At 37.4% G+C, this 144,179-nt stretch overlaps 1 protein-coding gene across 1 annotated transcript; it reads right to left on the reverse strand.

Moving 5' to 3' along the window:
- Positions 1-6,728: 6,728 nt before the first annotated feature.
- On the reverse strand, positions 6,729-94,579 carry LOC149788619 (contactin-like). Its single transcript, XM_089974701.1, has 25 exons — positions 94,534-94,579; positions 93,042-93,112; positions 87,631-87,725; positions 86,227-86,312; positions 82,155-82,315; positions 79,499-79,612; positions 75,328-75,654; positions 73,485-73,586; positions 70,095-70,331; positions 67,747-67,852; positions 64,006-64,190; positions 61,853-62,131; positions 59,302-59,592; positions 57,019-57,185; positions 52,362-52,491; positions 44,908-45,087; positions 38,388-38,537; positions 32,578-32,672; positions 32,171-32,272; positions 26,977-27,124; positions 22,402-22,523; positions 21,620-21,806; positions 18,458-18,573; positions 14,386-14,563; positions 6,729-10,347 (listed from the first exon to the last, which is right to left on the reverse strand). The coding sequence occupies exons 2-25, from the start codon at positions 93,100-93,102 to the stop codon at positions 10,205-10,207; spliced, it is 3,762 nt and encodes a 1,253-aa protein (XP_089830827.1). The 5' UTR covers positions 93,103-93,112; positions 94,534-94,579; the 3' UTR covers positions 6,729-10,204.
- Between the last annotated feature and the right edge of the window lie 49,600 nt (positions 94,580-144,179).

The following is a 144,179-nucleotide window of genomic DNA, read 5'->3' on the forward strand; positions in this document are numbered from 1 at the left end:
AGTAGCAGAAAAGTGTGAAAGGAAGCAAGCTTTGTAAAATTCAAATGTTTTTTTTTTATTTCTCTAGAATACAATGTGAGACTGAAAAACAAACTTCGGTATTGCGAATTAAATCCCAAAATAATCGTCAAAATAAAAACTCATATTGAATTAGAGTTGAGAAAGCTGCAGTTTCAAAAATGAAATGATCGAAATCCAAAATCAGAAACATGAGAGAGAGAGAGAGAGAATTTATGTTAAAAAAGACTTTGAACTGGTATGCAGAAAGCACTCTTCTCATTTACACACAAGTTCATATTTTGATGTTACCAGACATATTATGGTAGCACCTCAGTTTAAGGAAAAGAAGTAGATCGACATTTTCCGCATATTAAGACAATAGAGTACTGGGCCTTGCTGTTACAAAGTTTAGTTACTGGCAAAGCTCGCCAAGATAACACTCCATTGTCTGCACAAAAAAAGTGCTGATTATTACGTGGTTAATAAAAATTTTGAGGCATATCGACAGAGTTTTAGGAGCTGTGAAAGATAAACCGGATGAACTCATGTCGAATTTGCAACTGATTGATAGGCGGTGCTCAGCCCAAAAGGTTGGTCGAAATTTCGAAGAACTTCAGACAATTCATATTGATGAGTTCAAGAATTGCATCCACAGTGATGTCAAGACCTACCTCGATAGGCAGACTTTGGAACATGCTGCTTGTACAGCTGATGATTATTCCTTGACTCACAAAGTTTTATTGATCAATAAGTCTTCATCTCAGCAGTTATTGTTTCTTTTTTAATAACCATCCCAGCCTAATGCAAGTACACGTAAATCTCAATCTAGTACAATCAAACTTATTATAAGACTGATCGTAAATCTTTATCTTTCCTATGTGCACTTATTGTAAGGCAAAAAGGGCACGTTCTTTCTGATTACTACAGGTGGAAAAATAAGCAATACAATAAAGATATAGATATTCCAAATGCTCTTATTTCTAAAAGGCCAAGTCACGGTCATGTACTGAATGCAATGCATCACCCCATTATGATATTATCATGGGGAATTATGAACCATTCATTTACAAAGATTTTACAAAAGGTTTGGCTGATTCTGCTAAGTTTATCTCTGTCATTTACATCAGACATAGTCCCAATACCAGGACTGTTGGAGCGGCGAATTCATTACCAATTGAGGTATTCATTTATTACTAGGCAATGGCCTAGGTGGAGATGGTGTTGTGGTTTATCCAAAGGTAGCTGACATGGCTTGTTTGGATAAGAAAGTTTATCCTGTTGAGATTTAAATCCCAGATTTATACCCTGCTTGTGCATTTATTAGAGCTCTGGCAAAAAGAGCTCTTCACAGAATGATGCTGATTGTGAATGTATTCCTTTAGTAGACACATTTATTATTAGTCAGGCTTTTGACGAGGTCGCTTATGATCCTGGTATTGATCAAGCGAGTGGTATTGATTGCAGTATTCCTCTTTTTACTACTCATTCTCTTTATTCCAACCAGAGTGACAAAAGATAATTACTCAATGTCGAACAGGGATAAGATCCTGATATATCCGGTGTGTTTCAGAGAGCTATTAGCGAAACTGGTGTCAGACAAGTTCCAGCTTGTTACGTTGTGAAAAATGGGTCTTTTTGAGAAGTGGAGGCCACATGAGAAACCCGTTGGTGACTATTGGTCAGTGAGCTTCAAATTGTTGTTCCAGTGTCATATCGACAGGACATTATTTCTCTATCCCATGAAACTCCCTTTGCTGGTCATTTAGGGATCATAAAACGTATTAAAGATCTGTTGGCTGAAAAGTAAAAGTGATGTTTCTAAATACTATACATCGTTAATGCTTATTAAATGGTAGGAAAATCAAATCAGAAGATACACAAGTCATATCTGCACCCAATTCCTGTACCTGTTGAACAGTTTAGAATAATGGTAGACTGAGCCGGTCCCTTACCTAATACCAACTCAGGCAACCAATATTTATTGACGATAATGTGTGCATCCATAAAATTTTCAGAGGCTATTCCTCTGAGAAATATTAAAATTAAAACCATAGTAAAAGCTTTGACGTGTTTTTTTTTCTTCTGAAAAGTACTTTCTGGTCTTCCCAAACCTATCCAGTCTGATCAAGCCACAAATTCATGTCTGGAATTTCCAACAAGTTATGCACGAGTTAGGCTTCCAACAGTTTAAATCGTAGGGAATCAGTTCAAGGATCGTTAGGTTTTAGTCTTTTTGAACTAGGTTTTGGACATGTCTGTGGACTGTGGAAGTTATTAAAAGAGGAACTTCTTGCATTCAAAAGATTCAGAAATAAAGAACTTTTCCGCCTGTTGATAGTATTCTGGCTGACTTGCCCATACCTCGAAAAAATTTAGAAGGTACATTATTGGCTGTGAAGAAGTCATTTAGTAAACCAACCAGACATCACAAGTAATTTAGTCAAAATACCGCATGTCGATATAACCTTCCAGGCAGGAGGAGTGGCAATATTTTCAAGATGACCCCCATGGTGGCCAAGTTGGATGTTACACAAGCACCTCTACTAGACATATAGGTCTTCTAGTGAAAACACTATATTATCAACAGCTACTGAGGTTTGCATCCTCACAGACTATGGTCTCTGGCTGTGTACTTGCGGAGGTATTGCTCTAAGTCGGCAGATCTTACCGCATATTTGTGCAAATCGGAAGAGACTGGTCTAGTGGGTAAACCTTTGGCCTCCATTGGGATGAAATAAATATCATTTTTAATGGGCGCATATAAAAGCGGTCTATGATGATGAGGTCAGCTGCAGTGTTGACCAAACTTAGAAGGCGAAGGAATTCCCGTGCGGAGAGATTCCCTTGAGAATAGCGAAGCCACCATAGTCCTAATTTTCAATGCCCGTTCACGAGCGAAACGTACTATGTTTACTAGTGTGTTGAATTGCATACCTAGATGGACAAATTGTTAAAATGGTACTAGGTCGAATTTGTCCTTGTTGACGGGGAAACCCAGATTTGTAAGCAATGTGACAAGGGTTATCATATCGCGTTTTAGTAAATAACGAGCCTGATGTTTTTTTGCAGGATGTCGTCCAGGTAACTCGATGTCGCTGCCTTGGAGATGGTCTGGACATGGGTCATAACGCGGCTCATCAGACAAGTGAAGACCCAGGGTCTGATGTTGAGTTCAAATGGGTGAACTTGGAATTTATAAACGATGTCGTTGTAGGCGAAACACTGAAACTTACTGGAAGGCTTGTGAATAGGTACGTGGAGATATGCATCTTTTAAGTTCACTCTGATTGCGAAGTCTCCCTCTTGAAATGCATTTAAAATGTGCCGAGGTGTTTCCATAAAAAACAAAGGAGCCTGAATAAATTGATTGAGGTTGCTTAAGTCGATGACAGGGCGCAGAGTGCCCTTTGCCTATGGAACTAAAAAAGTCTGGTATAAAATCTCCTGGGGAATTATATTTTGAACGTTTTCTGCCGCCATTTTCTCAGAAAGGTAGTTTATTTCTTGCTTTGGTGGTAGTTTTGAATGGGTTTGTTAGAATGTTTGTAGCTGATGGGACTCTGGACAGAGTAGTAGGTCTTTTACACGTGAAGTAGAGTCCCTTGGAAACCACGTACTGGGTCCAGTGATCATCTTGGCAAATCTTGTCCTATTCGGCAGCAAAGAATTGAAACCTTCCTTCTACTGGGATATGTGGGAAAGGCAGTATGGATACAATGTAATTTTTTGAGAGATGGAGGCCGTCGTGTAAAGAAACTTTTGCGTGAACGATGGCCTCTTTGCTGTCGTTTTGTCCGCTTTGGTTCATGAGAACTGTGGTTTTCGATGTGAGGAACTTCGACAGGACAACTTGTCAGAGGTTTGTGTTAGAGTTTTCGGAGGAAACTCGGATTAGAAAACGGACTGCTATTTGTTTTAAGCCAAATTTGTTGTCCAAAATGTTGAATCTCAAAGCTGAAATGAGAAATTGTCGTTCGTTGTATTACAATGCTGTCAGGCATTTCTGCGCACCTAAGGTTTCCATCTCCAATATTGAAGCAAAACGCATACCGAATAAGACTGATTGACGAAAATAAAATAAAGCCATGCTTACCAATTTAAAAGAGGCAATTGTCACCAGAATATTCTGTACAATGTAATATTAGTTTTTGACGAAAAGGATATCACCCCAACGTTTTTCTGACTCGCGATATGTCGGCCTATTCTGCGCACAGCTTTGAAAAGATGTAACGTCTTATCCATCGGTCTATAGAAATGAAATATATTACTTTGGACTGCTTCTGTCTGCAGTTCAGTCGAGTAATTAATTAAGTCAGGTTTATTTTAGTTTTACAAAATTCCACGTAAAAATGCCAATAATTGGCAAGAGATATTAAGCAAACTAAACCGATCTTGTAAAAAACTTAGTAAAGTTAAACATTTTATTTAAAAAAGTAAGCTATTACGTGGAAGAAAAACAACAATGAATAGGATGGAATGTGTTTACTACGTCTTGTTAATGGGGAAAAATTACTACAGAATTAACAGACTATACACCGGGGAATTTCTTGAGAATTTACGTTCTAGCAGCAACTTGACGCGTTGCATAGCAGACGAATTTGTACGTGTTGGACAACTTCTTGCAAAATTGGAAACTTGGATTAAAATGCAGTATTGTTTTAAGGTACACATTACCATTTTTTATATAATGTATGATTCTAAAAGATGTATAGTAAATCGGATTTTCTGGGTTACAGGTTCAAGAAGGTCATGGAGTGGGTCTACATATTGACATTTAGAAATCATATTTTCATGTGCATCTCGAGTCTAAATGGGGGATATTTTTGTACACTTTATGAATATCACTTTTCTCAATTAAAGTACGATCGTTCTTTCTTGATACAAAATGGATTTTTGAAAAAAACTAACACATGATCCAGTGGTTACAGAAATGACAAATCATTGCACAGAATTGGCCGCCTTGGTGGGGTACCCATTGCACAGAATTGGCAGACATGGTGGTACATATTGAAAAACGATAAGAGCCCCTGTATCAATACAGGTTTGGGGACTGGTTTAACGAAGTTGATTTTACAGAAAATTTAGTCCTTGTTTATACAACAGTATATAATTTTGTCAAAATATAAATCAACACTTTTGAAAATGTTTTTTAAATGATGGATATTTGACCAGATCGTCTTTAGGAGATTAGGTTCTTTAAAAAATCTTGCTTGGAATTTTATTGGCACAGATAAATTCAGCGTTAAACTCTTTTCGTTAGAAGACAAGATTCTAATTATTTGCATTTATTGTTATTATATATACTATAATAGAAAATGTTACTTTCTATGAGATGCATATATATATATATATATATATATATATATATATATATATATATATATATATATATATATATATATATATATATATATATTGCTATAGGATTCTTTGGAATTTAAGGTTTATTCTGTACACTGAAATGACTTTACATGCTAATTTATAGGCATATAATCAAACTTGTTTCATGTGATACATTTTGTGGTTTTGTACAAGATCATCTTTTTTGACTTCAATGCTTTTGGAGAGCCTTGAAAGAGAAACATTGTTACATTTAGAAAATGCATGTTTTGCAATCTAAAATGTTATGTAATTTCATTCAGTAATGGTCATATGTGAACCTTAAAAAAAAAACTAATTTCATTCTGGAAAACCCCAGGAAATGACCTGGAAATTTATATTTAGAAAAGCATGGGAACCATGATAGGACTATACAAGGTTTGGTACCTGGACCTAAGGACAACATTAAATGTCTGAGGGGCACCAGTTTCAGTTAGGAACAAGTAAACAGCATAAGAAGTCTTTCAGTGATGTTGATATACACATTTGTTTCAGAGTAATTAGCATATGGAGTAATTAGCAAATGGAGTAATTAACATATGGAGTAATTAGCAAATGGAGTAATTAACATATGGAGTAATTAGCATATGGGCCCAGAGAAGATTATTAGATGTCAGATTGGCAACATTTTCAATTAAAACAAACTTGACATTGTGATGAATGTACTTGAATTGCTTCATGGCATTCTTCCCTGTAGTTTGTGCAAGGAGAAGCTACAAACTCTTCCCAGTATTTTGTGCTAGGAGTAGAACTAACAAACTCTTCCTAGTAGTTTGTGCTAGGAGATGCTACAAACTCTTCCCAGTAGTTTGTGCTGGGACTAGTGCTAACAAACTCTTCCTAGTAGTTTGTGCTAGGAGTAGTACTAACAAACTCTTCCCAGTATAAATGCACAAAAGACCATCAAATAAGCTCCACTTGTCTATTAACTAGAGAACTAAAAACAGCTGAACACAAATCACTGACCAATGAAATATTGGTTACAGTGACAAAGTTGTCACTGATATCTGTAGTACTACTCATAATTCAATAACATGCCAAGTTATGCGACTCCAAAGGCAATGGTGACTGACAAATAAGTTAAATGCAAGGCCAATAAAATGAAAGTCACAATGACAGACTTTTTCCTGAAACATGTAGTAATTCATAACACATTTAAACATCAACTTGTGTAACTCTGAGTAACAGTGTTTGAGAACATGATCTGAACCCAAAACAAAATGGACAAAGATATTAGCAATCCATAAGTTAGAATTGCTTTGCAATCAAGCCAGAAACTTAATCTGTGTGAACCTGCACTGACCAACATTTGCAAGGAAAGAGAAAAAAGTTGTTATAAAAAAGAGACATAAATGGAATGTTTTTTATTTTTTTATATACAGTAATTAGTACAAAGTGCTGATAAAAATGTGAACAGAGTAAATGATGTATGAAGAATAGTAGCACATAATGCATAGGAAGGAGGAATCAATACTGCTGGGTGAGTGGGAGGGATGTTGGTGCAAAACATAATATATACAATTTACACTCTCTTAAATGTAGCTACACTGCCATGGCATAGCAACCCCCGCATATTCAAGTGGGGGCCCGAAATCCCTATCCAACAACTTTTTTTGTTGTTGATATTAAGTTTTTCGCCGGTTGGAAGGAGGGGGTAACAGAATTTCTTGCTATGCCACTGCTACCATGATGAAATGATAATTGTACCTTTAATCTGGAACAAAAAACGTTACCATATACTTTTTGAGTGTGTAAAAAGTCAAACCCACCCCAAAACTGCACCCACTTCCCCCCAGTACATCTTGACCACTCGCCCAACAGGTATGATTTTTCCTATGAAACAATACAAACAAGCGTCAATGCTATAGAGCCTGTATCAATATTCTCATGTACTGTCTTAAGTGAACAAAAAAGAAATAATAGTCTATATTCTGAAATAAATTAAAAAAAGAGAACCAATAATAATTATTCTGGACAAACTGAGTGTAAAATTATTACCTGTGAAACAAATTATTACCTGCCAGACAATATAACATTATTACCTGTCAAACTGAGTGCAAATATTATTCCTGCCATGTCAAAGCAAGCTTCATTCAAAAATTGTTATTTTGTCCAGGTAAAATCGACTTACATAATGTTTGTGCAAAATATTAAGCTCCATTCAGCAAAGTTGCAATTAAAGATAATTATGCACCTCTGAAACCATATTACTAAGTTTACATTTCCACACATTCGAAAAACTAGGAAACTTCAAACTATTACATAGCACCGTAAAACTGATAACACAATTACTACATCTGAATAACAGGCTAGAGGTATAACTGATGATTAAAAAAAATCAGTACTTTGGAGTAACAATAGACTATTAAATCTTATTTTGATCACTGTAAGACTGACCTGGAGACCAGAAAACTTTTGAGTTTGAGCTTGAACTTGAGATTCTGTGCCCCACCCCCAATAAAAGATAAGTACTACTGAAAAAGTCACTTTGGTTAGCAGAGGCAAGAAAACTCAATTTCAGTGTTTTATGATCTCTAGATCACTGTCAAAGAGACTCAATTAATGTCTTCAAATTTGAAACATATTTAAGTAGGAGTAGTGATGAGATTTTCAACATGGCCACTGTTGGCCATTTCAGTTATGCGAACAGTATCATTTTCATCTAGAACCAAACAGACCATGGGATGAATGTGTGTTTAAAGTCTCTTGGCAATCCTGCAAGTAGCAATAACAAATGTGTGCTTACTGATGGACAACAATGGACAACAGACCCTCTTGTAAGTTCTTGTAGACTATGGCCAGTAGAGATACAGATCTAGGAATTTCATGGTGCTTATTAAGTCTAATATATTACAATTAACGTCCCCTTAGTAACTGGTGTATTAGAAAAAGGTTTCCTGAGAAAGACATGTGAGGGACTAGGCTCCCTGAAAATGTAAAAACTATCCAACAGGTTTGCAGCACACCTGTGAAAATGGGATTCCAGAGTTTACAAGAACAAAAATGATTATAGATGATACACCTTAAACTTACATGTATAAAATGTATATAATTCTATACCTGGAATGTTATATGTTACTTGGAATGAAGAAATGATACAGAATGATAAAGACAGGTAAGATAAATTCAGTTAATTTTGTTATAAGACAAAAATATACATTTAATATGCATTGTATGTTCATAAAAATATCCACAATAAAAATACACATAAAAACACTACAAAATATGTATATATACAAATGTTGAAAATCATAAACTTCAACAATTAAATGGCAAATTTTGTTACAACCTGAAAATTCACGATTCAATATGTTCATTTTTGTGGTCTACTGACATGCTTGTAAATTGGGTTCTTTGAGTTATCAAAAGTTGTATAGTCAGGAAAACAAGAAACTATCACTCGTTTATCAAATGTAACATTTTGTTTTTCAAAACCTGATAAACATACCCTGGTATAAATGAGTATATCATGTACAGACTGCTGAAGTTTGTTAATGCCAAAACAATGCAAGTTTATTCACGGAAAGCTGTCATATTATGTTTAGAATTACTGAAATGAAATATTACTGAGGAATTTCTTTTAAAGTACACATAATACATTAGCTTGTAAATAAAAGCATAATCCAATAAAGTTATGGAAAACAATGAAAAAAATTTTTTTTTACACAAATATCCCATAATTTACATATTTTACACAAGACAACACGAATTGTGCCATCTGGAATGAAACTGTGAGCAAGCGTTTTGTACTATTATTCAAATGAATGTAAGACATGGGTAATACACAAGGAGTAAGCATTCTCACCACTCAGCAACGATGAGCAATATTCAATGGACCAAGAGATAGTCAAACATAGAAATCTCATGATTCGCTGACTGAACATGTTTTCCAATAAAATAAACGGTTCTATTTCCAAATGTTAATATTTGATCAGTTGCTAATCATTCAAGACATATGGGAAACAACTTTTGTATCTCATTTAAAAGAAACTTTAAAGCTGCATTGCCAACATTAATGTGTTGATATATGTTCATTTTAAAATATATGAAATAATGTAAATGAGAGAAAAAATACAGATTCGATACCATTCTTATTTTGATGTGTTTCTGGATATCATTTTATTCATCTTTTGTTACTTTACTTTTAAGTTTTACCCACATAATTCAAAAGATCAACTGTTTACCAAAATATTAAATGCCATCAACTTTCGGAACTGTTTTTCAATGAAAATTAGCAGTATCAGATAGTCATGATTAATAAGACACTGACTTTAAACAATAGCAATGCTATAAGTTTATGCAAAGACAATCCCATAGAAACATGAGAAGGAATATGAATGTCATATATATCTACATGTTTCCACTTTAAGTTTGGTCCTATTTCTTGCCCAGTACATATGCATTTACCATTATATGGAATACCTATTTTTTTTTAAATTTATAACCATAATTAATGGATAGAAATATAAATATTATGATGAAAAGAAATGTAAATATTATGATGAATTACTTGTAAGCAAGCAAAATTATGATAAAAAAATCAAGGTATATATCCTTCTGGACATGTACTCAATATTAAAAAAAAAACAATATTCTGAAAAAAAATTGTTATGATTTATTGAAATGAATAAAAAAATTTAAGCCATCTTCACTTTGGGAAATAAAGCAACTACCCAGCTGAACAAATATCACTCATACATGCACACACATATACATACACCAAAGGCCCAGACAAAAATGGTTCCAATTTGATCAAGTAAGTATAAAAAATTGAAATGTTTAAACTATAGTCGCACTAGTTTCATGAGGGAGGTATTTTGTTTTTTTATAGGAGGATGAGGCAAAGGAGGAGTAGACTGAGAGTGCTGAATATGGCTGAAGTACTGGTCCGTAAGCTGGGTCCACCTGAGTTGTCACTGGTAAGATACTTAACATCAGACACTGTTGGGTCATATCTCACCTGACCACCTGTAATTAAAAAAAAACAAAAAACTAGAAATGTGTTCATAGTGCCCATGGCACTAATCTAAATATGCAAGTTAACCATGGTGTCACAGATGGATGAACAACGAATCTAAAGATGCAAGTTAACCATGGTGTCACAGATGGAAGAACAATGAATCTAAAGATGCAAGTTAACCATGGTGTCACAGATGGATGAACAACACATCTAAATATGCAAGTTAACCATGGTGTCACAGATGGATGAACAATGAATATAAAGATGCAAGTTAACCATGGTGTCACAGATGGATGAACAATGATTCTAAAGATGCAAGTTAACCATGGTATAACAGATGGATGAACTAATCGAAAGATGCAAGTTAACCAGGTTGTAACAGATGGATGAACAACTAATCTAAATAGGCAAGTTAACCAGATTGTGACAGATGGATAACTAATCAAACTATGCTATTTAACCATGTTGTGACAGATGGATAACTAATAAAAAATTGCTATTTAACCATGGTGTGACAGGTGGATAACTAATCAAAATATGCTATTTAACCATGGTGTGACAGATGGACAGACAAAGATAACACTATGCTCCTGCCAAATCCACAGTGCAGCATTTATACATATTGTCAAATATATTTAATTTGCTTTGATTGTTTGTTAGTTTTAATTTATCTTATTTCACTAAATACTACTGTGATGTAACATTGTATGATGGACTTGACCTTGTCCAAAACTGAGTTCATTTCTGCTTGACCCAAATTGATTTTTTTTATTGTATTCATTGTAAACAACCAATACATTGATAAATTATTCTCTATATGTATGGGTTTAAAATCAGTATTATTATTAATAGAAGAAGTAAAAATGATTATTTGGGTCAAAGTTTTATAATTTCCTAAGTGAATTATACATAACCCAGCTTAATGTTTTGTAAATGTCAGGATCATTCTAGAAGGTTATTTTCCATTAGGTGATGTTTTCTTTTTAGAAAATGCTAATTGTGACCCGAGGTTAAATAGAGAAACTTTTACATGATATATAAACATTTTAAAACAGTGTTCATTACAATAAAATTGTATATTTTACACTGTAATTCTGTTCATTACACTGTACAATTCCAGTGATTACACTGACAAATTTGTGCAACAAGTTCTATAATATAAATTTTTCTTGCAATATGTCATATTGTGATATTCTACCAGTTTCACAACATTTAGTTTTAATGTCTTATATACACTACTCCCATGTCAACCTGCTTATAACAAAGGCTGATGTGAATCCCATTTTTTCTTACAGAAAAGGTCACAAATGCTTCCTTTACATTCTAAAATCTTGATTAAAATGAAGACTCAACATACTGGTTTATTGCTGAAAACCATGGCAAGTTATATTTTATTTTAAATATTTTCTCAATGAATAACTGAAAAACATATGTCTAATGAAAGATTTATCAATGAAAATATTGGGAAATACTGTATATACTTGCTTCAAGTCCAGCTGATACACTTTGTGATAAGCAAGTGACAAAGTTGACAAACTGTTTGGTAGGTGAGTGACAAAACTGATGACAAACTGTTTGATGTGTGAGTGACAAAGATGACAAACTGTTTGATGGCAAGTGACAAAGCTGACAAACTATCTGATAGGCAAGTGAGTGACAAAGCTGACAAACTATTTGAAAGGTGAGTGACAAAGCTGACAAACTGTTTGACAGGTGAGTAACAAACTTGACCAACTTTTTTATAGGTGACAAAGATGACATACTGTTTGATAGGCGAGTGACATAGCTGACAAACAGATTTATAGGTGAGTGACAAAGCTGACAAACTGTTTGATAGGTGAGTGACAAAAGCTGACAGTTTTATAGCTTGGTGACAAAGCTGATAAACTATAAACTGATTGACAGGCGAGTGACAAAGTTGACAAACTGATTGATAGGCGAGTGACAAAGTTGACAAACTGTTTGATAGGTGAGTGACAAATCTGACAAACTGTTTGATATGCGAGTGATACACTTTCTCCATATGTTACCTTTTTATCAATTTATAAATAGGGTACAAATGTGGAAGAAAAAAACCCATACAAATAAACGCTACAGCAAAGGAATGCCACTCCATCTGGTAGCTACCAGTGCCATATATCATTTGATGTGTCCTCCAATTTGCTTCTATTTTATCAACTTTTTTGGAAACAAGGTCAATAACAGAGCTTCAGAATAAAAATATATTTTCTTCAGTTCTAAAGTTTTGTATTTGCTCAAATAACTTTAAAGAGTTTTGTGGCGCAAACTTTCAGCAATTTTAATAACTCCTCAAGGATAACAACCAACTTTTTCAAAACTAAGGGACTTTTCAGCTTCAAAGATATTTTTAGGTTGTATAGTGTGTTTCAGTAGATTCCATCAGGCCTTAAATTTTGCATTCTGAGCAATATAGAATGTTTAAGCTACTGAGATTTCTTAAAACTGTAATGGCCATTTTTTAAATTTATGTTACATCGTATGTGATTTTATAACACCGTAGCATTTTGATACTTATAATTTTGAACCTTGTGTAATAATTTTAACACAGTTTATCTTTCTTTTAAGCCATTCTGTTTAAAATTTCAGAACAAAAAGGTGAGGACAAGAAAACACTTTATTAAAAACAAAAGTCCTCCAAAAGAACTGATGCCCTCCTTGCTGAGAAAATTTCCAGGATTCCAAGACAAGACTGCTTCATTGAAACTCCTCATTGTTGATATCAACTCTGATGTTCTTGAGCAATAATGCAACTTTCAAATTGACCTCTGTGTCAACCATACTGGATTCAATTGACACCATTTTCAATCATGAACAACTAAGTATTAGTGTAAGACGTTTGGTTAAAACACCATGCCAACACGACCTTAAAATGAGGAGAATTAGTGTGTGTGTTTTGGATTTTTAGCGTAACTTGAACAATTTTCCAGTCATATCGCAATGATGTCTGCAGTGTGGCAGTTAATAGTGATGTCTAGCACTAGTGCATTATGCCACAGACATGTAAAATCATGTCCCACACAGTGACATTATCCTGACACCAGGCTGACCAGTCCTAACACTAACCCCTTAATGCTGAGTGTACGGAAAATTAGCAATGACATTTTAAGATGGCTGCCATGTTGGAAATAAAAGGTCAGCTTGGCACCATTGGCAATGTGTGTGTTTGTGTGTGATTTGGATTTTTAACATAGTTTTAACAATTTTTCAGTCATATCACTATGATGTCTGCAGTATGGCAGTTTATAGTGATATCTAGCACTGGGGTATCATGACACAGAACATGTATAATCATGTCCCACCCAGTCACATTATCCTGACACCAGGCCAACAAGTCCTAACACTAACCTCTTAATGCTGAGCACACAGCAAGGCAGCTGTTAGTACCAATTTTATAAGTCTTTGGTATAATTTGGTCAAGGATCGAACATGCTACCTCCTGCATCTTAAGTGGATGCTCTAAACGCCAGGCCACCGGAGCAGTCCCATTAGCAGTAAATGAATTAGGACCAACTAAACATCATATGAAGTATTCTGAAGAAAACGCCATGTCAATATGACTCTGCTCAGGAGACGTTAATGATAACAAGATTTTCAAGATGGCTGCCATGGTGGCCATATTGGACATCAGATCAGCACCATTTTATTCAGGACAAACTAACAGCCAGATACTGATATGACCATCCATTCAGGCTGAGTAGTGATTTAAAAAATTGCTCTTGTGGCAGCCATATTGGGTTTCTGAGTGGCATCATTTTCATTCAGGAACAACCTTGGGATCAATGTACATGTAAAGTTTCCTGGCAATCCTCTAAGTTGTACCAATGAAGTATCAATAACAAATTTGTGCTAATGGATGGACAACATACAACACGCAATCCGTTAAGCTCTTCTCTATGACCAGTAAGGCTAAAAGACAGCACAGAAAACAGACAAACCTTCTTGTCAGATAATTGTAAAAGAACTTGGACAATGAGATGAAAAATGACATAAACAATGGGTTGGGGATTTTACACAGGCACACTCACCTAGAGTGAAGAGTACTGTGGGTGAGCTCTTTGCACCATCGCCACCCAGACTGTATGCCAAGACACGGAGATGATACAATGTATCTGCCTGGATTCCATATATGATTCCATCATTTCGCCTCTCCACATCAACATCCTCAGCATTCCTTATGTCATCTGAATCTTTCCAGAAGCGAAGCTGTGGGTGAAAAAATGAATTCATACAGGGCCAAGTTTTAGAAAATTATTTTATTTGTAAGCAATAATTTGTTAAATTTTAGTATATATTTAAATATTTAACTATGACAAATGAAGCCAGAATGTAATTACCTATTTTATATCTATCAAACTTTTGGTAGACTCCAGCAGCCAATGTCATAAACATTAATTATCATGCAGAGAGTAAATTCAGACTGAAATTTTGGACCATGTGAAAGGGCATATACAAAAAATATGTAAAGAAATCCTTTCCTTTGATATCAAAGCAGAGGTATGATAATGAGTTGATAAAATCCAGAGTTATTTTCTTTCAAATCACTGATCAACAAGTCTGCTTCAGAAGCTATTATTAATTGTCCACCAATAAAAGACCAATTTTACTGTGTGGAAATTACAAGCTTGGAGTGACTGCTAGTATTGCCACTATCACAAACATAGTTCGTATTTTAGTAATAATCCTAATTAATTATTACCGCCAATGCCTCACTTAAAATGCATGCAGTCCACTCTTATATTACTTACTCATTCAGCTCAAAATCAACAGAAGTGCAGAAGTAATTTTTCTTCCTTCCTAACAGTAACCACTACCTTTTACCTTTTGACCTCAAAATCAATTGGTTTCTTTCTTACCCCATTTTCAAGCCATCCTCAAAATTTGATCTTGGTATTTTTATGTACAATGATCAACAGTGTGCAGAAACCATTTTTATTTTTCAATGACAGCAATTTTAGCCTTTGAGCTTTTGACCGAGGCTTCTTCCTTACTGCAAACATAGATATCCATAAAGTCTGATAATTGTAGATGGTGGAGAACTCTAGCTACGGTGCAGAAACCACGTTTCTTTCAGTCAAGATGACATTGACCTTTGACCTTCTTACCCCACAACTGAAAAGATTCTTCCTTTTCTCAAGTGCAAATCATCCACAAAGTCTGAAGAATATCTGGTGGCAAATCAAGTTATTGTGTGGAAACAGTCAAATGACATTGACCTTTTACCCAAAGTTCCCCACTCCCCACCCCATCTGCAAGTAACCACCAGAATTTGGTAACTTTTCATGGAAACCATAGTCACTGTGAGGAAACTATTCTTTCACTTACCATGACCTTGGCGTTTGATCTCCAAATCAATAGGGTTCTTCCTTACCCCAAGTGCAAGCCATACACAAAGTCTGGTTACTGTAGACTGTAAATAACTCAAGTTATTGTGCAGAAAGGAAACTGCCAGTAGCTTCTCGTGGGTCAGTGGTTCTTTCCGGGGTTTTCCCGGGTTCTTCCTCCACCATTAATACTGGCCACCATGTATAGCCTATTGTGTGCTAAAAAATGGCATTAAACCCTACAACAACAACAACAACAACAGAAAGGAAACTGGTAACAGACTGGTTGTCAATATTAGAATGTAATATGAGCTGCATGTAAAAATCCAGAGCTAAACACAAAACTGAACCAATAATGTATGTCTATGCAAACCTGACACCCTTTATTTAAATATTTAAAATATTTCTGTTTCAGCTGCTCAGATAACTTGTGAAAAAGCTTATAATGAGAGGGAAGGTGTAGATATAATTTTTTTTCTTCTTCTAGAAAATGCCAAATGAATTTGAAGTAAACGAAACTCTGATATATTGCCAGTTTTATGGTCGAAAATGGAAGTTAGTGTCAGGAAATTTGATTCAACATCATGTAATTCTCAACTTTTAATAAGTCCTAAATTTTATTACATTTTCTTTTTTTAAAAATGCTCATTACACTGTATATAACAATGATATGACTTTGACCAGTAAAAATGATACTAACGCCCATATGTGGCAACACTGGAAGAAATAAATAGCAATGAAATAAGTGGTATAAAGTGAAATGTATGTTTTAGTTGTATATTATAATTTAGTTTCAGTGTAATCATCATAAATGTGATATGCCCTCTTGTATTTCAAACAAAGAAAATCTTAATCTACCATCACAGCTATGTCGGTGGGAATTTATTTGAGAAACTAATTAAGAGCCAACACTGTTTGCTCCCCCAACTGCAATGTATTTGTAATTTTTGTTACACTCAATTAAAAGCAGACCTACATCAAAATCAAAAAAGGAATGGAAAAAATAAATAAGTTAAATGCCAAGCAAATCCTACCTGCATAAGAGCTAGCAGTCATGGTTGTGCATCAGTCAAACCCAATACAAACGACCACACAAACACTTATAAATATTACTGTGTAAGTAAAAATTAAACTACCTTAAATTATCCTAGTCCTTCACAAGTGTGGTCAAAAATAGCAAAGCCACCATGAAAGGAGTACCTGGTGAAATAAAAGCTTTGTTTGATAGAATTGGTTCATTATGGAGAAACATGTTCAAAGTTTGAGTGAACTTAAAATTCCTTAATTGGCACTCAGAGACCCGCTCATAAATAAGCAGAAGATTCACTATTACTTGCAATTAAATCATGGCATTAACATTTCACTATTAAAACAATTTTTTAAAAATCCAATATTGATGGTTTTTGCAGGAAACAAATGTATTTAATTTTTTTAACCAAAGGAATCTGGTTTTGTTGTGCAAAAAGCAGCAATGTAAAATACAATGGTAACATACCAGGGCCCAGCAATGTGGAATGAATTGCCCACTGAACTTAGACACAAAGACACAGTGATCACATTCAAGAGGGCTCTCAAAACTCACTTATTTCAACTGCAAGAACAAACTTAAAGGCCTAATAATGTTTCCTACCTGAAATATTCTCAGTATGTTTTTTATTTTTTTATATGTTTTTCTAATTTCATGGTGTTTGTTTTTGTAATAATATTATTATGTTTTTTATCTTATATGTGTTTTCTAATGTTGTAAAGCGCTTAGAGCTTCTAAAGATTAGGCGCTATACAATGTCCTCATTATTATTATTAGCATAATACACACTGTTTTGCAGGTACACAATTGAAAAAAAAGCCAATTTATACCAAAAAGTGAACAATTTAATTTGAAAAGAAGTTTAGTGACAACTACTCTATACTCACTTATAAGTCAGTTTTTTTATACTGAAAATTCCATTTATGGAGTGTAAGGGTTGCCTTACAAGCGAGACCAAAAAAATATTGATAAATCTAGGTGTAATGACGGAAACTCTAGATGTTTGCAGAATACAAAAATACTATAAATTCAAACATTTTTATGTTTTCATGCCACTATTCCAATTCAGAATTGTATATATAGTATGCGTTTTTATCCTTTCCATGACGATATTTATTACACAATACTTGAATCTAAAGTTATTTTAATCTTAATAGTCTGAATGTAGTAAATAACTTAAATACTACCATCACAAAATGAAGTGTCTGGCAATGTTGTTTAATGTGGATGTTTACAAGCAAGTATACTGCTTCTATTTCCATGCAAGTCGGAACAACCTGCATTTGTAATTACCATTTGTTTTGCTGTATAAACACTGTGTTCAATGTTCAATGCAATGAAAGTTTTAATTTAATTTGTATTTTGCTTTTCCATAAGTTGGATTTTATTCCCCAAGTCATATTTCTAAGTTTTCTGCCAGTGAATATGGCCCGATAAGCCTTTAGCTTGTAAAGAGAGCACTCACTTTGTTTTCAAGTTAACAATCATTTTGATCAAGCCATGAATTTAATATATGTACTTGTTCAGTGCCAAGTATCATTCTACATCATTAACATTTATCCCCTTAGCTTGTACTGGTAGCACCCACTTTGTTTTACCATGTGACAACCCTTTGATCGATCCATGTGCAACAGAGCCAAGTAACTGAGCGTAGTTATTTGAACTCCCTGTGATCTTGCTACACAAATGACATGTGCTCAGTTGCAATAGATTTCACAGAATGAATGATGAAAGTCTTCACTTATTTACCTTGTATCCAAGTAACTGCTCTTCATGCACACGGGTAATGACACCACGAAATACCACTTTAACAGAATTTGGGCCATAGGGTGAAACGTACACCTCAGTCGGGTAGAGTCTTGGGGCTGTAAAGAGAAAACACAGGTCACATTATATTTCCCATTAAGTTCATCATTTGTGTAAAGATTCTTATTGTATGGTACTTACAATGTTTGTACTACTGGTACTGATGATGTCTGTCTGTGATTTGGATTTTTAACGTAGCTTTAACAATGTTTCAGTCAAATCGCTATGATGTCTGCAGTGTGACAATTTATATTGATGTCTAGCACTGGGGCATCATACCGCAGACATTTAGCATGATGTCCCACCCAGTCACATTATCCTGACACCAGGCCAACAAGTCCTAACACTAACCTCTTAATGCTGAGCGCCAAGCGAGGCAGCTGTTAGTACCATTTTTGTAAGTCTTTGGTATAACTCAGCTGGGGACTGAACCCACAACCTCCTGCATCCGAGGTGGACACTCTAACCACTAGGCAAATGAAGCGGTGGCACTGATAAAGCCCTCAGTACCCTAGAACTAAGCACTACAGCTAACAAATACCACATTATACTATTAAAAATGTTTTTCTTAAATGTATTAAGATATGATTCAAATATTCATCAGTGTATCAAATCTATCCTTGATTCTTTAGTCTACTTTTGACCCCCAATCCATGAAACTGCTGTGACTTCATTCAAATCAAATTAAGTATGATGGGACTTACTTTTTGTTGTTGTTGTTGGGTTTAATACCATTTTTCAGCACATGATAGGCTATTCATGGCGGCCAGTATTAATGGTGGAGGAAGAACCTGGGAAAACCCCGGGAAGAACCACCAACCCACGAGAAGCTACTGGCAAGCTTTCTCACATACCCACATTGGCCGAATCCTAGACTCGAACCCACGCAGAGTTGAGATGGCAGTGATCCATAACGGAGACAGCTTTAGACCACTCTGCCACTTGGTGCCATGAACTTACTTTTTGACCAACTATATAAAACACCCAAATAATTATCTTTTTTGACTCGCTAAGCCATAAGAAATTCACGCTGAAACTTAATAAATAATTGTTTTAATTGAAATCCAAACACGGGTATTGTTCTCATCCTGTAGTAAGATGTAAACTGCAGTATGTGTGAAATGGCCTTTTGGTGTCTGTATGCAGCATCATGTTACCTCTACCAGGCTAAGTACAAATTTGTTATTTCAACCAAGTTCCCGAATAAACCATTTGCTTTCACGGGTTAAGAGGGCTTCCAAACAAACAGTTAAGACATTTTCATAAAGGAACAGGAAAGAAAAAAGTGAAATAATCCCAGCACAGCAAACACTTTAACCCCTACAACTTCACCCATTTTATACTGAAGTTCAGTCAGGCATAGAACAGGAATTTTTTCCTATACAATGACATATAACATTTCAAAGAGAATGAAATTCTCTACATACAGTAAAACTTCGATTTTCCAGCACCCAATTAACCATCAGTCTCTTTCAACCCTCAAGGCATTGTTTATATATCGTGCATGCACCATCCCTCCACCGTGCTATTAAGCTTATTGAAATGGAAGAGAAACGTAAGCGAGTAGTGGGATTATCCCAAAAAATTGAAATAATTAATTGTATAAGAAAAGGTGAAAGTACAGCATCAGTTAATGGAATAGGAAGAACAAGGGTAAATGACAAAGCACGATGCAGACAAAACTGAAAACCATTTGTTGAAAATGGAAATCACTGATGGTAATGGTAAAGGTCATAAAACAATGAAGCTTGCTAAAAATGAACAATTGGATACTGTAATGTTTTAATGGATTGTTCAAAAACACTGCCAAGGAATTATATTCTCTGGATCTATAATAATTGAGAAAGCCGTTGAGATGAATAAGAAAGTTGGTGGAGATCCTTCATTCAAGGCTAGCATCGGATGGTTGGACAAATTTAAGTTTGCCATGGTATTCGACAGTTATCGACTGAGGGAGAGAAGCTGAGTGCCGATAGTGCAGCGATTTCTGTTTATCTTGAAAAACTACAGAAGGAAATAGCCAACCAAAGTCAGGTTCGAGACCAAGTGTACAACTGCAGTGAGACTGGCGTTAATTGGAAGGCACTTCCCCAAAATACATTGGCCTCAGTGACTGTACATGTAGCACCAGGATATAAGATGCAAAAAAGATAACATCACTATAATGGTATGTGCTAATTACAGCGGTAGTCTTAATTTCCCATTGCTTCTTATAGGAAAATCAAAAAAGATTATTATCATTTATAAATATTAATTTCAATACTTTGCCAGTTAAATATTTCTTGTTGTTGTTGTTGTTGTTGTAGGGTTTAACGCCATTTTTCAGCACAAGATAGGCTATACATGGCGGCCAGTATTAATGGTGGAGGAAGAACCCGGGAAAAACACGGAAAGAATCACCGACCCACGAGAAGCTACTGGCAAGCTTTCTCACATACCCACACTGGTCGAATCCAAGACTTGAACCCACACAGACAGAGGTGAGATGGCAGTGATCCGTAATGGAGAGCGTTTTAGACCACTATTTTTTAGACCATTTTTTAGACAAAAAAATAAAGCTAAACAAAATCATAACCATTAATGTACAACTAAGTATGTGTATGTATTAATTTAGACCCCATAGCCCCCTTCCCTTGGGATAGGCTTTTGGCACAAATATAGCCCCCATAGTCCCCTTCCCTTGGGATAGGTACTATGAAATCTACTCAAAACTGTGGCCTAGGTCTATGGAAGAAAGAATGACTGATTTTCAATTAAGTTGTGTGTGCATGTATATATATATATATATATATATATATATATATATATATATATATATATATATATATATTTTTAAATGCTGTTATCTGTGTGGATGCAGACATCAATGGCAGGGGTAGTACAACTGCTTGCCTCTGCTATGTAAATCTATATAAATGTTACATCGGAAATTATCGTATATCTAAATAAATGTCACAATCACATAATATTGATAAATATGGTATGATTTTCAATTCCTGAGGTTTGAGTCTGAGTTTGATTTTTGTCTCCACCTGCTTTCACGAATATAGAGCATGAGAAAAAAGAAAGAAAAAGAGACTGTAAAATTGAAATAGTTCAGTTTACCTGACTTGTCTGTCTTCTGTTTGTAGCTAAGGCTCTTGAGTCCATTACCAGCATGGTTAAAAACTAATACTGCTGCATAGTACCAAGTGTTTGGCATCAGACCAATAATCATGGCTTGTTCCATGTTCCCATAGAAAATTGCTTGCCTGCCACGTGACTCAGTCTCATTTTCTTGCCAGTAGATAACCTAAAGACACATAAATGCACAATGATATAAAAATAACAGATGTTACTTATGAATATAAAAACACTCTCAGATGTGCCTACAAAGCTTTCTATAGTGCAAGCAATGCTGATAGCAAAGCTTTCAATAGTGCAATGGATGCTAACTGCAAAGTATTTAATAGTGCAATGGATGCTAACTGCAATGTTTTTAAAAGTGCAAGGTATGCTGAAAGCAAAGTTTTAATAGAACAGGTGATGCTGACTGCAAAGCATTCAGTAGTGCAAGGTATGCTGACTGCAGAGAGAATTCAAACCATCAAAAGATTCTGTCTGGAATCAGAGATATTTAAAAGCATCATGTCTTGTCAAGGCCAGTGCTCACCTGTCAAGTCATTGCTCCCATGAAAATTTGTAATTAAAACCATAGCAATGATGTTTCATTGGCAAAGTAACCACTGGTCTCACTTTTGATTTAAACGGGCTTGATGAAAACTGACCCAGGTATACATGAATACACTTTCCTACTTTTATCATTATACTTCAAAGCTATGGGAAATAGAGGAATACTGCAATATAAACACAAATTCATATGCAAAGGTTTAAACATGCCATAATACCTTAAATCCAGCAAGCTTTCCTCTCATTATTTCCCGAGTATCTTGAATTGGATCCCATGTTACAATCAGTGCAGATTCATTGAAGTTATCTACATAAACACTGATGGGAATTGCTATCGGCACTAAATAAAAAAGAAGAGAAAATATCTGTCAAATTCTTTTTTAAATAAATGTCATATGCTTAGTAATCCCAACCTCTTGAAAAGTTCACTGAACGTAACCATATAGTAATTGTTGTAACAAGTTATGAGATGCACTTGCCTTGTTATGCCAACCCTTCTGGGGAAAAACCCACTCATCCATATAAAACATCTTCAACAACTCATACAATATGAATACTTCAGTGTTATTCAAGAATTTATTGTAAGCAATTAACCACAATGATTTAAAGGGCCTTTTGGTTTTTCTTTTTCTCAGACTGTCTTTTTATTACTGATAATAAGCATGTATAACAACAATTTACCACCATTTGGTAGCATTCTTTTGAAGTAACTATTGAGCTCATCACTGTGTGTGAGAGAGAGAGATAGAGAGAAATATATGCTGGACGAAATCATTTAAAACAACATGCAAATCTATAAACAGAGATTATGATGGAAGGTTTCAAAGTCTACTATTAAACATGTATATATATTTCTATTTCTTAAAATATTTAGTTGTTACAATATTTCTTTTGTATTCAATTAACCATATCCCGTTTCCATACAAATTTGACTCTATACAATATTTATAGTTACAGGAGTTTTAAAAAAAACAACCAACAATTGATTAATAATTCTAGAATTTACATTGGTTGCCAGGGATGGTCCTGGCTTTTAAAAAGCTGTCGCCAAAAAAATCGCCAACCTCAATATTTTGTCGCCAATTTTCAAAAAGTGTCGCCAAAACAAGTAGTGTACATTTTTCCAAGTGTTAATTTAGTCTATTAATGTAACAGGCAATGAAAATTACAAAAGATGGGTTAGTTAATACTTTAATTACAACAAGCATTAACAAAATGTTACAAACTGTTACATGAAGATCTGTCGCGATTTTAGAGTTGCCCACTTGTTGAATGCAGTTTCAAAGTCTAATTTTTCACATCTGTACATGCTGATTCTCATTAAATTCTCGAGAGATGAGATGCAGAGCTTATTTCTGATGTCAGTTTTTATGAGGTTCATCTTACTGAATCCACGTTCAGTCTACAGTGCTGACAGGTGACACCAGTAGTCTCTCAGCAGCCCCCCCCCCCCCCCCGCTAGCATCCCAAAGCTTGTAGTGAATTGCTTCCTAAATCCCAAGAATGATCACTGAATGCGGTATAAATTTTCTTGACAAGCAAAATAGGATCTCCATTCCCACGAATGAAACTTACACAAGTCAACACCTGGCAATATTGGACCGTATATATAAGCATAAATTCACACCCAATTTAGGGATTCTTTCACTCATGTATTTTGAGAAATAAATAATTATTATTAATTATGCAAAACTGTTTGTGTTTTTTTTTTTTCTTTGCTATTTCTTGTTGCGGAGTTTAAGTCTCTGCAGCCGTAACACGGAATTGATGGCAAAAGGAAAAGATCAATGAGTAAAATGCTGCACTGGCGACAGATATAATTGTGATTGAGATTTTTTCCATTTGCTTTGTATTTATACACAGTCGGTACTTCAAAGGTTATAAGTTTTCTATGAAGGTTTAGCAAAACAATCGTATTGGTATATGTATAAAAAGAAAAACACAGAAGGATTAGCCATACAATTTAATTGTATCTGTTCTATTCGCGTCTTCAGAAGTCGGTCAGTTGTAGGTATAGTGTGGTAGCATGATTGACTGTAACACAGCATACAGTACTCAGCCCGGATGTCAGCATAAGCAGATTATGATGTAACAATGCACTGTAAAGATGGGGTTGACAATACGAACAAAGGATCGTTTGTGTAACAGATTGATTCCAATGCATTGCTTAGTCAGGTTTGTGGCTTCCTTTCGTTCTCGCTTTTAATTTATCCAGTCCAAATCCATGATTGTATGTACAAATTAAATAACCAAAAAATATGTCGCCAAAAAAATCGCCAGATGGGATATTTTTGTCGCCAATAAGGAAAAAATATCGCAATTTGCGACATTGGCGAAGCCCAGGACGATCCCTGGTTGCCATGCTGATCCAACACAGAATTATAAAGGATGAACTCATTAAAAAGACACAGAATGTATTACAAAGAGACACCGAATGTATTACAAAAAGACACCGAATGTATTACAAAAAGATATATTGACAGACTCTTTAATTCAAAATAAAATTAAGATTCAATCCTCAAATAATAAAAAGTACCGAATCTATTTACTTTAACATGATGGTAAAAAACTTATTATTTGTATATAATCAACATTTATACTAATTATGCTAGCGTATCAAGAGAATACCATTTCTGCAATGAAGTCAAACTAAGGTGGCATAATGGAAAAGTAATTTAACTTAATTTTCACATTTAAAATTTTCTTCAATTCAGATGTCAATCTATTCAGAATAAGTAGCAGTAAGATTTTCAAGATGGCCACTGTGTCAGCCATATTTGACATCAAATCAGCACCATTTTCAGTTAGGACCAACTAGATATCATTAAGAAAACTCCATGTTAAGATCACTTTCTTTCCAGAGCAGCAATGACAAAGTTTCTAAGATGGACTAGTCTTCTAGCAAAACCCCCAAATCACTATGGAGGAGTGGCAATAACAAGACTTTCATGATGACCACTGTTGCAGCAATACTGTGGCTGTCCAAGCGGTGCCATTTTCATTTTGGTCAATATACACCATGGAATGAAAGTGTATAGTGTGAGTGTAGTTTGTTTTGGCCCATATAGGCCTTGGAATGAAAATGTGTAATATGTGTGTGTAGTTCATTTAGGCCCATATAGACCATGGAATGAAAATGTGTAATATGTGTGTGTAGTTCATTTAGGTCCATATAGGCCATGGAATGAAAGTGTGTGTACATTTTAATGGCAGTCCTCCAATTATTTTAGAAGGAACAGCAATAACAAACTTGAACTAACGGACATATGGATGACAGGTGACAGACCATCTCATAGTCTCTACTATTATATCGCCAACAGAGCTAGAAACAAGACTGGAATCAATAATTCAATGCATTAATACTTCGTGAACATGAAATATTGTGAAATATATGTTGATGGTTGGACAATGTTATAAATCCCACTTCCTTTAGATATTTTTTATTATTACAGCATTTCTTTCTCAAGACACCATATTAAATGTGGATGTTAATTCTCTCCTCAAAACTTACTGATCTCATTCAAAAGCATTTCACTTTCTGTCAATACCAAGTTGACACCATGGTATATGAAACATGGAAACAATTTTTAACCTAATGTCTTCAGCCAACTCCTTCTCTCTCATACTTAAACTGTCTTAAGTAGACTCTCACTCTCATGATTAAATTGTCCTGAGCAGACTCTCACTCATGCTTAAACCTTCTTGAGCAGACTCTTAGACTCTCACTCTCATGCTCAAACTGTCACATGCAGACTCACTCTCATGCTCAATCTGTCCTGTGCAGACTCTCTCTCATGCTTAAATTGTCCTGAGCAAACTCTCACTCTCATACTTAGAATGTCCTGAGCAGACTCACTCTCATGCTTAAATTGTCCTGAGCAGACTCTCACTCTCATGCTTAAGTTGTCTTATGCAGACTCTCAATCACATGCTTCAAGTGTCTTGAGCAGACTCACACTCATGCTTAACCGTTTTGAGCAGACTCTCACTCTCATACTTGAACTGTCCTGTGCAGACTCTCACTCATGCTGAAATTGTCCTGAGCAAACTATCACTCTCATACTTAGAATGTCCTGAGCAGACTCACTCTCATGCTTAAATTGTCCTGAGCAGACTCTCACTCATGCTTAAGTTGTCTTTTGCAGACTCTCAATTTCATGCTTCAAGTGTCTTGAGCAGACTCACTCTCATGCTTAACTGTTTTGAGTAAACTCTCACGCTTAAACTGTCCTAAGCAGACTCTCATTTTCATGCTTAACTGTCTTGAGTAGACTCTCAATCTCATGCTTAAATGTCTTAAGCAGACTCTCACTCTCATGTTTAAAGTGTCCTAAGCAGACTCTCATGCTTAACTGTTTTGAGCAGACTCTCACTCTCATGCTTAACTGTCCTGAGTAGACTCTCACTCTCATGCTTAAGTTGTTTTGTGCAGCCCCTCACTCTCATGCTTAAATTGTCCTGAGTGGACTCTCACTCTCATGCTTAACTATCTTGAGTAGACTCACTCTCTCTCTCTATGGTCTCCCTCACATTTATTGTCTTCAGCAAACTCTCCTCCTGACTTCAGTAGACTATTATTCCCATGCCTACTGCCTTCAGCACTATTTCCTAATCTCAAAGTTTTGTGCAGACTTCATCTCATACTATTCTGAACAGAATTTCTCATACTGTATTGAGCAGACTCTTTCTCTTACATGTTGTCTTAAGAAGATGCTCTTATAATTGCAGTCCTGAGCAGACTCTCTCTCTCTCCCTTCTATCACCAGCAGAATCACTGTCTCTCTCATACTTACTGTCTTCAGCTGAATAAACAGAATCATTTCGTCCTGCAGGTCCTTCACCATACATATTTCTAGGAATGACCTCAACTTGATAAGGCAGGTAGAAATTATCCCTCCCTACAGTTTGGGAATACTCTCCGTAATCACCATCTATTATGAACTACAGGAAAAGACAAAGAAAAACATTATTATTAGAATGCTACTTTAAAAAAACACAATGAAACAACAAGGGGAATTGGCTATGCATAATGTATTATCATTTGTATACTAGAAAGTCGAATGGATGAAAAGGTAGAGCATGTGTGTGTGTATGTGATTTGTATTTTTAACGCAGCTTTAAAAAAAAATTAGTCATACTGCTATTATGTCTGCGGTGTGGCAGTTTATAGTGATGTCTAGCACTGGGGCATCATGAGGCAGACATGTAGCATGATGTCCCACCCAGTCATATTATCCTGACATCAGTCTGACCAGTCCTAACACTAGCCTCTTAATGCTGAGCATCTAGGGAGGCAGTGTTAGTACCATTTTTATTTCTTTGGTATGACTCAGCTGGGGTTTGAACCAGCAACCTCCTACATCCAAAGCAGACTCTCTAACCACTAGGCCACCAGAGCTGTCCAGAAAAGCAGAGTGACAGAAGGATAGAGAACTTGAGAGATAAGGATCCTATAAGAAAAATAATAATAAAAAACATCGTTTTGATATATCTTTTAAGTCCCTAGTTGTTTGACTACTTTTGATAGGTAGGGCTGTATGGTTGTGGTACGTTCTGTGGAAACAAGAAGAAATGCCATTAGCTTTAAAGTATCCCAGTTCTTTGAAAGATACCTAATTTTGGTTTCTCATTGACACAAACAATATATCATGCCCTGATTGTATGAAAGAGTCACCAAACCATAAGATGAAAACAAGTCCAGACAAAAATGAAAACAGACTGAATCTGGATGACAAACAGACGGTTGCAAGCTTTCCAGGGGACTTAAGAAGAAAATTACTATATAAACACTGAGATAATTAGGCACTAGTCAGGATGGTTCCAGAAACATGATACATTCGGATGTATTTAATGGAAGGAAGAAGATATGAAAAGGTTCATACAGAAATCTGAATGATAAATTCAATGACTTTTCCCAAACTTTCAAAGACCACAAACAGATTTCCAAGACCTATTTTTGTGAACATTTTGTATAAAAGTTATGTCTTATGAGAAAACAATGAATGCAAAATACTACAATATTATTTAATGATGAAATGAAACTGAACTGGTTATCAAAAGAAAGAAACCAGGAAAACTCCGTTACATCCGAATCTAACAAAGTTGGACAATTGTATTTGTGATTATGGAAAGAAATTAAAACGTTTTGGCTTATTTCAATTTTCAAAGATTTTAAAGACCTCAGGGTAATCTGCTCAATTTTCCCAAACTTTCAAGGCCTTGAAAATGTTACCTTATTTTTCCCACACTATCAAAGACCTTCAAAGACCGTATGAACCCGTCAAGATTTTCCTTTGTTATAAACAGTGCCAAGTACATTTATGTGTAGACAATCTTTTGTTAGACATGACTCTCAACTCTAGAATAAGAGATAGTTTATTTTATTCAGATTTAATATGCAAATACCGGATTTATTTGCTGCCATTTAAAACAACTAACATGATGGGAAAATATCTTGTATGATGGGACACAGGATTATGTGAATATGGAAATATATCAAAAACAAAGACAAAAAGTTTTTTTTACTTCACTGAAATCAAGCAATAACTAATAAAACAATGAAAATAAATGTACAGCCATGATGGTGCTCTATTATTCAGCCTGGCAACCAGGCTCAGTAGCTGACAGTATAACACTCAGCTGCTTGGAAGCTGTACAACAGCTACAGCACCTGAATGGTTACACTAGTATGGACAGATATTTCTGGGCCATATCCTAACAGAGAAATATTAAAATTCTTAATGTGGAGTACTCATAATTATAAATTAAGGCAGTACATTATAAATTTTTCAGAATTCTATTGAAAATCTCAGTTATATTTAATTTATCAAAGCAGTGTTGACCTTGTAACCTAGCTGGATGAGTGAATTTTACTTCTTCACCAACTGTCAAAAGCTACGTATCATAGCATTAATAAATGACTAGTAATGACTGAAAGTTTAGCAGCCATCATATGGTGGGTGAAGTGATTCACTGATATATTGATTACTTTTGTCGTAAAAATTCAAGTATCAATACAAATGGTGGAAAATCAATAAAAAAATAATGTATACTGTATTTTAATCTTCAGCAGTCACCAGTAATTATTAGTCATTTGCCTTTTTATTTAGAATTAACCCAAGACCGCTGCTGCAGGCATAGGTGGTACTCATTTTGTTTCTTAAAATGAAAAAGATTTGACAACACTCACTTCATATCTACAAATTAACACCATGTGATGTGGATTGTAATATTGTCCACCTCCCACTTCCATGGTAAAATATTTTATCCTACAACTTGTTTAGCAAAACACTGTCTGAGTTTCCTCTGACCTTTACCACCTGATCTTTTTTATATCTGGACATTTATATTGGGGTGTAGGGTTTGGACCAATTGCCCATCAAAAGGATGGAATTTGCTGACACTGTTGGCATAGGTTGTTTTTTGTTGTTGCAGGAATCACAAGTATAAAATTTGGTATGTATTTGATATGCTTACAGATGAGACAAAACTATGGCACTGGCGAAATTTGACCTGGAGCTTGCCATTTGCAATGCTATTCACATGACATAAATGGTTGTTAAACTAAGTGTTTGAGTATAGCATAGTGCGACAAGCCAGAAGACAAGGCATGAAGAGATGGAATTCGACATGCTCACATTTGTTGCAACAATGGCAAAAACCAGCACAATGCTATCAGTGCAGAACAACTCCAAAACCAATGAAACAGCACTTGTCATTGGCAGCATCACAGTGGGGCTTTTAGCCTTTTGGTTTCTTTGTGGAGTGGCATGTCTGCAAGCAGGAGTGGAGAATGGCAAAGAATCTATCTGTCATGATGATGACAAGCACAACAACATTTCATACCAGCTATCCAATAGCATTCAGTTCTCATCAAGAATGACAAAACTGACCCAATGATTCCAGGCAAAACTTTTCTGTGAACATTTTCATTATTCTAGCTAGTTTCTCTAAATTCTTTTTTTAAAACTGATTCTTCAACATGGCAGGAATCTGGTTCACGTGCTGGGACTGAAAATAACGTTATACTGCCTGTGCCACCTAGTGTGACTCGAGTACAATCACGAGTATGATGAGCAGTGAAAACTGTGGCTAGAGTCATTCAATTTCTGGAAGTGAGTTTCCAGCTTATCGGCATGTGATGCATCTTAAGGAAAATTCTGTTAATGGTTTCCTTAATTTGGCTAAAATTGGTTTTTACATGTCCACTGAAGCACTTTGCTGAGGGTCATAATCTCCTGCATCAGTTGGTTGTCAGGTTCCTGTGCTGCTGTATCCATGAGTGCTATGTCCTCTGACCCTGCTGCAAAGAGTAGCTCATCACCTAGCAGCCTAGTTATTTGGCTGGGATCTGTGGTTGTACAATGAAGTTTCTGTATGGTCTTTCCACTTAACCTTGGTGGTTGTAGTATGCCTAATTTTTCATATATGCCAATGCCATGTCAAGATTCATGATAGGAAAGACTGAAAGGCTTAATTCATTTCCCTGCCCCTTATATCTGAGAGATAATATAGCTCCAGAGTTCTTGTTAACCAGCCTTAAATAAATTAAACTTGCCACAGACAAGCTTTTAATTATACAATCAGCTTTAAAGATGCTACCATCCCTTTTATTGATATCAAGGTAATCGCCCCAAAGGTTGTCAAGCTGGATTTCCAATTCCTGTGCCATTTGGATGCTGGTAGGCTCAAAAAATGTTTCATCTTCATCAAGTGGATAGTATTCACAATCACCAAAGTCATCCATTTCAAGGTCAAAGCCACCTTCAACCATGTTTTGCAATTGTGTTACCACTAGCAATAGCACTTCTATATGGAAATGAACTTGATCAATTCTGCTCCATCTACCATGAACTTGGAGTGAAGGGGGCATTGAGAGCCACAGATATTCTTTGGAAAATGTATCATGTAAATCTCTCCAGCCATTTTAAAGTGTTGGGATGGACAAGCAAATGCTAAGGATGAATGGACAGACATTTGCATGAACAATGCCATTATACTTCTGACAAGCATACATAAATCGGACATGGAAGAATTACAGGCTAATCCTTCCTCCCCTATTATTAACCGCATGCTTTTCAGAGAAAATGGTGGGGATTGTGTGATCATGCAGATTCACATTTTGTTCATAATGTCCGAGAAATGGTGGGGATTATGGGATTGTGCAGATTCAAATGCGCATTCATTATATCAGAAAAATGGTAGGGATTATGTGATCCTACAGATCCAAATGTGCATTCATGTGATGACTTCAAACTATGGAGTTGGTCTGTACATCTGCACATCAGATTTTGAATTCTGATGCTGACTCGGGGGTGGGGTGGGAATTGAACTAAATACTAAATTATCAGACTAGCACGTCTAATAATTGGCATGTGTGTGTGTGTGTGTGTGTGTGTATGTGTGATGAATGACCCAAGTATCAACTAATTAAAATGGGGATGGGTGTCAAAAGACAGCTTTTGGTCATGTCCTAGTACCATACATTTGTGACCCATGGTCATACCTTTAGAACCAGGGCCCTGAGTGGTTGAGTGATCTAAAGTGCTCTCTGTTACAGATCACTGCCATCTCACCTATGTCTGTGTGAGTTCGAGTCTAGGATTCGGCCAATAAGGGTATGTTAGAAAGTTTGCCAGTAGCTTCTCGTGGGTCGGTGGTTCTTCCCAGGATTTTCCCGGGTTCTTACTCCACCATTAATACTGGCCACCATGCATAGCCTTTTGTGTGCTGAAAAATGGCGCTAAATCCCACAACAACACCAACCTTTAGAACCCTTGTGATAATTTTATCATTTTACACTTATCCAGCATAAACAGACTACAACTACATTTGCTTCCTGTTTTTGCTCTTACTCCCTGGGACTGAATCCTCAGGGCACAGATATCTGGGGCAGGTACGGCAAAGTAGGGAAGTTTGGGGAAATGTGTTTCACAAACACTCTAATTTTTAAGGCCATCATGATGATAAACTTTTATTGAGACCTACCTCATCCCATTTAGTCTGTGGGTTTCTCAAAGCATCTGCTTGCTTCCTCCAGCGAACTCTGTAACCGATTCCATACCCATTATGATCTTCTGGTGGCAGTGGCTGCAAGAAGGGGAAATGAACCATTAGCTATTGCACTACAAAGTTAGTACATGTTCATGGTTGCTGCATGTAGTGAAAAAAGCTAACTTTTAGTAAATTATGTTCTCTGAGAATACTTACACAATCACATTAACACAAGGAAGATGATCCGATACCTTTTGCATCTAGCAATCATGGAAAGACGAAAAAAGTTGGCTTTCTTGTCTATATGGAATATGGATGAAAGAAATAAACTCTTGTCTATATGGAATACAGATGAAAGAAATAAACTCTTCCCAATCTTCCCTCTTATCATGTCAACATACCTGCCAAGTTATTCTGAGGGTCCCTACACTTCCACCTCCTCCACCAACATTGTCTGGAATCCTGGTTGGTTTAGCTCCATTAATAGTTCTCCATTCTAGAACAATATAGAGGCTTTGTCAATGATGACACTCATCATAGAAACCTGTAATTTATCTGACTATGACTGCCCATCACTAGTCTGGCAAAGCTATATTCAGTAATTTCAGTCATCTGTCTGTAATTTGGCAAAGTCCTGTCTGTAATTTTAGCTGCCTGTCTGCAGTCTGGCAAAGTCCTGTCTGTAATATTAGCCTACTGTCTGTAGTCTGGCAATGTCATGTCTGTAATTTCAGCCGCCTGTCTGCAGTTTGGCAAAGTCCTGTCTGTAATTTTAGCTGCCTGTCTGCAGTCTATTAAAGTCCTGTCTGTAATTTTAGCCAACAACTGCAGTTTTATCCTCCTAAAATGGACAGCTGATTTTAAATGAAAAATTTTGACGAACTTCATTAAGTATGAATGTGACTGCTTCTACAATAGCTGATAATCTATCAGTTAAGCCCCCCTTCCATCACCACCACCATCACCACAGTTTCTATGAACCAACATGCAATCAATTATCACTGGTGAATACCTTCATTTCTTATAAGACACTTTCAGTTACTCAAAGGGATTATCAACCCCACTGATCATTGACATTTCAGTTCATTCACAATATTGGATTCTCAGCCTGGCCTGGCCTGGCCTGGCCTTACAATCCTACAAATTCTTGATCGTAGTCTATTTAAAGACCCAACAAAAAATGAGCCCATATGATAAGGAAGAACCACCACCCCATTTTCCTACTTTGTTTCATTCCTGGAGGTCAATAAAGCTATTTGATAAATCAATGTTGTTTATGAAGCTGGTTTAAACTTTTACATGTGTTTATTTTATTTAAACTCTTTTTAAAAAAAAGAATTAAAATGCATATTATGTTGTTTCAATGCATACATATCTCTACAGTATTCAGCAACTAAAATGTCCCCTTACTGCCTTAAATTGATGTTTTGTGACAAAAGGATTGAGACAGAAAGAAGAAAAAAGCATAAGGTATTCAAACACTAGTATTACGGAAGACGAAAAAAGAATAAGAAATGATATTAGTATATGACAATTATAGTTCATATTTTTTTCAAATTCTTCTTTCAATTTAAACTGTTGTCAGAATATTTAAATCATTACAAAAGCATGTCTAATTTTATCCATGCGTACTTAATTCCAACGAACTACATAACTGTAAAATACTAGAACTATTGCTCGAAGAATAATAATTAATGAAACACTAGGTATATGCCCTAATTACAACAGAGTAATGAAACACTAGGTATATGCCCTAACTACAACAGAGTAACGAAACACCAGGTATATGCCCTAATTACAACAGAGTAATGAAACACCAGGTATATGCCCTAACTACAACAGCGTAATGAAACACCAGGTATATGCCCTAATTACAACAGAGTAATGAAACACCAGGTATATGCCCTAACTACAACAGCGTAATGAAACACCAGGTATATGCCCTAACTACAACAGAGTAATGAAACACCAGGTATATGCCCTAATTACAACAGAGTAATGAAACACCAGGTATATGCCCTAACTACAACAGAGTAATGAAACACTAGGTATATGCCCTAACTACAACAGAGTAATGAAACACCAGGTATATGCCCTAACTACAACAGAGTAATGAAACACTAGGTATATGCCCTAACTACAACAGAGTAATGAAACACTACATATATGCCCTAATTACAACAGAGTAATGAAACACCAGGTATATGCCCTAACTACAACAGAGTAATGAAACACTAGGTATATGCCCTAACTACAACAGAGTAATGAAACACTAGGTATATGCCCTAATTACAACAGAGTAATGAAACTCTAGGTATATGACCTAATTACAACAGAGTAATGAAACACTACGTATATGCCCTAACTAAAACAGTTATGAAACACTAGGTATATGCCCTAATTACAACAGAATAATGAAACACTAGGTATATGCCATAATTACAAGAGAGTAATGATGTTGTTGTTGTTGTGGCATTTAACGCCATTTTACAGCACACGATTGGCTATACATGGTGGCCAGTATTAATGTTGGAGGAAGAACCCGAGAAAACCACGGAAAGAACCACCGACCCACGAGAAGCTACTGGCAAGCTTTCTCACATACCCACATTGGCCGAATCTGAGACTCGAACCCATGCAGACAGAGGTGAGATGGCAGTGATCCATAGCGGAGAGTGCTTTAGACCACTTGGCCACTCTGGGCCCCCAACAGAGCAATGAAACACCAGGTATATGCTCTAATTACAACAGAGTAATGAAACACCAGGTATATGCTCTAATTAAAGCTCACACTTTACTGATTGTTGGACAAAACCAATAAATCAACATCTGTCATTCAAATGTTTGGCTGTTACACACAACTGTTTGACAAGTAATAATCCTACATTTGTTGAATTAAACAAGTTTAAGTCCAGCATTTTCTTTTCATGTGAGCTACAATTATCCATTCAGCACAAATCAGCTTGACTGATGAAGTTTTAAGTAAAGTCTAGTGGTTGAAGCTAGTGAATACTTGAAGCAGGATCAAATAAATGAGCAATTCCATTGTTTTTTTGAATTTAGTTAGTATCCATGCACTTTGATGGGTTCTGAACAGATCCAATGTTGACACTGTTTGCTAATTGCATTAAACAAGGGGCAGCTAGCCACACATTTGGTTCAAGTGGAAAGATAACATTATCCAAACCAACAGGGATTTTACCACTCCCAAGCCATGCCACTCTTAAGTTAATGCCATGTCGTTGAAAAGTTATTTATGGCACAACTTTATGCATTATGTTTTAACGAAAAGATCATACACCTGTACTTTAATAACAGATTAGCTTGGTGTTGTCGACTCCAGCGGCGCCATCTAATGCTGAGTATAAGCAATTGAGCTTGATGGGCATTTGATTTGTCCTCTTATAGGTGGAGGTATTATTTTAACCATTGAAGCAGCCGTCATTTGTTGCCTTGTTGCCAGCAGTTTTGTCCTTTTGTGTTCTTTATTTGGGATATCTGAAGAGGTTAATCTAGGAAATTATATACGTACAAAATAGCCAAACTCTGACTGGCAAAGCCATGAATCTTATCATCTTAGCTTCTTCTGCCACCAACAAAAGCTAGACCAACTTCAACAGAGTAGTCTGTATCTTACTCATGGGCCAGAAGAAGATTATGTCTGCTCCAAGAACTGAGCTATCAACCTATCACTAGGATTATTTTAGGGAATGAAAACAAAACCGAACTGCAATGTAAAAATTATCTAAATATCATACAGAATTCCCAATTTCTACAATTTACCATAATTGAAAATTATATTCCGAACTGATAATCTCCCCACCCCAATGATAGGCCCAAACAGCATTCCTAATTACCATATATGCCTGCTTATAAGTCAGGTCAAGATGTAGCCAACATGGACCCTGAGCTGCCATTGCATCACCACCAGCAGATCAGGTCAATGTTGTTTGTTCATCTGATTACTCCCAAGAACTGCTTTGACCCAGATCGGAAATTGCATTAAACAATGATAGATCTGGGTCTGTTCAGTGCAATTTATATGCCTATTAAGCAAATACAAACGGTACCCATGGAAAAATACCTATATCTGATAGGAGTTACAAGTTCCATCCACTTCAGTGTATACTTCTAATGAAAATGTCAAAATTTGGAAAATTTGTCAAAGTTGAACATCTGCCAGAAATCTCATTTCGAATCATACTTTCTTGATGAAGAATACAGTCTCACACAGGTAAAAAAAAAGTTGATACATAAATGTATAAAACAGATAATTAATGCTCCAATGGCACCAATAAAAATGGAAACAAGAACTATGGTTACAAAATTCTCTTTGCCTTGCACAAATCTTGTAAGTAGTCTGAGTGGGTGTGGGTGTGATTTGGATTTTTAACGTAGCTTTAACAATTTTTCAGTCATATCACTACGATGTCTGCAGTGTGGCAGTTTATAGTGGTCTTGTGCTGGGGCATCATGATGGAGACATATAGCTGGATGTCCCACCCAATCACATTATCCTGACACCAGGCTGTCCAGTACATGTACTAGCACTAACCTCTTGATGCTAAGCACCACCCAAGGCAGCTGCTAGTACCATTTTTGTAAGTCTTTGGTACGACTTGGCTGGATTTTAACCCACGACCTCCTGCATTTAAGGTGGACGCTCTAACCACTAAACCACTGGAGTGGTCAAGCTGACGATAACAGGTCAGTTGAAAATTTTATTTCACATACAAGTTTTAACATGCAGAGATCAACATCACAGTACTGAAGCGAGTGCTGGCAGTGATAGGGGTGCCGATGTTTGATGAAAATATTGACAAAATTCATGTTTTAGGCAATATTCAGCTGATAACTGGTTAAAATAAAATCTGATTGATACTTTAGGCAGTGGGGATCATGGTCTTGACTACACTGAAATAAACAGAACAGATGATAACTACTGTATATACTCACCTACAAGTCGCATCCAACTGAACATAACACAGATCCTGATCTGCTGTTGCATAATGTGCCTTCAGATCAGGGTCCATGTTGTTGGCTCTACTGATTACTCCTAACAAACTGCACAGACCCAGATCTGCCAGCACATTATGGGTGTATGCAGCTGTACTCATCGTATAAGTGAGTATATATGAAAGTAAGCTGGGTTTATTATTTTGACTAGGAAGTTGACAACAATGATGACTTTGATGGTTTTCAAGCTAACTGGACATTTGAAACTTCACTGTTCATAAAGTTTGCCTGTATATCAAGGCTGAAGGAACAGTAATTCAACACACAAAGTTTTATGTAGTGATTATTGTTATCTGATAGGGGACCAAAATCTTGGGCAACATTTAATTTAGTTACAGAAACAAACCAATACAAAGAACAGGAGCACCCACCCTCTGCACCAAAAAAGATGCCAATAATTGTTTGAACGATGAAGGCATTTATTGGTTTATGTTTTTGCAGGTGTGTTTCTGTTTCTCATCCATGAATCACTATTGGGGACTCATTTCAGTAGCATTATTTCAATCAAAACTACTTACATATCTTTTAATTATCAATCATGTGAAGTAACTCACAAGTTTCAAATAACTGGATCTTTAAAAACATAAATGTGTGTGAATAATATTAAGAAATTTTTACTGAATTCCTGGAAATGAACCAAAGTGAACCCAACAGACATCATGCATTAGAATTTATTATGGACCAAAGTGAACCCAACAAACATCATGCATCAGAATTTATTATGGACCAAAGTGAGCCCAATAAACATCATGCATTAGAATTTATTATCGAATAAACACAATGAAATGTACGAGCAACTCTGTAACATTTCCAGTAAAATATCTGTTTTGCTTCCTGCCCAATTGTCCAGAGAATAAAAATGTATTAACCTTTGACATTCTTGATGGATAAATTATATTTCAAATCCTTAAATATAGGAGGTAAAAATGAGCATTTCAGATATAAAAATTGCACTGAAACAAACTTTTTTATACTTTACTTGGCAATGAATGTTTTACATCTGAAACTTTTCAAGAAAAATTACAATACTTTGTAGATAATTTAGTGCTTTTAAAACTGTATATGACTGAAAAATTATTTGAAAAACTTGGCCCATAAAACTAGACTGAAAATATGGTTTCCTGAAAGACAAGAGTTAATTAGTATAATGTACTGAAATAGAAAGAAAATAGATTTTCTATACGACTCTACATACTTGTTTCTGCACTTGGAACTCCAACTCCATATCTGTTGACAGCACGAACACGAAACTTATAAGCGGATCCTGGCTTGAGAAAACGTAAAATGAACTGCCTCTTTTGACTGTCTGTCTGTCCTGGGATAATTGTGTCAGTCAGAGTTATATCTGAAACAGATGATCTCAATTTTAGTATGACTCCTAAGCAGAGAGTCGTTCATGTAGCCTAATTCATCAACGTTTTTGTATTTTGATTGCTATGATAAAGCCTCAAATTCCAAAAATCATTATCTATGTCCTTTGAAATTTTGTGATAATGCAGATCAAATAATTTCTGGGATTAGTAATTAATCTAACATTTATTTCACTGTGTGGGTGTGCATATACATATACTGTATCTTTGATATACCTCAAGTTTAATAAATGTTTCATTAAAAGAAAATAAGGCTTGCAGAGTTTTTGACTTTACTGAAAATTTATACAAGTGGTATATCAACGACACAGGGTACATAATATACACATAAGTACAGATCATGTATATTTTTGGAACTCCATGCATCATGGTGGGGAGGGAGAGGATTAAAAAAGAACCCCTCCACCATCTCTCTGTGCATCCTGATGGAGTTGCTATGGTGGCTTGCAGAGAAATGCTCTGTACACCATGCCTTCTCACCGAGTCATCAAGGATGACTACCAAGTAGAGTAGACATGGTTTACTGTATGACCCGTTTAGAGGTTTATTTATGAGAGATAAATATCATTATCAGATGATTATACATATTTCGTATCAAGATAATTTAATAGATAAAATGTAAAATAAAATTTTAGATAATATTAACATAGTCACAATGGCACAAAACCTTTACCAATACTACTGAACTTTTTTCATTTACAAAAGGGCGATTGAAACCTTGTGCAAGAAGTTAACGCTTTTACTTAATTCAAAGAAATCTGAACAAACTTTTGCACTGTGTTGGTGAGATCTTATTGATCTTCTCATGACCAGTGCAAAGTAATCCTACTGTTTAAACATGAAAAGTAATCGTCTGAGGTAGGTACACTTAAATTCCCGATGACAGTTGCTTCTATTAAAAAAAAAAAATACAACAAAACAAAAACACTGAATTTACACTTAAATGTGAACCATTTGTTCTGCTCTTGAAAAGCAATTTATTGTTCTTTCCCATTTGGGTATATTTTTTTTCTTTCATTCATCACAAGATAAATTTGTTTCAGATAATATAACCATAAGGAAACTTAAATGGTCTCTCTTCTAATAAAGAACTGTCTTAAGCAGATGTTCTGCAGAAATAATGACAGTGACCACTGTAAAGACTGTTATAAAATCTTATCATCAGAAGATGATGTCTACTTCAGCATAGGAAAGGTGCATTTCTAACATGGAACCATCTGACTTGGTGCAATGTAATTTACACCTCAAAGTAAGGTCCTGTCATTAACAGTGTAAGTTTGGTAATCGTTCCTAATAAATCTGACCTCAATGTATTGCTGAAATGAATAATAATGTTAAAATAGTTTAGATCTAAAATGTTCAACAAATTTAAGGCATTCTGCAAGGATGTATCCAGGTGTCCTATAGTTTTTTCATTCTTGTAAGGAAAAATACGAAAACATTTTTATCAACATAGTATTACGAGTCTATGCTTTTAAAATAATTAACAGATAAGAGTGAAGACAACAAGCTTTGTAAAAATACAAAGAGGAAAAAAGCAAAAGAGGAACTTACAGTATTATGAATTAAATCTAAATTATAATCCAAGAAATAAAACACAAGTCCTAGTAATAAAAAGTTCTGAATGAAACTGAGTTCGGGTCCCAATGAAATCCAAAATTGAAGGTGATGATGTATGAAATAATCTAGAAAGTGCAGATGTGTCAACAGTCTCTTGTTGAATCACAGAAAATATTATTCTAGGTTGGAATTCAGTATAAAATCTAATGAATGTCTTTATCCAAGAATTTTGTCAGAGCACTTTTATGTTTAAAGGGGAAACATTCACCCGAATTCAATAATTTGAAGAAAAATAAAATTCAGTCCAATCTGGTCACAACATAATACAACTTGTGCTAGGTGTTAAAGCACAACTGACAAATCTTTATCAAAAACATCAGTTATACGACCAATTAAAATGCAAAACAGATTCCCGGATGAGGGTCAAAAGTTCATTCTTCTAGAAAAAATAGAAGTCTGTTACCAACTGACACAGATAAAATATCACATAGTCCTGGTTTGACCTTGACTCAGCATAATGACTCTTACTCTGAGAATTTGTTTTAAAAAATTTAAACGTTCTTTCCCAAAACTGTCACTGATTTTGGAACAAGGTCGGCAACTAATTATAATGTTTCATGAATCTATTATTAGTTGTTTATATCAATAAAATAAAATAAAAATTTTAAAATATTCAATCGGTCAAAGAGAACTTAACTCAATTCTGGACAATGTCAAGTCCAGTAAACAATGTTAAATTTTACAATAGCAAGTTGTTCTATGAATATGATGGGAAAATACCCTTTATCCTAGTTCTAATAGTATGTCGATATGATTTTGGTCCTCCACAAAAAAAGAACTAAAAAGCTCAAGATGCCATTTTTTGCAACCATGCTTCATTCTTTCCATTTCTATCAGTTCCCATTACATGAAGATTCATTGGATGAGAGGACATTTTTGACCAATCAGAATATTTTTACAAAGATCATGTGTTAAATAAGATGTGGAACAAATACTTTACAAGAAGTGTTACAGAATGGGACCAAACAGGCTGGATTTTTAAAAACCAAATCAGAGGCGATATAAAAAATGGGCTATATCAAGAAACTGATGTTTCTTATAAGAAGAAAAACAGAATTCCACATTAAAATGGAGAAAAATCATGTCTGTGTCTAGCTTTTTATACAAATGTTGTTTACATCAGAATTACTCATTCCATATCTTAACATCAGTCTTAGTAGAATCAATTTTAGTTGTGTTCAGTTCAGATGATTTAATTTATTTATTAAATTATTCAATGGAATTAGAATTTGCTCATTGATTTTGGACTAAATCACTATTTTGGGATTATTCTGAAGTCATACAAAGGCATTTTGGATTATAATGTCATTGTGATACATCAAGACAGTTGGCACATTAACACATTCAAGACTATTGGCACATGAGCACATTCAAAATTGGAATCAATTTGGAATACCACTTGAATTCATTTGAAATAATTTTGGACTTGTGACAGCACTTTTAGGACTACTTGGGATTTAGTTCACAATTCTGTAAGTTTTTTAAAATTTTCAGTTGGTATTCTACTGAAATAATTATTGCTGAATTTGACTAAACGCTATTAGTTTTCACTCTTTTCTGCTACTTAATTTCAGATCATAAAGTCATAACAATATAAAAAGGGAAGAAACTCTCCCCAAAACTTCCTCTTACATCCCATTACCACTGCTTGGCAGCTGTAGTGGAAGGATTTATTATTTATAAAACAAGAGTCCACAGGAGGGAATGGCATTCTACCAGGCAAAAACATTTTCCAGGAATTCAAGATAAAACCATTTCTTTCCTTAAAACCATCTCTGATATTTTAGAGAGAAAACACGATTTTGATTTTCAAATTAATTGCTGCCACAGTGGTGGATGCATTAGAGGTCAGATTGACATCATTTTGATTTAAGACCATACAAACATCATTTAAAGTCTTTTGGTGAAAAACCCATGTCAATATGACCATCCATTCAAGTAGCAACGACAAGACATCTGACATGGCAGCCATACTGAATTTGTGATTAACAAAGCTGTCATTCAGGACCTACTTGGTATCAAAACACCATGCTGATATAACCATCCATTTAGAAGGATTCAAGATCATATTTTCCAGGGTGGTCATACTGAGTCAATTTCCATAATTTTGTTTAACCCTTTACCTCATAGAGCATAGTTACAAAGTGCAGCGCACTATAAATAGAATACCTGTTACCTATTCGACCCCATATGTGTAGGCCTGCCTGTAAACTGTTAAGCAATGTAGTGTATGTTACGTTTAACAGCAATTTTAACCATTTTACATTTTTGGTACACACCTATTATATGTGGAAAAATTTAAGAGTAAATTCTGATTGTTATAGCTGTGTAATTATTTTTCACGGAAGAATTTTTTTATGTGCTTCAAAATCTTGAGAGAACTCGTTCACCGTCACATCAGTGAGGCCGCGTGACCAACCGTAGCTGCCATTTCTCACTCTCGAAATTTGTTTTTCATCTGCATCTACATACTAAATTATCTGAATTTGATAATTTATAAAAAATAATTGCTGCCTACATCAATATCAGAGCCTTTACCTAAGTTACTGAAGCTTTCATAGTTGTGATTCTAATCGTGAAAACTTTGTAAGTACTGAATGAAATCCGTTACCGCCATTTCAGAGAGTGGAGATTACAACCCAGTTACTTTAAATATCAGATATCGACCAGTGCATAAACAGTCACCACGTGATCTGACATAATTGTCCTTCGCAGAAATGAATGTAGTATCTAATAAGGGATTTTCCCTGAAGGTGGCGCTACAAAAACTTTATAAAATGACTGATGTTTACAGCTGACATCAAAAGGCGCTTCCATGCAACTAGAGTGGAGGCGTCAAAAGGCGCTTCCATGCAAATGGTGTAGAGGCATCCAAAGATGCTTGCATGAGGTAAAGGGTTAATAACCAACTAGAAACCATAAGAACTCTTCTGTGTTAGGGCCATGTTAAAATGACTTTTCATTTAAGAATAGTGATAAGAATTTCAAGATTGCCACCATGGTGGTCATATTGGAGGACAGATCTAATTTTGGAACAACAAGATACTAATAGAAGATATTGTCTTTTCATGCTCACAAGCTATTGTAACATTGTGTCATTGGTATCATGTAACAATGTAAAAAACTATCCTATGAAAAGTAAACCCCCACCATTATAATGACTTGGTTCATTTAAGTTACTTAGTGTATGATCAAGTTCAAGATATTCATTGAGCTCAAATTCTTTTTTCTCTGTCACTGCAGATTTCCATATGTTTGTCTCCCTTATGGCATGGGAGAGACAGAGATAAAACAAAAAGTAGAGGGGATATGTATGAAAGTGTCTAAAGTATTTAATTCATTTAGAAAACATGAATTAGTTTTTCCATTATAAGAGGAAAGTAATCACTGATATACAGAGTCTAGATACAATAGTTTAGTAAGTATATGTGTATTAATACCTCACGGGCGAATCACAATTTGATATAACAGTAGTACTGGCATATCAAGCTGCTTTAAAAACCATGTTATGCTTAATGTATCTGGTGTTTGTGTGTATGTGCTCTCAACAAAGGCAAATGAGCACATGAATACTGTAGAACAGTGCTCTCAACAAAGGCATATGAGCACATGATTGTAAAACAGTGCTCTCAACAAAGGCATATGAGCACATGAATGCTGTAGAACAGTGTTCTCAACAAAGGCATATGAGCACATGAATACTGTAGAACAGTGCTCTCAACAAAGGCATATGAGCACATGAATACTGTAAAACAGTGCTCTCAACAAAGGCATATGAGCACATGAATACTGTAGAACAGTGCTCTCAACAAAAGCAGATGGGCACATGATTGTAAAACAGTGCTCTCAACAAAGGCTGATGAGCACGTGAATGTTGTAAAACAGTGCTCTCAACAATGGCATATAAGCACATGAATAATGTAGAACAGTGTTCTCAACAAAGGCATATGAGAACATGAATACTGTTGAACAGTGTTCTCAACAAAGGCATATGAGCACATGAATACTGTAGAACAGTGCTCTCAACAAAGGCATATGAGCACATGAATACTGTTGAACAGTGCTCTCAACAAAGGCATGTAAGCACATGAATACTGTAGAATAGTGCTCTCAAACAAAGGCATATGATCACATGAATACTGTAGAACAGTGCTCTCAACAAAGGCAAATGAGCACATGAATACTGTAGAACAGTGCTCTCAACAATGGCAAGTAAACAAATGAATGCAGTTCCCTATCCTACCAGTGTTCTCATATATAGCCAGCTGCAGGCAAAAATAGTTATCTAATTCTTTTTTATAAATAAATACCATATTTCATATGCTAGAAGTTGCCTATTTACCTGCTGCCTGTTTAAATCTACCAGTGCAATTGCTATTTATTATTTACAAGCTGCTTAAATGATCCATTTATTTGTGGGTCATATCCATTACTTACATGCTGCTTAAATGATCCATTTATTTGTGGGTCATATCCATTACTTACATGCTGCTTAAATGATCCATTTATTTGTGGGTCATATCCATTACTTACATGCTGCTTAAATGATCCATTTATTTGTGGGTCATATCCATTACTTACATGCTGCTTAAATGATCCATTTATTTGTGGGTCATATCGATTACTTACATGCTGCTTAAATGATCCATTTATTTGTGGGTCATATCGATTACTTACATGCTGCTTAAATGATCCATTTATTTGTGGGTCATATCGATTACTTACATGCTGCTAGATTCATCCATTTATTAGTGTAGTTGGTCATGCCATCAATGATGTAAGACTCTATATTTCCACCATGAACCTGAAGAGGGTCAGTCCATCTCAGAACTACATCTGTTGCATTTACAGACAGGCCCTGTACCAAGTCCACAGTATAGACACCAGATGGCTCACCAGGAGGACCTGAAAACATTAATGATTGCATAAGGTGAGAAAATCGGAACAATGCAGGCTTTATTATGATTCTGATCAAGGTAAAAAGACATCAATCTACTTACCATATGTACCCACTTATAAGTCGAGTCAAACTGCAAACAACAAAGATCCTGATCTGCCAGAGCATAATGTTCCAGAAGATCAGGGTCTGTGTTTGTTCTAATGTTTACTCATAACAAACTGCACAAACCCAGATCTGCTGGCGCATTATGCAATAGCAGATCTGGGTCTTTGCAGTTTACAGTTGGGCTCATCTTACAAGCGTGTATAAACTGTACTTATTTTAAAAAAATCTAATTGATATGCTTCAACCAGCTTTATATAAAACTGCCTGAAAAGATTAACGAACAAATTGGTTTTAAAAACAAAATCAAAATCAAAGTACTGATGATACTGAAATGAACTGGGCAATGAAGAATGGATGGAGAGAGCAAGAGGGTTACATACTTGTAAGGATTGTCTGGAAATGACCCATCTGAAGCTACATAATATTATCTGGGATGTGACAAACAAGTGCAGTGCACAGGCCATTGTGTAAATATCCTCATATCTAATCAGTAAAGCATGACAAGCATACATGAGATCACTCACTGGGCTGACATGTACCCAATTAAAAGTGCCGTTGACCAAGAAATCTGGATTGAGATGATGCTTTGTTAAGAAATTTCGTCCATGCCTTTGATATTTTATGAAAAAAACTGCGTCAATGTTTCCCTATTATTTTTTAAACATCTGTCATATCTGCAAAAAGTTACGATAACTTAGGCTGTGAGTCTATCCACTGTTCTAATTTATCAATATATGTCATATTATGCAGCAACTAATTATATACTGGTCATTACAGCGGGTCCCAAGATCAACCAGTCACATTGTTTTCTGTGAGTCTGGATTAACTTTGCCATTATGTCATGTGTCAACTATTCTAATATTTACAGATGAGAAAACAGCAAATTGATTTTTGAATGACCTACAACTGCAAACTTTCGTAATATTAGGCAGTAACAGTTTATTTGCCATCTCCTTAAGTCCTAAAGCATTTAATCCCGCCTACTCTATAACATCAAAAATGTTGCATATCTTATAAAACAGTGATGTAATACAACATTACAGGTTCAACTATTCCAAGACCATATCAAACACCTGCATTCAAAGATGATTGAGCAGTTAAGGAAAGACCACAATTTTCCTGGAAATTTCCACAGATAACTTTAATAGATCATTTATCCTTGACTTCACAAGAGTAATTATGACCAAATGGCATTCTGATCCACTTGCTTTCTGCAAGATCTTTGGTTTCAGAAAAGTTGGAGGGAAGGTGTTTGATTCCAGTCCATTCAAGTTCATAGAAAGAGCACTGACTTCCCAGTCTTTCTGATCTGGGACTGAAGAGAAAAACATGGATAGGCTTACATTCCACCTTGTTGAAAACAGATCGACTGATAGTTGGCCCCAGCAGATGCAGATTCAAATGAATAATGAGGGGCGAATTGATCATTTGGTTTGAATTAGCCAGTTCTGTTAGGACACTGAGTCTACTACTACTGAGCCTGGATGGAGAGACTTGAACATGGATTTGTCACTGAGATCACCACCTGAGAAAATCCCAAACCAGAGGGCAGATGCCTGGGGATTTGTCCCCTCCCCCCATGCCTTCTGATACAATTCACCCAAGTGGAATTGTCAGATAGAACAAGAATGCACTGTCCACACAGTGCCTCCAATAATGGACTCATTATGGCATTTATCTCCAGAAGACAGATGTGTAAAAAGATGTCCTGATGGAGCCATAACTGACCTAAAAAATGTGGGCAGGGGCAGGCCGTCCTCATCTGCTGTGCTGGCATCCATGAGGTTCATGATTCCTTGAGGTCCAATCTGCAAGGATTGTTCAACCAAGAACAATCTGTCAACTAGACCTTGTAACCTTTGAATTTTACTTCATTAAGGTATTTATTTGGCAGTTTAATGGATACAAAAAATCAAAGAAAATTTGACACAATGATTGTTTGAGAACTTCATTAGCCAATGTCTGGTTGCTCAGAGTATGTGCCAGTCAAAACCTTCACTCTACCAGACATATCCAACAAATACTAGCATTTCAGGAACTTTGAGTACTGGATAACATAGATCCTCCTGCAGTGAGAAGGAACTTCCAATCAATATAAACGGATGTGGATTTTGGACATTCCAAGGACTGCAACATCTCTGTTGATGGCTTGGATTTCAGTATGAAAAACAGCATCTGCATCTTCAAATTGAGCATCGTTAAAATTAGATGGAAACTTTTAAAATCAAAAATAAAAGGTCTGTTGACCCTTGGACCCTGAAGCTGCCTCTCTAATCAAACAAGTCAATGAATCGACCAGACTGTGATAGCTCACTGAAAGTCGTCTGGTTTTTCTTGGATATGAGATCAACTGATGCAGGAAATGTGTGCACTGCCACCAACACTGTAGGTGGAGACATGCAAAACTAAGCATCAACAGCTAGAAAACTTCCTTGATCATGTGCATAAGGCTTTTCTATCAAGTCAAGTAAAGACACTGGAGACTGTAAGTATGAATTCTTATATGCCAAAAAAGGGGATGACACAGACATCTCCTGCAATGCATGTGACAGCGCTGGTGAAGCCTGCTGAGATGGATGGTAAACAAGCCTGGGATTCCGACCATACCAGGATACTGTAATCTCCAGATGATCAATGGGTGATTCATCTATGGTCCATGACTGGTATTGGCACTGGGGACAATATCATCAGCATAACCAATACCAGTGACAATGGTAAGCCATGACCATCCATGATGAAGCCTATGCCAATGCCGAAGCCATCCATTACTCCCAGCATGCAATGTTAATGGTCAGGGAATGGTACTAAGCAACCAGGACTGTATTGTCACTGTAACCGGTGCAGGGTTGGTAAGCTGTAACAGGCTGTGCTGAAGCTGTCCAACAAGTCTGTAATGGCAATTGGTAGATATATGTATCTGTAACAGCACAGGCTCTATGGTTCTGTCATATGACTAAGCTGACATGGATCTGTAATGGCATCTGGCCATCATAAACTCATAATGGCACTTAGCTGAAACTGATTCACAATAGCACCAGGCCAGCATTGGTCCATCATGGCACCAGGCCAGCATCGGTCCATCATGGCACCAGGCCAGCATCAGTCCATCATGGCACTAGACCAATATGGATCCATCATGGCTTTATTCTTTGTGCTATGATGCCTGGACATTTGATCTCATCATCCAGTCCCTTTGGGCATTTATTGAAGCTATGCTGGACCTGGTGTTGACTGCAGTCAATCCATCTTTAATGGCAAAGTCCAGTCCTGACAAAAGGCCATACCATCTTCCATACTGGTGTCAGTTTCATGATGCCAGGACAGAGTAAAACAGGATATTTGATCACCATACCTGGTACCTCCATGCATCAGCTGAAAGGATGTTGGATGTTGGAGCTGCTATTAACCATTGCCAGTTAACCTCTAATGCCATCATTGGTCTAGACACCTACCATACCAAGTCAATATTGTTCCTAAAGGTACTGTCAAGCTCTGTTCTGATTGTGCAGTCATGAGTGAGGCTGGTACTGTGTGTGACAACTTTGACGATAACACTTGTTTGATTTTCTTTTGGACCAGTCAACTCTTTCCCCTCTAAATTTCCACCATTAAAATGAAGTCAACTGAGGTGGTAGTGATACTGATCACATCATCACTTTGACAGTGCATTTCCTTGATTTACTTATGATTGCCATACATATTTCCACACTGCACTTAGTACTGAATTGACACCTGTGATTATAAACAGCAAAACAAAATACATAGAAGCAAAATTAATCAAGCTTAGGATGAATTTCATTGTGAAAAGGATGCTAATTACAAATACAATCAATGTCTCCCACCTAGGTAGACTTGTAGCACTTTTACGGCTAAAAACAGGCAATTGGGTGGAGGCTGATTTGTGAGGAAGTCATCATACTACTCCAAAGTGTTAATATCAAATAACAAAACAGATATGTTGATCTGCAGATGAAACGTAACTGAGATAGATGACAGATGTGGATAGTTATTAATGAAATTTTCTATAATGAACATTTTAATTTTTTTTTATAATACTGACAACTGATGAGATAAGCAGGGATGGCGCTGGCTTAAAAAAAAGTTGTTGCCCACAAAAATCACCAACCTCAATATTCTGTTGCAAATTTTCAAATAATTACACCATTATCATAATTCAGCACTACCCATTTATCTTGAGATCCTAGGGACCAAGGTAATATTTTCAACATATGTCAAGGTAAGTGTTTGGGATGGAGAGGGTTGGGGTGGGGCTGAAAAATGTTAATCAACATACAAGTGAAATTTGTAAGAGGTGATCTGTAATCAGAGAGTAGGATTCACAATGAGAAAAAATAAACAATGGAAATTTTGATTAAATGAAGACAAAACTACTCTGAAATACACTTGTATATTGACAACTTACATTTGTGTAGAACAATCCATAAATTCAACTATAGATCACATGTTAGAAAATTATGAATCCCATTAGAAAACACAAATGACAGGTATATAAAAATGAATGGTAGTCCTTGTTTGATCTACACCCCACCATCAGCAAACACTTGTCACTAAACAATTCACTATGATGTTGATTGTCACCAGTAGAATATAGCTGTATATTTGTTGTTTACATTACATGTACATGTACTTAAATTGGACCAGATTTTGGTCAGACTAAAACAACTCACTTTGCAGAGGCTACCAATGAATGAGGTTATTCATACCGAAATGAAAATATTGAACAAATTAAAAAGTTTAACATCTTTTCAATATGTCCCATTTTCAATTAATTTGATGGACAAATATATAAAGTTTCAAAAGAAAGGAAATTTAATTTGTGTTTTACACTGCTGCTGGTAGTGATCGTAGGCATAATTCTTTCTCTGCAAAAGGAAAATTTCACGGCGTAATAAACAGGTTCCAATCACTTTGGAAAATGCAGCAATAGACTCTATTCTATTGCTTTTATTCAACTTTGGTGCTGACTAGTGTCAGTGTGTGTGTGTGTGTGTGTGTGTGATTTGGATTTTTTAATGTAGCTTTAACAATTTTTCAGTCATATCGCTACAATGTCTGCAGTGGGGCAGTTTATAGTGTCTAGCAATGGAGCATTTTGCTGCAGACATGTAGCATGATGTCCCACCTAGACACATTATCCTGACACCAGGATGACCAGTCATAACACTAACCTCTTAATGCTGAGCGCCAAGCAAGGCAGCTGTTAGTATCATTTTTATAAGTCTTTGGTATGACTCGGCCGGGGATCGAACCCACGACCTCCTGCATCTGATGTGGACACACTAACCACTAGGCCATCAGAGAGGTGCCAGATGTCAGCATAAGCATATTATGATATAAGAATGCACTTGTATGATAGTTTGTCAATATGAACAAAGGATTTGCTAATGTAACAATGTATGGATTCCAGTACATTTTATATCCAAGTTTGCAGCTAATGTAACAATGTATGGATTCCAGTACATTTTATATCCAAGTTTGCAGCTTCTTTTTATGGTGATAATTGAATTTCTCCACTCCAAACCCAGCATTGTATATCAATCTGATTAAAATCAGATCTCCACTGTCCTGCATGAAAATCAAACAGTGACTGCTTAGGGAGCATTATTCTGGTGACCTTTGAAATGGCCAATGGAAATGAAGGTTTCAGAAATTTGAAAGTGAATAAAATCGTTTAACACAAACTGATCCTCTTCTGCTGGTATCATGCTACCAACTGTTTTTCCACAGTCCTAACTCATAATGTGTGGTGAATTAAAAATATTTTTGATCCTACCTAAGCATGCATTTTATAATCTCATGGAGAACAATGTTATATTATCAATTTTACATTGATAGAATCAGGTACTTCACTGCATTTAAGAGAGATAACTCTGCTGGAACTAAACAAAATTAAGAGTTATCCAATCACAACAATGATGTGAGGTGGCGCTCTGCAGTTTTGTATTTTGCGTAGGGTTAGGATTTTAAAGAAAAAGAATTTCTCCGGCTTTCCTCACTGGTTATACTGGCTATTTAAAAAAGACCTTGTATATCTTAGGTATAATTCAAAGAACCTTTAATTCCCTTTTGTATGATTGAAGGGTACTATGGGTTATAGAGTATACAGCTTGGCCTTACTTCAGATGTGCACCTTTCAAAAAAGTGCTAGCTCTACTTGGTCATTTTCACTTCCTGAACTTCAGAGGTAATTGTATAAAAAACAGCCGATAACTTTTTTTACATTTTATATATTTGGTAATTCATTCATTGCACTTTCAGAAGCTGGTATTGTCTAGTCTGGCAAAATTCATTTTCCCTATTTTAATAGCTGCTATGTATAGTGTACTTTAGACTAATTCAGGCTGTCTTTTTAACACAAGGGAGCAGTCATTTTAGTTAGCAGTGTGCTTAAATCATGTAAAATTTCCAAAAGTACAATATCCAAAAGAAATATCATCCACATTACATTGATGTAGCATAGAGGTATGCCAACATTCTCTCCATTGTGCATGGTTTAAATGCAAACTACTTCACCTTACATATGTCACTCTCTCAAAAGTACATATTAACTGGTAAGCACCCCCTGAATCACTTTTTAAAAAATCTGAAAAAATACAGAACATATTCTCGTATGTTGCCAAGAGACTCAACTTTTTTTTAAAGCGAAACTACAACTCTTACATAATGCACCAATCCAAGCTAGTTTTGTAGTTTATATCTGAATAAAATGTTCCCCAACATCAAGCTCCACCTACCTGTGGTTGTACAATTGGTACTGTTATACCAGCCATTCTGCTCAGTCTCCAGACTTCATCTGATTGGCTACAGTAATAACATTGGCAACCTGAACATGATCCCTAAGTGGTTGATGTCAGATCATCATGTAGGTCAGTAGGGATCTGATTTTAATTATATTGGATTTTATAGATAAGTTTTAACAGCCAAAAATGTTGTCACAAAAAAAACTGCCAGATGGTATATTTTGTCAAACATAAGGGAAAAAAATCATCATTGTGACACTGGCAAAGCACAGCACAATCCCTGGATGAGCAAGCAGGCATGTACATTGTGTAAATAATGGCAAACAATAAAGTGAATAGTAAGATAACAGATATATATAGACAGATGGTTACTAATTAATATTTTTATCATTAACAATTTTTTTTAAACTGACCATTGACGATAAGCTCTGCTTTGGACTCATCAAAGTCCACCTGTGTCCTGGCCACACAGGTGTATTGCCCTTCATGATCATACTGGGTCCGTCGGATGTACAAACCACCCGTGTTGTCTGGAGGGGTCCCCTGTACAAACAGGAAGAAATGGTAATAAAACAAGAGAACCACTTTATGTAAAGCCCATCTTTTATTTAACTAAGTAAAAACCCTTAGTATTAAGGTCAATCTAGACTTTAACATAACAATTAATCAGTCATTAGTCAGGATGACTGTACAGACACACAAATGGACACCAAACTATGTTGAACTTATGCCAATGCTGGTAAGGCTGCAAAGTTAAGCAAAGTTTATAAACATGTATATGGTATAATTTCTGCAGCAGGCATAACATAATGTACTTGCTTAATTTAAATTTCAGCAAAAAGGGAAAAAAACGAAAGCAATGTTTTTCTCTTTGTTAAAGATACTAAAATAAGAAGGCAACCATTTAAATAGTTTGAGGCAAATAAAATAATGTATCCACTCATCATTTAGTTTCATTCTATAAAGTTATTGTTGGTGATTATTCAAAGATATCATTAATATATCCAAATTATACTAGCTGTACTTAACAGATTTTCCAATAATTTTTACCTATGTAAGCCTGTTGACTGAAATAATATTTATTTATTTATTTATTTAAAATATTCTTGTACGATTAAATACCTTTAAAAGACATAATTATCCAGGTATGTGTTAACATTTACAAATGAAATGAATTCAATATGGAAATTTTTCAGCTGTTGTGATTTTTTTAGATAAATGTTCCCTGTACCAGTGACTGTCACCAATTAAGATTTTCTTCCACTTGATGCTCAATACTCCAATAAGATATAAGTAAAATACACCATTTACCCATAATGACATCCTTTTGCCTTTTTTTAGCATGCCTCCCTTATTGTCCAGATAGAAATAAACTATGACTCATTTGCCCTCAAGTCCTTACTGCCATTTCTAGCATGCCTCCCTTATTGTCCAGAAAGAAATAAAATATGACTCATCTGCCCTCAAGTATTTAACTGCCATTTCTAGCATGCCTCCCTTACTGTCCAGATAGAAATAAATTATGCCTCGTTTGCCCTCCGGCCATGCCATTTACACATGTAAACATTTAAACTTGATCATGCCATTTACACATGTAAACACTGTAGCCTTAAGGCTCAAAGCACTTGTATCAAATAGTGGAATCTAACATTTTGCTTGCATAAAAAGGTGTTTATTATGTAATGTAGATGACAATTAGAGATGTAGCTGGTGAGATTCAAGTTTATTTTGGGGGAGCAAAAATGAATGTGTTACAAAAATGTAACTAACCTGATGCTGACGCTAAAGTCATAAGAAATTGTATGGAATACCAATTTGTTTTATTGTCAGAGGCTTTGCATTAGAGTTGTAACACTACAACAACATTTATAGTCATAGATATTTATATTTTATGGTGATGCAGTATAATTAATTTTCGTTTGTTTTGTCAAGAGAGGAGTGGTAACACATTTGGTATTGCATATGACTCAATTCAATGGTTGCATATTAGACACTTACCCCGGCAAACCTGGCTTGGCTGCATTGGTGCATCTTTGGGAAAATCACTAAGCTCCCGTATCCTCATATACCCAATAATTTGTTGTTGTTGTTGTTGTTGTGGGGTTTAACGCCATATTTCAGCACACGATAGGCTATACATGGCGGCCAGTATTAATGGTGGAGGAAAGAACCTGGGAAAACCCCGGAAAGAACCACCAACCCACAAGAAGCTACTGGCAAGCTTTCTCACATACCCACATTGGCTGAATCCGAGACTCAAACCACCGCAGGCAGCGGTGAGATGGCAGTGATCCGTAACGGAGAGTGCTTTAGACCACTCGGCTAATAATTTGTTAAAAGTAATATTAAAACTAACGAAAAAAAGTTTTGCAGAAAATAACATTTTCATCCCTACTAGCATGTAAATTTGTGGATAGCAAAATGAGATATGTTGTTTCCATAAAAGGATCTCTGTTCTCTGGTGTCTAAATTTGTGGCTTGTTGTAAGCGCAATATACAATATATCATATCACCATCTTCAGATCATAATAAACATTTGTAGAAAGTTACTACCACTTTTTTCTTATTGCAACTTTTTGGGGCTAAGTGATGTCATTAGTTAACTTTCAAATGATATAAAGGCATTGCATTTTGTGTTTTGTAGAGTTATCATTAGAAACAAAATGTTCCTTATGAGGCTTTTCACTTCATAAACATTTAAGCTGAAATCGGATTAGTGAATTAAAATTAATAGAAGATGACCTATAAATGTCCATTAGATCTCATTTATGTCAGAGATTTCAATTTTAATCACATCAGATGTAACTCTTCATTATTTTAAATGGTCCATAGTGCCAAGATTGAAATAAACTGCAAAGACAAGGTAGAACTCAACATAAATTGTAAACATAACTCTGGGTTGTACACAAATCATTTTCAAGCAATTATCCACTTAATATCTTAAACAAGTGACTTTGAAAAAGTGTTGTTGTTGTTGTTGTTGTTGTTGTTGTAGGGTTTAACGCCATTTTTCAGCACACGATAGGCTATACATGGCGGCCAGTATTAATGGTGGAGGAAGAACCCGGGAAAAAGCCCAGAAAGAACCACCGACCCACGAGAAGCTACTGGCATTGAAAAAGTGATTGTCCTGAGCAATTTCAAGTCCAATTTCTATTTTGTCTTTATAATTTTGGTCAAGTTAGCTTTGTTGCTGCTGCTGCTAGTAATGTACAATTACTTTTCTTTGTCCATTTCAAAATGAGTAAGCAATGGCTCACATCCTCTCCCGAGTCTGAATTACTCATAATGATCTGACATTGCTTTGTAACCAGAAATGTTTCTCATATGCTGTGCCAAGTTCCCCATAAAAAAAACATAGAAAAAAAATGTAATTTTCAAGTCTTGTAGCACTTTGAAGCACGAACCTTCAGCACGCCAAAAAGTAGTAAAAAATAGATTTTCCTGATACGAGTGACCATGTGACAATATCTTAATAAAGCTCATGTTGTTGTGCAGAAAGAAAAAAATTCTGAGGTTCAACACACATAATTATTGGCTAGCATATTTATAGTTTTCAATTTATTACAATTTTGATAAATATAGCCATTTGGCAGTACACTTCATTCTTGTGCCACAATGACATATACTAGAATTCAACCATGAACAGCATGCTGTTAATGAAATAGCAAAGAACAAGCTGATTTGGAAAAGACTGGTACCTAGATAAAGGTGAGCTCCAATAATAGTGACACAAATTTTAACCATAAATTTCATTTAAAAAATACACTGCCCATGTCCAAACCCTTGCCATCAGACAAGTCCATGGATTTGGGCTATTAAATATCTACAAGTCCTAACATTTGATCTACTCAAAATCTGCAGTCATGCATATAATACTGCAACTTCCTCCAGAATGTAGGCCACATAGAAGAGTTTTAAACCCACACCCTATCATGTAAATAAATGTATAAAGCCAGGTCATGCGCCACATTCAGCCCTTGCAATATAGGTTGCATATGCCTGTATTTTACTAAAATATTTATCATATGCATCAAATGGGAATTTCTGTATCTTGATATGTATGGCATGGGTATTTCTGTATATGTATCAAATGGGGCTTTCTATATCATATGTATCAAATGGGGCTTTCTTTATCATGACCTGTATCAAATGGGAATTTCTGTATCATGACCTGTATCAAATACGAATTTCTGTATCATGATAAGTATCAAATGACCTGTACCAAATGGGAATTTCTGTATCATGATAAGTATCAAATGACCTGTATCAAATGGGAATTTCTGTATCATTAAGTATCAAATGACCTGTATCAAATGGGAATTTCTTTTATCACAAGTATCAAATGGGAATTTCTGTATCATGACATGTATCAAATACGAATTTTTGTATCATGATAAGTATCAAATGACCTGTACCAAATGGGAATTTCTGTATCATGATAAGTATCAAATGACCTGTATCAAATGGGAATTTCTGTATCATAAGTATTAAATGACCTGTATCAAATGGGAATTTCTTTTATCATAAGTATCAAATGGGAATTTCTGTATCATGACATGTATCAAATACGAATTTTAATATCATGATAAGTATCAAATGACCTGTATCAAATGGGAATTTCTGTATCATAAGTATAAAATGGGAATTTCTGTATCATGATAAGTATCAAACGGGAATTTCTGTATCATGATAAGTATTAAATGGGAATTTCTGTATCATGAGATGTATGGAATGGGTATTTCTCTATATGTATGAGATTTCTTTATCATATGTATCTGATTGGAATTTCTTTATTATATGTATCAAATGTGAAGTTCTGTATCATATGTATCAAATGGGAATTTCTGTATCCTATGTATCAAATGTGAATTTCTGTATCATATGTATCAAATGTGAATTTCTGTATCATGAGATGCATGGAATGGGTATTTCTGTATATGTGAGATTTCTTTATCATAAGTATCTGATGGGAATTTCTGTATCATATGTATCAAATGGGAATTTCTGTATCATGATATAGAAACATCAGTGGTGATAGATTCTTCAGGAGTCAAAACTTCATATTACCCTTGCATAAAATCTGTCAGTCTCAAAGTTAATGACTCTGCCATTAAAGCGCCATTCATAGATCAAATCGAGGACAGCCTGGTTGTATGAGGCCTTACAATACAGGAAAGCGGTCTCATTCACCAGTACATATGTGTTAGCAGGGGCCTGGAAGATCTTGGTGCTTCCTACAAAAGAAAAATCATAAAATTTAATAAAACAATTTTCCATTTAAAGACATATCTCTTATCATGATCAAAAACAAAATTATCTAAACTTAAATTCATCGGTTAAGCTATTACATATCATCTCTGTTCAACATACTGTGAAATGCAACATCAAGTGCATGTTGTCAAATTTTCAGTACAGAATATGCTGTTCCAGTGGTCTTAATCAATGGATCATGACACAAAACTGGGTTGCCAGGCTCTTTTGAGCAGGTCACCAAGATCAACCTTAATAATTTAAACATTTTCCTACCTATGTGACTTTTTAGCATTTGATGGTGAGACTAAAACCAAAACCTAACATGGATCAACACCCAAAATGGTTAAGAACCATTGTACTATTCTGTTAGATAAAATAGCTGGTGTAAATTGGCAAAACACATTAAGGGCTGTTCCACTTAATATTATATTGTATCCAGGGAAGGCAGTTTAAAAAAAAATATATGTCAGGGTACTTTGACAGCACCGAGTTCATACTGAAATGAAAAGAAAATTCTAAATTGCATCTATGGGTGAGTACTCCACATTAAAAGTGCCTTCCCTGGGACCCAGGTATGTTTTACTGGAATGTCCTGAATAATTAGCATTTCTATAAAGTAATTCTATCATATACTAAAAACATCCTAAAAGCCTTTGAATCAACACTGCTGTAAATAAAGTGTAATACAATTTGCACCAACTCTTAAATTCTTTTGAACACGTCATGATCTTCACTTCCTGTGTCCATGGCTAAATGTGATGTATCCTTACATTTTTGACATTTTCATCTGTAATGAAGGCCTTGATGTCTGTCAATGATCTGCCATGAAAGCCTTGATTCCAATGATCTATCATGAAAACCTTCATTTTAATGATCTGTTACAAATGCATTCATTTCAATCATCTGTCATGAAGGTTTTCATTTTAACAATCTGTCACAAAGGTATTCATTTCAATGATCTCTCATGATGACCTTCATGTTATTGATCTGTTACAAAGGCATTCATTTTAATTACCTGTCATAACTTCATTTTAATGATCTGTCACAAAGGCATTCATTTCATGAATCTGTCATGACCAACATTTTAATGATCTGTTTGTTACAAAGGTATTTATTTCAATGATCTGTCATGGTGACAATCATTTTAATGATTTTTCATGACCTTCATTTTAATGATCTGTCACAAAGGCATTTATTTCAATGATCTGTCATGATGACCTTTATTTTAATGCTCTGCCACAAAGGCTTTCATTTCAATGATCTGTCAAGATGACCTTCATTTCAATGATCTGTCACAAGGGCATTCACTTCATTGATCTGTCATGATGCCATTCATTATAATAATGATCTGTTACAAAGGCATTCATTTCAATGATGTGTCATAAAGGCATTTATTTCAATGATCTGTCATGAAGGTCTTCACAATCATGAATCAAGGGGTCTTCACACTTGCCTAGCCACCATATCTAAGTCCCTTCTTGGACTAATGGGAGTTGCTGTGGATCAGTTATTAATGAAACGATTCCCATTACTGTATCAGCCCAGATCAGCTACCATACAGTGTTAGTGAACTGATTCCTATTTATGGATCAGCCAGATCACATACCATGGGGTATTAATGAAACGATTCCCATTACTGGATTAGTCCAGATCAGCTACCATGCAGTGTTAGTGAATTGATTCCCATTTATGGATCAGCCAGATCACATACCATGGGGTATTAATGATTCCCATTACTGGATTAGCCCAGATCAGCAACCATGGTGTGTTAATGAACTGATTCCCATTACTGAATCTGCCCAGATCAGCTACCATGGTGTATCAATAAACTGATTCCCATTACTGAATCAGCCCAGACCAGCTACCATGGTGTGTCCTTTGGCAAGGCAGTTTTCTTGCATTAATATAATGTAAGCTTCAAAGTGCTGCTGTGCCATACTACAAAATAACAAACAAAGAAGATAGGGAATTTTTGCTGAGGAGGGCTGCACACTAGCACATATATGAAGTCAATGACTGTAATTAAAATATTTAATGAACATTACAAGTTGTTGTTATAATGGAATGCTTTTACATTTGAGATAAACTTGCCCATACCTTGAACAGACAGAAAAGTGCTGCCCTCTGCAAATCCAAGGGAGTTTTCAACACGACAGGTATAAGTTCCCTCATCTGATCGTGTCAACATAGATACAACAAGATTGCCATTTTTCAGCTTTCTCACACGTGAACTTGTGTCCTCTGGTGTATTGAGCACATTTCCATTCAGTTTCCAAGTATAAACAGGAAAGGGTGCCGCCTCTGGTTGACAAAGGATAGTGATGTTGCCACCTTCAGCTCCAATTATCATTGGCTCCATTGGATTCTTGAAGAAATTGGGCTTTATACCTGCCAAATACATCCTTCATTAAATATTATCTATGTAAAACACTCGTGCCTCACTGCAGAGCAAAAGGTTACATCTGAATGAGTTCAAAACTGCTTGGTAAAAATAGAAAAACTGTCTTAATGACATGAAAATAGAGCGGGCCATCTATATATGCATACAAACAAGCCCATCAAATTTCATTCGTCTGTGTCAAGTGGCTTTTGCACAATTCAGCTAACAAGGTTTTCTTCTTCAAGATATGTTCACAAATTTGTCAGAAAAATAAATTTAGTGACTTAAAAATTTCATTCCAACATCTAGACATGTTTACAAACAAGCCTACCAAAGTTTCCTTGTCTATATCAAGATGGTTTTTTTCCTCAATCCGGCTGAAAAGATTTGAGACAAAAGTGTTTCATTCTAAAGTGTTCAAAAATTTATTTTAAAAATATACAAATTGCTTCACTGGCCTAAAAACTATTCAGTTCATCTACATATGCAAATATACATATTTACAATATTTAATTTGTATATGTCAAGTGATTTTTGTGCAATTGCAATAAAAACGTTACTAATTAGAATACTGTGAATGCCTTGCGCGATTTGGATTTTTAACGTAGCTTTAACAATTTTTCAGTCATACTGCTACGATGTCTGTAATGTGGCAGTTTATATTGAAGTCTAGCACTGCAACATCATGCCACAGACATGTAACATCATGTTACACCATGTCACATTATCTTGATACAATGCCAAACAGTCCTGACACTAACCTCTTAATGCTGAACACCAAATGTGGCAGTTGCAAGTACCATTTTTATAAATCCTTGGTATGACTTTGCCAGGGTATGAACCTATAACCTCTGAAAGGCCAGGCTGACCTAATTTTTATTTAGCTAATGTAACATGTGACCCTGTTTTCTGACTGAGATTATGAAAGTGAGACACAATCTATTGCATATTGGTAATCTATATGATACATTTATTACAAAGAATAAGGCATTCTTAGTAGTACTGCCAGTCTTGGAAGTTATTCAGTTATACTGAGAGGATTTATTCCTTTATTTAATTTAATCATTCATTAGAATAACAGTGCTTAAAATATCCAGATTAATTAGAATAATAGCTGTATAGAAATACTGTGAATTCAGGTAAAGACTTTTTGGATTCGTAGCTGTCACAAGAATGATGTGAATCTATTTAAAGACATTTTGGAATTATATCAAGTTCTTTTGTGCTATTCTCATGCAAGAGTCACCTTGTTTAGCATATTCTCAAATTTATATCAGTGAAATTAAAGAGATGATAAAAAAATGACCAAAATCAACTTTTTATTGCTTCATTTTAATTTTATTTTTGAATGTACTGAAAAGGTCTAGCATAATGCATAATTTGGTGAGAAAAAAAGCATAATGATTACACCAAAAGCATAACAGTACATGCAGTACAGATTAACAAGAACCAACAAAGATACTGACCAAGTTGAAACATGGGGTCAGAATAAACAAAGTGCATGCAAGATAAAAAATTCACATCAATATTGACCAAATAACAAAAATATTTATCACATGCAGTAAGAACTTTACTACACTTGTACTTTCAGAATTCCTGTATAGAAAAGTGAAAGATTTTGAAGGATTTTCAAGCAGTCAGAAATGCACTATTTGATAATGCAGAGCTAAAGTTTAAAGCTGGAAATACATATAGCAGTAGTCATGGTGATGTACTGGGTAAGAATTTCTTTCCTTGCTTAATGTAACATATAGACAAAAATGATGAACCATTTGTCTTTTTCATTAAGGCTGGATATGGGAGGAGGCAAGCTTATTTCCCTAATGTTAATGTATTCAAGAAAAAAAACCTCTGCCCCCACCCCCAACCCAATCCCTTAATTCATTATCATCTAACTATCTTCTTACTACATCAGACCAAATAAGATCACCCTCCTTCCATTAATTTAGATGGAGTTCAGGGTACAAGAAGAGTCCATAATACATTTGAAAATATTACACTTGACAACCCTTGTGCCCTATGAGTCTTCTTTGTGAATCTGAAACCTTTCATTGTCTTGTACCCATCCTCATAAAACGCTGTGCCAACTATCACCACTTCCCCTCAATCAATGGAGATCAAGTTCAGGTTACAAGTAATATCATGACAGAGAAGCAGATGCATAGACAGTCATATAGACAAACAAACAAACAGATGGACTGACTGACCGACAATCACAATATATCTGCAAATGAACAGACATAAAGAAAAACTTATATCAGTGCATACTTAGTACTCGCAGTTGTCCTGAAGTCATTGCAGTCCCATAGCTGTTGGTTGCAGAACATTGATATATTCCCTCATCTCTTGTTTTGTCTACATTACGTATGACCAGTGTGTTCTTGATTACTGAAATATCTCCATTTGAAGCATTTACAAGGGGTTTCCCATTCTTGTACCAGGCATACACTGGGTAGGGAAGGCCTCGGGCTTCACAGCGCCAAGTAAGTTGCTTTGTTCCAACATCCAGGTGCTGGTCGTTCAACCCAAGAACAAAGTATGGCTTTGCTGGAATAGCAATGAAAACTGCAATTTGTAACACAACTCATATAAAATAAATGAAAAAAATATTAAAAACTCAAACACGTTAATTACAAACTCAACCATGTCATGATAAACTCAAACAAGTCATGACAAACTCAAACATGTCATAACAAACTAAAACATGTCATGACAAACTCAAATGTTTCATGACAAATACAAACATGTTATTACAAACTCAAACATATCATGACAAACTCAAACACATCATGACAAACTCAAACGTGTCATGACAAACTCAAACATGTTATTACAAACTCAAACAGGGACCCCGAGTGGCCGAGTGGTATAAAGCGCTCTCCATTACGGATCACTGCCATCTCACCTTTGTCTGTGTGGTTTCGAGTCTATGATTCGGCCATAGTGGGTATGTTAGAAAGCTTGTCAGTAGCTTCTCATGGGTCAGTGGTGCTTCCCGGGGTTTTCCCGGGTTCTTCCTTCACCATTAATACTGTCCACCATGCATAGCCTATTGTGTGTTAAAAAATGGTGTTAAACCTCACAACAACAACAACAAACTCAAACATGTTATTACAAACTCAAACATATCTTGAAAAACTCAAACATGTCATAAAATAATAAGGGTAAATATCTTCTACCAACATTCATACTCACAGTCTACTGCTCATTTCAGGTTTCTCAAAAGTTCCATTTTAGATGGTATGTGAATTCATGAAAATGCCATTTTAGCTGGTATGTGAATTCATGGATATGCCATTATAGCTGGTATGTGAATTCATGGATATGACATTTTAGCTGGTATGTGAATTCATGGATATGCCATTTTAGCTGGTATGTGAATTCATGGATATGCCTTTCACAGAATTAGTACATAGTATTCTTAGTTTGTTAAAACCATGTATTTCATAACAAAATTTGGTATCAAACATATGGTGTTGAATTTATATAGCTTCTGGTAACTCAATTTACACCCTCATCACATCGAAGCCAACCTGTAACAGGATGCATATCTATACATAATGAACACTGTGTGTGTGTGATTTGGATTTTTAACATAGCTTTAACATTTTTTCAGCCATATCGCTACCTTGTCTGCAGAGAGACAGTTTATAGTGATGTCTAGCACTGGGGCATCATGCCGCAGACAAGTAGCATTATGTCCCACCCAGTCACATTATCCTGACACCAGGCTGACCAGTCCTAACACTAACCTCTTAATGCTGAGTGCCAAGCGAGGCAGCTGTTAGTACCATTTTTTTTTTTATAAGTCTTCGGTGTGACTTGGCCGGGGATCAAACCCACGACCTCCTGCATTCTGATGATGCCCATTTACCTTCCTTCAGTAGTGGGTAGTTGTTGAACCCTCATACAACAAGGATACCTATCTTCAAATGGCAGGGTGTAGTTCTTAATGCCACTGGCAAAAAAAAATACAGCTACAATCATCTATCAATTTATTCCTTTTTGCCCTTAACACAAGTCCACCAGACTTCCACCAGCAGGGTGAAGTTCGTAATGCCATGTCAGTGAACATGCTTGTCTTCTACCAGCAAGACTCAAGTTATTGATCGCTTTGACACAGTGAACACCAACCATCCACCTGCAAGTATGTAACTCTTCATGCTCTTGACAATGACCTTTCACCAGCAAGATTTATTTATTAATGCCCTTGACAATTAGTCCTCCTACTGTACCTTCAACTGGCAAGACTTAGTTCCAGACATCTTATCAATGACTTAACTATCTTTCACTAACAAGTTCTTGATGCCCTTAACACTACTACTACTGCCCATCCACCTGCAATACCTTTGACAATGAGTACACTTACCACCCAGCAGAGAAGTCAAGTTCTTTCTGTCTTTAACAGTGAGTATACCTACCTTCAACCAACAGAACGTAGCTCTTCCTGTCTGAAACCTGAAGTCTCTTATTCTCCACTTTGCAGGTGTATGTCCCTGAATCCTCCATTGTCACATTCACAATGCTCAGCACACGGTTGTTGTCACTCAAGCTGTACCGCTCATCCTGACCTGCTGGAGTGGTCCAGGAGTAAATTAAAGGACTCCTGGAAACAGGGAGGGAGAAATCAATATCAATGAACAAGTTAAAACAATTTGTAAAAATGTTATAGTAATTATCCCAAATTCCAAGTTCTCAGCAGTTTACATTCAAATAAATAACTTTAGAGAACAATATTTTTCCTGAACTCTTTTGCAAGTGGCTCTAAAGAAGTACTGCTGATGCAGAAGATGCCAATTACAAAGAATTGTTCACATGGTGCAACCATCTGTAAAATACTCTGACTTAATAGGAAATACTGTTTTAGGAAAATAACTACCTTCAATTAAATATCTGATATGAACAGATAAGTTTTAAAAAATACTTTAAACATCTGCCTCTACATCAACAAAAGATAAAGATGTTAAATTCTGTAAAATGTACATAAAGTGAAAGATAAAGGAGTTATAATTCTGTAAAAACCGCATAAAGAAAACAATAAAGGTAAAAAATATAAACCTTTAAAATATATGGTCAATAGTTTTTACATAAAGCATACATCAAAAAGTGAAAGATCTAATCTTTTGGTAAAGTCTCTTAGATGAGCTCACATAAAAAGGCTTCTATCTCCCAGGACTTAAAAGTCGATACACCTGACAAGAACACTTGCAGGATTTGTACTCTGGTTGACGCTCAACATTGGTTTGTATGTGTGAGTCAGGTTGTTGTTGTTGTTGTTATGGGGTTTAATGCCATTTTTCAGCAAAAGATAGGCTATACATGGCAGCCAGTATTAATGGTGGAGGAAGAACCCGGGAAAACCCCAGAAAGAACCACCAAACCAAGAGAAGCTACTGGCAAGCTTTCTCAAATATCCACAGTGACAGAGCCCGAGACTCGAACCCACGTAGACAGAGGTGAGATGGCAATGATCCATGACAGAGAGCGCTTTAGACCACTCGGCCACTTGGGGCCCTGTGTGAGTCAGGTACAGTGTGACCCCACAATAACACAGTAGTTGGGAGCCATAGAACCTAACTGTGTTATAAACCAAACCATGTTGTAAGCAACCAGGTCAGTTAGCTGAAGAAAATTATGCATGTACCAAAAAACATTTTGGGGGAAGGGGATGTAATAAATAAAAGCGGTAAAATATGTGCTTCACCGGCACAGTTACCATCTTAAATCAATGCATATTAGATGAGAAATACACCTGTAGCGAAAACAGAAGACATATAATATTTTACTTTATTTAGAGAACCACAAATTGATACATATATGTATATACTGTTTATTTATACATGTCTAATGTATAGTATGAATAGAGTATCAACATCATGTACTCACCCGCGAATCTCATCACATATATTGAATCCAAAATACAAGTAATTCCATCAAAAATACGCACACAGAGATTTAAAATATTCAATAATTTTGTCACAGGTCATATGGGTCTGAATTCAGTGGAAAAACATAGCACAATCACATAACGAATGATAAAGCCCATTTACTTTTCAGTACGTCCCATGTTGGTAGAAGTAAGCTTGCGTTTTAAGCCGCCATTGGTAGCATTCGTAAGCATAAACCTTTTTCCCTGCAAAAAGTTAACTTTCATGGGACAGTTAACGTGCTCGAGTCACATTGGAAAATGCAAAAAATCCATCAGATTCCATTGCTTTTATTTAAGTTTGGTAATGATTTCCTTTGAAGAAAGGTTCTTTGTTTTTATTGAAGATTGTAGTCTGCTTTCTTTGATGAAGGGTGCATGTGTTATTAAAGTCACCACTAAAGGACAGCTTTGGAGAACCAAACAAATGCCGCCAATAAGGGGAAAAAGTTGAAGTTGCGACATTGGCAAAGCCCTAAGCGATCCAAAAAATAAACCTTTTACACATTATTTTTTGTCCTTTTAAGAAAAAACTTTTTCGTGTACAAGAATAATACAAAAATACATATAAAATTTAAGGAGCCATGCCACGATCGTCTTGTATTATTTATACACAATCTCTTCCCCAAAATGATAAACTTTTTCCGTACTTTTAAGAAAGAATTTTTTTTTATGTACAAGAAAAATACATTTATATGAAATTTTGGGAGCCACACCACGAACGTTTTATATCCAGAAGCAGAGTCACACTGAATTTGTGTCTTGTAATCTGAATCATACCATGTCATCTGTCATTTCTTCTGTATTCTACAAATATGGGTTGGATGTTACTGTGGAATATATCTTGCCATGCAAGCATACATAACAATCAGACTTCCATAATGTCTTCAGTCAGTACATGAAATCTTCATTCAAATATGGATGACAACAAAACAGCTTTGGCTGCTTGATCTATCCCTTCACTACGTTTATTACATGTATCGTGACGAGGCAGCCAACAGTACAGAATATTTTTCCAGACTGTATGAGCAAAATTATGTTTCTGTAAGATCAGAACAATTTGCTCATGTAAACATGCCTCTCCTGCATATCACGTTAAGATGGAGATGGGTCTATTGTCCAAAAAAAAGGTACAACTTATATTTAGTAAAATGACTGGACAACATGCATATCTTCTTGACGATGACCTAAATTTCACAGCAATCCACTAAAAACTGCAGAAGTAACTGCACGCACAAAGCTGTCATACGCTGGATCCAGCTGTCAAGTCAAAAAAAGTAAATATAACTTACAAAAAAAAAAAGAGTACAAAGATTTGTGTGTACAAAGTTTCAGTGATGTATTAAAAAAATGGCAAGGTAAGCTTGTTCAAATGAATGACACACTCAAACAAAACTTTCAAGTGCACAATGATTTGCTGACGTGATTCTTCAGACAATGTCTATATCATGTACAAAGTCCAGCATAAACTGTGAGACTTTGCACTATTAACATCAACTTTTTTCACTCTCAACATTGTCATACACTACCATCCAGCTCTAAATCAAAAGTAGCAATAACAGTAGCAAATGTGCAGAAGCACTGTGATTTGTAGATTCATTCATCTGATGACAATACTATGTACCAGCTTAAACAGTGATCATACATTCATCTGATGATAATATGCACCAGCCATGACAGTGATCATTCATCTGATCACAATAATATGTACCAGCTTTGACAGTAATTATACATTCATCTGATGACAATATGTACCAGCTTTGACAGCGATCATTCATCTGATGACAGTAATATGTACCAGCTTTTACAGTGATCAATCAAGAATTGGAATTTGTTAAATTCATGAGATTCTAAAACAGCTTCAGGTGCAGGACAAAAACTGAAGCTGGAAAATCTCTGAACCCAATAATGTCCTTTTTGATATCATTAATCTCTTAGAAACCATTTAATGACAATAATTCAATCTGAAGAAGCAATAATGCAAATCTGGTCATGGATTTTTTGTGTTGTCTTGCCTATTTTATACAATTAAATAAACATAGATAATACAAGGCAACAGAAAGCACTCTTGTGTTCCTTTCATTAGAGAAATTCTTCAAGCATCTTCAAATACTAGAAAATGAACATGAATTTTTGATGAAAGTGTAGCTGCAATCAAGGCAAGGTTTTTTTATATAATACAACCTGCCATGGGCCTGTATATTACAAAAATGTGAAAGCACTATTCAATACTTACGTTCCATAGGCAAAACACTCCAGGTGGATGGTCTCCCCTTTTAGGGGTTGCGCTGGATACACGCTGATGAAGCCATTTTGAATGACAGGAGCAATATCACCAGCACCTTAAAATTGACCAATTTCATAAATGAAATATGACTTACACCAAAAAATTGAGTGCTACAACTCGATGGTCTTAAAACTATCTAACAGGAAAGTCAAAACCAACAAGTTTAATAAATTCAGCAAATAATTTATTTCCTGGGAATACAAAGCAAAACTTTAATGGAATTCACAGTATTGTGAATGAAATCCCAAATAATCTTTAAGTTCAATATCCTAAAAGTTCTATCACATGTCCAAAAGTATAGAGTGTTCAGAATGAATTCCAATCTTGAATGTGCCAATGAAGCAAAAGCCTTGAATATTTTGATGTACCAACAGTCTTGATGTATCAAATTGATATAATCCAGAATGTCCTTGAATGAATTCCCAATAATCCCCAAATAGTGGCTTTGTTCAAAATATTAGTGAGCACTTTGTAATACCAATGAATAATTTTCAATAAATGATTCTTCTCAAATCATATTTGAACATAACAGTAAATAATAAAGATTGAATTTAAAGGAGGAATTAATAATCTTGTTGATCTCAAACTTATATAAATTATACATCCCCAATTTACCTTATGTTTCAATAGCTTCTTCTGAAAAATCATCTTAATGGAAAATTACCCCAAACAGTACAAAAGTTTGTTTCTAGAAGCTTCTTAAGTCATAATCAAGACTTGGTCTTAAACTCAAACCCAAAAAAACATCTATTTATAACTTACAAATAAGATCAAAATTAGGTGCACACTAAAACTCTATCCTCAATAATAGACATGAGACAAGCACACCATTCAAACTAAATATACATTAACACTTTTATGTGACCCACATTTTTATATGAAATACCGCTGATTTTAGTCATCCTTGAAATTTATTACTGAAAATTTCAGCTTTAGCATCCACTTTTAATTTCAATACAGCTAACATCTGATAACTGGAAATGACGTATACAAAGAGTATGGCTTAAATGATACTAAAAATAGAAGGTAAATGTGACTGGGGATTGAAACATAAATACATTATCAAAGAAAAGTTATCTAATAATATGTCCTTCCTGTTCCACCTGTGAATAATCCACATAACATGCACAGTCGCTAATGTATGAAAAGCAAGTCATTGTGATCTACTCTTGATTTTGGTGAACAGAAACTGAAGATGAATGCAATGATAAAGTTTCATGACTGTGCATAAAACAGGCATCAGGATACGTGGGAAAATCCAAAAACTTTCATACAAAACAAAATCTAGATATCAATGACACCCATAAACTGATGAAAAATTGTTGGCTATGGCAAATTGCCTCCCCTTGGTAGTCAAGCAAAAATGAAATATTACTTTGGAAATTACATGATTCATCACTGCTCACTGCTAAAATTTGATTCTATAATTGTATTACCCATCCTAATGTTTTTGAAAACAAATCTATGATCAAGCTATCTTACGCTGTAGCATTGACAAAAATGATTAAAATACTCACACATTCTAATTTTTAAAGAACTCTAGTTTTCTACTGATCTAAGATTACATCCACAATCTGTTTTTAATCTTGGTCTCCATTACAAAATATACTGCCACAGTAAGCTACAAAAATATTTCCTCCCTGCTGCTCATAACAAATCCTGTGGTCTTCATTATACACACATAATCAAAATATTGTACCATTACTATCTGTTTTTAATACTGTGCCATTACAATGTGAACCTTCATGGTCTGACCATTCCAGAAAATGCTGTGTTTCTCATTATACACCAACAGTCAAAATATTGTGCCATTACAATGTGAACCTTCATGGTCTGAACACTCCAGAAAATGCTATGTTCCTCATTATACACCCCCAGTCAAAATATTGTGCCATTACTATGTCAACCTTCACAGTCTGACTACTCCAAAAAGTTATTACACTCCCCATTACATCCAAACAGTCCAACTATGATGCCATTAAGGCCTAACAACTCCAAAAAGAAGTCATTATAGAAGCACACTCAAACAATGACACAATTATTATATAACCTTTCAAGGTACAATGGGTCCAAACAGATGTTAGTGTTGTCCTTATTATACTTTCATCCAAACTACTATGGTGCCATTACTAAAGGAACCATCAAGATCCATCTGCTCCTAAAAGTTTCTTGTCCTCAGTATACACCTACACAATTATGACATTATTAGAGATGTATCTTCAAGGTCTAACATATGATACTGTAAATCACATTAAAATTTAATGACTCTTACTGGCAACAAAAAAACTCAGCCTCACCTTGTCCCAGGACAGACAATACAATCCCCTTGCTGGTTCTGCTGGGCATCTGAGATGATCCTACATAGTTCAGGTCTCCAGATGGTGCTATCAGTGTGGCTACACAGAAGTATCTGCCCTCATCAACTCGAGTAACTTCCGAAAAGTATAGTTTTCCATTATATGAGATAAACTGGTACGTGTTCAGCTCTGGCCGCAGAAACTCATTAGGAAACCGTAGCCACTGATAGCGGATAGCTGTGGAGATATATAAAATGTGACATGCAAGCATAATGTGCCCATAACAAAGCACTAAACATTACATACTATCATATTCTGGTAATTTTGCAAGATTACTGACTTTTAATGAGGTTGACACATGAATTTATCACTCATATAAAAAATCATATTATTAACAGCAATTTTCACCATTTTACATTTTTGGTACACATTATATGCGGAAAAATTTAAGAGTAAAGTCCAATTGTTATAGCTGTGTACTTATTTTTCACAGAAGAATTTTTTATGTGTTTTAAAATCTTGAGAGAACTTGTTCACTGTCATGTCAGTGAGGCTGCATGACCAACCGTAGCTGCCATTTCCCATACTCAAAATTTACATGTTTTCCGTCTGCGTTTACATCACTAAGTCATCTGAATTTGATAATTTAAGAAAACTAATTGCTGCCTACATCAATATCAGAGCAATTGCCTAAGTTATTGAATCTTTCATAGTTGTGATTCTAATTGTGAAAACTTCGTAAGTACTGAATGAAATTCACGACTGCCATTTTGGAGAGTAGTGATTACGACCCAGTTACTTTAAATAGCAGATATCGACCAGTGCATAAACAGCGACCACGTGATCTGACGTAATTTTCATTCGCAGAAATGAATGTAGTATCTAACAGTGGGGTTTTCCCTGAAGGTGGTGCTACGAAAGCCAGCTCAAAATGGCTGATGTGTACAGCAGGCATCAAAAGGTGCTTCCATGTGAATGGAGTAGAGGCATCCAAAGACGCTTGCATGAGTAAAGGGTTAACAGGCATACTGCCATAATTTACCCCCAAAGTTTGGTTGTGATGCTGAAAAAGTCAATAATAGCCTTCCAGCATTCTTCCGAATTTTAAACCATATGCCGAAAATCAAAAGCTTGGACATAAAATATGAAACAATTTTGACCATTTTTGTGTATATTTTTCATTATCTTTTGTTTCGAGAGTTTGAACAGCTGATTCACCATGATTGAAAGCACAAAAATGTACCACTGCCACAGAAAATAAATCAACCAGGAAGATTGATAATTGGAAAAGATTAGCGCACTTTTTAATGCTCTATTTAATCAGGTCCATGCACAATTGTAAATATCTGATTGGTCACGTGTTGTAAACACCCAATAGCAAACAGTTTTATTTCAATTACATGATATAATGGTATGAAAAGAAACTATCATACACTCGTTTGTCAATTAATTTTATATTTTTCAAGGACCAAGGCTCATTTTCAAGCACTTTTCAAGGATGAATTGAAATTCAAGTAATTTCCAAGGTACTGTGTGAACCCTGTGTGAGACGCATACTACTTTGTCGCAGCTGTTAAACAACGGACACTATGGAAGGCACTTATATTTAATAAAACAATAGTAATGGAAGGTAATCCTGACTGTTCTAAGGTGTTTAATGATAGATCTGTTTAGGATTTCATTCCTAATGCTGTAAGTTATTTTTATTTTTGCAATTTGAAATTTAGCTAACTAAATTATATTTTAAATTTTACAAATTTTTGGGGTTTTCGTTCTTTCATGATACTTATTTTATTTAAGGCCATAGAATCAAAAAAGAAGCTGGACTGAAAAGTGCCTTCCACCAGCCCCCCTAGGGCTTCATTTCTGGAAAGTGCCTTCCACCAGCCCCTACAGGGCTTCATTTCTAGAAAAGCCATCAAAATCAAATCAAATTCATCAGAATCAAATCAAAATCATGAGAACCAATCAAATTCATCAGAATCAAATAAAATTCATGAGAACCAAATCAAAATCATGCAAACCAATCAAATTCATCAGAATCAAACATCAAATTCTACTACTGCTTATCTGAAAGGGCATGCTGTCAATTTCTGTTCTCACTCTAATAAAAATATCATCGGATCATTTGTCCCAGATACAATATGCATATATGTAGGTCACTAAATTGCTATTTTTATTACTTTCAAATGGGGGTTAAAAAAGTGAGAGATCCTATTTCATTTGCTTTCAGTCCCATACTGTGACAAGGAAATGTCTAATGATGGTATAACTCGACTGCTGTGACAAGGAAATGTCTAATGATGGTACGACTTGACTACTGCAACAAGTAAATGTCTAATGATGGTATGACTTGACTTAACTACATAGTCTGAGAAATAGATCTGAACACAAAACTTAATGCATTTCATTGAGCATAAAAATAGGCATTTTGGATTGCACATGGTACTATTTTTTTGTGTGGCATTTCAAGCAGAATTTACATGTATAAATACACTTAATGCAAATCAGTGGAGTATGAAACACAAGCTAGTTAACCTAATCTGCAAGTTGCATCTACAGATCAAGTTCCATAACTCCAGACTATGGTGTGGAATCCAGAGAATGTGCCATTCAATATGAAATACTCATCCATATATGAAATTTATAATTTGTATCATTTTCATATCAGCTCTTTGAGTACTGAGTGTATATGGGTAAATGTTTAAAACACTGCCCTCACTGGGTCCCATTTATGTAAAATGGAAAAGCCCCAAATGAACTGCCTTCCCATGGTACCATATATGTTTAAATTGGAACAGCCCCATGTGCCAACTTCCCTGGGTACAATGTACATTTAATGAAACAGCCCTAACACAATGCCTTCAGTGGATACCATTCATTTTAATTTTGAACACATATGTGATTCTACTGGTAGCAGGATAAAAAATAGAGTTTTAAAGGCTGTGTACCACACAGTGTTTTATATAGGTAAAAGAAAGAAAAATGCCTAATATTTTTTCACATTCTATCAACACAGTGCAGAAATCTGCCAGAACCAGTCTACTGGGGATTGGAACTGTTCCAAGAGTGTAATGAATCACGGAGTAATCATTCTGAGTAATCATTCTGAGTAATCAGAAAATGAGGTAAATGTCAACCTTAAGTGCAGGACACTGGTCCAGCTGGCATGCCAACTTTAAGTGCTGGACACTGGTCCAGCTGGCATGCCAACTTTAAGTGCTGGACACTGGTCCAGCTGGAATGCTGAACAGAGATACTCATTATCAATACCTAGGCATGAGTTTCTTTACAATTTGTCCAAACTAAATTTGATCTCTACTGAGTACTTTTGCACGAGTTTGAAATGAAATGAGTGAGCATGTAAGTAACACTGAAAGAAACATGTACCTCTAGCATATCCGGAATTTATGGTTGGACAGTCAATGGCTGCTCCCTGATACTCCTTGGGTGTCACAGGGGCAGACACCACATTTGAAAATTCTCCCAGATCTGTAAATTTGAAGAGGCAAGTATAAGTATAAAACAACAAAAAATTTATGAATACTATGTTTCACCTGGAAATAACTAAAAACTTTACAAATTGTATGTATGTATGTATGCATGTATGTATGTATGTATGTATGTATGTATGTATGTATGCATGTATGTATGTGTATGGGTGGATGGATGGATGGATGTGTGTGTGTGTGTGTGTGTCAGTATGAACATCATGACATACATCTCAGTTATGAACATCATGATATACATCTCAGTATGAACATCATGCCATTCATCTCAGTATGAACATCATGGCATAAATCTCAGTATGAACATCATGATATACATCTCAGTATGAACATCATGATATACATCTCAGTATGAACATCATGGCATACATCTCAGTATAAACATCATGGCATACATCTCAGTATAAACACCATGGCATACATCTCAGTATGACATCATGGCATACATCTCAGTATGAATATCATGGCATACATCTCAGTATGAACATCATGCCATTCATCTCAGTTATGAACATCATGGTATACATCTCAGTATGAACATCATAATATACATCTCAGTATGAACATCATGGCATACATCTCAGTATAAACATCATGGCATACATCTCAGTATGAACATCAGGGCATTCATCTCAGTATGAACATCATGGCATACATCTAAGTATAAACATCATGGCATACATCTCAGTATAAACATCATGATATATATCTCAGTATGAACATCATGGCATTCATCTCAGTATGAACATCATGGCATACATCTCAGTATAAACATCATGTCATACATCTCAGTAGAAACATCATGATATACATCTCAGTATGAACATCATGGCATACATCTCAGTATGAACATCATGGCATACATCTCAGTCTAAACATCATGATATACATCTCAGTATGAACATCATGGCATACATCTCAGTGTGAACATCATGGGATACATCTCAGTGTGAACATCAGGATATACATCTCAGTATGAACATCATGATATAACTCTCAGTATGATCATCAGGATATTTATCTCAGTATGAACATCAGGATATACATCTCAGTATGAACATCATGCCATTCATCTCAGTTATGAACATCATGGCATACATCTCAGTATGAACATCATGAAATAACTCTCAGTATGATCATCAGGATATTTATCTCAGTATGAACATCAGGATATACATCTCAGTATGAACATCATGCCATTCATCTCAGTATAAACATCATGGCATACATCTCAGTATAAACATCATGGCATACATCTCAGTATGAACATCATGGCATACATCTCAGTATGAACATCATGCCATTCATCTCAGTATGAACATCATGACATACATCACATTATGAACATCATAACACATCTTAGTATGGGCATCATGTCTTTGTTTAGGATCAACTAGACTTCTAGATGAAATTTTGTGCAACCTCTCATGACATTCCTCCCTGTAGATTAGGGGAAATAATGATAACAAACTTGTGCTAGGCAGAAAATGGATGCCAGATGATAAACCATAGCATCAGTTCTTCTGGACTTTGACCAGTTGACCTAAAACCTTCATAAAACTCCAAGATAAAGAACATCAAATCATCAGCATAATGATTCTCTTGTACATTCATATAATGACTGAACCATTTCTTTGAACAAAATGAAAAAAGAATGGTAGGCATGCCTTTGTACATGAAGATTCATAAGAACACAATAATAATGTATTTTTGTTTTGGCATACTTGCAAAGGAGAGCCGTACTGGTGCCCCCAAAATGGACCCTATAGAGTTCATTGCTGAACATTGGTAGACTCCAGCATCAGTCACTTCCTTGGGGGTCTGGATGGTTAATCGGCCATTAGTAATGGTGTAGCGTGTATCAAGGGCTGGAGTCACAACCTGCAGGGAATTGTTACGGGTCCAAGTGAAGGTTGGCACAGGATAACCATCAGCATCACACTCCAGGTACACAAGACTACTGTCCCCAATGATAATCGTATCCTTGGCCTCAACTCTCCATTTGGGGCCACGGGGAATAAGATTTGGATCCTTGATATCAAGGCCATAGTCTGGAAAAAATCATGTATATAAAATTAATAACTATTTTAACATAATAATTCTTACTATATAACTACAAGAAACACAAGTTTACCTTGGTATACAAATTTCTTAACAATTAAGAAAGTGACAGTGTAAAATTATGCTAAAATCTTAAATCAAAATACTCTTGTTTTATACTTAAACCTGGTCAGGATGCCAATTTTGGCAATACTCTATTTATACTGTGGAACAAATTAACAGCAACCTCTTACCTCAAATAACAGAATTCCAAAATTTGTGTGCTAACTTAAACTGAAACAGAGCAGATTTGATAATGGTTTATGTTAAATTTCATCACATGAGCAAACAGTGGACAAATAAGTGACTGACAACCAGTCTGAGACAGGCAGAATCTCAGTATGAAAATGCCGACTAGAGATTTTAGATCTGATAAAATAGTAAATACATGTTTTTTCTTTGCACAACTTTATAATGAAGATTTGACAAAACTAAATTAATATGTATAACAAGAATCCCATAACGAGATATGATGCTGTACTGGAAGAGAAGAATTTCTAGGAATTCAACATACAACCATTTCTTCCTTTTAACCGCTGAATATTGAAACCACCTCTAATATTCTTCAGCGATAACAAGATTTTCAAATTAGCTGCTGTGGACATATTCGATATCAAACTGGCACCATTATCATCTAGGACAAAGAAGACATCAGTAGAAGTCTTTTGTTCAAAACCACATGTCATAATGATCATCCATTCCGAGGGAGTGATGACAACAAGAATTTTACAACAGCCATCATGGCAGACATAATGGATGTACAAATGACAGTTTGAATTTAGGACCAACTATGTGTCATAAGAAGTCCACTGGTAAAAACCACATGTTGATACAGCCATCCATTTGGGAGTAGAGACAACAATATTTTCAAGACAGCCACCATGGTGGAAAGTTAAGGGTTAGTCACTTTCATTTAGAGAAAAGACATCAACATAAGAGCTTTTCTGATGAAAACTCCCATGTCAAAATGACTTTCCCATCGAGAGTAGTAAAAACAATACTTTCAAGACAGATGGATATTGGATCAGCACAATTTTGATTTAAGATGAACAAACATTATATGAAGAATTTTAGTGAAAACCCTATCATGTTAGGATCATTAATTCTGAAGAAGTAGCGATAACAAGTTTTTCAAGCTGGCCATTGTGGCAGTCATATTAGATACCAAGAGATAACAAGCTTTTCAAGCTGGCCATTGTGGCAGTCATATTAGATACCATAGATAACAAGCTTTTCAAGCTGGCCATTGTGGCAGTCATATTAGATACCAGAGATAACAAGCTGGCCATTGTGGCAGTCATATTAGATACCAGAGATAACAAGCTTTTCAAGCTGGCCATTGTGGCAGTCATATTAGATACCAGAGATAACAAGCTTTTCAAGCTGGCCATTGTCGCAGTCATTATAGATACCAGAGATAACAAGCTTTTTAAGCTGGCCATTGTGGCAGTTGTATTAGATACCAGAGATAACAAGTTTTTCAAGCTGGCCATTGTGGCAGTCATATTAGATACCAAGAGATAACAAGCTTTTTAAGCTGGCCATTGTGGCAGTCGTATTAGATACCAGAGATAACAAGCTTTTCAAGCTGGCCATTGTGGCAGTCATATTAGATACCAGAGATAACAAGCTTTTCAAGCTGGCCATTGTGGCAGTCATATTAGATACCAGAGATAACAAGCTTTTCAAGCTGGCCATTGTGGCAGTCATATTAGATACCAGAGATAACAAGCTTTTCAAGCTGGCCATTGTGGCAGTCATATTAGATACCAGAGATAACAAGCTGGCCATTGTGGCAGTCATATTAGATACCAGAGATAACAAGCTTTTTAAGCTGGCCATTGTGGCAGTCGTATTAGATACCAGAGATAACAAGCTTTTCAAGCTGGCCATTGTGGCAGTCGTATTAGATACCAGAGATAACAAGCTTTTCAAGCTGGCCATTGTGGCAGTCATATTAGATACCAGAGATAACAAGCTGGCCATTGTGGCAGTCATATTAGATACTACAGATAACAAACTTTTCAAGCTGGCCATTGTGGCAGTCATATTAGATACCATAGATAACAAGCTTTTCAAGCTGGCCATTGTGGTAGTCTTATTACATACCAGAGATAACAAGCTTTTCAAGCTGGCCATTGTGGCAGTTGTATCATATACCAGAGATAACAAGCTTTTCAAGCTGGCCATTGTGGCAGTCATATTAGATACCAGAGATAACAAGCTTTTCAAGCTGGCCATTGTGGCAGTCGTATTAGATACCAGAGATAACAAGCTTTTCAAGCTGGCCATTGTGGCAGTCATATTAGATACCACAGATAACAAGCTTTTCAAGCTGGCCATTGTGGCAGTCATATTAGATACCAGATCAGCACTATTTTCAGTTAGGACCAAGCAAACATGGTAAGTCTTATTTTGAAAATCATATGTCAATATGACTTTCTGTTCAGGAGTAGTCACAAAAAGATTTTTAAGATGGTTGCAGTAATGGCCATAATAGATGTCAGATTGGCATCATTTTTATTTAGGGCCAAGTAGATATCATAGGATGTTGTTTTTCTGTGGCACCATTTTTATTTAGAGCCAAGTAGATATCATTGAATGTTGTTTTTCTGTGGCACCATTTTTATTTCGGGCCTAGTAGATATCATAGGATGTTGTTTTTCTGTGGCACCATTTTTATTTAGGGCCAAGTAGATATCATAGGATGTTGTTTTTCTGTGGCACCATTTTTATTTAGAGCCAAGTAGATATCATAGGATTTTTTCTTCTTCTGTGGCACCATTTTTATTTAGGGCCAAGTAGATATCATTGGATGTTGTTTTTCTGTGAAGCCTCATGTTTATATGACCAATCAGGATGAGTAGTGACAGCATGATTTTCAAGCTGACCACTGCATGGTGGCCATATTGAATGTCAGATCTGAACTATGTCCATTTAAGACCACCAGAACATCAAAAGAAGTCTTCTGGTGAAAACCCAATGTTCAGGAGGAGTTTTGAAGAAAAAAATTCAGAATGACTGCCAAGGTGGCCATATAAGACTTCAGAGTGGCACCATTTTTATTCAAGACCAAACAGACATCACAAAAGTCTCTTGGTCAAAATCCCATGCATATATCATTATTCCTGTAGAAGGAGTAGAATAACAAAATCTTCAAGATAGCCACTGTGGTGGCCATAATGGACATCAAGTCAGCACCATTTTTATTTAGGACCAACGAAACATCATAAGTCTTTTAGTCCAAATACCTCATCAATATGATCATCCATTCAGGGGAGGCAATAACAAGATTTTCAGGATGTATGTGGTGGCCATATTGTATGTCCAAGCAGTACCATTTTCATTTAGGACCAACTAGACCAGGGTTGTATGTGTATGTACAGTCTGAAGGCAATCCTCCAGGTAACTTGTGCTAATGGACAGATGGACACTGAATGATATACAATAGACAAATGACCATCACATAAGCTCTTTGCTCTAGAGCTAAAACTGCATAAAAAATGGAACCATCTAATATCCTAGAAGTAGAGAGGATCATAAATACGAAAATGATCTTGAAATTCAATGATGATCCATATTTATAGATTGTAAAGCTTTCAAATGAAAGCATACAAATGAAATATACTGAAATTAAAGACTGCTCAATTTCCTTCATAAGACTAAAGAGTGTATTTTAAAAATCAAATGCTGAATAAAATATATATATGGCACAATTTTACACTTTACTTTCCAATTAACAATGTAATTAAGCACGAAGCCTATTTGCTGATGTATTACAAGTATGGTACCTACCAAAGCCTCTATCGTCTTGGAAGATTCTATACACCTCTGACTGGCTAATCTCACAAATGAAGGGTCTTTTTGTGGATATATCACTCACAAGTGCCCAGCTGTACTGACCAGAACCTACAGACAGACCAGAAATAACATTAACAAAAGACAAGAGCCACTGCAAACATCCCCATTTATTTTTACGCTTAATCCTAATTCCACCCCACCCCCAGTGTGCATGCCCCACTACACTGCTGGGCTACACTACCCACCCCCATGCCTCACTACACAGCTGTACTACAAACCTTCATAACAATTTACTCATCCCTGTGAAAAATGTCAATCACAATTCCACCCCCACCCTCATTATCCCAATGGGTTAGACTCCTGCCCCCATGCTTCACTACCATGCTTGGTGTTATGTATATTTGATTTAATTTATATTTGATTTGATTTGATTTAATTGTTTGTTTGTTAGAGTTAAATTTTTTTAAATTTTTTTTTATTCCATTGCATGCTATTGTAATGTAATTTTATGTACTGGATTTGATGTTTTCCAGAAATTCAGTTCAGTTTTTCAAAACCCTAATAGAACTTTGTATCTAAAAGCTTACCTAGTTCCTGACCTTATTTCATGATTGGAAATAAACAACTTTTTATAACTGTTTTTTTTTATTCCTTCTTAGTGTGGGATTTATAGAGTGAAATTGAGGCTGTACTGAGAGTACATGACTTTAAACATGTAGCAATTATTTTGAAATTTTGGTTGTACCAGGGGGTTGACCCTTATCCGGATGTCTGTTTTGCACAGTAGCCAGATTTAATAGTGATATTTTGAGAAATAATTTTAGTTGGTCTTTTAAACACTTGGACATAAGGTGTTTTTTTGTTGTTGTGACCAGCTGAAGTCAAAATTTAATTTTTCTTCAAATTATTTGGATTCTAAGAGATTAATTCTTTTCTCTGGGAATATTTAAGTGCTCATGCAGAATTCTCGGACAAAGACATTTATTGAAATTTTATTCAGAATTAAAACACCGGAATATTGTTTTCTATGGTTCAACAAAGAACTGTTGATACTTCAGTACTATACTGACTACAGTATATGTCATTGCCTTCCATTTTGGATTTTCGTCGGGACTCAAACTCAATAGAACATTTATTACTAGGTCTTCTAATTTTTAATTCCTGGATTATTTTTGGATTTGATTCTTAAAACCCAAAGTTCTTTTCCCCATTTTTACCTTGTTTTCCTAGGGAAATAAATTATTTGTTAAATTTCACAAAGCTTGTTGTCATCACTTTTTTCTTGTTATTGTTTATGAAAGCCTAAAGCCTAAACATGTAACATTGGCAACACCTCCTCCCACCCCATAAAAGAAGGTATATATAAGGAGGGAGCTGAGCAATCAGATTCATTCTGAATTTGGAGTAACCTCATTTCTTATGTTCCTGTTGTGAGTTTGCAAACGTGTTTTTATGTTGTACTTAGATATTATTCAAGTGGAAAAACATTTGTTCAAGGCTGTTCATTGGAAACAGTTGTGAGTTATTCCAATAAGTTTTAGAAAATGCCATCTTGATAACGTCATGATTCTTGGCAGACCTGTATATTTTCCAGTTTTGAAATTTATACAGAACTTTTCATTCATTTAGAACTTTCATAGAACTTTATCAGGATTATCCTGGATTCACTTCACAATTCTGTAAGTTCCTCACACATTGCTATTTATAACTTTGATAATTCAATTCTTTGTTAATGAAGGCAGAGTCATGCAAAGTATTTGAGTTATGATGGAGTGATGCAAAGTATTAGTGTCTTTGATGTTTGAGTGTTGCAAAGTATTAGTGCTTTGACATTTGAGTGATGCAAAGTATTAGTGTTTTTGATGTTTGAGTGATGTAAAGTATCTGAGTTATGATGGAGTGATGCAAAGTATTAGAGCTTTGATGTTTGAGTGATGCAAAGTATCAGTCTTTGATGTTTGAGTGATGCAAAGTATTAGTGTTTTTGATGTTTGAAAGATGCAAAGTATTAGTGTTTTTGATGTTTGAGTGATGCAAAGTATTAGTGTCTTTGATGTTTTAAGTGATACAAAGTATTAGTGTTTTTGATGTTTGAAAGATGCAAAGTATTAGTGTTTTTGATGTTTGAAAGATGCAAAGTATTAGTGTCTTTGATGTTTTAAGTGATGCAAAGTATTAGTGTTTTTGATGTTTGATTGATGCAAAGTATTAGTGTCTTTGAAGGCTGAGTCATGCTTAGTATTTGAGTATTGATGGAGTGATGCAAAGTATTAGTGTCATTGAAGGTTGAGTCATGTAAAAGTACATGAGTTATGATGGAGCGATGCAAAGTATTTTAGTGATGCAAAGAAGTAGTTTAATTTTTGAGTGCTGCAAAGGATTAAAATGTTTTATGTTAAGTTATGCAAAGTATTAGAGTGGTGCAAAGTATCAGAGTGCTTAATGTTTGAGTGATGCAAAGTATTAGAGTGTTTGAAGTGTGAATTATTCAGGTTTAATGTATTTGGTATAGCTGTATAAATTTTGACAAGAAAAGTAAATAAACATACAATTTACATTAGAAGCTATCCGTAACTATGACCAGTTTGTGGAGCTGGAGCTTAATATTCTTAGGAGTATCAGTAGATAAGCGAAAAAAGAATGACTTTACTTTGTCCTTTGTAAACAATGTTTGTTCCAGTCTTCAACTTCTCATCAGGAGTTATCCAAACATTAAGTTCTTCCGGGATATTCTGTCCAGTGGACCTCCAAAGAAACATGCCCCTGATTCCAGCTGTAGTATCGCGCTCTCCACTGGTGTACCACTCACCCCTGAAAAAAGCATCCACTGCATCAACAAGTGTTCCTCAAAATAATGCTTAAGAAAGCACATGTGGGAGTACCAAAACATATTTGCACTTAATGAGCATCACAAACATTATGTTGGTAAGTAGTGCAGATAATGCTGACATAAAACAAAACAAACCAGGGACCCAAGTGGGCCTGATTATCACCACCTTGCTTACATAACTTAACAGTGGGCCACTTCACTAAACAGACTAATGTAATACTGTAAGAGCATAACTCATGTAACTATATCTCAACCATTATATAATGTCGATTTTATCTATTTAATAGAAGTCTATCATGATACAAATTCTTTCCAAATAAAAAGACATAAATATAATTAACAAGTTAACTGCTAAAATCTCATAAGTGAAGTCATAAAAAATCTCAATGATAAACACCAAAAGACCTGGTTTTATCTTGAGATGTGACAATGATAAACACCAAAAGACCTGGTTTTATCTTGAGATGTGACAATGATAAACACCAAAAGACCTGGTTTTATCTTGAGATGTGACAATGATAAACACCAAAAGACCTGGTTTTATCTTGAGATGTGACAATAATAAACACCAAAGGACCTGGTTTTATCTTGAGATGTGACAAGCTCTGCGCACAGAACACAAGATTAACTAGATCTTGCTCATATTTAAACTTATCCAACATACTGATAACAAAAACCCACTTTTTTAAAATTGTATTACCCCTGACATAGTATAGTGCCAGAGATGGGGGAGTCACTGTTAACAATTTGGATTTAATAGAAATGTAGAATATTCATCTTGGCACATCAAAAATAGTTAAAAAGACTAAAGAACAACAAGTATTTCTCTGATACTGTTAGGAGATAGAGAGAAAATGGTGCATGGTTAATCATACACAATCAAGTCATTAATAGTTTATGGATAAGAGACTATTGAATAAGCATGATCAAAATCTGACCTGCAATAGAGCTGTTTGAATGTTAACAAGCTCAGAGAATCAGATGCATAATTCCATCAATGAGGTTAGTTCACTTGCAAAGTCCGACTAAAACCCTCTCAAAACAAAATAAAAAAATAACTAGCTCAATCAGATTAAGATCACCTTAACAATATGCATGTCTCACTCACAATGAAACTCTTCCAACATCAGCCAAATTACCAGGTTTGATCAAAATCTGATCAAAGATGAATTGATAACATATTGACAAGCTTAGCTGATCAGATCCAAGACTTCCTCATTAATATATATTGATTTTTATTTTACATTGTACTAACTGTTATTATTGGCCCATTTACCAAATCTGATCACACAAACAACAAAAAAAAGTCCAACATCATGGTCGAATCAGCCTATTGGAGCCCATTTAATAAGCTTGACCAAAATCTGATCAGAAGTAGTCCAAAGAGTGGTAACAGGCTCTGCCAATCAGATTAAATATCACCTCATTAATAATTATGGTTCTCTCATTCAGTTCTGAAGTCAACAAGTAACTTAAGCCAATACAGCACACCAATTTGTGACAGTCACATTTGTAAGCATAAATTCAGAATTGACATCAACACTTTTTAATTACAAGTTCAGAACATATTTTAAGCACACAGATGGCAGATACAATTTAATTTGCAGCACAATCCCGTTTTGAATTAGACACAGCTGATTCCAAAATTAAGTCATCATCATGCAACTAGTCTGGATTACAGCCATATAAATGACCAGTCTAATACATGACCTGCACAATCAGACTCAGTTAATGGTACAGATCCAGGAAAAGGTTGGCATGGGGACAAATATAGAAAATTATATGGAAAATTAAGTCAGCAGTAAAACTCCTGACAGGCTATGAAGTTTAAGGCCTTTTATCAGTGAATTTGAGGTAATATAAAGTTTAAGATCCTTTATCAGTAAATTTGAGGTAATATGAAGTTTAAGACCCTTTAATAGTAAATCTGAGGTAATAAGAAGTTTAAGACCCTTTATCAGTAAATGTGAGGTAATATGAAGTTTAAGGCCCTTAATGAGGACATCTAAGGTAATATGAAGTTTAAGGCCCTTTATCAGTAAATCTGAGGTAATATGAAGTTTAAGGCCTTTTATCAGTAAATTTGAGGTAATATGAAGTTTAAGACACTTTATCAGTAAATCTGGGGTAATAAAAAGTTTAAGGCCCTTTGTCAGTAAATTTGAGGTAATATGAAGTTTAAGTCCCTTTATCAGTAAATGTGAGGTAATATGAAGTTTATGGCCCTTAATGAGGACATCTGAGGTAATATGAAGTTTAAGGCCCTTTATCAGTAAATTTGAGGTAATATAAAGCTTAAGGCCCTTTATCAGTAAATTTGAGGTAACATAAAGTTTAAGGCCTTTATCAGTAAATTTGAGGTAATATGAAGTTTAAGACCCTTTATCAGTAAATTTGAGGTAATTTGTAGTTTAAGGCCCTTTATCATAAAATTTGAGGTAATATGATGGGAGATGGTTTAGTAAACTCCAAATAATGAATTTCATTGACTAAACTGTAGTGTGGAATGAATTTAAACAGCCTATGAAATGGTAGAGATCTTCTAATGAATGGCTCCAGATCATGAAAATGACATTTAGAATCCTTAACCACACTTCTGGTTTCAAAAGGGCATCTAATTTTCCCCAAGAAAAGTGATGTATATAACAATCACCCATAAGACTACCCATGTTGTACCCATGTTCTGAATATCATTTGTACCACCAAACTAAAAAATGTTATTTTCACGCACAAGTCGTAAATCACATGTATCCCCATAAAATAGATTGTACAAAGTGACATAATTCAACAGTACTCCTGAAATACATGTATTCTCGTAAAATCTGACATCACAAAAAAATTTACAATCTAAAAAATATTGTACAAAGTGGCATAATTTGACAGTACTCCTGAAATAGAACATCTGTTAAAGGAAACATTGAATTCACCATCTGATAAAAACATCAAACTTACCAAAAGAGTTATCATTATTTGATTATTTATAATCTTCCTTATTTAATAAATTCATAATATTTATTCAAATAAATTCATAATATTTATCCAATTTTACAAATTTAAAGAGAAATAAATTGTCCCAATTTCTTTATACATGTTCTACTGTCATTCAACTGAGACATGTATCATACAGATATGTTTTCATGTATCTTGTAATATGTCATTTGTCCATGCTATCAATGCATTTAGGAAATTTAAAAAATTCATCAAAAATGTCTCAGAATGACCCATGCTATGTCATTTTTTTCATTATCATTTTTTTTAAACAAGCTTTAATAGCTTTGAAAGCACATAAACTGAAATTTTAATTCAGTCCAAAGAAGCAATAAGCTGAAACCGGTCATGGTTTTTACATCTCTGCATTGTTTATTTTAAATAATGATCTAAATGTACACAGGAATGTGATGCTTTATGAATTGATATATGTAGCAACAGATTGTTTTCAGGAATATGTGATTTTCTATGAACTGATACATGCATTAACTGAATGCTGTCAGTAATATGTGATATTCTATGAACTGATATATGCATCAACTGAATGCTGGCAGGAATATGTGATATTCTATGAACTGATATATGCATCAACTGAATGCTGACAGGAATATCTGATATTCTATGAACTGATATATGCATCAACTGAATGCTGACAGGAATATGTGATATTCTATGAACTGATATATGCATCAACTGAATGCTGACAGGAATATGTGATATTCTATGAACTGATATATGCATCAACTGAATGCTGGCAGGAATGTGTGATACTCTATGAACTGATATATGTATCAACTGAATGTTGACAGGAATATGTGATATTCTATGAACTGATATATGCATCAACTGAATGCTGACAGGAATATGTGATATTCTATGAACTGATATATGCTAGTCACCAGACCTGAGCTGATCAACATTCCTAAGATAGTTTGTGATAAAGGTGTTCTCTGAAAATGTCTCTATGCTGAGAAGGTCAGCTCCGTCTGTCTGAAATCAAAGACAAGAACAATATAAAACAATGAATTCTAAGGAACAACATAAAACAAAATGAATTCTAAAGAAAGTTAATGCAATTGCTCAAAGTAAAGGAAGAACAAAGTTATTTAAGAAACTAGTCCCATTTCAAAAGTCTAATAGATGTACCTTCCAGGTTTTAGAAAGAATAATTCACCAAATCAAAAATGGTATCCATGACAAAATAACGCTCAGATAGTTTGCAGATAAATGTCAATTTCACCCAGAAGCATAATTATAGCAAAGATAAGCAAACATAAAAATTCCTTTACAAATCACACACTTTTGAAAGTAAAAAAAGATAAATATCTGCAAGACATTGTGGGTAAAGCTAGTAAGATGTTATACTTTTACTAGTTCACCCCACCCCTCATCTCAATGATTTTTTAAACTGGAGAATCTAATACTAGTTATGTCTATATTACCTTGAAAAAAGTACACACAATGACATGCAAAAATGGTGACTTTGGACTGGTCCATCCCATTTCAACTGCGAGAACTGCCACTGCAGTAATGATAAGTATATGGAGCACTGTCCGCCTACACCCTAGATTAGTGTCTATATTTTTTTTAAGTTACAGTTTAGCTAAATATTGGGTAGGCTACATAAAATAAGAGTTTATTTCAATATGTTTATTTTGTGTAATTACTTGAATATAGTGCAACTCATCAACATTAACACAATGAAACATGTTTCTCACTTGATGTCTTTATTAGGCTGTCAAACAAATCTCATTTTGGATGAAACACCTGAGGGTGGATACCAAATACCCAGGTCTATTCAAATCAAAGGCCGTATCAATGAATGTACTGTATTTAATTGCATGTAATAAATACCAACTGAAAACAGACAGGTCTCAGAACCACTTGTACATGAAAAGCAGGATCAACATTGTTTGTTTAAGATCTACATAACTACATTTAAGAGTTACCAATCTGACAGTATAGTTTAATATGCATTGTACAAAACACAAAAGGCAGAAAAATTAATTATGAAAAACAAAGGACAAGATGGTAAGGAAAAAAGAGAAGGAAGAAGCTCACTGTAATTGTATAAAACTGTGCAAACAATACAAAGGAGTAGAACTAGAAACTGATAACAATTTTCAATAAAAAAACGTAACTCTGGACATAATGAATGTAAATAATCTTCTCCATCCCTGAAATACACAACAAATAAAATCTCTCTCTCAGCTTAAAATACAAAGACACATACATCAAGCAGTTATAATATACAGTTACACAGTGCCTAGCATAGCCTTGTATAGGACTTGCAAAAATGCACACATACCTGACATCGTTGTTTTGCCTGTTCATATCCTTCTATTGGATCAAACACAAAAAGGTAACATCTGCCCTCTGAAGGAATCCAGCTGCTGGGGCACTCTGTAAGATACAAAGACAACTTTACAGCAGTCTGCTATATAGGATGTCAAAATTGTGCAGATCTACCGGTAGTTATGTTAATCGAATGCCTATTATCAACAATAAAATAAACCCAAAGACTGACCATGTCAAATACACATGCCAAAGATTTTGATTGGTCTTCATGATTCAGTTTTTAGACATATTCACCAAACAATTTCATGCAGTTTTGTCAAGGAACAATTGTCTCCCTTAGACGCGTTGCTATTAAAAGCACCATACCAGTCATTGTCATGGCAGGTGACACTATACTGTCTCATACTCTCAAAACCCAAGACATCAATTCAAATCTGACTTTATAACAACAGTCCATTGAAGGGACTGTTCATCTACTGGCCCAAAAGAATTTGCAGTAATTTACATTAAATACATTTCTTCCCTATTTTTATTCCTTTTTAAATGGTGAGTATTGAAACTATCTGGAATATTCATTAAAAGCCAAACATACTAAACTGGTAACTAAAATTTTGTTATGTTTGGGTTAACAGGTTAACTAGACAAGTGTAGGGTAAAACTCTTATGACCCTGAAATCAATGTCAGAGTGCTAACAGTCAATCTGCTGAATAAAAATAAGTCCAATGAGGTAAAAATTTTGCAAGCTATGAAATTGGACCCATAAAGCATTGCAGCACTAGGTTCAGTTTTTTGAACATGTCATTATAGACATGCTGGTGTTCTGATCTGCACCATTTTATTTCATGATCAATTACATATTGCAAGAAGTATAGTAAAAATTCCATGTCAATGCAATTATTCCTTCAATTGGAATAGTGGCAACCCACTGTGGTTGCCATTTTGTCGGTCAGATCAGCAGGACCAGCTACATACATAATGTTGTAGTTTTAAGTGAAAAAAACCAATTCGCCCATCCATTCCCAAAAATGTATACATAAACAGATTTTCAATGTAGCCACCTGACATTCATTTTGGCATCAATTTAATTAACATCAACTAAATTGTTGTTTTGGGGTTTAATGCCATTCCTCAGCACAAGATGGGCTCTGCAGCCAGAATAACTGGTAGAGGAAGAAAAAGAAGAAAACCCCGTTTAAGAACCAATGACCAAGGGGATGCTAGTAGCAGCTTTTTCACATAACCATGTTGGCCAAGCCAGAGACTAAAACCAACGCAGACAGAGGTGAGATGGCAATGATTGGTAAAGGGGAGTGCTTAGACCACCTGGCCACCTGCAGCCCTAAATATTTCAAAGTGAAAAATCTTCTGAAGTACTGCAAGGGAAAAACTTGCATTATTACTGAGATTCTTTTTCAAGGAAGTAGCCATGGACTCCAACCTTTTAAAAATCTATGGAGACCCTGACATTAACACATATATTTTGCAAAGGAAATGGAAGCTAAATACATTTCACAGGGAGTGTCAACCCAGAGAGGGCACTGCTCCTCCCTCAATAGGAGGAAGGGGGATGCATCTCACTCTCCTTTCTCCAGGTCTGGAAATAGCAGTCCCCCCCCCATTAGAGGGCATGCCTCACTCTCTTGCCCTATGGGATACGAGATGGCAGTCCTTCTCCCTCTATGTGAAATGAGTTAGATACTCCCTAATGAGTCCCAAAGGACCCAGCATGGGAGCCTGTGTGTCTATAGAGTTTTTCCATTTCCCATTATATGTGCAATGGCTTTCTGTAGGGTCCCATGTCTCATCAGGTCAGACACAGCAAAGCTGGCCCACATATGCTTGTCTACACCATTTACAAGGCAGACAGGTGGTGTGAGCATATAATGGGGCTTTCTTATGCCCACATTTCCCTACACTTTGTTTGGAAATTTCCTGCAAAAAGCTATAAACAATAGTAATAAGCAATACAGTGAATATGACAAAGGTGAAAAATGACAAAGTCATGCATTAAATTGACAAAAATATTCAACCTGCCACCATACATGTATAAAGATGAAGATGACTGTTGTGAGACCTGTAACCACACCAATACAAGAGTACTTAACATGAGTATGCCAAGGAAGAGTTAAAAGGATCACGAATGAGTGGTGTGAGACCTGGAACCACACCAATACAAGATAAGAGTACTTAACACAAGTATGCCAAAGAAGAGTTAAAAGGATCATGAATGAGTGGTGTGAGACCTGGAAACACACCAATCTAAAATTACAGTACTGGACCCAAGAAATGGTCTTTAACTTATTCAGCCCAGATCCTGCCTGTAGGCGTGATGAGGCTGTACCCTACTTCTGGATTCTGCAGCATCAAGGTCATTTAAGATACACCAAAGTGGGTGATATTACAAAAAAGCAGACAGATATAGTTCTACAATCATACCAAATAATCTGGACATTCTAGTTGCACTACAAATTACAGAGGGAAAAACCTAAAAACATTTCACCCAAAATTCGCCAGTGGTTGGAATGCAATTTTGTGTCTGGATTTTAGACCTTTTGGCCTCAGATCTAAGGCAGACCAGTCTGAACTGCACACAGACAGGTGATCCTTTGCAAAAAACTATGATAAGGTGGACATTTGGAATAAAGAGTGGTCTCCATACAAAAATGATGGGTCCATTAAGCAAAAACAAAACAAACAAGAAAAAACAACTCCAACTTCTACCCTTCTGCTCATTACGAGCAAAATAGCCAACGGAAAACTATGTTTCTAATACAACTAGGCATGAGGCTAATGGCAAATCTGTTGAAAGTCGATGTATTAGAATGTCTTCAGAAATAGCCCCCAAAATGTGTTTCCTACTCGTATTTCAGGCCAAAACGACAAAATCCATCCAGGGCTGAATGAGTTAAAAGTGAAAACAGGCAAAACAAATAACTGAAGTGTATCAAAAAACAAATGGGAGACTCGGTTAATGCGTAGTACTAACAATAATGCTAATCCCAGTAGGGAAGATCTACCGTATTGACAGAGTAATACTATCAAAGTACTGGAAATGATAAAACCAGCATTGATTTATGATAAATCATTCAAAAGTGTTTCTCAATTCAAAAAGGCATGCTGCTAAGCAACCCTTTTACACAATGTAATGCATAAATACTAATTTTCTCCACAAAAGAGGTACATCTCATAAGAAGATCTCAACGTTCTGGCAAAGTGAGATTACACCCATCCATGAGTAAAGCAACAAAACAACCCATAATAATAATTATAGATGAAAATTTACAGATCACCTCAATCAATAAGTGAGACTTGGTGGAGAGATGTTAAAATGGGCTCTGCCCAAATTCACCAGGAAAATGTTGTGAGATTTATAATCTATGAATGAAAAGTAACTGACTGAGATTATCAACTAAGATTTACGGAAACCCATATTAATTCACATTTTTATGCAAATTGAGAGCAAAAATTCTACAGAGCACCTCTGCAGTAGATTGCAATGCATACTGCATCCAGAAAAAAGATGAGGTCTATGGCACATGTACCAATGACTTGAGCAGAAGACCGTGTCTGTGTTATATTCTGTAGTGCAAGTGTGTGATTTGGATTTTTAACGTAGCTTTAACAACTTTTCAGTCACATTGCTACGATGTCTGCAGTGTGGCAGTTTATAGTGATGTCTAGAATTGGGGTATCAATGTCACAGACGTAACATCATGTCCCACCCAGTCATATTATCCTGAAACCAGTCCTAACACTAACTTCCTAATGGTTTGTGCTAAGCGAGGCAGCTGCTAGCACCATTTTTATAAGTCTTTGGTCTGTGTTATATTTTGATTCTTCCAAGAATTTTCAGTGAGATTCATCCTATTATATTCATTATTATTATATGGACAAGAGTAATTCTGTCTCAGAATAAATAAGCTACACAATGCTGACAGGAAATACATTAGCGATATTAAATGTGATGCGATATAAATGCACTGAATTTTATTCCACATGATGTTATGCCTGGCAGAAAAAATAAGAAATATGTACAAACAAATAAATGCAGCACTGACTTACTAACACATTAAATGAATTTATGTTATGTTTTAAAATTGCTGGTTTATGCAATGTCAAACTGCTTTATCCCCCCAATGAACTGTCATGTGTGTGTGTGTGTGTATGTATATATATATATATATATATATGATGCTACCTCTCCTGTACCCAGATGCAGGAGGTCATGGGTATGAACCCCAGCGGAGTCATACCAAAGACTTCTAAAAATGGTACCTACAGCTGCCTCACTAGGCACTCAGCATTCAGAGATTAGTGTTAGGACTGATCGGACAGGTGTCAAGATAATGTGACTGGAAGGGACATCACGCTAAATGGCTACATGTCTGCAGCATGAGGCCCCAGTGCTAGACATCACTTTAGAATGCCACACTGCAGACATCGTAGTGATATGACTGGAAAATTGTTAAAGCTAGGTTAAAAATTTAAATCACACCCACACACCTCCTGTATAAAGCAGTATACCAATCTGATTTGGCTTTTTTAACATGAACTGGATGCTGGCCATGGCTTGTATTCAAAAAACTGTTGAGAATATATGCTGTTTTGGCCCTGCAGTCAAGAAACTTGAGAATACTGGACCTGGTCATATTTCAATGAAACTTTTTTAAAAGTAATGGGCCTTGGTTCTATAGTCTTGAAACTTTTAAGAGTAATGGGCCTTGCCCCTATAGTCATGAAACTTTTAAGACTAATGGGCCTTGCCCCTATAGTCTTGAAACTTTTAAGAATATTGGACCGGGACCCATTTCCATGAAAATGTTTAAATTATGAGACCTTGCCTCTGTAGTCATGAAAATGTTAAAAATATGCAGCCATAACTCCACAGACATAACACTGTTGAAAATCTAGATCCTGGTTCTATAGTTATGAAACTACACACTACTAGTCCCGACCTTGTAATCATGAAACTGTTGAGAATATGCAGTCATAACTCTACAGACTGTTGAAAATATAGGACCAGGCTCTGTAGTTATGAAACTTCACACTACCAGACCCAGTCTTGAAGTCATGAATCTGTTGAGAATATGAAGCCATAGAAACCATCTAGGCACAAAAACTGAACTTAGAAAATACAAAATTAAAAAATTATACTTCTAGTTGTTCAATATCATTCAAAGTTAACATGTATATAAGAAAGAAAGAATTTGATAATTCTGAAAATTTAATTATTCTGACATATTTTCAAAGTAAGTTTTAATCTTCAGCACAAGTTCAAATTTTGTACTCAGATGGTTAAGTGCTAATAAAAACGGTTTTCTGTTGACAAGTAAATGAATGAAAAATGAATCTTAAATTGTCTGAGTGAATGACTACTTAGAATTTTTTACATATCATAATGAAATTCTTTAAATGCTTACCATATACTTGTGATGCCACCCCAAGCAGCAATATCTGTAATACAATTAACAGCAGCATCATCGTGTCATTGCTGTAAGATATAAGCATAAATTCAGTTTTACAAATAGAGGTTTTTACAGAGTGCTCATTTATAAAACAGACCTAATAATGTCCATTCTCTGTAGACCTTGGTTATCAAACAATTTATAATAATTCAACAAATTTATTAAAAAAACATTGGCGAGTCTTTACTTATTCTGATGTCTTTTTTTAATAAACACAAATTCTCACACAAGCAAATGTACATGTTTTAAAGTTTTGAAGGCCTATATCTCAGTTTACTGGAATGCGACGGAAGCCAAGAATGACGAAATTGGGTTAAATTCAAGTATATTTCTTTAATGAAACAAATAAAAAATATAATGATACTGAAAAGTGTTTTGATAGTTTAATTTCATTCATTTTCTTATCATACTTTTAACCAATTTTAGTATTCCCCACTTCCAATGCATTCTAACCAACTGAAATGTTGGTCAATGAACTTGAAAACTTGTCCCTTTGCTTGCGTGGGTATTTCAATTTATTAGGAAAAAGACACCAGTGTATTGTTGTTGTTGTTGTTGTTGTGGGGTTTCACGCCATTTTTCAGCACACAATAAGCTATACATAGCGGCCAGTATTAATGGTGGAGGAAGAACCCGGGAAAATCCCGGAAAGAACCACCGACCCACAAGAAGCTACTGGCAAGCTTTCTCACATACTCACATTGGTTGAATCCGAGACTCGAACCGGCACAGACAGAGGTGAGATGGCAGTGATCCGTAACAGAGCGCTTTAGACCACTCTGGGCCCACACCAGTGTGTAAAGTCTGACTAAAACATTATAACTTTAATTTGTAGAAATGTGCTGATATGGGTTACCAAATGTGAGCTATTCCTGAAAACTTGACTTATAGCTTCGATGTTAATCGACATCGGAACATGCTACACAAGTAACACAGTGCCATTATTAGGGTACAAAATATAAATATCAGGGTCGAGGTCTTACAATGTAGGACTACAGGCCTGCTGGTAAGCTACTACCCTATTCCGCTACCACAAGGCCGCAGCGAATTCCAACTTTTCGAAAGGCAACTGACTCTGACCCTATACCCAACATCAACGTCCAAATATCAAAAATGGGGTGGCATGGGGCAGAGGAAACTCGGAAAAGGTGGAGGTGGGGGCAAAGTCGCAGGGTCTGTGATAAAAGTACTGTTAACCGTAAGTATCTGTCTAAATTATGTCTGGTTAAAAGTCATTTTTATTAAATAATATACAAGACTTCAATAATAATTTAACCAAATTCTGCAGAAATAAAAACCATTTCTTGTAGGTGTATTTAATTTTGTTACTAATAACTCATGAACCACTGACTATAAAGGTGTAATATATAAAGCGTTCCTATGCTTCTTTGGGGATCTGCAATCTTACTTAGAATCACCTCTATTAAGGACATGCGTCCATTATTACCATTTAGTTAACTCTAAAGAAAAAGGGCAATCTTTCAGTTGTTTACCTGTCCGTTTCGAAAACTTCCAATATGGCGGGTGTTTATACCTGTGACTGGCAATCAAATATTATTTCAGCCTTCTTTCAAAAATTATATTTGCTAAAAAACCAGTCGGCACCACTCATACCTTTCGGTTGACGCATCTTATTGACTGGACCATGACATTACTGTATTTAGCTGTAATATATCAAGACCACTCCCATTTGCACAACCATTAACGTAAATATTATATCATATACCAATATATTTTGTATTTTTAACAGTTAAATATTATGTAAAAATGTTTTATTTTTTATATATTTTTTGATAAAACATCCTAACTATACCACAACATTCATTTTCGACCACACATCGTTTGAACTAGTCCAAACCACACTCACACTGGAGCAAAGGTCAGTCCATTTTTTCTGCCTATACCGCCCTCCTCCTAGTAGAAAAAACAACCTGGCTGACTCTCTCTTTTTGGAGCAGTTTCCGAATCTCCTGGACTATGGAAATTCGATAGGTGGCAACCTGATTATTCTTGGAGATTTCAACTTTCACTTTGACTGTCCTGGAAACTCAGATACATCAAAACTCATAGATTCCATTAATGTTTTTAACCTCAAACAGTCAGTTAACCAACCCACCCATAAACATGGTCACATTTTAGACTGGATTCTTCATAAACCTGATGATAACATTCTACGGTCCTCCCTGGTATCCCATGACCTTGCATCAGATCACCTCTGCATTATATGCCATCTTCACGTATCAGTCCCTAACCCTCCACCTTTATCTGCTACTAAGAGAAACCTCCCTATGATAAATAGAACCAAACTAATGCACGACATCCAAGCTAACCTAACAACTTGCTTACCTCCTACCGCAGAACAACTCGATAACTGTCTGCGTTCATTACTTGATAAACATGCCCCAGCTACCAAGTGCAGAGTATCATTTCAAAAGTGTTCTCCATGGTATAGCAGTGTTAAGGACCAGCTTCGCACTGCTTAAAGGGACCGTCGTAAAGCTGAGAGGCTCTGGCTTTCCACCAGACTCACTATTCATAAGCAAATCTATGAAGTCGCTAAGAAGAATGTCACAAATATAGTCCCTGCAGCGAAATCAGCCCACTACACTACTAAGATCATGGAAAGTTCCAGCTGTAAAGAGCTCTTCGAGATTACTAACAAGCTAATGTCAAGAACAAATCAACACCACTTCCAACTACCTTCTCTCCAGTCGACCTTCCGGACATGTTTGCAAAGTTCTTCCGTGACAAAGTACAAACCATTAGAGATAAGCTTGACACCACAATTTCAATTGACTCGTCGTCACCATACAGTTGGGATACATACTTTGAGCGGCAACCATTAACAGCATTTGAACCTGTCTCTATGGATTTCGTACGTACAGTCGTGATGAAGAGTGCACCAAAGTCATGTGAACTTGATCCAATTCCAACATTACTGCTGCTTGACTGCTTAGATCCAGTATTGCCTTCACTAACTGATGTTATTAATATCTCTCTCATCCGGGGAATTTCCATCTTTTTTCAAAACTGCCATTGTAAAGCCTCTACTGAAGAAACCAACACTAGACCATAACGATTTAAAGAACTACCGCCCAGTTTCTAATTTCCCATTCATTTCATAAATCTTAGAAAAGGTTGTTCTATCCCAGCTTGTATCTCATCTAAATTCAAACAGTCTTTTTAGCAATGTACAATCTGCATATCGCCCTTGCCACAGTACTGAAACTACTCTTCTAAAAGTAGTTAATGACATTCTCTCTGCGTTGGATAGTGAAAAGATTACAGTCATCGCCCTCCTTGATCCGTCTGCAGCATTTGACACAATAGACCATGATATATTACTTCACCGTCTCCAGCATGTATTTGGTATTCATGATACAGCCTTACTGTGGTTCAAGTCCTACTTGGTCAACAGGACAAATTATATCTGCAAATGGAATACACTCCAGCCCCGTTGATCTGTGTTGTGGTGTTCCACAGGGGTCTGTTCTTGGACGTGTTCTCTTCATTCTGTACACTCAGTCGCTCTCAAGTGTCATAGATCATCATCCAGTGTCAGTAGAGAATGGGGATACCCTAGCGACAATGGGAATTACCATTACAGGACCCCTTGGGACAATCTGGAGACAATGGAAATTTAACATGGGGAAAAATCATGGGACAATCTGGAGACAATGGAAATTTAACATGGGGAAAAATCATGGGACAATCTGGGGACAATGGGAATTTAACATGGGGAATAAATCGTGGGACTGTCTAGGGACAAGGGGAAATTTAACATGGGAATAAATCGTGGGACTGTCTAGCGTCAAGGGGAATTTAACATATAGAAATTGAACATGGTGGGTCTGTATAGCGTCAAAGGGAATTGAACATGGTGGGATTGTCTAGGGACAATGATGGTAGAGGGTCAAACACAACAGAGACAGAGCCATACATACACTAGTACAAGCGTGAGATTTATATATAAAGCATTACCAAGACCTGAAATCTTGCTGGGGTGTTCAAAAATTTGCATAATTGTAATGATGCTATAAATAGCTATAATCAAGGAAATGCTCAACGACAAAATGGATGTGACTAAAAGTAACGCTAAAATGACGAAATTGTCCCAGAATTTAAAGGAAAATAAACATATCCCCGAAAATTAAGTTACAATGGTTTAGACTAAAATGGATACAATTAGTAACTACTTACAATATCAACTTGTGTGACGATCGTGGAGAAACACCCATGTATCTATTTATAGCTATAATCAGCTAAAATTCATATGAAATCCCACTATCTATTTATACTACAACTTGTGGGTTATTCCTTTGGAAAACCCCACTATCATTTTATAGCCTCAGCTTGAGTGACGTTCCTGTTTATGAACTCTAGTACATATGTATAGCTACAACTTGTGGAAAACCCCAAGTCCATATTTATAGTATCAAAATTTCCAGCGTCAGTGACGTCACTGTACTGGAAACTAGGGGATAAATGGCAACAGTGTTGCAAGTGGCTGACCTGAATACGCGCTACTATAGGTAGGTAGGTAGAGTGTATCTGATAGGGATAAAGTGAGTTTTATAGGGACAAACAGAGACCAACACACACACACACACACACACACACACAGAGGGAAGAGGAAAAAACAAACCCCAAATATACTATCAACACAGAACGGAGATAATACAAACCCCAAATAAACTATCCACACAAACGTACGCGAACGCATACAAACCCCAAATATACTATCCATACAAACGTACGCAAACGCATACAAACCCCAAAATATACTATCCATACAAACGTACGCGAACGCATACAAACCCCAAATATACTATCCACACAAACGTACGCAAACGCATACAAACCCCAAAATATACTATCCATACAAACGTACGCGAACGCATACAAACCCCAAATATACTATCCACACAACGTCGCTAACGCATACAAACCCCAAATATACTATCCATACAAACGTACGCGAACGCATACAAACCGCAAATATACTTTCCATACAAACGTACCCGAACGCATACAATTCCCAAATATACTATCCACACAACGTCGCTAACGCATACAAACCACAAATATACTATGCACACAACGTCGCTAACACGTACAAACCCGAAATATACTATCCACACAAACGTACGCGAACGCATAAAAACCCCAAATATACTATCCATACAACGTCGCTAACGCATACAAACCCCAAATATACTATCCACACAACGTCGCTAACTCATACAAACCCAAATATGCTATCCACACAACGTCGCTAGCGCATACAAACCCCAAATATACTATCCACACTCGGGAGGAAGAAGAAAAAAAAAAAAACAAATATACGATCTACACAACGTACGCGAACACACACACACACACACACACACACACGCACACCACAGAGGGAAGAAGAAGAAAACCATTATACACTATCCACACGGAGTGAAGAAATAACCCTTTATATATACTATCAACAGAGAGTGAAGAAAATAACCCATTATATTCCATCAACACAGAGTGAAGAAGAAAAAGTTTTTTGAAAGCACCTAAGCCCTCACCTGCAATGACCAACTCTGCCAAACACCTACACCCCACCCCCCACTCCCAACACTACAAAACCCATTTAACCCGTTATTTTATGGCATCAGTGTGTGATTTAGGAAACATCAAGACACAAAATGATGGATGAATAGACTGACTATTGTTTACCGACTTGCATGCCTAAAGAGCGTGCGTGAAGGAAAACATCCTTCCATTTCAATTCTAACTAAAACATGATCCAGAGGGATAGAGAGAGGTGAAAGAGCACAATTTCATAAAGTGTGAGTAAAAACAAAACACGCCATCCTTATTATACAATGTCAAGACCAAGAGACACTTACATTTTCTTTCTGGTCTATTCTCTTTTAGAAGGTAGTATGAAATTTCACATCAGGGCCAACGCATCGGCTCACATTGTCAATTTTTCCATTTCCATGTCTTTACTGGCACAAGTTCTTCATCATCTTCGATTTCTTCTTCTTCTGAATCCCTCTTCTCTGTTTCGTCTTGTTTCTGTTTCTTCTCTTTTCTCGTAGGGCACTCTGAATTCCAGTGTCCTTTCTCCTGACAACGATATTAGGTATCTTGACTTTTGTCTCTCTTTCTTAGACGAAGCAGGTATTCATTAGCACTTACACACTTTCGTATGACTCTCATCCAATCAACGACCAAAAGAGTAAGTTCTGTTGCCACTTTCGCATGTGAATTATGCTTTCGTATGACTTTTAGCAAATATTTGACCAGCAGGTCGATCTGTGCTGACTCTTCCATCTTCCTGATCGTTTGAGAGTGGAATGAATACTCTGACGCTAAGACACTCTCCTTATATACAGGGACCTGCTGCGTATGAAACCTAGTCAAATGTAATTTTGCAATAAGATGAAACGATTTCATTGAGGAAGTAAAAGGCAATGATGTACCGTATCGCCTCACACAAAACCTGAAGTGTTAGTTCAAATCCGTGTCAGCGATTTCGAAGACGACATAACTGAGCTTTAATCAATGCTCTCCATTATGCCACAAAACCACGAGTCCTGATTCACGCCAAAGTAAATTTCGTTCGGTCCATAAAAAATAGTATCACATCTGAGAAAAGCAAAAACGAACTTCCAGAAAACTGAGAACGACGGCTTACACCTACAACGTAAATCTATGAGTTCAAGTAGTGCGCAAAACTTAGCCAAATTAAATTTTTATAGTCAAGACGAAACGATCTCTTTTCGAAGAAGAAAGCAGACACCAAGCGACAATGGCTATCCGTGTCACACAACACTTTTCAAAATGTATATTATCAGAGGTTTGTTCTAGCGATCTGCACGGTTAAATTAAATGTTGATGTATTTTGCAATAAGACGGACACAATTTCCATGGGATCGCCCATGGTACGATTGTTCGTGCATTAGTTTAATTTTTAAAAATATTTTTTTATATAAATCGCCTATAGGATAGACCCAGTAAAGCATGGCCATTCTCGTCACTGTCTGAATAGCTACTCAAGTCAATTCGAAGCGAACGCGGTAAGAAAATAAGTATAGCCAATGAAATGGCTTACAACGGGTGATGCATTGTTTTGTTCTAGGACTGTGTGTCATAATAATCCCTATGTTCTTGCGTTGTTACCATTACAGTGCAGACAGACTGAAATGTGAACTTACAAGCCCTCTTTGTGTGTGTTGTACCATTTCTTCTTACCACATCAAAATACTGAGCGTCACAGTATTGGTTCGCGTTTTCAAGCTGACCATTTTTTTTATATCTCACTTAAACATTTTAACATAAACACTCACACTCACATCGGTAGTAGTAGTGAAGTGGGATACTATAGGCTCAATGGGAATTAGCATTAAAAACAGCCTTGGGAACATATAGCCTCAATGGAAATTTAACATGGAGAAAAATCGTGGGAACATATAGCCTCAATGGGAATTTAACATAGAGAAAAATCGTGGGAACATATAGCCTCAATGGGAATTTAACATAGAGAAAAATCGTGGGACGATATAGCCTCAAGAGGAATTGAACATGGGAATTGGGACTGTATAGCGTCAAAGGAATTTAAACAGGGTGGGACTGTATAGCGTCAAGGGAAATTGAACATGGGATTTTTTTAAAAAAAATAAAATAAAATAAAAAAAGGGGTAGGCAATGGAAAGGCTATCACTTTTCGAGAAATATGGCTGGCCCTGAAAAGGGCCTTTGGGTTTATGTTAATGTATTCATTAACATAAAGGGCACCGCATTGGTCTTCTTCTTGTCCTTAGGCTGCGTCTCACTGTTGGCCCGTAAATTAGCACTCTTTTCAGGCATCCTTGTCTTTCAACGTAGATCCTACGTATCCACAGGCTGGTGTTTGTCCTGTGGACAACGGTCCACTTGGATCGGACATACAGGAGCATGTCTGTCCTAAACATCATGGAAGACACAAGGGTGGATGACTCAACTGTGGTCCACATCTTGAAGCGACGAGAACAGGTGAATCAATGCATTGAACTGCGCTTATTTATAGGCATAGGTAGGATTGAAACGGATTGAGTTCATTCACCAATCCGAACACGCGTTACAAAATTCAGTCAGCCCGCATCCAATTCGAAGAGAGCAGTCTGTGACGTCACGTAGTCTATATAGATTCGCTAGCGCTTGTGTGCAGTCAATCTATGCGACAGTGATTCAACATGACGGAAACTCAGAAAACGATCCAATGGGGTGCACCAGCAGGGGAGACCGCCCAAGGGAACCCGGACTTACTTTCAGAAGAGGTGAATTGGGATTTTGTGGATTTTCTCTCCTCGCAAGAATTTGTTCCGGAACCTTCGTTACCTTCTTCATTACCGCAAGTGGAGAATTTTAGACAGAGACAGAAAGAAGAATTGGAGAAATTTATACAACGACAAAAGGAAGCGGAACAGGCTTTTCTCCTACAGCAACAGCAACAAGAAGAAGAGGTAAGAAAAAAACAACAGCAACAGCAGCAAGAAGAAGTAGCAGCAAAGAAACAAGAGGGTGAAAATCAAACGGTCACGTTACTGTTGGACATTTTAGCGGAGTTAAGAAGTCTGAAACAAATGTATCAGACTTCTTTATCACGACCGAAGAGAATACGACCTTCCCGAGCTAAACACGTCAACCCTGTGACTAAGCCTACCGTACCACCCTTAGTGATTTCAACCCAATCATTATCATCATCATCAACATTACGCAGTCCAGAAGTAGGCCTTGGCCGTGGCAAAGGCTTAAGGCAGTTAAAGTTGATTGCTTAAACTCACCCCTTCACCATAAAGAAAAAGGCCCTTTTCAGGGCCACCCACATTTCTCGAAAAGAAATACAATTTCAATTTGCCAATAACTCAAAAAAAACCCACCCATTTTACCCTTATAGCACGTGTCTGTGTATGAGTGCGTGAGTGTACGTTCTTATTTTAAAATCAGAACTAAAAGACTCTTACCTTATATCATTCATTTATTCTTTTATCCATTTTTTACAATCCAATTCACAATTCACAACACAACACTTTAATAAAAAGTTCATTGACTTCTTCTTTCTCCTTTTTAGTCTCTCTGTTTTTTGAATTTCTTCACCGTCTTTTCCTCATTTTCTTCCCTTCTTCTTTTCTTCTTCTCCTGTTTCTTTGCCTCTTGTAAATAGAATTGTCTTTTTTCTTCCTCTTCTTCCTCTGAAGAATCCCTCTCTTCTTCCGAAGAATCCCTCTCTTCTTCTGAAGAATCCTTCTTTTCTTCTGACTCCTCTTGTTTCTTTTTTGGGCAATCTGGAGACCAATGTCCTTTTTCTTTACAATAATAACAGGTATCTTGACTTTTGTCTTTTTTAGTCCCTGTTTTTGTTCTTTTTTGACGGTCTGGACACTCTGAAGACCAATGCCCTTTCTTCTGACAGATATAGCAAGTATCTTGACTTTTATCTCGAAAGGAAGGAGAGTAGTCCGTAGGCTGGTCTGAAGAGAATTTTCTAATGACCCCTCGCAAAGCTCTGACGAAACGTTCCATCTGGTTAGTCTCTTCCATCGTTGTGCTCGGCTTGAGAGTGAAATGAATAGTGAAAGGATAAGACACACACCCTTTTATATACGCTGGTCTGCTATGACTATAAAGTAGCTCATGGTGTTTGAACTTGAGTCATTTGACTTTTTGCTTTCAAGATGAAACGATCTAATTCGTTCGAGAAGAAAGAAGAAGAAAGTAAGAGGCAGAAACGTGATCTATCGCCTCGTACCAGGGCTGAAATCTTAGCACAAATTCATGCCAGTGATTTTGAAGAGGACATGAGTGAACCAGAATCAGAACCCTCTAAACCAAGTTCACCACCCTTAGTTAACCCTGAAAAGTACTATTCCATTCAAGAGACGGAAAAGCGCTCCTCTAGAAAATTTAGAACTACGGCTTACAAATACACAGTGAAGTTTAAAGATTTCAAGGCTGAAGTGCCGTTAGAGAAAGCAGAAGTGTTCATCACTGGGGTGTGGGATTCTTTGCTCACTGCACTCAAGCGACAATGTCAACACAAAGAAGACGATCGCTTGAGACTTTCCATACAACACGACGGTTTGAAATCCCCTGTTTGGATCGAGTTTAGCACCCCTGCAGAATTGACTGCTTCCAAAGTCATGGACAAGATTCAACACGTGCAACAATCTAATGACCAGTTTGACATCACCGATGGTAAAGCCACACTGGACATGACCCACGTCTCTCCTCCTCAAGGGACTGGACGCAAAAAGATGTTATTGGTGGACGACCTTCGCAACACCAAAAAGAGTCTCGTCCGAATTCGCAACCCTCATGACCAGATGTGTTTAGCCCGTGCCATCGTGGTGGGACGAACCTATGCCAACAAGAACGACATGGTAGAATGGAAAAGAACCTGGAAAACTATTCGACAATCGGACAGAGCCAAACAACGAAACGAAGCAGAACTCCTGTTGCAACAAGCTGGTCTGTCCAAAGACACACCCTGTGGCATTCCTGAGATGCAAAAATTGCAAGATGCCCTAGCTCCACGATACACCTTGAAAGTGCACCCTCAAGAAGTGCGTGGGCCTCTGTTGTTTCGAGGCCAAGATTTTAAGGACGGAAAATACATTCATGTTTATCATCACGATGAACATTTCGATACCATTACCAGTATCACCGGATTCCTAGGATACGGTTATTATTGTGAGAAATGTGATTATGGTTATAACAATCGAGAGCAACACAAGCATTGTGGATCGAAATGCCCAGGATGTTTGGCCTCTCCACCCTGTCTGAGCGAAGAACCAGTGCCTTGTTCAACTTGTCTGCGCACGTTTGTCAGCCCTGCCTGTTACCAGCAACATTTGAAAACACAAGGTTCACAGAAGAAATGTGCTTGTCAGCTCCTGAGATTGTGCCCTACGTGTGGACAAGGCATACTTACCAACAATGCCAAGGCACACGTATGTCGAGGAAAGAAAAAATGTCACATTTGTCACCACATCGTGGACTTGGAACACGAATGTTACGTGCAAAAATACCAACCCCCACCAGAGAAAGAGGACGGTCACAAGAAGAAAGGCAATTTCATCTTTTTCGATTTCGAATGCATGCAAGAAACCGGCATTCACATTCCTAATTTCTGCGTGGCTCATCGAGCGTGCGAGAAGTGCATTCAAGAACCTATCTTCAGTCATTGCCCTCACTGCAGCAAGATTCCCGGAGGGCGTGAAAAAATCTTTCGAGGACCGAACACGTTAGCCGATTTTGCCCAATGGGTTTTAGACCCCGTCGACAAGACGTGGAGCCAAGAGGACATCGAACGTTACGGAGATTGTCATCGCCATGCCACGGTGATGGCTCACAATTTCTCCGGATACGATGGACAGTTTCTTCTCAGATACTATACGGAACAAGGCACCGAGCGTCCTAAAGTGACTTTGAACGGAGCCAAAATCATTTTCATGCAAGTGGGACAAGTACAGTTTAAAGATTCGATGAGCTATTTGGCCATGCCTTTGAGTCGAATGCCTAAAACGTTTGGAATGACAGAAATGGCTAAAGGGTACTTTCCACACTTTTTCAATACGGAAGCCAATCAACACGCCGTTCTACCCCATTTACCTGAGGCTCACTATTACGACCCCGACAACATGCGTACCGAACAACGAGAAGCTTTCTACGCTTGGTACCAGGCTCACGCCTCGGACCCTTTCGACTTTCAGGAAGAAATGCTAAAGTATTGTCGTTCCGACGTGGACATTTTACGGCGTTGCTGTGGAAAATTTCAAGAACTGTTCATGGAACACGGAGGGGTCGATCCTTTGAAAGAAGCTTGCACCATTGCCAAAGCGTGTTCCTTAGTGTATCGGCAACGATTCATGCCTGAAAACACCGTGGCTGTCATCAGTCCTCAAACGACCAACTTTGTCAAACGTCAATACTCGGTCAAAGCCCTACGTTGGTTACATTACTTGTGCGACAAGGAAGACAAGTGGATTCAGCATGCCCGCAACGGAGGGGGCGAAAAGACCATCGGAACGTATTCGGTCGATGGCTGGGACTTAGAAAACCCCAAGATCGTGTACGAGTTTAACGGTTGCTTATTTCACGGATGTCCCGTCTGTTACCCTGACCGTAGCACTAAAAATCAGTTTTGGCAACGAACCATGGAAGACTTGTACAAGGACACTTGTCAGCGTCGCCTAAAGTTAGAACAGCAAGGATACCAAGTGGTGGAAATGTGGGAACACGAGTACGATCACCGTATGAAAACCGATCCCGAGTTTAAACGCCTCGTGGAAAGTTACCAGTTCATGGACCCGCTGAACCCAAGGGATAGTTTGTACGGAGGAAGGACCAATGCCACCTGTTTGCTGTACCAAGCCGACGAAGAGAAAGGAGAAGAAATCAAATACTTGGACGTGTGTTCGCTGTATCCCTACGTGTGCAAATATTGTCGCTTTCCTGTAGGGCACCCGCAATTGCTGACGGAACACATCGACCTGAAAAACATTCGACAATACGAAGGCTTGATCAAGTGTAAAGTTTTGCCTCCCACGAACCTATACCATCCCGTCTTACCTCACCATTGTCAAGGCAAACTGATGTTTCCCTTGTGCCGTACTTGTGCCGAAACGTGCAACCAAGACCAACCTTGTCAGCACACCCAGGAAGAACGTGCCTTGACGGGAACCTGGGTCAGCGTAGAATTGTTCAAAGCTCTGGACATGGGATACCAACTGTTAGAAGTGTACGAAATTTGCCACTTTCCCAAGACACAACAATACCACAAGGGTGACCCTACTCAGAAAGGCATTTTCGCAGACTACGTGGATGCCTTTTTGAAACTGAAGCAAGAAGACAGCGGCTATCCTTCCTGGTGTCACACTCCCGAAGACCAAATACAATTCAAAGAGAAATACTACGAACAAGAAGGCATCACTTTAGACCACATCGAGAAAAACGAAGGCAGGCGATCGTTTGCCAAAGTGATGTTAAATTGCTTGTGGGGTAAAATGGCACAACGACCGTGTTTACCCAAGACGGAATATTTGACAGAACCTTCCCGCTACTTCCAGATGATTCACGACAAAACCAAATACATGAAACACGTGGACGTCGTTCGAGAGAATTTGATCTTGGTCAATTACGAAGAAGATCTGGACTTTGTACAAGACGACCCTTTTGGAAATGTCATCATTGCGGCTTACGTGACAGCCCATGCTCGCTTAAAATTGTACGAAGCTTTAGAACTGTTAGGGGAACGCGTCCTGTACTTTGACACGGACAGTTGCATTTACATCCATCACCCGATTCAACATCACCCTAACATCGAAGGAGACCGTTTAGGAGCCTGGACAGACGAGCATCCCGACGACAAGATTCTAAGTTTCGTCAGTGGCGGTCCCAAAAATTACGGCTACGAATACCGGGACAAACAAGGAGAAGTGCACACGACGTGCAAAGTGAAAGGACTGACTCTGAATTATCGTACCAGTCGTGTGGTCAACTTTGGGGTATTGAAAGAAGCCTTGCAATCGGGAGAGGATGGAAACTTTAAAGTGACCACTCACCAACCGAACAAGATTGTACGTTTACCCACTCACCACATCGTTAGTCGACCCCTGGAAAAAGTCTATCAAATCGTGTACCAAAAGCGAGTTCGACTTCCCAATCATTTCACCTTACCGTATGGACACGTTGGTATAAAACATTGGTTGTAAGAGGATAGTTACCCCACTAGAAAGATGACTTCGCCACAGCAAGAATTGAGTGAGAAACCCGATGAGAACTCCAAGTTCAAACCCTACCATTTTCCAGTCTTCTTACCTGACTATTGTGATTGTGCCCGTCGATTGGACACGTTTCAGAAATGGCCTACGGATAGGGAAGGATTACCTTCTTCGCATGTTTTAGCTAGAACAGGATTTGTCTACTTGGGACCTGAGTCAGGATTGGGATACGAGGTACAGTGTTTCGCTTGCGGACTGAAGTTACGAATGGATCTATGTATCTATAAAGATTCAGCTATTCTGGAACATACTCGATGGTCTCCGCACTGCCCTTACCTTTCTATGGCCTTTCCACCCATCACACTACGGTACAATGTTGACGGTACTTTAGAGACGGTACCTTCCGAAACAAGACATAAAAAACGTAAAAAAGGAAAGATGTACAAGCTGGAGACTGCATTGCGACTAGTATAAAAAGGGGGCTATGGTCAAGATCGATAGTTCATTGTGACTACCAAGACCGAGCGAACAAGATGAATACTTTGAAAGAGACATCGTTCCAGTTTGGGGATTGTAAAAAAGTTGTATCTTCCTCTAGTGTGACTAATATTGGACGGATAAGACCCATGCATTGCGACGGAAAATGTCCGGAAGGAAACTGCGATTGTCCATGTGGTTACCATTGTAATTGCGTAACGGAGTTTGCAGACGAGTGCGATTGTGAGCCATGCGATCGGTACGATGCTGTACCTTGTGACCTCAGCGATGCCGTAAAGCATCATGGGAACTTTGTTCTCACTGCCCCTGTCATGGAAAGTGATGCTGTGCGTGTCAAACCTGAGGGATGCGAAAGTGATGCCGCTCGTCCTCTTGGACATTTTACTGGGTTTCGTTTTAAAGGGGAATGTTCACCTTCACGTCTACCCCCCTACGGATGTCATCCAGCCCTGAGCAAACTCCTGTTCATGTCACCCAACCCTCATCGAAACCAACCTGTGAAAGACGAATATTCGTTCCCTGTGCGTTTGTCGGAATACTGCGACTTTGAAAATCGTCTTCAATCGTTCAAAGGAAAATGGCCTAAGTATCTGGGAGGACCGACCCCCGAAGAATTAGCCAGAGCTGGATTTTTCTACTTGGGCGAAGGAGATAAAGTCAAGTGCTTCAGTTGCGGTGTGTCACTTCACCACTGGGAACCGCAAGATTCGGCCTACGTTGAACATGCTCGATGGTCACCGAATTGTCATTACTTACCCTTAGTGGGACCGAGACATTGAAGTAACTTACCATGTCGTTGACGAAGAAGAAACCAGATTGGTTAGGAGTCAAATGTTGGACATCACCGAGACCAGTATTTAAACTTCATTTCAAAAACGATATTGAATCATTACCTAAAGAACTGCAAGAGAAGATTTACAAAGAAGTTTGGCAGGGGTTTGCCAGAGTGAAATCTCAATGGGTCACTGTAGAACTTTTGTGTCGAGAAATTCATAAGAGGAAAGTGAAAAAAGTCAACCAGTGTGTTAGATTTCTTTGGGTCAAGGGTGCATTCCTCCTATTGTATCGCTTTAGACCGTTTACATCAAAAGAGTTCAGTGACATTCTTGGACGTTACCCTGAATGGCAGTGGTCAGAAATTACTCACTATGTGGATTACTTTTGTGAATTGTACGGACTGACCTATTCATGAATACTTTACAAGAGAACATTCGTGCTTTGCCTGTGGAGTTGAGAGAAAGGATTTACCGAGAGCTGGTCAAAATACAAGTGAAACGTAAAGAACAATTGCATCCGATACGTCACCAGATCTTTAACCACTGGTACCTGAATGGTATAAGAGAACTGATTCGTCAGAAATTCTTTCAATGGTCAGACATTGTTCAAAACTTTGAGGTCGCTAATGATCGACATGTTCATGATTATGGTTACTTCGAGATTCACCTAGTGCAACGCATTGAGGAAGACAAGTTAAAGGATTACCAACATATTTTACGTGGAATCTACTTAGAGGAAGAGGAAACACCTAAACGAACTCTGACGTTTCGGTTACAGTATGCAAGATTTAGATTCTCTACTGGAGAACGAAGATCTCTGGCTAGAAAGTACGTCTATTGCATCCGAAAAAAAGAGAATATAAAAACAGGCTGCCATGCCACGGATTATGTCACATGTCATCCAACAGATTCCGTGGAAGGAACTCAATGAACATATTCAAACCGTGGATCATTACCATCAATTATTACAAGACCTGTATCCATTCAATTTGGGACGACAATTGGTGTGTGTCTTAGTGACTTGTTTCTTGGGATTTCGTTTACCAGCCGATTCTTTGTGGACTCTTTACGATCAGTACTTACCACCTCCATGGCCTTAAATGGTCACGAAAAACTCCTTTTGCTCAAAGCCTTGCGTTTTCATCTGGATACTTCTCGACCTCAACAGGAAAAAAAGATTCGTCAACTTTTAGCTACCCAAGACGTGTATGACGATGTGTGTGTAGCTTGTGACTTACATCCCCATTGGACAGATGTCCGTGCCTGGAAAGAATGGGGTTTTGAGGCTTGGACCCAAGAAGTGGCCCAGTATGCACGAGAGTTGTTCAAGGAAAAAAGTTACTTTTCAACCTGTGTTAGTGACGGTGCCAGAAGAACCCGTCACCCAGGACAGGACTGTCGTGGACAGACCTGAAAGACCCTTTCGGGAGGACACTTGTGTGACCTTACCCCCTACTATAGAACTGGTTAGAACATTACCCAAAACATGTTGTACAGACACTTGTGTTTATTCCACGTTCATCGTTATCATGTGCCTTTTATCCTTGTACTTAAGCCTTTGGCTTTTATGTATTTTTGTCTTTCGTATTCATGTTTGAAAAAAACATTCAATAAACGTGTTCTTAAAAAGTATATAAACTCTTGTCTTGTTTGTTTTCGTGTCACAAGTGACATTTCTCACACCATGGCTACCTCTACTGTCTCTGCTCCCTCTTCCTCTACTGTCAAAGTCATCGACGAACACTTAGATCGTGCCAGTTGGGAGGCTTTGTATCTTCGCCATCCCTTTAACATGCTCATTGCTGGACCTAGCGGTTCTGGCAAAACCGAATTCGTCAAACGTTTGATCGAACATAAACATCATTTGATCGATCGGCCCCCTCAAAGGATCGTGTGGTGTTACAAAGAGTGGCAATCGGCGTACAGCCTCTTGCGAGAAAGTCAAGGCGATTCCATCGTGTTTGTGGAAGGCATTCCTAAAGAAGATGACGGCATCGTCTCTGACTCCCGTCAAACCCATTTGGTCATTTTCGACGACATGTTAGGAGAAGACGAAGAAGAAATTAAATTGTGGTTTACGCGCAAAGGGCATCACCGTAATGCCAGTGTCGTTTACATCACCCAAAATTTGTTTCAACAAAGTAAAGCCCATCGCACCATCAGTCTCAATGCGCATTACGTGGTCTTGTTTAAAAGCCCTCGAGATAAATCGCAAGTGCAAGTCTTAGCCAAACAGTTAGGAACGCCTTGGCTGACTCAGGCGTACGACGATGCCACTCAAACGCCACACGCCTATTTACTCGTCGATTTGAAACCTACGACCCCCGAGGATTTGCGATTTCGTACCCACTTGTTTCACCACTGGTGCCAAGACGGAGGGCCTGTCCTGTACACGTCTCCGTCCTCGACTTCATTTCACTCCCCATCAAAAAATCTATAAAAACCTCAGACCCTTTTTCGTCTGTCTCACACAGTGTGAACATGACGTCCCTTCAGTCGCATCTTCCCGTCAAATTGATTCGTGCCTTGTATGGCATCAGTCGAGAAAAAAATCCACAAACACGAGCTCGTGTCTTAGAAGCTAGTCTCAAAGAAGTCTTACGATGGTTCACGGTGACGGCACGTCAAATACTCCAAGGAATCATTCAGATTCCTCATCAAACCCAACCCTTTTTCGATCGAAACAAAGTCGCTTTGGTCCAACTGGCCGATCCCCGCATCGACACTCAAACCAAAAAACAAATCATTTTGAAACCTGGAGGGAGCGGTACTCCAGGAGGGGTCATCATTCGCTCACTCTTAAGATGGGATCCTAATGCCCCCAAAGTTATCCCCAAGACAAAAGTCCAACGAAGCCCCAAGAAGAAAAAGAAAAAGACCCCAAAGAGAAGAACTTCTCCAGTGGCAGGACCCTCCTCTTACCAGACACCACCCCGGAAAAAGAAAAGAAGCCCCAAGAAAAAGAAAAGTCCACAGAAGAAAACTAGTCGCAAGAGAGGCACTTCGGCCAGGACGCAACCTTACACTCGCGAACCACGACCTGCCACAGCGGTGACTGCGTCTCCGGCAGCCTCACGTTTATCCACTTCTCCGTTGATGTCACCAGGAACTGAAGAGTACTTGGAGACGTTGATCACACCAAGAACTTCTCCGTTGATGACCCCCAAAAGAACTTCCCCAGTGGCAGGACCCTCCAATTTAGTGGCAGTGGCTGCTGCTCACAAAGTACCTTCTCCCAAAATCAAAGTCCATGAAAGATCGGGCATGTTACAAAGTTTACTGGATTTGTCCAAGCAAGAACTGGCTCGATTTAGTCCGTTACGTACCCCTGCACGACGTGTCATGCCTGTCCTCAAACTGATACGCCGTAAAGACAATCAGTGGCGACGCGTTCCAGTATAAAAAAGGCCTGTGACCGAGTAGGGTATCAGTGTTTTTAGGTGCTCCTAAAGACTCAAAGATGTCACCCTCCAGAAAACCCCAAGGAAAGAAAAGGAAAGGACTGCCACCACGTTTAGCCAAACATGGGGACCTGTTATCTGTCCTGTCCAAAGCTTCTCCACCCCTACGAAAAAAACTCATTCAAACGGCCTCCAAAGAGGTCATCGATACCGTGTGCGAATGTTGTTTGAACGTTTTGAAAGGCACGATTCCTTTGTCCAAACACCAGAAACAATGCTTAAGCAAACATCGTCACGTTCTTCGCCAAATGGTTCGAAAGAAAATTCCCATTCGTCAAAAAAAGAAGATGTTAGTGCAACGTGGAGGCATTTTGCCTCTCTTGTTAGGCCCCATACTGAAAGGAGTCTTGGGAACCATGTTGGGAGGACTAGTGGGAGCAAGATAAAAAGGCCTTCGGAAGTCCCAAGATCTCAGAATCGACCCCTGACAACCCCATGGAAGGACGAAAACTAGCTTTAGTGCCTTACAAACGATGGATGGAATACCATCGGTGGCAAGAACAACGCACCCCGCATTTACCTCCCAATCCCAATTTGAGCGAAATGTCCCAGTTACAACACGAATTGCAGTCCTTGATGGATCGCCAAGATTTGTCCGAAACAGAAAAATCGCAAAAGTACGGTCAACTCTTGCAACGACTGCAACTCTTTCACCAGAAAGCTTTAGGCGAAACAGCTCTACCCACTCTGAAAGATTTTAAGACCTTGATGAAAAGTCCAGCACCATCACCAGTACCAGTACCAGTGACCAAGACAGAAAAAGGAAAAGAAGAAGAAGAAGAAGGGTTTCAAACTCCACCAGAAAAAGTACGCAAGTTAACAACACCATCTACCTCCAGAATTGGATGGATTAAAAAGATGATGGCCACCCCTTCTTCCTCACAAGAGAAAAAGAAAGTGAAGACAGAAGTGAAACAAGAACCGATATCCCCCGCTCAGACATCCTCCTCCTCTTCAACACCTATTGCCGGTCGCACACGCAAAGCATTGCAATCCAAGAAAATACCCCAAGAGAAAAAGAGTAGCCTCTTCCAAGAGTGGGTGCCTTATTAAGAGACCAATCAACACAAAAAATGGAAAAAGTCTTAGCCAGCATTTACTACGATCCCTCGCATCCTGCAGGTTACGCAGGAGTTCAAAAATTGTATCGTGCTGCCAAAACGCGACTGAAAAGTCTCCGTTTACCTCAAGTGCAACGATGGTTACAAGAACAAGCTACCTACACTTTACACAAACCCATTCGACGCAAGTTTGCCAGAAGTCGCACCCGAGTGGAAGGCATCGATCATCAATGGCAAGCCGATTTAGCCGATGTCTCTCATTTGGCCAGCTACAATCGTGGCTACAAATATTTGTTTTGTGTCATCGACGTCTTTTCCAAATTTGCCTGGGTCGTGCCCTTGACTTCCAAATCGAGCAGCGAGTTAGTGCGAGCCCTGCAACGGGTGTTGAAACAAAGCGGTCGTCACCCTCTTCGATGGCAAACGGACAAAGGCACCGAATTTCTGAACCAAGCTTTCCAAAAAGAATTAAAGAAACGTGACATTCATTTTTTTACCACCGAGAATCCCGAAACCAAAGCCAGCATCGTGGAACGTTTTCAACGCACTTTGAAAGAACGCATGTGGAAATATTTTACGCATCACCACACTCTGAAGTACATCGACATCTTACCGCACCTGGTGCAAGCGTACAACCAATCTTACCATCGAAGCATCGGACGTGCCCCACAAGACGTGACTCCCGACAACGAAGTGTTGGTGTTTGAGCGTCTGTTTGGTACGTCCCCGACGAGGGCTGTCCCCAAGAAAAGTGGAGAGTTGGCCGTAGGAGATTGGGTGCGCATTGGCAAAACCAAACGCACTTTCGACAAAGGTTACTTACCTAACTGGACGACCGAATTGTTTCGCGTCACTGGACGAGTGCATGGCCGTCATCCTGCCGTCTATAAATTGGAAGACATGAACGGAGAAGTGCTCAAAGGAACGTTTTATTTGCCCGAGTTACAACGTGTCACCAAAAAAGAAGACGACGTGTACGACATCGAAAGCATTCTCGAACGCAGAACCCGTAAAGTGGGCAAACGACGTATCAAAGAAGTCAAAGTACGTTGGAAAGGATATCCACCCAGTTTCGATTCTTGGATCGACGCTTCGCAAGTCATCGACTATAAAAAGAAGTGACCATCATGCCCTTTCACACATCAGACGCAGCTACGTCGACCACTCCTTCTTCACCTAGTTCTTCTGTGCAAGATTTACAAAAACAACCCTTGTGGGTGTGGTGTGGAGAACGTGTGCCTAAAACGCAAATCGTCTTTTTCTGCCAAATCTTCGTGGTGTATTGTGTCATCGGGGCAGCCATCGCCAATTTGAGTTTGCAACAAGGAGACAAACAATTGTGGACCATTTTATTGAGCAGTTGCATCGGTTACCTGCTTCCTAATCCCTCCCTGAAATTCTCCTCGAACGGGAACCTTGTGTCCAGTGCCAGTGTCAGTGCCAGTCACCAGTCCAACCACAATCAGAACCCCATTTTGGGCGGAGACACGCCTCTGACGTCCAGTAATATCCCCTCGGACAGCCACAGAACTCTAGAATTATGAGTCACCAAAACCAATTTTACTTGACCTTACCCAGTGACAGTTCCATGGAGGTGTTTCCCAATAACACGTTGTGCTGTTACACGGGCAAATTACCTCAAGCCATCCCCTTAGATCACGAAGCCCATTGGGAAGTGGCTTTGGTAGAAATGATTCACCCGACCCAAGTCCTCAATGTCCTTCCCAATCAAAATTTTTTTACGGTGCAAGTTCATGACGAGCAAATGCAACAGTGGATGGATACCCATAGCAAATATGACAAGAAAACCCGTAACAAAGAAAATTCAAACTGGACCGACTATGACTTGTTCATTCCCCCAGGTTATTATTTTAGTGGTCAACATTTGGTCAACACCATAGCCACCAGGTTTAATGGTGTGTTTCTGAAAGCTTTGGAAAGTACCAAAAAAAGTGTCACCCTGGAGTACCACAAAACAGCTCGTCGCTTCCTGATAAAATTTCCTGAGGGGCCTAAAATAATATCTTTCTTATTTTGTCCTGAATTGTTTGACATGTTGGGCGGTGACATGAACCTGAAGAAGATAGTAGAACAACAAAAAGGCGAATTACTAGTCATTTCTGACAACGATACTTTTGCCAAGTATTTTCGTACCCCGGTAGAACTGAACCAAGGACTGAATTTGATGTTCGTGTACTCCGATGTGGTGGAGTATAACGTGGTGGGACACACCTCTGTGCCGTTACTGCGTGTCATTCCTTTCAAAGTGGATTCTGCCGCGAACGCTGACGAGGAAGGTGGAAACACTTACCACGTCCACCGCGAATTTGTCCATCCTCACTATTTGCCTGTCAGCAAGTCGTATTTGGACACGGTCAACATTACTATAAAAGGAGATTTGGGACAAAATATTCCATTCACCAAAGGAAAAGTCACGGTGAAACTCCATTTTCGAAAACGGTTCTCTCACGACTCGTAAGTAAGTCATGTATCCAGTGTACCGAGGGGTGGCTCGACAGCGAGGACACGGTTTAGGAGATATGTTAAAATCGGCCTTTCGTTCGGTGGCCCCGGTGTTGAAACCGATGGTGACACGCGGATTGCACGCCTTGAAAGATGCGGCACTGACGCAAGGCAAAGAATTTCTCCAAAATGTCATCATCGACAAACAAAACCCTAAAGAAGCCTTCATGAGGGCAGGCAAAAATGTCTTGCTGCAAACGGGCAAAGACATTTTAGGCCGACGAGACACACCTATAAATGCCCTGCACGCTACCGAGTCAGGCATTCAGCAAGGACAAGGCAGAAAGAGACGACGAAGAAAACACCCTTTCACCAGACTTCAAGCTAGAAAGGCCAAGAAAAGAAGAACCGTTCGAGACTTAGACGTTTTCGATTATTGAGACACAGCAACAAAAAAAAAATGATGCACCGAGAGTCATGTGCTTGTTCCAAGACGGAACTGGATATGTTTGCCATGCCCCCCACCATGATGACGATGCAAGAATCCCAGTGGGTGGAATTTCACCCGGTCTCCTCATTGACCGATTCCGCTCCCATCGAGTTTGAAATCAAAGGACAGCCCGAAGATTACATCGATCTGAATAGCAGTTACTTGTACTTGAAAGTGAAAGTGATGGAAGGAACACCTCCCGCTAACATAGACGCTGATGAAGCAGTAGCTCCCGTCAACAATTTCATGCATTCCTTGTTCAGCGAAGTGGACTTGTACTTGAATAACAAACTGGTCAGCAGCAGCATGGATACTTACCCTTATCGAGCGTACCTGGAAAATCTCTTGACGTACGGAAAAGAAGCCAAGAACACTCATCTGGATGCTTGCGTGGTATGGAAACCTGACCAAGCGACTAAATTCAACGGCATTACACTTGCTGGGGATGCTTCAAATCCAACGGGATTTGTAGAACGACAAAAGAAAATTGCTGGAAGTCGTAGTTTAGAACTGATGGATCGTTTGCATTTGGACATGTGGTTACAAGAAAAGTATTTGCTGAACGGGGTGGATGTCCGCCTGAGACTGAATCGCAGTAGTGCTGCTTTCCATTTGATGGCTGCTGCTGATGCCACTTACAAAGCCATCATCCAAGAAGCCAGACTCTACGTGCGTCGTGTGGAAGTGTTACCTAAAGTAGGTAACGACATCAGTCAGACATTGAGCAGAACAACCGCCAAGTATCCGATACGACGCGTAGAAGTGAAAACGTTCACCATTCCTGCTGGACAGCGATCCATGATCGAAGATCATCTGTTCCAAGGACAGTTACCCAAACGTTTGATTGTTGGTATCGTCAAGAATTCAGCTTTCAATGGTGTCTACAACGAAAATCCTTTTGAGTTTAAGCATTACAATGTGTCCGAGATCGAAGTCAGTCGCGATGGCAAGACCTTGTGTACCCGACCTTTCGAGCCTAACTTTGGTGCAGCAAAGAATTATTTGAGATCGTACTTGTCCCTGTACGAAGCTACCGGACAGTTAGGAACCAACACCAGTCACGGCATTACGTACGACGATTATGCAGGAGGCTATGCTTTGTGGGCTTTCGATTTCACTCCAGACCAAGGCAGCGACGAGGGACATTTCCACCCTATAAAATCAGGCCAGATTCGTGTGGAAATTCAGTTTGCGAGTCCACTGGATGCAGGGAACACAGTGAACGTCATCCTGTATGCAGAATTCGATAATACCATAGAAATCAACAGTTTGAGAGAAGTCATTCTAGATTACTAGAAACCATGGAAGACTGTTATCCCTCTTTACCTAGTGGAGAAACTTTGGACATGAAATGTAAGGAGACTGTGGAAGAAGAAGTGATCATGATGAAGTCAAGATGGCCAGAACAAGAAGCCCATTTAGTCTCCTGTTTTGCCAAACACTTGGTCGACAAAATGACGGAATTGATCAAGAAAAATTGTTATGGATGTCAAAACGATCATCCCAGTCAAATTCAACACGATAAATGCCTGATGTTAAGTCAAGAAGAAAAATTGGACGAGTATCTGGACGAAGCTTGGAGTCTCATCTCGAACAAAGACGTGTTGCACCAGTGGTATAAAGACTTGCGTGAACATTCTTGTCCACCATTAACCACTCAAGAGATCCATCGTATCGAAGCTCTCCTGAATCAGAGTGAGGAAACAGAACGAATAACCGTTTATTCGTCAGACATTTTCAAGCAAAAAGTCAGGATCGAATTGACGACTTATTATTACCTGTGAAGAAGAAGAAAAAAACCACACAAATGGATACCTGGGAACTTTATTACCTTTTGAACCACAGTTCGTATACGTCTTCTTGGAATCCTGTCGTCTGTGCTAAAGATGAACTCCCTCATCGCAAACCTCAAGACCATCAAGCTTACGTGATCAACACGGACGACAGTCATCTCCCAGGAACCCACTGGGTAGCCGTCTACTTTCCTCAAGAAGGATGTGTGGAATATTTCGATTCGTACGGATTGCCCCCTTTGGAAGACGATATTATTGACTTTATGAGAAGAAATGCTCAGACCACCCGATTCAATAATGTGAAATTACAAGGCACAGATTCCTTGGTGTGTGGACAGTACTGTGTGTATTTTCTGCATCATCGCAGCCTGGGCTATTCCTTAGAACATTTAGTGACTCATTTTGATCCTCGTTCTTCTGCTAGAAACGATGTGAAAGTAGATCGATGGTTTTGTGACCATTATGCTTATCTTTTGTCTCAAGCTAGGAAACGTAGTGTCCATCAATGGCCTAATGATTTCCAACAGTGGAAATCACAATTTCATTCACAACGTTGTCAGCCCTGTTCAAAGTAGATTGTGAATTGAGAAAAAATGTTTGTGATTTGAAAAAAATTGTTTGATGTTATAGTGTTGGATTATTGTTAAAAATGTTAGAGTTGCTGTTTAGTGTTAAGTGATTTTTGAATAAAAAATGTTGTGTTTTGAAAAAAATGCCTTTGTGGTTTGTTTAGCTATAAGAATGTTGGATTGATGCTCTTTCATTTCTTACTATCCCTCTCATGACACTCACTGAACGTTGCGACTCGAAAACCGTGTGGGGGATGTTTTCCTTCACGTCCGCGCTTTGACTTTAAGAACCGGGGTTGTTTCAAGTCTAACCATCCATTGTCGACTCATCCTCCTACGAAGATGTGCTCCAAACTAGCTAAGCTCAACGAAGCCTACGTGAATTTGCATAGGGTCAGACACAGTCTGATACCGAAGCCAGAAGAAATAGAGAATGTGAGAATGTTAAAAATCACTGAAGACCTGATAGAAGAGCTCTTCAGAGAAGAAATGAACAGGGAAAAAGAAGAATGGACAGAGAAGTACAGACTTCAGAGACAGCAGCAACAGCAGCAGCAACAACCTGAAGCTGACAGAGGCTTTGTCGATTGCCGTATCGACACCAAAGAGTTCTTCTCTTTCCGAAGAAGCAGACCTATCGCCAGAAAGTCTATCCTCAGAGGACATCGCATTCTTAGAAACTAAAAAAGAATGCCATAGCAAACAAAAAACAGCCCTTTTCAGGGCTACCCAATACTCTAGAAAAGAAATAACTATTAATTTGCCAATGTGTGTAGGTAGAGTAGTGTGAAAATAAACACTAACTCTTTTTTATAAAATGTGAGGGTATGTGTTTGTGAGTTTGTGTGTTTGTGTTTGTAAGAGCTCACGTAAGTTGGTGTGGATAGTAGATTAAAATGATGTCTTTTTTGGTGTTTGAGGTGTATATTTGGGGTTAGATTGGATTGCTTTGCGTATGTGGATAGTCTATTGAAGTGATTTATGAAAAAATTTTAAAATAGTGATGGGTAGCATAAAAAGTGAGTGAGTGTTTCTTTTAGGTCCGCGCGTTGTTGTTTTTGGTCATGATCTAGGTAAGATGAATTTTATGTTTTTAGGGGGATGTTTTCCTTCACGTCCGCGCTTTCAGTATAAATTAAAAACTAATCGTCAGTTTGGCCCATCGTCGACCTGTTAACAGCAAGACAATGAATACAAGGATTGTGAAGCTGCTAGAACTCCAGATGCACCTGGAATATGCCAGGCGCATAGTAAACGAACTATCAGCGGAGGCTATCGTAGAAGAAGCAAGAATGAAGAAAGAAGAGGAGGAGAGAAGAGAGAGGGAAGAAGAGGAAAAGAAAAGAGAAGAGAGGATGTCGTTCAATATTCCCGAGACAGAGGATTGGGGTGTTGAAGCGAATCATCCTCCCTCTGCGCTCCCCAGAAGAAAGGTGAAAGAAGACTGGGGAAGAAGATGCGTGTGTGGCGCCAGGCCAGGAAGGTGCAACCATTAGATAGGTGCATCAGGAGTTCAAAAAAACCAACAGCCCTTTTCAGGGCTACCCAATACTCTAGAAAAGAAATAACTATTAATTTGCCAATGTGTGTAGGTAGAGTAGTGTGTATATAAACACTAACTCTTTTTTAAAAAAATGTGAGGGTATGTGTTTGTGTGTTTGTGATTGTAAGAGTAAAGGTATGTTTGTGAGAATAGTAGACTATGGGTTTCTTTATTGTTTCTTAGCAATTGTGGAGAGTATAGTTTGGGTTATATTATATGAAATGAAAAAGTAGGGGGATGTTTTCCTTCACGTCCGCGCGTTGTTTGGTCATGATCTAGGTAAGATCCATTTTATGTTTTTAGGGGGATGTTTTCCTTCACGTACGCGCTTTAAGTATAAGAACCCACAGTATTCGTCGTTCAAACCATTCTGCAAAGAATAAAAAGAAGATGGCGTCAAACCAAATGGACAAAATACAAACCTTGCAAGACGTTTTAGACAACTTAGGAATAATGGAACAGATGCTAATAAGACTCGTTGAAGACCATTATTCCTATAGTCCCCATCGTGTAAAGATGGAAATTAATAACTTAAGAAAAGCAAAGGACAAGATTAGTGGTGTCATGAAAGAGATAAAGGAGGAGAAGGAGGATGAAGAGGAAAGAATAAGAATACGCAAATGGAACGAAAAAATTGAAAAGAAGAAGAAAATGAGAAGAGGAAGAAAGAAGAAGAGGAGAAAGAGAAGAAAGAAGAAGAGGAGGAGAAAAAAAAGAAAGAAAAGAAGAGAAAAAGTGTTGGAGATAAAATAAGAAGTTGGTGGAGGAAAAGAAGAAATTAGAAGCAGAAGAAGAAAACCCAAAGGCCCTTTTCAGGGCCAGCCATATTTCTCAAAAAGAGATAGCCTTTCCATTGCCTACCCCTTTTTTTATTTTATTTTATTTTATTTTTTTTTAAAAAATCCCATGTTCAATTTTCCTTGACGCTATACAGTCCCACCCTGTTTAAATTCCTTTGACGCTATACAGTCCCAATTCCCATGTTCAATTCCTCTTGAGGCTATATCGTCCCACGATTTTTCTCTATGTTAAATTCCCACTGAGGCTATATGTTCCCACGATTTTTCTCTATGTTAAATTCCCATTGAGGCTATATGTTCCCACGATTTTTCTCCATGTTAAGTTTCCATTGAGGCTATATGTTCCCAAGGGTGTTTTTAATGCTAATTCCCATTGAGCCTATAGTATCCCACTTCACTACTGGTAGTCAGAACAGACGTGTTACAGTATTGAGAGGCATGTTATCTTTTTTTTTCAAACTAATAAATTTGGGGTTTGTATGAAGTAAAGAACCGAAAGTACAGTGAAACTCAAGGATGATGACCCAATCTGTCTGTCTATTGATGCGTGTATTTACTTAAGAAGAAATATGACCTCTAAAACACAAAGAGATACGGCAAGCATGATTAGATTAAACACAACGATGTTTTCCTTCACGCCCGTGTAATTTAGAGTTTCAATCGTCTTTGAAGATAAACTTGGTCTCCTTTTGTAGGGCTTGAAATAATAAAAAACTGAAAAATCTTAAGCACTTTGCTATAGATAATTTCATCAACAGACTAAACAACATAAATACCGTTACAACAATAGAAAGCCTTAAATATTCTATCAAAAAGAAATGCATCAAAAAATATTAAAGATTAACGATAACTAACCAATGAAACCGAATTTAACAAAGGCAATGACATGTGAAGAAATGCCTCTCACTTTGGAAAGGTAGGCGAATGTACTCTGTCATGCACCATCAACTTGAAAAAAATTATAAACAGAGAGAAACCTGAATTCAAAATTCAGTTGTTTTTTTTCTTCAAAATTGTTTCGTTTCTTTTTTCTTTTTTTTTTGGAACAAATCTAAGCACTAATATAGAGTGGAAAAGGGAAAATGCACATACAAGCTTTGATATTTCTGAAAAAAATGAGGGGATATTCCTAACGTTCATAACCACCTATATATGCTTGGACTTGTCTGTGACTTATCCACAAAACAAGATGTACATATTTCTGGTCAAGCTGCAAGTGTGTGCGTGTTTTTGAAAATGGTAAAAATGGGATATACAATTTTCTCGTGACACTTATAAAGTGAAGAGTCTGTGCAAGTGTCAAAAGCCAAAGTCATATAAGTTTTGTATTTTGTACGGCTTGTAAAGATTTCCACTTTAGAAAATGTGAAGTATCACAAGTTATTATCACAAACAGAAGTGGAACATAGGGGCTTGCAAGAAAGAAAATAACCCAGACAGTTGGTGTTATCAAGAGTGCTAGAGACGGTACCCGAACTTGCTTGCTTGCTTACTTGAATTAAAGTGATTTTCGCTCTAATGGACCATGTATCACTGGTTTAATAACGCACCGCGTGATTTTTAATTACTCCTAGGGAAGGAAAGAGAGCCTCATCCCCCAGGCTTTTATGTACTCACAGACTATTTTTAAATTTAGCCACTCAGGTGTAGGACTAACTGGTCCTTAACAACCTGACTGAAAGGCTTTAAACATGAGTGGGAATTGTCTCACTACACACTCATTTTTCTGTCCGAGCGTGGTAAAGGAGGAAAAAGGTGCTCAGCAAGACAGCCATGGATGTTAAGTACTCACCAAAACGCTAGCCCGTACTTATTTCAAATCAAGTCTTGTCACCAAAAAAGACGACGTGTACGACATCAAAGGCATTGTCAAACGCAGAAACCGTAAAATGGGCAAACGACGTGTCAAAGAAGTCAAAGTACGTTGGAAAGGATATCCGCCCAGTTTTCATTCTTGGATCGACGCTTCGCACGTCATCGACTATAAAAAGAAGTGACCACCATTCCTTTTCACACAGATTCAGCTACTGCGATCACTCCTTCACCCAATTCGTCTCTGCAAGATTTACAAAAACAACCCTTGTGGGTGTGGTGTGGAGAACGTGTGCCTAAAACGCAAATCGTCTTTTTCTTCCAAATCTTCGTGGTGTATTGTGTCATCGGGGCAGCCATTGCCAATTTGAGTTTGCAACAATGAGACAAACAACTGTGGACCATTTTATTGAGCAGTTGCATCGGTTACCTGCTTCCCAATCCCTCCCTGAAATTCTCCTCGAACGGGAACAACGGGAACCTTGTGTCCAGTGTCAGTGCCAGTCACCACTCCAATAACAACAACAACTCCATTTTGGGCGGAGACACTCCTCTGACTTCCAGTAACACCTCGGAGAGCCACAAAACTCTGCAATTATGAGCAATAACAACCAATTTTACTTAACCTTACCCAGTGACAGTTCCATGGAGGTGTTTCCCAAGAACACGTTGTGCTGTTACACGGTCAAATTACCTCAGACCATCCAGTTAGATCACGAAGCCCATTGGGAAGTGGCTTTGGTGGAAATCGTTCACCCAACACAAATCAAAAACATCACCGAAAAGCAAAACACTTTCGAGGTGGAAATCCTGAATGCCCAATTGGAGGAAGAAATCAATAAAATCGGGTTTTTAGGGGACATAAGACCAGCCAGCAATCCAGCCTTCATTATCTACACCTTGAAAATTCCTTCAGGTTATTATTTTAGTGGTGAACATTTGGTGGACACTATTGCGGACAGGTTCAACTTAGCCTTTGGCAAAGCACTGAACAGAGCCAAAAAAGTGTGAAGATTGAGTACCATAAAGTGGCCCATCGTCTCATGATCAAATTTCAAGATACGGACACATTGTCCCTCAGGTTCAATGGTAGTTTGTTTGAAATTTTGGGTGGACATGCAGAAATGGTCGCAAACAATATGAGCCCCAAGATCAACAGTGATATGGATTTTTACAGAGCTTTTGGAAACCCGGTAGAACTGAACCAAGGACTTAATTTGATCTTTGTGTATTCCGATGTGGTGGAGTACAACGTGGTGGGACACACCTCTGTGCCGTTACTGCGTGTCATTCCTTTCAAAGTGGATAGTACCACAAACAATGACCAGGAAGGTGCAAACACCTATCACGTACACCATGAATTTGTACATCCTCACTATTTGCCCGTCAATAAGTCGTATTTAGACACTGTCAACATTGCTATAAAAGGAGATCTGGGACAAAATATTCCATTCTCCAAAGGGAAAGTTACAGTGAAACTCCATTTTCGAAAACGGTTCTGAAACGAATTGTAAGTCAAGACAGCGACGAGTGACATTTTCACCCTATAAAATCCGGCCAGATGCGTGTGGAATTTCAGTTTGCAGAAAATCTACGCGCAGATAATACGGTGAACGTCATCCTGTATGCTGAATTTGACAATACGATACAAACCAACAGTTTGAGAGAAGTCATTCTAGGCTATTAGAAGTCATGGAAGACTTTTATCAATGTTTATATAGTAGGGATTCTTTGGACATGGAATGTGAAGATCCTGAGGAAGGAGAACCCCAAGACAAAGACGAAGAAGTCATCATGATGAAGTCTAGGTGGCCAGAACAAGAATCACATTTAGTTTCCTGTTATGCTATAGTCTTGACAGAAAAAAATTAAGGAATTGATCAAGAAAGATTGCTATGGATGTCATAACGATCATCCCAGTCAAATTCAACACGATAAATGCCTGATGCTGAGTCAAGAAGAAAAATTGGACGAATATCTGGACGAAGCTTGGAGTCTCATCTCGGAAGAAGACGTGTTACAACAGTGGTATAAAGGCTTGCGTGAACATTATTGCCCTCCATTAACAACTCAAGAGATCCATCGCATCGAAGCTCTCTTCGATCAGAGTTGGGAGACAAGGCGAAGAAACGGTTACTTGTCAGACATTTTCAAGCAAAAAGTCAGGATCGAATTGATCACTTATCATTACCTGTGAAGAAAAAACTCACACAAAGCAGGGATACCTGGAAACTTTATTACCTTTTGAATCACAGTTCGTACACTGCTTCTTGGAATCCTGTCGTCTGTGCTAAAGATGAACTCCCTCATTGCACACCTCAAAACCATCAAGCTTATGTGATCAACACGGACGACAGTCATCTCCCAGGAACCCACTGGGTAGCCGTCTACTTTCCTCAAGAAGGATGTGTGGAATATTTCGATTCGTATGGATTGCCCCTTTGGAAGACGATATCATCGACTTTATGAGACGAAATGCTCAGACCACACGATTCAATAATGTGAAATAACAAGGCACATATTCCTTGGTGTGTGGACAATAGTGTGTGTATTTTCTGCATCATCGTAGTCTGGGCTATTCTTTAGAACATTTAGTGACTTATTTTGATCGTCATTCTTCTAGAAACGATGAGGAAGTACATCGATGGTTTTGTGACCAGTATGCTTATCTTTTGTCTCTAACTAGGAAAAGTAGTGTCCATCAATGGACTAATGACATACAACAGTGGAAATCACAATTTCATTCACAACGTTGTCAGCCCTGTCCAAAATAATGTGTGAGTTGAAAAAAAAATGTTTGTGATTAGAAAAAAATGTTTGATGTTATATTGTTGGATTATTGTTAAAAAATGTTAGAGTTGTTTGTTAGTGTTAAGTAATTTGGAATAAAAATGTTGTGTTTTGAAGAAAAAAATGCCTTTGTGGTTTGTTTAACTATAGGTATCCTGATTCATGCTCTTTGACTTCTCTCTATCCCTCCCATAACACTATTTGAACGGTTCGGCTCGAAAACCGTGGAGGGATGTTTTCCTTCACGTCCGCGCTTTGACTTTAAAGCCGGGGCAGCCTCCAGTCTAACCATCCATTGTCGACTCATCCTCCTACGAAGATGTGCTCCAAACTAGCTAAGCTAAACGAAGCCTACGTGAATTTGCACAGGGTCAGACACAGTCTGATACCGAAGCCAGAAGAGATAGAGAATGTGAGAATGCTAAAAGTCACTGAAGACCTGATAGAAGAGCTCTTCAAGGAGGAATTCAAGAAGGAGAAAGAAGAATGGACGGAGAAGTACAGACTTCATAAAAGCAGAGAGAGCAGCAACAGCAGCAGCAGCATGAACCTGACAGAGGCTTTGTATTCAGTGGTATCGACACCAAAGAGTTCTTCTTCTCTTTCCGAAGAAGCAGACCTTATTCTGTGAGAAAGCCTGTCGTCAGAGGAGGCCGCCATCTTATAACCTAAGCGATCGCCATAGCTTCAAGTTCCCAAAAAAAAAAAAAATTTCAGGGCTACCCCATACTCTCGAAAAGAAATAACATTCCATTGCCTATGATATGTTAGTCAGAAGAAAAAAATACAGAAGTGACTCTGTCAGCACATGATTTCTTTATCTTGGTTAGAAAGTGTGACTCTAAGTTGTTCGTTTCCGTCGCTTATCAAAATTTTAAAAATAGTAATGTTCTGTAAAAAGTGAGTGAGTGTTTCTTTTAGGTCTGTGCGTTGTTTTTTTTTTGTTGGTGATAATATGGATAATCTAAGTTCGGGTACAACGAAATTAAAAGAATTAGGCCCAGAACTCGGTGTGGAGGGAAGAAATATACGCAACAGCAGCGGGAGCAAGAAATGCAGACCTAGCCAGTTAGCACTCCACCCACCTCGAGAACACAAATAACATCTAGTCAACAGCCGACTATACCTAACAAACAACCCGTCCCGGAAAGAGTGGTGGCAAAACAAAGGGCCAATTATGTTAGACAAGCGGTATGGCAAACTCAAATGTAATTATCGGAGGCACTACGTTCTTTTCTCACTCCGATACTACAGGCAATCTCAGCTGAAAGAACAACCACAACAACAATAACAGCGACAGACACCATAGCAGCGGATTTGAAACTATCTACCTCAACTGAAGAATTAGTATCAGAACCAGAAGAGGAAACTGAGGCGGTTGAGGAGAAGGAGGGGGACGCTGACCCTCGTTGAGAAGTACACCGAAATGGGGCTAGATCAAGCATTGTATGACGTCAACAAAGCAGGACAGTTTATTAGAGCCATACAATACGTTGCCTACAAATCTCTAGACACCTTTAAACCAAGACCTTCTCAATGGGGATTAGGGGTCAGAGTTCTTCCCCAATTCTACAGACAAGCCTACACTGGATACCCCCTCAGTCAACTGGTAGAAGCCGCTGCTTACATTACCACCCATCATGGCTACGCATTTACTGATATCAAGAATCATGAGACTAGGAGTGCGGGAAAGAACGTGAAAGCAAAAGAGAGACGTGTTACCTTCTAACAGAAAAAACAGACTTTTTTAGGGCTCCAAAAGATTGCCTTTTATTAAATAGGGAACCATATTTGGCTTGGTATCCCTCCTTGACTAAACTATTCTCGAAACAAACTTGACCCATTGGAACACCGCAACAAACTTAACTTTTTAAACCTAACAGTGACCAAACTGGTATATGTCGCTTAGACATAATCATTTAAATAAGATCAGTATGGCTATTTTTATGTACACTAAGTACTAATATTAGACAGATATGTTAGGAAGTAGGAAATTTAACAGACTCGTTAGATTTGAACTAATTGCACAGGTGGTTAACACATTATTGGTACTTTTTATTCTCCATTAGCAAAAACGGGACTTGATTTGAAATAAGTACGGGCTAGCGTTTTGGTGAGTACTTAACATCCATGGCTGTCTTGCTGAGCACCTTTTTCCTCCTTTACCACGCTCGGACAGAAAAATGAGTGTGTGGTGAGACAATTCCCACTCATGTTTAAAGCCTTTCAATCAGGTTGTTAAGGACTAGTTAGTCCTACACCTGAGTGGCTAAATTTAAAAATAGTCTGTGAGTACATAAAAGCCTGGGGGATGAGGCTCTCTTTCCTTCCCTAGGAGTAATTAAAAATCACGCGGTGCGTTATTAAACCAGTGATACATGGTCCATTAGAGCGAAAATCACTTTAATTCAAGTAAGCAAGCAAGCAAGTTCGGGTACCGTCTCTAGCACTCTTGATGACACCAACTGTCTGGGTTATTTTCTTTCTTGCAAGCCCCTATGTTCCACTTCTGTTTGTGATAATAACTTGTGATACTTCACATTTTCTAAAGTGGAAATCTTTACAAGCCGTACAAAATACAAAACTTATATGACTTTGGCTTTTGACACTTGCACAGACTCTTCACTTTATAAGTGTCACGAGAAAATTGTATATCCCATTTTTACCATTTTCAAAAACACGCACACACTTGCAGCTTGACCAGAAATATGTACATCTTGTTTTGTGGATAAGTCACAGACAAGTCCAAGCATATATAGGTGGTTATGAACGTTAGGAATATCCCCTCATTTTTTTCAGAAATATCAAAGCTTGTATGTGCATTTTCCCTTTTCCACTCTATATTAGTGCTTAGATTTGTTCCAAAAAAAAAGAAAAAAGAAACGAAACAATTTTGAAGAAAAAAACAACTGAATTTTGAATTCAGGTTTCTCTCTGTTTATAATTTTTTTCAAGTTGATGGTGCATGACAGAGTACATTCGCCTACCTTTCCAAAGTGAGAGGCATTTCTTCACATGTCATTGCCTTTGTTAAATTCGGTTTCATTGGTTAGTTATCGTTAATCTTTAATATTTTTTGATGCATTTCTTTTTGATAGAATATTTAAGGCTTTCTATTGTTGTAACGGTATTTATGTTGTTTAGTCTGTTGATGAAATTATCTATAGCAAAGTGCTTAAGATTTTTCAGTTTTTTATTATTTCAAGCCCTACAAAAGGAGACCAAGTTTGTCTTCAAAGACGATTGAAACTCTAAATTACACGGGCGTGAAGGAAAACATCGTTGTGTTTAATCTAATCATGCTTGCCGTATCTCTTTGTGTTTTAGAGGTCATATTTCTTCTTAAGTAAATACACGCATCAATAGACAGACAGATTGGGTCATCATCCTTGAGTTTCACTGTACTTTCGGTTCTTTACTTCATACAAACCCCAAATTTATTAGTTTGAAAAAAAAAAAAGATAACATGCCTCTCAATACTGTAACACGTCTGTTCTGACTCTACCGATGTGAGTGTGAGTGTTTATGTTAAAATGTTTAAGTGAGATATAAAAAAAATGGTCAGCTTGAAAACGCGAACCAATACTGTGACGCTCAGTATTTTGATGTGGTAAGAAGAAATGGTACAACACACACAAAGAGGGCTTGTAAGTTCACATTTCAGTCTGTCTGCACTGTAATGGTAACAACGCAAGAACATAGGGATTATTATGTCACACAGTCCTAGAACAAAACAATGCATCACCCGTTGTAAGCCATTTCATTGGCTATACTTATTTTCTTACCGCGTTCGCTTCGAATTGACTTGAGTAGCTATTCAGACAGTGACGAGAATGGCCATGCTTTACTGGGTCTATCCTATAGGCGATTTATATAAAAAAATATTTTTAAAAATTAAACTAATGCACGAACAATCGTACCATGGGCGATCCCATGGAAATTGTGTCCGTCTTATTGCAAAATACATCAACATTTAATTTAACCGTGCAGATCGCTAGAACAAACCTCTGATAATATACATTTTGAAAAGTGTTGTGTGACACGGATCGCCATTGTCGCTTGGTGTCTGCTTTCTTCTTCGAAAAGAGATCGTTTCGTCTTGACTATAAAAATTTAATTTGACTAAGTTTTACGCACTACTTGAACTCATAGATTTACGTTGTAGGTGTAAGCCGTCGTTCTCAGTTTTCTGGAAGTTCGTTTTTGCGTTTCTCAGATGTGATACTATTTTTTATGGACCGAACGAAATTTCTTTTGGCGTGAATCAGGACTCGTGGTTTTGTGGCATAATGGAGAGCATTGATTAAAGCTCAGTTATGTCGTCTTCGAAATCGCTGACACGGATTTGAACTAACACTTCAGGTTTTGTGTGAGGCGATACGGTACATCATTGCCTTTTACTTCCTCAATGAAATCGTTTCATCTTATTGCAAAATTACATTTGACTAGGTTTCATACGCAGCAGGTCCCTGTATATAAGGAGAGTGTCTTAGCGTCAGAGTATTCATTCCACTCTCAAACGATCAAGAAGATGGAAGAGTCAGCACAGATCGACCTGCTGGTCAAATATTTGCTAGAAGTCATACGAAAGCATAATTCACATGCGAAAGTGGCAACAAAACTTACTCTTTTGGTCGTTGATTTGATGAGAGTCATACGAAAGTGTGTAAGTGCTAATGAAGTTTGCTATATCTGCAAAGGTAAATGGGTATTTGTCTCCAGAATACCTGCTTCGTCTAAGAAAGAGAGACAAAAGTCAAGATACCTAATATCGTTGTCAGGAGAAAGGACACTGGAATTCAGAGTGCCCTACGAGAAAAGAGAAGAAACAGAAACAAGACGAAACAGAGAAGAGGGATTCAGAAGAAGAGGAAATCGAAGATAATGAAGAACTTGTGCCAGTAAAGACATGGAAATGGAAAAATCGACAATGTGAGCCGATGCGTTGGCCCTGATGTGAAATTTCATACTACCTTCTAAAAGAGAATAGACCAGAAAGAAAACGTAAGTGTCTCTTGGTCTTGACATTGTATAATAAGGATGGCGTGTTTTGTTTTTACTCACACTTTATGAAATTGTTCTCTTTCACCTCTCTCTATCCCTCTGGATCATGTTTTAGTTAGAATTGAAATGGAAGGATGTTTTCCTTCACGCACGTTCTTTAGGCATGCAAGTCGGTAAACAATAGTCAGTCTATTCATCCATCATTTTGTGTCTTGATGTTTCCTAAATCACACACTGATGCCATAAAATAACGGGTTAAATGGGTTTTGTAGTGTTGGGAGTGGGGGGTGGGGTGTAGGTGTTTGGCAGAGTTGGTCATTGCAGGTGAGGGCTTAGGTGCTTTCAAAAAACTTTTTCTTCTTCACTCTGTGTTGATGGAATATAATGGGTTATTTTCTTCACTCTCTGTTGATAGTATATATAAAGGGTTATTTCTTCACTCCGTGTGGATAGTGTATAATGGTTTTCTTCTTCTTCCCTCTGTGGTGTGCGTGTGTGTGTGTGTGTGTGTGTGTGTGTGTTCGCGTACGTTGTGTAGATCGTATATTTGTTTGTTTTTTTCTTCTTCTTCCTCCCGAGTGTGGATAGTATATTTGGGGTTTGTATGCGTTAGCGACGTTGTGTGGATAGCATATTTGGGTTTGTATGAGTTAGCGACGTTGTGTGGATAGTATATTTGGGGTTTGTATGAGTTAGCGACGTTGTGTGGATAGTATATTTGGGGCTTTTATGCGTTCGCGTACGTTTGTGTGGATAGTATATTTCGGGTTTGTACGTGTTAGCGACGTTGTGTGCATAGTATATTTGTGATTTGTATGCGTTAGCGACGTTGTGTGGATAGTATATTTGGGAATTGTATGCGTTCGGGTACGTTTGTATGGAAAGTATATTTGGGGTTTGTATGCGTTCGCGTACGTTTGTATGGATAGTATATTTGGGGTTTGTATGCGTTCGCGTACGTTTGTATGGATAGTATATTTGGGGTTTGGATGCGTTCGCCTACGTTTGTATGGATAGTATATTTGGGGTTTGTATGCGTTCGCGTCCGTTTGTGTGGATAGTATATTTGGGGTTTGTACGCGTTAGCGACGTTGTGTGGATAGTATATTTGGGGTTTGTATGCGTTCGCGTACGTTTGTATGGATAGTATATTTTGGGGTTTGTATGCGTTTGCGTACGTTTGTATGGATAGTATATTTGGGGTTTGTATGCGTTCGCGTACGTTTGTATGGATAGTATATTTGGGGTTTGTATGCGTTCGCGTCCGTTTGTATCGATAGTATATTTGGGGTTTGTACGCGTTAGCGACGTTGTGTGGATAGTATATTTGGGAATTGTATGCGTTCGGGTACGTTTGTATGGAAAGTATATTTGGGGTTTGTATGCGTTCGCGTCCGTTTGTGTGGATAGTATATTTGGGGTTTGTACGCGTTAGCGACGTTGTGTGGATAGTATATTTGGGGTTTGTATGCGTTCGCGTACGTTTGTATGGATAGTATATTTGGGGTTTGTATGCGTTCGCGTCCGTTTGTATCGATAGTATATTTGGGGTTTGTACGCGTTAGCGACGTTGTGTGGATAGTATATTTGGGAATTGTATGCGTTCGGGTACGTTTGTATGGAAAGTATATTTGGGGATTGTATGCGTTCGCGTCCGTTTGTGTGGATAGTATATTTGGGGTTTGTACGCGTTAGCGACGTTGTGTGGATAGTATATTTGGGGTTTGTATGCGTTCGCGTACGTTTGTATGGATAGTATATTTTGGGGTTTGTATGCGTTTGCGTACGTTTGTGTGGATAGTATATTTGGGGTTTGTATGCGTTCGCGTACGTTTGTATGGATAGTATATTTTGGGGTTTGTATGCGTTTGCGTACGTTTGTATGGATAGTATATTTGGGGTTTGTATGTGTTCGCGTACGTTTGTGTGGATATTTTATTTGGGGTATGTATTATCTCCCTTCTGTGTTGATAGTATATTTGGGGTTTGTTTTTTCCTCTTCCCTCTGTGTGTGTGTGTGTGTGTGTGTGTGTGTGTGTGTGTGTGTGTGTATTGGTCTCTGTTTGTCCCTATAAAACTCACTTTATCCCTATCAGATACATTCTACCTACCTACCTATAGGAGCGCGTATTCAGGTCAGCCACTTGCAACACTGTTGCCATTTATCCCCTAGTTTCCAGTACAGTGACGTCACTGACGCTGGAAATTTTGATACTATAAATATGGACTTGGGGTTTTCCACAAGTTGTAGCTATACATATGTACTAGAGTTCATATACAGGAACGTCACTCAAGCTGAGGCTATAAAAAGATAGTGGGGTTTTCCAAAGGAATAACCCACAAGTTGTAGTATAAATAGATAGTGGGATTTCATATGAATTTTAGCTGATTATAGCTATAAATAGATACATGGGTGTTTATCCACGATCGTCACACAAGTTGATATTGTAAGTAGTTACTAATTGTATCCATTTTAGTCTAAACCATTGTAACTTAATTTTCGGGGATATGTTTATTTTCCTTTAAATTCTGGGATAATTTCGTCATTTTAGTGTTACTTTTAGTCACATCCATTTTGTCGTTGAGCATTTCCTTGATTATAGCTATTTATAGCATCATTACAATTATGCAAATTTTTGAACACCCCAGCAAGATTTCAGGTCTTGGTAATGCTTTATATATAAATTTCACGCTTGTACTAGTGTATGTATGTCTCTGTCTCTGTTGTGTTTGACCCTCTACCATCATTGTCCCTAGACAATCCCACCATGTTCAATTCCCCTTGGCGCTATACAGACCCACCATATTCAATTTCTATATGTTAAATTCCCCTTGACGCTAGACAGTCCCACGATTTATTCCCATGTTAAATTTCCCCTTGTCCCTAGACAGTCCCACGATTTATTCCCCATGTTAAATTCCCATTGTCCCCAGATTGTCCCATGATTTTTCCCCATGTTAAATTTCCATTGTCTCCAGATTGTCCCAAGGGGTCCTGTAATGGTAATTCCCATTGTCGCTAGGGTATCCCCATTCACTACTAGTGTCTCACCAATTGTACGCTGATGACACCCAAATATACAAATCTAGCCACCCAACTGAAGTTGATGCTACCATCCAAGGTGTAGAGAGGTCCATTTCTGATGTGAAATCATGGATGACTTGTAACAAGCTGCAGATGAATGATGATAAAACTGAGGCCATTCTGATCACAACACAAAGACTTTTTCATTCACATCCTTTATCTCAAACAATAAATATCAGCAACACCAACATTAAATTCACACAATCAGTAAGAAACCAAGGTGTTACTCTGGACAGTACTCTCACACTGCACCAACATGTCATGAACATATGCAAGGCTGCATATCTTGAGCTGAGACGCATCAGCTCATTTCGCAAATATCTTTCAGTTGATGCCACTAAAACACTTGTGTGTTCATTAGTACTTTCAAGACTGGACTATTGTAACTCAATTCTGTCTGGTTCATCTCAGTATCTACTCCAGGTACTTCAAAAAGTTCAAAACACAGCTACTCGGATCATACTTAGAGTACCACGATCAGAGCACACCTCCCCGCTGCTCTGTACCCTACACTGGCTATCCATTCGATCCAGAATCAAACACAAAATTTGTTCTCTGTGCTACATTTCACTGTTGGACTCTAGTCCAACATACCTATCTGACCTCACCCATGTGTACACACCAGCAAGATACTTACGCTCCTCTTCTGACAATCGTATACTCATTATTCCCACTATGAAAACAAAGTCATATGGACAGCGTTCTTTTGCATACCAGGGCCCAGCAACGTGGAATGAATTGCCCACTGAACTTAGACACAAAGACACAGTGATCACATTCAAGAGGGTTCTCAAAACTCACTTATTTCGACTGCAAGAACAAACTTAAAGACCTAATAATGTTTCCTACCTGAAATATTCTCAGCATGTTTTGTTTTTTATTTTTTAAAGTTTTTCTAATTTTATGTTGTTTGTTTTTGTAATAATATTATTATGTTTCTTATCCTATAGGTGTTGTCTAGTTGTAAAGCGCTTAGAGCTTCTAAAGATTAGGCGCTATACAAAGTCCTCATTATTATTATTATGCAAAATACCATTTTATCATCCATTTTATAAATTTGAAGGACTTTAATTATGTCTGAGAGGTATGGGGCATTTATTATTGAATTTATTTCTTCAGCAGCAGAGAGGGTGAACAGACCACTTGCTGGAAGGTCCATTTTTGAAAAATAAAGCTTCTTACGAAAACGAGAAAAAAATAAGGTCACTAACGTCAAACCGAGTAGTAAAGTAAAATAAGAGTTCTGGATCACTTTGACCAGGGAGCCTCCATTTCGCGTAAAACCCGATTAAAACCGGGTTTTTCTAATCCCATGGGAAAACAGCATGGGATACCATCAGAGTACCGAGATAGTGAAAAGAGAGTTCTGCCCATGGAGCCCCCATCTATAAAAAAAAAACATCATGGCCTAGTAGGGTGAATACTATTCCGATTTTAATTGGGTAAGAAATGATAACTAAATTTAAGACACCAAATAGTCAGCACAAGCCAGTGAAGAAAAATGAGGCATAACTTGCAAGGGCCAGAACGACTCCATAAGTCCATAACAAACAAGACAAACCAGGATACCTGCAGGATACCATTAAAGTATCAAATATAGTTTTAGCATGATGCAAATACTGTCAACCCACGATGTCGAAGAAAATCTTCAACCGATGGCGGGTTTTCACAGTTTTTTAAAAATACCAATACGATTTTTGTAATATGTTAAAAGACAACGATAACCCTTTCCACCACAGTCACCACAAACAGGAATAATGCCTCAAACACATTTTCCGCAACAACGACAGGGAAACGTACCACTGTTAGGATTATTTCTCAGTAGGTTAGCATGAACACCACAATAATCTTTGATACAATTTTTACCGCAACGATCAAGACTACCCTGTAATAACCATTGATATTTATTCGGATTGATCATTATATTAATTCTTTTTATTTAATTCTTTTCTAAATTTGTTTAAATTTTATGATAAATACTAATTAAAAATATACTGTATAAATAGATGCCCCCCCAAAAAAAAAAAAATTAAAAAAAATGGTACGCCAGCATGGGTTGCAAATGTCAGCCCCGGATACTCATATACGACGTTGCCAAGAGGTTGCACTGCTGTTGAGAAAATTTCATGAACGAATATTTCATACACCGGTAACATGGCCACAATCAAATGCTGAGCGGTTTGCGCTCGCTGGAAAGATAGCCCGGTCTGATTATGATCCAGCATTGGGGTGACTTTGGACAACCGATGGCAGACGAAATACTGCAAGGCCAAAAATAATAGATTACTGGCTCCACCCGGCACCCGGTGAACCTTCGGGTAGCCTTGGGAGAATAACAAACCGAGAAGAAGCTAGATAATTATCAAACGCGTATAGCAATTAACTGGGCTCAAACTGCCCTGGCCACGATCAAACAAGCAACTTGAGGACTTAGCCGAGCGTGTTACCAACATAATAAAGCAGCAACCAGTAAGACAAAAGTTATTGGATGAGATTAAGCACCATCAGGGCAACTTTGAGCCAGTGACCAGTGATGCATTTGGTGGACTTGACCGTGAACGTAAATTTGTACCTCGATATAAGCGTAAATTTAATAGGTTTTTACTTCATCATTTGGCAGAAATAATTAAAATTGTTATTCCGCAATCTTTATATAAGCATCCTGCTATCAAGGTCAATGTTGTTTACAACGTTGAGATGTACAAAGCTACCAGCCCAAATGAGATCAGCAAACGAGATTTTTGGTCATCACCGCGAGTTGCTTATACCGATACAGACTTAGATGATTTAGCGGCTGAAATTTACCAACAAATTGCTAAGATAGTTGAACAGCATACCTCATATGGGTCTGGTTGGATGCTAGATAAAATTAAATCGATTACTGTGTACACAAATGCGTTTTCAATGATGACAGGCGGATCCTATGTTGCGTCTATAAACACTTCGTTCCTCTGACTTGTAAGATGGTCTTTGTGTTTTTATATGTAGGAGTGATAATAAAATGTGTTTGTGGGTGACAAAAGTGAACGTGTTTCTTTCAGGTCCGCGCGTTCCACGTGATTTATGCTGTAGTAGGTATTGTTTGTTTTTGAGTAATGGGGATGTATTCTTTACGTCCGTGGTTCCGAAATATAAAGCGGAGCGTTTGTCAGTCTGGCTACCCAGGGTTCACTCGTTAACATTAGTAGAATCACGACGTTGCTTGAACTCCAAATGCACATGGAGTATGTCCGTCGCCTCCTGGACGAACTGGCCATGGAGGCTATTTCAGAGTGTGAAGTTCTATGTGACCCACTGTTATGCGTTGGGGTGGAATGCTCCCAATATTTATTTGAATTACTATGGAATTCCCACCCTGGCTCGTTTTGTAGGAAGTGAAATTAGTGATAGAGAGAGGTAAAGCTCCGAGCCCCCAGTCAGCAATACCGACAATTAAACTATTAAGAACACAAAGGTGAAATTCAAAAAATAACAATTTAATACAAATTAAACGATATTAATTCCTCAACCAATCTTCTTCCTCTCGACCATGTAACAACCTATTTCATCACGTGGTTATAGTGTGAGATGGTTTTCCCCTGTACTTGGTTTCTACTCATCTGTGCTCTACTCTGCTAATTCCTTCCCTCCTTCCGGCGTTTTCCGTACTCCGATTTTTCTTATCCTCTTCCCCTTTTGTCTCCTTTTCTCCTCCTCCTTCTCTCTCTCTTTCTCCAGCAACTAGGCTTGTTCTCGGCCTACTGCCTTGTTCTATCCTGTCTCTCTGAGATTCGGGACTTGACTACCCGGTAGTTCTGTCCCCAAAAGCTTCCTACGAAAAACACAAGGACGTTAGCATGTTTTGTTAGCCATCTCGCTCCACACTACATCAACAATCAATCATCATCAGATAAAGGCTATCTACATCTTTGGTCACGCATTCGTGCACATCGAAAAACCCACACGTTCTTATAGAAACAACGTTGCAATAAGACCGGTAACCTACTTAACATACAGACATCACTAAATTGCGTCATATATATATATATATATATATATATATATATATATATATATATATATATATATATATATATATATATATATTCTTAATCTCATTATGCTCAACAATATCACAACAATCCGACGCATTTCTGTACATTACACTCCCACAAGTGTACACAAATATTCAAATATCCATATTATTTAAATTTACACACTGCAACCATTTCCAAAGTTACAATTTAATTCAACCATTGCAAAATCTAGAATATCACATAAATAAATACACTAGTTTACCACGAAGTAACTAAATAGCGAATTACAATATTAATTCTGACGAGCGAGCAATCTACATAATCATAGCTCATTTCTCAAGTACGCATGTAAATTAAACAATACAACGGTAATTCTACGTACTAACGATTATAGCAAGTAAATATATATACTGTACATAATTACAATTACAGTGCCGTAACATTGTGCAACAATCGAGCAAATAACTCACTGACCTTTACGAAGCTTTCTGTCCTTGAATGTACCAAGGTTTTTCCCACCAAATCACGAGTGGCTCCCGGAGTTATTGCTACAACTTGTCAGCACGATGCTTCACAATGACTAATTCGTTCCCAGCCCAAATGACTGTTAAATTCTGGTTCGAATTGATGGCCCCACCCTTTCTCAGTTCTGATTGGATATCAGTTCTACCCCAGTCGGTCCAACTTAACAGACGAGCCTCAGGCCATCTGTCAACGCGGGAGATTTACAACAGCAACAAGGGTCCTTTGTTCTAGCACAAAGCTTCTAACATCTACATGTTAGTTTTGACACCTAACGAAGAGAACTCTTGTACAAACACGAATCGCCACGGCAGTGCAGGATCGACATACTCATGGCGCTAACCCATTCCTTTGTTCCTGACTTACGTAATCGCGGGCAGGCAAATGTGACACAGAGGAAGCTAGGATTGAAAACTGATGTTAAACTGGTCTGTGAAGTCAAGCCCATGGTGAGGACTCATCCACAGCCACTACCAGCATAGAGACTCGTGGTCCCTCAGATAGAGAACTGGGAGGAGGAGCCGAAAAGACAGCGAGAGAAACCACGACAACCACAGCACCCACGGGTCTGGCATAGGAGAGGACAGAGGGAACAAGTATTCACTTTCCCTCAAACGGGGGAATGGGGTAGTCAAGCAACTCAACCCACCTCTCTGCACATCCCAAAACAAATGTCAGTTGGGATAATGACTGAAGTCACCGTTGCTTGTGTGGTGCCCGGCCTGGGAGGTGCCAGCATTAACGAAGTGTATTTGGAGTTTTAAAAAAATCAGCCCTTCTCAGAGCTAACTAGATCTCTAAAAAAGATAGACTAATCCAGTTGCCAATCATATAATTGTGCATGTGTTTGTGTGTTTGTATGTGTGCTCGCGTACGTTTGTTTGTGTGTATGTGTATATGTTTATCTATGTTTGTATGTGTACTCATGTACATTTGTGTGTGTAGGTGTATGTGTTTGTATGTCCATATGTTTGTGTGCGTGCGCGTACGTGTGTATGTGTATGTATTGGTCTTTGTTTGTCCCTACACAACTCCCTTTCTCCCTATCAAATTCATTTCACCTACCTACCTACAGTAGCGCGTATTCAGGTCACCCACTTGCCACATTGTTGACATTTTCCCCCAGTGTCCAGTACAGTGACGTCATTAAAGCTAGAAATTTTGAGACTATAAATATCGACCTGGGTTTTTCCACAGGTTGTAGCTATAAATAGATACTAGAAATTATGAATAGGAACATTACACAAATTTAGGCTATAAATTGATGGTGGGATTTTACAAAAGAATTTCACACAAATTATAGATAAATATAAATACTAGGTTTTTCCAAAGGAATTTCCTACCAGTAGTGACTATCAATAGATACTAGCGTTTTCCCACTTAGTATTTTTGGCAGTGTAAGAGATAGTCTATTTTGTGAGATTTTATCGACTTCTCTTATATTTTAAACTAACACAAGGCTGTTTGGACAATGAGTATGATATAATGGATGGTATAGTGGGTGTAATGGATCGTATTTTTGTGGTGATGGGGATAGATATATTGTGAGATTTCATCTCCTTCTCCTATAGTCTAAGCGAAAACGTAACTATTGAAGTCTGTTTGTGCATTGGTCTTTGTGTATGAGTGCGTGCGCGTACGTGTCTATTGATCTTTGTGTTTCTGTTTGTGTGCGTGCGCTTACGTGTGTGTGTATGTGTGTGTTCGTTTGTGTGTATGCGTGTATGTGTGCGGACATACGTTTGTTTGTGTGTGTTTGTGTGTATGTGTGCGCGAGTACCTTTTATCTCCTTCTCTTACATTTTAAGCTAACACAACGCGTCTAGCTAGTGAGTATAATATAATGGATAGTATGTGTGTGTATGTGATTTAGATTTTTAACGCAGCTTTAAAAAAAATTCAGTCATAATGCTACGATGTCTGCAACCCACGACCTCCCGCATCCGAGGCGGACGCTCTAACCACTAGGCCACCGGAGCGGTCGATGGATGGTATAGTAGGTGTAATGGAGAGTTTTTTGTTTTTGGAGGTGTAAGATATATATATATATATATATATATATATATATATATATATATATATATATATATATATATATATATATATATATATATATATATATATATATATATATATATATATATATAATTGTGAGATTTCATCTCCTTCTCTTATATTCTAAGCCGTTACATAACTATTGAAGTGTGTGTGTGTGTGTATTGGTCTGCGTGTGCGTGTGCGTGTGCGTGCGCGTACGTGTGTGTATGTGTGCGCGCATACGTTTGTTTGTGTGTGTGTATGTATGTGTGTTTGTATGTGTTCTCGCGTACGTTTATTTGTGTGTGTCTGTGTGTTTCTGTGTGTATGTGGTCGTGCACGTTTGTTTGTATGTGTATGTTTTGGTCTTTGTTTGTCCCTATAAAACTCCCTTTATATCATATATCAAGTCTAAGTGCTGACGAAGTAATTGGAATTGTCGTGGCTGAATTGTGTCTGACGATGCTACACGTTTGCCACATGCGTATTTACTGATCTATTTGACACTGATGACACGGGGTTACTAAAGATTTCGCACGGATGTGTTTTACAACTAGAGTCACGAGGGTGGTCGAACATTGTATGCGTCGCCTCCCTCGTTTCTCTATGAGTTAAAACAAAAACTATACAAGCTACATTCACTTACTTTGTCCCTGCCATTATTCAGCATGACCTCATTCTTTTCTCATGGTCTGGCTAGGCATATTGGTACACGGTGTGCTATAAGCTGATTGGTACACGGTGTGCTATAAGCTGATTGGTACACGGTGTACTATAAGCTGATTGGTACACGGTGTGCTATAAGCTGATTGGTACACGGTGTGCTATAAGCTGATTGGTACATGGTGTGCCATAGGCTGATTGTTACACGGTGTGCCATCAGTCGTTAAGACAATGCACAACTGCGATCCCATTTCTTGGAAGCATGTCACGCAGAAGTAATGTAATGTTATGACAGGACGATAATTACTGTAAGGAATCATTCTCATTCCTCATCAAACGCAACGTTTTTTCCCTGAAAAGAATAATGTAGCCTTGACACAATTAGTCGATTCAAGAGTCACTAACCATACCGAGAAATAAACTATATCGAAACTCGGTGTAAGTGGATTTCTAGCAGAAATGGTTATCTGTTCGCTTCTGCTATGTGATCCGAAATACAAACAGAAGCAAAATAGTTATAAAGACGAAAAATAAGAAGAGATTTGCAGCTATTACACACCGAAAAGCATCTCTCAGACGAACAAAGCCTATTACTATAGAATTCCCACAAGAAAGTAAGTCAGTGCCGTAAGAGCGCACGTGTACTTATATAAACCTCGACTTGTAGTCACGAGGACAGCCAGTCTTCACACCTAGACCTGTCGTCACAATGATGACATCCAAAGTCTCCTCACTTCTGATATTGATGATATCCTCGAACCCCGATTTAAGACATTGTTACAGAAAACAGAAAAGTTGGGAGGTTGTCTGGAAGAACCTTCGACTCTCATTCAAGAAACGAAGACCATAAACGAATGACATTTAGACTTCATAGAAATCCGAAACCTCTTATCATTAGCACTGAGACAAAACGCATTGAAGCTCTCATAAGTCACGCTCTTATACATTCCTGCCTGACCAGTTTTAAGAAAGGCCAAGTCTAAATTCATTGCCTGTCATCAGCTATGAAGTCTGTGGCTGAAACTAAAAAATGAAATGAATACCTGAGTGTTATGACACTATGGTCTTAAAATAAGTAACAAAAAGCAATTCCAACAAATTTTGTCAAATTCGGCAGATAAGTTTGTTCCCAGGTACACAAATTGAAAATTTAAAAGGAACTTACAATATTAAAAATTATATACCAACTGGTCCTAAACGTTCTATCGCAAGTCCAAAAGAAGAGTGAATACTAGTATTGAATGTGTTGATGTGCGAATAGCATTGAACGAGCTGATCTGTTGACATTTGTTATGTATTACTATAATATAATTCATAATATCTTTGAGTTCACAATACTACCTAAAAAGCGTTAATCCAGTCAATGCGCACTTTCTAATTCCAGTGAATAATTTAAATAAATCAGTAACTCTCAAATTATAACTGAACACAACTAAAGTGTATTCCACAAGGCTGAAGTTAATAGAGAAATAAATAATTATGTTGATCACAAAACTTTATATAAAATCCTAAGATCCAATAAGAGGACCAGGATGTGGGTAAATTTTCCCATCAAATATGTAAAGAGGGTAATGCATATTTACTTACATTACAAAAAATAACCTGACAAACATCAGCTAGACATTGTTTTTCTAAATAAAAACAAAGCAATGTCCTGAGCTCACATCCAAGTAAACTGGTGGCTCACAAATGATCATTATCTTAAAGTATAATCAACAATCATGGGCACAAATTATATATGTAACGTTTTGTTAACAAATTATTATTACAATCTACACGTAAGGACAAAAAAAATGTTTAACACATAATATATACATACATACATAACACCGGGAATTTCGTTACCTCTTGACATACAGTTTCTACACAGAACATTGGAATCCATCAGTCTGAGCTAAACTTCGTCCTCAAAAACCTTAAGGAATATAAGCCTTGTCATCAAGATGACTTTCTCCAATGACAATATTTTGGAATATTTGGATTCGCACGGATTGTCTCATGTCGAAGATGACATGAAAGACTTTACCACAAGAAATGCTGTTTCGACGCAGTTCCGTGATGTTAGATTCTAAGAATCCATTTTGATGATGGTGACAATATTGTGCTTATTTAAGACCATTGGAACCTAGCTCTCACATACCAACGTTGTCAACTATGTAAATGAATTAATGTTAAAAGTTTGCATTTGCATTTGCATTTATTGAGAATTAAAGTTCTGACACGAAGAACGAGGTCTGCTCTTATTCTCCGTCTTCATTCTTTGTTGGGTTAAGCGGAGCTTTATTAAAATGTTCATTTAAAATATGTCTTTGTTTGTGATTTTTTGCGTAATATTTTGTCAAATATGTTAGATACTCTTTAGTGCTCTCACCATCTTTCTTTTACTTGTAGTCGTGTTTTCCTTGAGGTACACTTGTTTGTCAAGGACGTTCGTTTTTCTTTTCCTTTCTTTTGTCACGTCCTCAGATTTTATATGTGATGTTGTTTGTGACACTAAAAACCAGGTCGTCCAGATACCTCCGCCGATGTTTCAGTTACTGCTGCCTCTTTAAGGATAAAGTCCTTTCCAAACTTTTTGAGGTCTGTGAATGGGTTCACCGCTGACTGAAGTCACGAGGTCTTTGCTTCTTTTGGACCAGACTATGTCGTACAAGTTTCATCATTCACATAGAGCACATTCAGGAAAAGCGCATCAAAGCGATAATACATTCCCCTAACGTCATGATTTATCACTAGTGAAGTGGGATACCCTAGTCTCAATGGGACAATACCTTACAGACACCCTGGGACACTCTCTAGCCTCTAAGTGTTCCAGCACACCCTGGGACACTCTATCCTCAAGGTGAATTTAACAGGGGGAATAGTGGGCCTGTATAGCGTCAAAGGAAAGTGGGTTGTTGTATAAGAACAATGGGAATAGAACAGGTGAAGTACCGACACGGTACTGAAGGTTGGTAACAATTGTAGGAACAGATGAGGTTAGTCACGGGGAAAAAACGATTGACGGGAATGGGACTGGCGGGAGAGAGACATTTAAACACATACAACTTACAAACATAAGCATCTATACGACCAACTAAAAACAATTAGGCAGGAAAGCAAATCTTTTCGAAGCATAAGAGTGTCCCTGAAAAGGGCCTTTGGGTTTATTTCATATATAAATAGGTCTACTTGTCTTCCTCGAAATTGTTTTGACTTCTGGACCGTATATAAGGTCTCTCTTCAAAAAGCATTGTCTCTTCACATAAATTCTTCTTTTCCAAACGCTTGTATCGGTTCTCCGGATAATTGTCCATGATGATTTCACATACATGGCTAATTCCCGACAACAAGCGCGACGAACAACAAGAAGCTTTCTACGCTTGGTGCCAGACTCACGCCTCAGACCCTTTCGACTTTCAGGAAGAAATTTTAAAGTATTGTTTTGATGATGAATGGTTTGATGAGGAATGTGAATGATGCCATGCAACAATTGAAGTGCTGTCACCGTAAACCATTGTAAGACTTCTTTGAGACTGGCTACTAAGACACGAGCACGTATTTGTGGATTTTTCTCGCGACTCATGCCGTACAAGGCACGAATCAGTTTGACTGGAGGATGAGCTTGAATGGATGTCATGTTGACGCTGTGTGATACAGGCCCAAAGTGTCAGACGGTTTTATAGATTTTTTTGTTAAGTCGAAGACGGGGATGTGTGCACGACCGGGCGGCTGTCTTGGCACCAGTGGTGAAACAGATGGGTACGATATCGCAAATAATCAGAGGTCTGGGTTTTAAATCTACGAGTGAATAGGCGTTTGAGTTGCATCGTAGTATACATGTGTCAGCCAAGGCGTTCACAACTGTTTAGCTAAGACTTGCACTTGCGATTTATCTCTAGAGCTTTTAAACAAGACCACGTAATGAGGATTGAGATTGATGGTGCGATGGGCTTTACTTTCTTTAAACAAATTTTGGGTATTTT

This window comes from Sinohyriopsis cumingii, chromosome 11, assembly GCF_028554795.1.
Source record: "Sinohyriopsis cumingii isolate HCF-2022 chromosome 11, ASM2855479v2, whole genome shotgun sequence".
NCBI lineage: Eukaryota > Metazoa > Mollusca > Bivalvia > Unionida > Unionidae > Sinohyriopsis > Sinohyriopsis cumingii.

Coding starts and splice junctions, on each gene's coding strand:
- LOC149788619 (XM_089974701.1), bottom strand. CDS start 93,102: ATGATGCTGCTGTTAATTGTATTACAGATATTGCTGCTTGGGGTGGCA. Junction 86,313..87,630: donor AGGCAAAACAACGATGTCAG/GTATGTGTGCAT, acceptor CTTTGATTTCAG/ACAGACGGAGCTGACCTTCT. Junction 67,853..70,094: donor ATTGTCTGTCCTGGGACAAG/GTGAGGCTGAGT, acceptor GTCAATTTTAAG/GTGCTGGTGATATTGCTCCT.